We start from the raw sequence: 144,179 nt of genomic DNA on the forward strand, positions 1-144,179 counted from the left end.
TATATTGTCCATGGAAAATTGTTTTCTTTTACAAAAGTTTATACCGAGACTAAGAGAATATTCTTTTTGTGATACATCCTATTTTTATACAGCTGAATTGTAAACCTCTTGGCCTGATGCACCTTAAAAAATAATATTTGTTTTAAAAAATCCCCATTATATCTGTTATACGCATAAATATACACATTGAAAGGATTTTTTTTTTTCTGTTCTTACTTTTCATGTAGAAAATAAAAAAACAGATTATGTAAGATTAGACCAGTTCATGGCAGTTCTTACATTATTTAGTGATGATACAGGGAAAGGGACTGCACAATACGATACTTCTTACAATCAATATAATTTAAGCAGAAACCAAATAAAACATGTTGAACAAATGCGTTTAGTAACAGTAAGAAACAATATATTAATATTTTCACACTTCGATATATTTTGTTCTGTGTTAAGATTTTTTTTTTTCTCTTTACATGGTTCCAAGACTCAGAATAAGACTGGCATGGTTAAGTAGAATCATGCTGTTATGCCTTAGTTGTTAATATGCAGAAATCCTTAAAATTTTCTGCCCAAACCAGCAGTGCTTCTGTTAGGAAGACTGTTAAGGTGATCCTGGGATGACTACTAATGTTTTCTTTCCCCTCCCCAACCCCCCATATGTTGTTACACTACATAGACATTTTGCAAGCTGGTGAGTTATTGGTAACAACTGTGTAAATATTTTCATGGTAATATTCCTCAGATATGTTCCATGTATGTTCCTGTTAACAGTAGAAGATGGAAATTTTGAAAACATTTCAATTTCTTCTCATAATTGGCTATGGCGCTAAGTCTTGGGAAGAGATATATTTAAATGTCACACTTGGAAGAGTTTCTAGACATCTTATAAGTTTGCAAGATTACCTTTTTTGTTTTCTGTAGCCAATGAAGTCACATTGTCTAAAAGATGTAATGGGCCTCTGGTAATTTAAAGGACTGGTTTCTATGACAGCATATATCTTTCTTTCATTCTTTCATTTTTTGGCTTCCTATGGTATTTCAAGTACTAGTCTTTCTTACTAGTCTCATTCTATGGTCTTTGTTATGACGCCAGTCACTTGCATTTGTATTGATTGTTCCACTACTATATATGACAGAAATCTTTATTATTTTCAGCCATGCATCCTAATAACTTCTAATTTCTTTTTAAACATCTAAATCCAGAGCACAGGTTTTGGCTTTTTAAATAGCCTTTCTTTTTGTAGTAAACAGCACTGTTCACTCACTGGGAGTGAGTGAACAAGCTGTCTGGCTAGGGTTTAAACCACAACAGATATCACCTGCATTTGGTTAGTCATACAGGCTTTCCTGTGCTTTCGTTTGAGTGATCAGCAGCCAGAAAATCTCAGTACCTGGGCAAGTTTAACCAGAGATTCTGACCACTGCTTTTAAAGAGCAGTAGTAGTAAGCCGATACAACACTTGGTCATCAGAACCCTTAAGCATATGTTTAACTTTAAGCATTTGGGTAGTTCTGTTGACATTACAATTAAGTCTTCACTTCCATGTTTTGTTAGATTAGGGTCATTGCCCTGGGAGGACTCCATAGGGGAAGAACAGTCTAATTGGCAGTCTTGTGGTGTTACTCCTGGCCATGTGTCTATGGAATAGCACACTCATCTGTCCCAAAGACTCAGATCAAAGGATCTGTGATCATATATCCCAGGACAGATCCCAATTTACACCAAAGCCATTTTGGACTTCTTTAGTATGTAAGAGATGTGCAACTACTATTTATTCCTGTTTAAGAACTGTCTGTGTTGCCAGTACCTTAATAATGATCAATACCAGGCTCCACATGATTATTTTACCACTAGTAAAAATTTGAGGCCACAGCATTCCTGAAATGTAGGTTCTAGGCATTTGTGTTCTTTCCTTGGATTCTTTCCTGCTGAATCCAGTTTTGAGTTCTATTCATGGGGGTTTGATGGGTGTTCCAGATCCCCTTAACCTAACTAGGTAATTTGGTTACAGGCTCCAAAGGAGGTAAGCCTGAGCTGCAGCCAGACCAAGACCTCCTCCAGGAAATCCACAAGGGAGCAGAGTTAGCATTGATGCATATATGCTTAGAACACTGATCATGCAATTAACAGATGAACAGGTGTTTTATTTTTCCAAGACTCATTTATCAAGGAACAAAACCAGTTGTGAGTACAAGTAGTTTCATGCATAACTTTCCATTGTACCTTCTCACAATTCAACTACGAGCAAACTACTTTATTCTTTAAACAGCCTAAGTGAGTCTTCTTTAAACTGTCCTTAGGCAGCATGGCTGCATTGCAGTGATCTTCCCTTGAGCTAGCACACCTCCCTCCCCAGTGGGGAAAAAAAATAAATTGAGGAAATACCAAAAAAGTTTATGTATAGAAAGTTACAGACATGAAAGCTGCTCTCTTTTTGAAATTTCACACCAATCAACTGCTTAGTTTGTAGGGAGAAAATGGGAGCACATGTTTACTTTAAACCCATCTGAGAACAGAGTCCCCTGCTAGAGCCACTACTGAGCATCTCCATATCTGTATGTGCTGTGTTCAATTACTTCTGGGGGAAAAATGTGAGGGATTATCAAATTTAAAAAACTTGAAAATGAAAATACTGTCAAGGTTAGTCAAGTTTTAGGAAAGGCAACTTTTAAGAAAGTCTTTAAAAAATCCATTATTTGACCTCTTTGCATGTTTTTCCACCGATTTATTTGAAGTCTTCTCTCTTAAATAAGTCTTTGCTTTCTGGACAGCCATTCAGAAATGAAATGCTCCTTCTTGCAAGCACTTTTTAACTATTTCTTCTCATCCTTCACTTCATTTCTTGCTCATGCAGTCTTCAATATACCTGCATCTGTTACTGTTTTGCCTCATTGCCTCTTCTGGAGCTCTCCTCTTTGAAATAAATCCTCAGACCTTCTCTTTCTAATGTCTAAAGACCACAACAAGCTCCTCATCAGCTTTGCTTGTAATCTTATCTTTTCTGTCATTGACTGCGTAAATCTGTTTCTGTCACCAATGAACTGACTTGAGTCCTACTCTTTGAAAGCTTGTGCAAAGCTTGCTGGCTTTGCTTCATCCTGTGGAGTTGCAGTGTAAAATTGCCTGCTTTCTGCATTCTTTTCCTTACAGGTCAAGCTTCAAGCTTGAACTTGGTTTATTTGAGAAAGCAAAATACTTTTTCTCTCTACTTTTGCAAGTGTACCAATTTTAGACTAATTTAATTTTTTGTTTAGTTTGTTGTTTGGTTTTTGGTTTTGTTTTTTTTTTTTCCCAATTATGCTGATGATTGCCACTACTTCAGGAAAGTGACTATACATATAATTTAATAGGATATCTGAATGCTTAAATATGAGCTGAAATGTTGGCTCTCAGATGAACCCAGAATTCAAGGAGGCTAATTTTCTATGGGGCTACTGCTGAACTGTCGGTATTGCGTTCACCCTTGCTATGTATCTCTGCTTTCTGAATATGTGTCTGTCCTCCTGTATGCCTTTTTTATTCTCTTAAATACTTTTATTATCAATGTGAGCAACTCCAGTTTTCTGAGTGTAACTTCAGTGTTTAAAGCCATTTGTCCAGATTCACTTCTCCTAAAGAACTCCACAGTGAGACTGAGTGCCTGATCAAGTGCTTTGCAGCTCTCTGCCTAGGCAGAGTTTCTTCATATAATTCATAGGATGACTGTTCCAGCAAAGTTGTGCTAGCCAAAATACTTAAGACTTAACCCTATTCTGTGGCAAGCCTGATATTCAGCATGTGCATAACGACCTAGTTTAAAGTACTAGACCTCCAGTGTATTTTGAGGGAGACATAGAGTATTCTTTGGTAACATCTGCTGTACACTAATCATCATCAAATTTCATCTGACATATGATTTGATTCTTTTCTCACCAGTAGTGAGCATGCATACAAAAATTTGCTTGAGACCCAAGAGACTTTCACTTTGTTATATTTTCTGATATTAATTACTGCCAACTGAGCAGTCCCCCTGAAAACCTTGCCAGTCACTCCTCACAATGTCAAACAATAGAAAAAGACCTGAATTAGTTCTAGAAAGTCCTAGGACTTTATGATAAAAGAATGATGAGAAAATAATGCCAAATTTCTGTACATGCTGAGATAGTATGATACTATATGTATCTATACATAGCACAGTACAGAAAAAAGAATCTTTACAGTATATATCATAATCTTCTACAGCTTTCAAAGATTTTATTTTTTCTTCCAGATAACGGCATTAGACCTCACTTGATTTTTAAATGTGCTTTTCTGCACTTAGTGTAACATCTGGCATTCCCAAAATCTTTTTCATAATTTCATGTACATTCAAAATGTTATTTTCTAATCATTTTTGTTTTTGAAAAGGATTTTAATATGGTCTACTTCTAAAAAAATTAAGAATAAATCAAAATTTGCAGTAGGGATTAATACAAACGTGCATTAGAAAAATAAAGAAATCAGTGAGACAAGACTAATCATCATTTAGATTATCAGTAGAAGATGATTAAAAACCAAAGGATTGTATGACAAGTTATGTTGATGCCGTGTTTGTGTAGCCAAATGTTTCAGCTTTATAAATGAAAAAGCCTAAGCAGCTTACAGTGAGACAAAGTAATCATTCAAATTACAAACTTAAGAATTTCAAATTACATACTTCATCAAGTTGAGTCTATTGTAACTTAAAATACATAGGAAATGATTCACTCTAGTTGAAAAACAGCATGTAATATTTCAGCCATTATGAAATTGCTGCTTAGTTTACAAAAGTGTTAATGCCATTAAACCATCTCTTTTAAGGATAAACGTTCATGACTAGTACTCTTTATAATCCAGCAGCTAGCAAGAACAATTTCTTATATGTAAATGGTGATTTATTTGTTTTTCTTTTTGGTTTATATTAAAGTAAACAGAGTTAATCTCTTTGACTAATAATTAGATGTTTTTGATGAAGAGCTCAATCCTACAAATATTTATCAGAAAGTAAAGTATTTGCTGTTCTTACTGCTTTCATCATCAATGGGAAGTTTTCTACTGTAAAGATTAAGCTGAAGAGTAAGTTTTAGCAGGCTGTATGCCTAACACTAAAACTTGTTTTTCTAGAATGTTTTTGCAAAAAACAGAGTAGTACGCATTCCACCTCTGTCATAATTATCTTATTGAAGAACAGAGCTTGGGCTGATCATCACAATTCTTTTCCCATACTTGCTATTTGTAAACTTTCACTGAAGCAATTTCAGGTTAATGTGATAGTGAATTCTCTCTTAGTGAAGAATTCCTTCCAGTGTCCAGCTCATACTCAACTTCTTTGTCAGTGGTATTGTTGGGAGCACTAATTTGTTCTTAATTCTGGTGGGTATTTCTGTTTCTGTCCCTCAACTGCTTCCTCTAATTGCTTTACTAACTGCACGATATCTCACCGAAAAATGTTATTTTTGTGGTAAATCTAAATTGTGGGTTTGTTTGTTTTTTTGTTTTTTTGTTGTTTTTTTTTTTTTTGTTTGTTTGTTTGGTTTTTTTTTTCTAAAATGATAACAAACCCAAACCCCAATATTTTAATAGAGCTTTTCTCACTTTTCTCATTTAGTTTTTCAGAGAGGACATTGTATGTAGCACACAAGCATCTGAAGTGTTTTTATCTGTAACCTGTTTCTCTGCTTTGTCTAGCAGTAAATCACAGTATTGACATCAATGTGATACCCTGAATGCTTTAACAGTTGCTCTTAAAGTACCACAACAGTTTCATTTAGTTTTCTAAGTGCTGTCTTTGGCACACACTATAATACTAACCCATCAGGGATGGTTTTAAATTAAGATTGTCAGATATGTTAAGATTAAGTGACATTCCCCTGGACCATAAACTTTTCTGTCAGAGAGATATGTTCATCCACTGTCTTCATGGATGTTTGGTCCTATGCATAGCCTGAATTCTGAAAAACAAAACCAAACCAAAGCAAACAAACATATGCCTCCAAAATCCTACCAGGTTTTTGTGTTTTGGGTTGTTTTTTTTTTGTCTTTAAGTTTACTAATAGATTTGCTTGTCTAATACATGTTGATATAAAGTACATCAGTTATCAGTCTAGTTCCCAATCATTCTTATTTATCCTAGTTTAATTATTTTAGCGTGAACTTTTTAATTTCAATATTAGTTTAAATTAATGGTATTGAGTCTTACGTTCCTCTTGTGGTCTGCTGTGAATGAAAGAGCATTTCAGAAAATGTAGGGTTTTTTAAAAAAGACTTGAATCCATTATTTCCCCCCCCCCAACCAAAATCTACTAAAAGACGATCTCTATGCAATTTCCAACAAATTAAAATATAAAAATATTAAAAAAATAGTATTAAAACCTGAAACAGATTCATCTATCATTGAAGCTCTTTGTCTGTCTTAGCAGTGACCAAATTAAAAAATTCAATCCAAATTCTGATTCACTTAGAAATACTTAGTCTCCTGTTGCTACTCTGGATGTCTCAGGTGGTCAATAGAGGCAACATTTATAGATATAGATTTTCATCTGAGAACTAAACTTGAGTAAAAATAATGGAACAACAGACTGGTGAGGATGCAAATTTGAACTGAAATAAGAGGAAGAAAACATGAATAGCTATTTTAGAAGTAAAATTGTAATGAAATGTGAGGTCTGCTTGGCATCTTGTGCAGACTTCTGTTAAACAGCTTCTATCAGAGATAGACCAGTGTGATCCCTGTCATCTGGAGTTTGCTCCTTGAGAGCACCATCAGCTACATCAGTGTAAACTGGATAAAACTTGAATCCTCAGGAGCCATGTGTCTGTTTGCTTACTACCTTGCATGCCCACTGGTATGCCAAATCCTATAGCAGTCAGGGACTTAATATTCGGACAAAACCATCCTTAAGCAATATCACTAGCAAGGCTCTCTGCCTTATTCTATCGTACAGGCAAACCTGTTAGTGACTATGACTTAATTTTATGATAAATATATTCACTCTAAATATAAAGACCACTGTGAACTAGATCCTGGAAGAGCTTTTTGTTGGAATGATTAATATCAAATAACCAAGCAACATTTCTATTGTGACTTAGCTGCCTGTAATGCTGGAAGAATGAAAGGGTTGCTACCCAAGGAGTGTCTTTCAGGGACATACAGTCTGGTGTTGCATATTTCAGCTAAAGTACAGCATTACATATCACCGTAGCATTGCATACGTAACTGTACTCCCATTAAGTGACTTGTCGAGTGCACTGTATCAGCCACCTCTCTTGCTTTCCTAGTAGATCAGCCCCTCTCATTTCTACTTTCTCACCTCTTTCCTTTCTTAGGTGTGTACATGCAAAACCTGGTTGCACCAGATATGATACAAATACAGTTTTCTTTCATAGATTTTATGGTCTTGTCTTTCTTCCTGTCACTGGAGAGGTAATTTCCTCTAAATTTGAAAATACAGTATAGTTAAACATTAAAGAAAAAAATACTAATGGTTTTGTCATAACCCTGAAGAAAAGCAATGTCACATTAACAATAGTGGACACATTTATTATTACAGAATTATTTTACTTGCATTTAATTAATCAGATTCAATTAACTTTAATTTAAGAAACTGTAATTTTATGTAATGGAAGTGTATTCAGTAACCCAATATTTTATCTAGTAAACAAAGCCTGCCTTCAGTTTTGTTCCCCTTTTCATTTTTCTTCTTTTCTTTTTCTTTTCTCTCCAAAATCAGAAACCAACAACTACAAGGAGACCCCTTTTGTAGCTATTTTATCATTAACAGTATGCTTTAAAAAGCTTAGCAAGAATGTTTAACCAGAAGGCTGATTTTTGTTTAAACATTTATTATGTTATCCATGAGTTTGATGATATCATAATTTATTTTATTTGGGATGTCTTTGCAGTTGCATCCATTAAGGAATAAAGTTTTAAAAGAGTTTTACATAGCAAGACTTCCTCAGCCATCAAATTTATTCTTCTCCACTACAAGCAATAAGTATTAAATTGTTTGCATAAATACATCTAATTTAGTTTTAACTTAATAACTCATTTTCATTCTCTAGTATTTACCTTCTTGGTATATTTATAGATTTATATTTGAATGTAACAATAATTTTGCTAGACTAAAAGCCCAAGCTCTTATAGTGTGATAATATTTCTAAATATTCTTTTCTGCTCTCGTTCCTGTTCTAGGAATCTGCCTTCTGTGAATATATCCTACTGAAGATTGACAGGATATTTACTTTAGGACAGGAGACTTTAAGGATATGTTGCACCAATGGTAGCAGGCCTTGTCCATTTAGAATAAACTGAGCTATCGACACAAAGAATTGCCTTGTGGAGTGTGTAGGTACATATCCGTTATGATATGTCATCGGCTTTAATTTAAGGTTTCCTTTCACTTCTTTTCAGCTGATTTCTCCTTAATAGTTACTAACCACAGTGTAGTATCTTGGTTTCGGCTGGCATAATTTTCTTCCTTGTAGCTGGTTCTCTGGTACTACTCAAATTCAGTTGGAGCCCTGCTACCAATCCCTTTCTTTCTCAGAAATCTCCTATTTGCTGTTGATGAGGCCTGTATTTTGTTGTGAACATGCCCCCAGTTTTATGTAAAATTTTTAACAAAACATGACCAAAGACCTTTCCCAACACAGAATCCTGGAGAAACCCACTGAAAATCAAAACTATCCTGTCAAACTGTTATACCTGGTTTAGACAGTTTCTTACCTACTGAAGAGTTTGTCTAAATCCTATCTTCTATAGTTTAATTTGTAGTTTCTTGGGTCACGCCACAGAAATTGTTTTGCTGAAGTCTACCACATCTACATAAATCACATTTTCCAGGAGTTATTTTATCAAAGAAAATAATTCAGTTTATATGACATGATTTACTTCTCATGCACCACTGTTTCATTTAATGTCTCTCTCTTTTACCTGTATGATTCTAATTATTTTCTTCCACATATGTTCCTTGGCGTATGTACAGTTCAAGTTGTATTGCAGGTTTTATGGCTCCAAGATGGCTTTGCTTCCTCCTCATAATAAACATCTCATTTCTGATTTCTAGTTTCAGGTCATGAATGTGATATATTTATTAAACATTCTTGCTTCTGAAGTTGCAATTTCGTGTGCTAATTCCTCCAATGTTCTTGGATGGGGACTGAACATGTGTATGTCAAGATTTTCCTATTGATATGGAAGGAAATATTCATTTATCTTCATCTTGTTCTCTATGTCCACCTGTTGTACATCATCAGTAATACTGGAAACAGCAAAATATTAATTTAGTCAAGGACCATACCCAGATTACCATTAATACCTATCTCTTTGCAGGGCAATCCCATTTTTTTCTCTCATTCTCTTTTTGTTAATATGGCTACAAAATATTTTACTACCTGTTTTAATTTCCTGAAGAAGTTTTAATTCATTATTTGTCAATTCTCTCTTTTATCCATGATTTTGACTTCCAAGACTTAACTCTTTTTGCTGGCCAGTTTCTTTTTCCTGTTCTCATAGCTTTTGACTTTTCCCAAACACAAAGTGAATTAAAAAGGAAATAATATGTCCAGGACTTTTTTTTTTTTTTTTACACTTCCCCACTAAACTTTATACAAAGTATTTGGGTGTTTTTTACTATCTTTGCAATATGTTTAACCAATATAATGCAAAAAAATATATTTTCTACCAATAATTTTAATAACCCTGTGAACGCAAATTAAAAGATCTGTCATAGTACATGAGATGCAGTACCCATATATAACTATAACAAACATTGGGATGTTAGAAACAATCCACTAATAGATGAAAAGCTAGCAAACCAAAGCAATTGAGCAAAAAGGACAAATATATAATAAGAACACTTAACATGGAAAGTGAGGAGCTGCCTCAATGCATAAAAGAATAAGTATTCTAGTAACACGAACTAATCTGGGTATGTCTCAGGTTGCAAAATGTCTTTGAATCATTATACAAACCCAGGTAGTACAGTGGTCATAGAATAAGAACTTATACCTTTTCATTATCCCAGATACAGATCATCAGTCTAGGTCTTGTGAAACAAAGTTTCTTCTGTGAAGGACACCTTACTATTACATCCAACAAGACTTTTCCCCATTATTAAAAAAAAAAAAAAAATGTGCTTTACACGTAATGAACAACTTGCTTGTATATTAATGATAAAAGAATAACACAACTTTGATTTATGTATGAAATAACATCTCCTGTCAAAGAAAAAATGCTTTTGATTTCTGGGTCTACTGAAAACTCTGCTTTTCAGACTCCATCATACTGACCATTTTCATCTGTGGCTTGATGCCAGGAACAGTGAGCATTATATTCTACATTACATTTATTTCCAATGAAAAACTAAAATATCTCCTTTTAGGAAGCTTTTCTCATACATGAGATTTATCATTCATTTTCCTTTCCAAATGACAGATCTAAAAAGACTGAAGCTGAGATTCAATCTGAGAGTAAGCAAGCCCCCTCATGCCAGGTACCTCAATATTCATTACAGTTGAAGAAGTCAGTGAACTCAGTATGTAAAGCCTAGAGTGAGGGAGAAATGGGTAAACACACAACTTAATCCTGTACAGGTCTAAACTGGAGTGCCTTGTGCCATTAGACTGCTATAGGGTATGTAAGATGCCTACATAGAGCTGTCAGATATTTACTTTCTCCTATAGGAGATTTGGGCTTTTTGAAGCCAGAAAGAATAAACTGGACGCTAAACAACTTTGTTAAGGTAAAATTAATTACATCACCAAAGTTAATGTGGAATTGAATCCTATCTTATGTAAAGAGCAATCCTAAGAAATAATTTCTTAACATCAAGTTAGATATGTTAAAATATATTTTAGAGTACATACATTCTGTGGCCTGAATTCCAGTAGGGGTAAACATTATTGTCCTCACTATTTTTTTTCTGAATAGGAAAAGGTGTCTTCACATTACTGAAAGAAAGAGCACAAAAAGAAGAATGTGAGAAAATAAAAGGACTAGGCTCCATATGATGGAAAGCACAGCTTATTCTTACTATATGACCAAATTGCTAGCAGGTGAAGGAATTGGGAAAATTGAAGAAAGTGGGGCAAAGGTCAGAGACAGGAGATGTTGCTAGTTTTTCCCTTTCTGCATTCATCCAGCAGTCAAACCTGCATATACAACTCCACCACAACACTGAACATATATCACCTAAATATTCTTCTGGGGAGAAACTTCTAATATATTCAGCCAATATATAAATAGATCAGCTGTATCCATACACTACAGACATTCAGGCAGTTTGTTGCTTTCATGTTATTTTCATGTTATAATTCAGTAATTACATTTTATATTTAAGGGTGTTTGCAACTGATCAGACAACCAATTAAACTTTTTCTGAAAATGACAAGTTATTTTTTTCCAAAAGGAACTTTTTTTTTTTTAGATCAGCTGGGTAAAAAAAAAAAAAAAAGCACGAGACCCAAACCACTCTGGTCTAAAGCATTGTTTCCTTCATCTTGGGTGAGATGCACCATCGTTACAAATGCTAAGGAGAAGCAAGTAAAGAGAGAGAGGTCACCATGGCCGTTAAGGTGTAAAGGACTGATGGAGGGGAAGAGAGAGTTGAAAGGATTACAAAAGTTCAAAACCACTGATGTAGAAAAGGCACATGGATGTCAGAATTTCTTGATATACATGGGTAAGTCTGCTGGAGTCAGCTCACTGGAACAAAATTAAGATTGCTTAGTGTTTCTGAAGAATATATTTTTTTCCAAAGCCTAGTTAATTCCATAAATTTAGAATTATTTAGATTTTAAGGTTTTTTTTTCTATTTACTTTTTGATGAATATTTTCCTGCTGGTTCAGAGGAACTGGAATATAAGAACCTAGGAGCAATTAGGAAATGTGTTCTCAGTAGGAGCTGTAATAATTAGAAGAAGTGATTGATTGTTAATCTTCATAAATTGCAGATGGACTCTTCTGTTTTCAGGTGAAGTTAGATATATAGAAGTAAGAAAACAATATCAACCCCTGTGCTGACGTTGCACCAGTTAATATTTTCAAATGTAACAAATGACAAATGTAACAAAATAAAAATCATGAAACTTGCTATTTGAAAGCTAAAATTCACATTTGTTTAACTCTTTATTCCTGGTCTTCATGTATCAAAAAGAACAAACAATTTACTTGTGGTTCTGTACAATTTTATGGATGCTTTGAGAAAAAAAGGCAATATAGATACAGCACAAGATGTACGAAGTATTCACAGGTTTTCCTTGGTATTGCTGTTTTAGCATCTTACCAATTACTTGTGACTACCTTATGGTGTTAAAATCCCTTATGAAGAGATTTATTAGTTTGGCAAAGGTACTCAGATAAGATTATTGCTATTTCTTGCTCTCTGGTCATGCAAAATCATTTTTCCATGCTGTTTCAGAAAACGTGGAAAGAAAAGTAAAATTCCTCAGCTGAATAAAGCAGCTGTTTGGTGTTTACTCTTAATCACTGTTGGTGAGTAGACTTCTCCTTCATTTACTGCTCTTATCAATATTGTCTCCTGAAAGGTAATGGAGTTCTTTTTCTCATTCACCTCAAATTTCTAATTTATCATAGAAATTTGTTGCAAATAAAGATATTCCCCAGATTTTTGTAAAGTCTTTAATATTAAGGAAGATATCAATGATAAAAGTGTTTCAAAATATGTTTATATATTTTTAAATACATTTTTGTCATTGACCTTGATAATTTTTTCTGGGCTTTATGCCACAAAACATAAGATTAATAAAATTTTTTGAGGCTTAGATAAGGGTCACCCATACAGATGCATAACTGGTTGCATTCATTTGCGACATGTACCCTAAGTGTTACTTAAATTTACTAAGTTAATTTGGACTTATATATTGGATTAGCTGAGTTTTGGATTTACTTACCTTTTCCTGTTTTCAAATGCAAGATGTTAGTTCCAAAAAGCTTTTTGTAATACTTGGAAAAGTTTTTCCCCTATCTCCTTTGGCATGTTTCAGCATCTCATTTATCCTCAGAGTTTGATCAAACTTGATGACTTATTTATAGTAGGTTGTTATTGTGCTTAGTGCTGTACAAACTATGGACTCAGTTCCAAAAATGTCTACTCTAAATCAGATCCAGGCAGTCCAGTTGAACACATTGTACAATTGTTTCATTAGTTCCCATTGAATGATAAAATTTCTTTCATTATTTTCTCTTTATAGCCCAAGAAATGCAACATGTATGACTGTTTTCTAGTATTCATTCCATATTCTCCTTTCTGAAAATTGATATGAAGATTTGCTTAAACTGATAGCCTTAATTCCCTCTTCTGTGAATAAATTACACTTCCCATTTCTGAGAGGTCCTACTCTTTTCCTCCTTGCTGACCTCTTCTTCTCCATATACTTAAAAAAATTCTGATTTATCTCAAACCCTCATGCAATCTTTTCATTTTCTACCCTTAATTTTCTTATCGTTTTTTTGCACTCTTTCTTAACTTCTTTCTACAATCTTCTCAGTACTGCTGTATAACTGATGTTTTACGCCTTGCATTCCCTTTTTCCTTACTTTTGATTATATTTTGGACTTTTCAGCTCATCCTACTTGACTTTTTACTCCTTGTATATATACTACAAGATTACAAATGCAAGCTTTGGGTATGCATTCATTTACCTCTTCACATTTTCCCCTTTTTTATTCTTCAGCTGTCAATATTTTTCCTTTAATGTTTCCATCATGTTAATTTTTCATCTGACATGTTACATTTCTCTAAAATGACTAATCCTAAATATTTTGAATTTTTTTACCTAGTACTATTTTGATTTCTCCTTCTAGTTTTGAAAGCAACTTTGGTATTTTCAATTATTTCATGAATAGGCTTTCATGCTTCTAGTTAAATGATAAACTCAGAATTTGCTACAATTCCTTTTTCTTTCAATGTATGCATAAAAAGTATGGGAAACCTCTCTGAGAACAGGAACAGTATTTTGTATAACAACAATTCCACTGCTAAAGGTAAACAAATTAATACTTTTATATAACAAGGAAACAGTTTTTCATTTTCTATGCTAGCCGAGGATTTCACTAAGAGAATCCTTTTATATCACATTAAGGCAACTCTGCAATCCGTTCCTGTCTGCAGTTTATTTTCTGAAGTTAGTGAATAGGTTTGTTCCCATTGAAGGGTCTGCCTCTGAACTGGCAATAAGATGACAGTGGTGGTTGTGCAGTTCAGTGGCTACAGATTTCGTGAAGAAGTATTTATGATGCCTGGGAGTGATAGATGCTTGTGAACCAGGCTCTGTTAGGAAGAGTGAAAAGTAAAGATGCTAGAGGGTTAGGCAGAAGAAATTCCTCTGTAGTATACACATTTAATAGGTATTTCTGTTTCTACACAATGTTCATTTTCTGAATAGGGGTGTGGTGTGTATATATATATATATATGCTTGTGCAGGCATGCATTGATATATATATTTATATACACATATATGTATATAAATAGATGATCTTGACTAGTTGATATTAATTTACAGAGCTGAACATGACTAGGCTTTTTCAGGCTTTATGACCTCTAGTGATGCAACATCATTAGACTAACAAAAAGTAAGACAACTGCTGAACTAATAAATGTTGCAAACTAGTTAAAACTGATGCTGTAGCCAGGCCTTGGGTCCCCCTCCACTCTTTCTCGGGCTAATGACTTAATTTTTTGCTTGTGAGGCAAAATTAGAGGTAGGCAGTGAACATCTGAAATCATTGAAGCAGCAGGCACTGCAATGGTTGCATTAAGGATTTCTTGTTTAGGCTTCTGTCAAATGAAAGATGATCCAAAAATCTCTCGTGTGAGATTCACACTCAGAGTAGATTTTAGCCTTAAGTAAGTATTTATCAGATTTTCAGCAAATTGATTTGAGTTCTTCTGAACTGTGCAAAACTAATGAGGCTTAAGAGTTCTGGCTTAAATTTGTACTTGCATTACAGCTGCAAATGGCTTCAGTATACAAAACTATAATTTTACAGGTGGTTAATCTGTAACATGGGCCAAGATTTTATTGCACAAAAATTAAAATTGAGAGACATCAGATGTCACGTCTGATTTATAGCTAGCTTTAAAAAAATAACGTTGAGGCTGATCTATTTCTGATTTAACATTGTTTCAGACTTTTATTAACATCAAAAAGGGATATGAGTTATGTTGTATCAGTAGGACTCTCCACCTGAAAGAAATACTAAGCAATCAAGTGTAAAACATTAACTTTGCATGAAAATATATACCAAAACTATGGTGGCAGGGTGAAAGCTCTCTTTGATACACTGTGCTTGGTGGGGGAAGGGAGGATTGAATCTGAGGAAAGGAACAAACTGGACCCTTAGTTCCAACCAGAACAAATTGGAGTTAAGATGAATAAGAAGAATCCAAGATCTATTAATCGAAGCTCAGCACCTCCAGGGATAAATGATTCTTATGCCTAAAATAGATTAACTTTCCCCAAACAGTAATGTCACTCCTGAACAGGAAATGAAAATAAAGTGAGCTACCTACCAGGCAAGGGTAGTCTCTACCTTCTGAATATTGCAGTCACTCAAGAACTGCTAAATGTGGCTATGTCCCCTGAAACTATAAAAAAAATTGTGAATGCAAATGCCTGCATAGTAATCTTTACCCACACAGGGATTTTTAAAAGGTAGCCCTCATTTCTGAACCCTCATTATTTCTCTATATCATTGCTCTGTCATTGACATGTAATTTTAGTGTTGCATAGTTTGCACTGTACTTTCATAAACTGCAGTATTTTGTTTTTCTCACTTAAAATTCTGGGAACCTGAAGATTGCTGAAAATTGTTGCTTCAATTGTAAAATGGAGGAATTGTTAAAAGTTACTTTTAAAACGTTCTGCTTGAATGGTTTATATATATATTTATTTTTTTAATGCTGATACTAACCTCAGGTTTAGCTTAGTGTTACTGTTTTCAGACACATTACATTTAGTGGGCATGGTTCCTTGTTAGTTCCTGATTTAAGGAAAACCAATCATGTTTCAAATACACGATATTAATTTTGGATTTTTTTAAGAAGCTCTTGGATTATAAGAAAATAAGTTGTATACAAAGGGAGCAGGGTTAGATGAATGCTTTGGAATTCTGCAAGTCCAGCCCTGAAAGTCTGTCTTTAGCTGTTAAATGGAGCAGGGAGGAAGCAAGAATCTGCTACTGCAATTTTCTTTAACTCCAGATTTTTTTTGGAAAGGGTTCTTCAACATTTCTTCAAAAAACTGTTGCAGTTCATGTTTGGCTGTAATTCATATTAAGACATCTTTTACTGATTTCTCTGCTTCCTTTGGGATTTCATTGCTTTGGAAAAATCTGGCTGCAGTGGAGTCATTGGCAAAATTTTTACTTCATTGGCATCAGGATTTCATCTTCCAGCTGACGTTCTCTAAACCAGTTGATGAGTAGTTAATAAAGTTGCTGTAAGCAACAGTAGCCTGAGTCTTCCTTTTTTACTTTCACTGCATGTGTAAAAGGATTAATTTATTGATTTTTTTATTCATTCATGTATCAGTATAATACAGACTTGAATTCAGCTTGAGTTGGAATTTCTGAGAATCTCCAATTTTGTGTATTTTAGAGTATGTCAGATCTATGAAGTGAAGGGAAGTTTATGACATAGGCAAGGGCCTGATGAATTTAGAAGCAGATTTAATTATTGCAACTTCTACTTGTGCTAGATTGAAAATCAAGGGCTTGCCAAATTTTTACACTTGTTTTCAATCACCTGTGTATCTCAATCTGAACCAAAATGACCCAGTATCATCTTCATTTTGTTTTCTCTGAAGCGGGTTATGTTTCTTCCTTTTACTGGAAGCAAATGTTAGACTTTTGAAAGAAAGATCTAGTCAGCATACTCTAAAATGTTTATACACATGTTGCTCAGGATGCAGTAGCACTACAACACTGACATGGTTTGTTTTAATTCTCTTAATTTTGTTACATTTTATGACATTTTTAATGGTTTTGCCTTTTCTTAATTCTGCTTCTGAGACCTGAAGTTATGTTTTTATGGAAATATGTAGTTAAAAGCCTTTAGGTTTTGTTTCTGAGCAGCAATAATCAAATCAGACCTCCTCATTATATGGAAACTTACAGGGGTTTTTCCATATGCTGCACCCATTTCACTGCACTGAATTTCTCCTCTTACTACTCAGTCCTTTGGTACTGGAACCATTCTGCATTCTGAAACTACTGCATCTGCATTTTCCTAAATAATATCTTCAGCAATCTTCATCCCTAACCCCTCCATTTTCAGATCATTTATGGATATCTAGGGCTGTCTACTTCTCTACCCAGAAACCTATGGGAATCTTTTGATTCAACATGAAAGTGACCTATTTTATTTTCTTTATTATTTTTTTAATATTTATTCATGTGAGGTTTTTCTTCCTTGTCCTGTAACAGCCGTGGCTCATTTAGACCTGTAAAATGTCACTATAAAATGGGTTTTGAATGCCAAATACTTCTTTAAGTTGGATCCCCCTTTTCTACAGCCTGCTTAGCTCTCTTCAAATGTTTATTTAAGAATCTGAGACATTTCAGTGGGCAAGTGAATTTTTAATATGGAGTATTCGTGCAGGGAGTTAATTTGTTACTACAGATCTGACTCATTCTCTCCACTCTGTGAATGCTCTCTTAACTACTGACTAGCAGAATGTAAAAATAAAAAAATAATTTGCTAACCATGCTATGTGTTACAGACCGGCCAGAAAAGTGGGGTAGAGTATATTAATGTTCAAAGGACCGTGATGGCAGCACGTGTGACTCTGCACCTGCACAACCAGTCAAAGCCAGGTTTCCCTGAGGGATGTGGGACAGTTGTTAAAGTGGTTGCTCTTGGGGGAGCACTGAGGAGAGGGCACTGTGGAGACCAAGCAGTGAGCAGAGGGAATGGAGGAGTGTAAAAGCTGTCTAGAGAGGTATAGTGACACCTAAAATATTTTGTGTTGTTAACTCCAGTAAACTCCCAGTGAATCCATGAGAAAAATCCATTAAAATATCCCATAGCAACCAATACTGACTCACGCTACACTCATTCACCACCCTTCAATAAAGCGCTAATGTTCCTTTTAAGACGTAGGTACCTTATTTTCAGGAAAGTGATCATGTTTCAAGGCAGTTTTACCTCTGACAGGAAGTGCCATGATTTTGCTAAGTAATAGCAGAACAGCACATCTTTGATACGGTATGCAGATGAAGCCAAAAGTTGTGTTCAAGCATAGTTCAGAAATATTATGTCCCTTCAAGCAAAACTGAGTAGTTTTCTGTATCTTGCAAGACCTAATTCACATGCAAGGTTGTCTTTATTTTTACAATGAATGAGAAATTTGTGCTGAATGTCAAGTGCACCCCATTCTCTTTCAGGTCTGCTCACTGACTGCAGCAATACAAAGGAATTAAATTAGATGTTTAACTAATTCTCATATAATGTTTTAAAAAGTGCTGGATTATCATTTTAGTTAAAAGTTCAGAAAAAAAATAAAACACATTGCTTCTTAATCCCATAATAAGAGCTGCAAACATTTACTTCTATTCATAAATTGAAATCTTTTTTTTTTTTTTTTTTTACATAAAGCCACAGATAAACATGAATTTTAATTTAAATGGGAGTGAAATAATTCCTGAAAACAGTTAAGACAGAAAATGAAATAGCAAAGGCTACTGGACAGCGTGCAGTAGGCTCTTCAAGTATGCATTAGGAGGCCAACATCTTCCTGGACCGTTTGTTTTAAGGGGTAGTGTGCTTACAATAATTAGTATCTTGAACAACTCAGAGATGATTGTAGACACAGCTGTTGTTGTTTAAGGTAGCAGGCACATCAATGGCAAAGCAGTAGATATTGATTTGTGCAGTGACATCCTTCTAGCTATGTCATCTGAGTGAAAGAAGCCTCCAAATTAACCAATAATAAAGTGTTAGAAGTTGTAGTAGTTGTCTCTGGGGACTTGTTCTGGTTGAGGATAGATACCTCTCCTGTTCCCACAGCCATCAATCCTCCTTGAAGGGTTGCATGCAGGTCTACATTGGTCAAAAACAAAATGTGAAGTCCAAAGGAACAAAGTAGCAGATTGCTGGATTTTATATACACTAAAATTTCCTCACAGCATTCTTAGACTTGATCTAACTATTACTATGGAATTTTTAAAATGTTACAAAATATGAATAAATTTTCTTCTTTGGGTATTTGAATACATATGATATAAATGTATAGTCTCATTTCCATTAAAATCAGAGGTCACAAAGTGTTAGTTGTATCAAGTTGATTTTCTTACTGCTCTGATTGTACAGTCCATTTTTGTCATGGGCCACTGGCTATATAATACATAAGCTGACTGGGTAACGGGCCTGGACATTGTTGATGTTAGAGCAGTAAAAAGCAGTGACCATAAATACTTAATCCACATGAACATCAATGAGAAAGTCTGTAATTTAAGTAATAATCATATGACATATAAAATTCTAATCAAAGAAGTTGAGGTCTAATTTGGACTTAAACTGTCCCATACTATGGTGGGATTTCTGTTTATTTAGTAATATAAAACCTGTCTGTAATCAAACTTTTTACAGTTCTGAAATTACCTTTTTATAAAGGTTATGCATTCTATAAATCATTACATGACTCAATTTGTTCTTTTACTGTTTTCTAACTGGATGGTCAAGAAAAAACTTTGGACATATAAACTATGTTTTACACAAGCAAGCATCAACTATATTTGAAAATGTGAATTTATATTACTGCTTTGAGATAAAAATGCATTCTAGACCAAGCCTGAGATTAAAAACGGAAAGTAATTTTTCATATATGAGTTTTGTTACAACTGGATATAGAGTCATATTTCCAAAACCACATAATTGTAAATATGGCTGAAGCAAAACAAATATTTGACAAGTAGCCATGGTCTTAAAAAAAGAAGCTATTTGCAGTTGTTATTTTCTATAAGTATTCACCTCACAGAATGGAAGTTTACCTCACTTTTTCCTTTATTTCTTGAGCTAGAACAAAAAAATAGTATCTAGGCCATGGCACTTGACATCATGCACAAATAATTGTGATCAGGAGAAGGAGTCAAAAAAAATCTATATTTATTTGAAAAAAAAATCCAAAGCCCTTACAGCATGCAGAGAGGTATGTAATCTTATACTTGCTTCTAATTCTGCATCAATCAAGAGATTCTCTGAGTAAAACCATGTTTTAAGTCTTAAGTATTTTAGAAAATGCAACTGGTCCCTATTAACACAATATAACAATTTTAAAGAAATGCAACTGCCAAACATGATCATTTTTTTGCTGACATAGTGTTCATTTCTTAACTACGGGAGAATGCTGAGGGAGGCTTTCTTTACGTTTCATTTTTTGTGGGTTTTTTTTTTTTTTTAATAAACATTTATACCAACTCTTTAAAGGTTGCTGTTGTAAAACTGCTGTGGAATCATAAAGAGATTTGGGGATTTCAGATTTAGAATTTTATTGATATCTTCATTGTGTTAAGAGACTTTGAATATGAGGTTATTTATACACATTTGATGTTCCCCTTACAAATAAATCTGAAACTAGAGTCCTTTTCCAGTTTTTCATTTATACAGCAAGGATTTCATGCCTTTATATCAAAGGAAAAATTCCTCGTATTGGGTGAGAACTGAAATTCATGTTTATCCCACTGGGATCTGTTTTGGAAAAAGCAAATAGGATTTCAGTCTGCCTAAGGTAGTTTTGGGTTTGGTTTTGTATTAGGGGAGGGGACTTTTGTTAGTGTTTTATTGTTGTCTAACATTCCACAGCATGAATCTTAGACCAACTTTGTAACTACTAGAAAGTTTTAGTTGTTATACAGTCTCATGCTTGACTCAGGGCCTTTTAGCAGTATATAAAAAAAATCAGATATTCTCAAATCAAGTTCTCAGAACCTTATTCACCTTTTACAAGTTTTCTGTTGTTTAATGCTCCTTAGAAGGCAACAAAGCACATCAGCCAGCCTACTGATCCAGTTCAGTATGGCAGGAACTGTACTCCATAAGTGTTACCACTGAAACTGAGCGACTAAAACCTCAAATGTTTAAATTAGTTTGTGTGTAAGGCATCACTTTGATTAGTTCTTAGGTGCAGTTGTTCTGTAGCCAGAAAGAGAGGTGTAGTAGGCTGGGAATGAGCAGCTGACACTCACAGGTTAACTTATAAGAAGACTGAGGTCAATGTAGCTTTGTAGTAGTTTGCTTGGAATGCTGATAGCTGCAACATAATCTAATTGAAGAGAAGCAGCAGAAGTAGTCTGCTAAGGAGGATGAACATTTTGTCTTCTGGAAAGCTGAAAGCATGGGTGGAGTTAGTTTGTGCTACTAGCAGAAAATCATCACATTTAAGGGAAAAGAGCAGCTACTGTATTCTTGTCCATCTTGCACAGAAAATAAACTGGTTAGGTAGAATGTTGTTAAGGGGCTGAGAAATCTGGGTTTTAAGTTTTCAAGTGATTTGTTTTTGTGTGAATTTATTTTATTTTTGTGTGAATTTTGTGTTTATTTATTTCATTTAAATGCCTTATTTATTTTTGCAATTCAGGGCTGTTTTGTCTCTATGTAAGCTGCAAAAATCAATATCTAGTGTTAATATTGCATGAAAGCATTTCAAAATTGTAGTTATGACCACAGGAATTTTGTCTAATCATTTGTCAGTCACAGTAGTTTATCTGTCTTGAAAATGGTATCGTTGTAATAAGGTACACTTTCGATTTTATGCTGAATAAAAATTACCCTGCACTCTCTTTTTTAATTGTTTGCTGTCTGTTTTTACACCAAGCCCTATTGCATACAGAAAGTGAAATCCACAGGCCTGTAGTGGATGAAGCTAATATTGTCTGTGTCTTTCACTGCTGGCTGTTACAAAAATCAATACAAAAATACTTATGAGCATTCTCAGTACCCAATTCAATAGAAAATATGTCCCATTTCTGCAGCTTTTGCAGCATTCTTTGAGCTTCCAGGGCATGGAGGTCTGGACATACTTTTTATTGAATCAGATCCTCGGTAATGTCTTCATATATTTTTAAAGAAAACTCAGAAAGTACACACTGAAATAAGCAGTGAGAATGGTACAAGTTGATGGCTAGACTAGAAAGCTTGAATCAGGATGTGAAGACTGAAATCTGTTTGGCTAGCAGAAGTTTCTCCTACAAAAATATTTTACTTCTAACACTGAAAGGGACAGAAGCACTTGTCTGCCGGCCTGACCCCGTCTCACGGGAGGTGTGTTGCCTACCAGGGGCAGGGATCAAGGATGTAGCAGAGAGGCTGCCTGCTCTAGTAAGTCCCATGGACTATTACCTACTGCTGGTGATACATGTGGGTGCTAGGGATATAGATAGTAGTAGCCTGGGGAACATAAAGAAGGACTACAGAGCTCTGGGGGAGGTGGTTAGCGGCTCTGGAGCTCAGGTGGTCTTTTCGTCAATTCTCTGGGATAAAGGGGAGGACCTAAAAAAAGCTAGGAGGATTAGCCAGGTTAATAAATGGTTAAAAGGGTGGTGTCATAGTCAGGGGTTTGGGTGTCTTGAACATGGGACCCAAATGTGCAGGCCAGGTCTAGTGGGGGCTGGTGGAGCTGGTCTGATAAAGAAGGGAAAGAGCAGTTTTGGTAGGAGGCTTGCCAGGCTGGTCAAGGAGGCTTTAAACTAGATGTGTTGGGGGAGGGGGGCATCATTCCATCCCAACACACCCAGTCAGTTGCCAGAACCTATAATAAATACTTGGAGCAATGTGGAGATATCCCAGCCGCTCCAGCCAATGAGCCGGCTCCAGTTGGAATTCGGCTCAGATGCCTCTATACAAATGCCCGTAGCATGGGGAACAAACAAGAGGAATTAGAGATGTGTGCACGTCTACAGGGCTATGATATAATAGGAATCGCAGAAACATGGTGGGATGGCTCCTATGACTGGAGTGTTGGAATGGAAGGTTACAGGCTCTTTAGGAAGGACAGGCCTGGCAGGCGGGGAGGGGGAGTTGCCCTTTCTGTTAGGGATAGGCTGGAGAGTATGGAACTCTGTCTGGGGACAGGTGAGCAGTCCACAGAGAGTTTGTGGGTCAGGGTTAAAGGGAATATAGCTACGGGAGACATTACTGTGGGGATCTGTTACAGACTGCCTGATCAAGGAGAACCTGCGGATGAAGCACTCCATAGACAGATAGGAAAAGCCTCACACTCGCAGGCCCTTGTTCTCATGGGTGACTTCAACCCTGACATCTGTTGGAAGGACAGTGCAGCCCGGCACAAGCAATCCAGGAGGTTCCTCGATTGTGTAGACGACAACTTTCTTCTGCAAGTAATAGAGGAGCCTACAAGGAGAGGTGCCATGCTTGCCCTCGTGCTCACCAACAGGGAAGGGCTCGTTGGAAATGTGACGCTCCAGGGCAGCCTTGGATGCAGCAATCATGAGATGCTCGAATTTGAGATTCTCAGGACAGTGAGAAGAGCGTGCAGCAAGCTCATTGCCCTGGACTTCAAAAGAGCAGACTTTGGCCTCTTCAGGAACCTGCTTTGGAAGGTTCCATGGGATACAGCCCTAGAGGGCAGAGGGGCCCAAGACTGTTGGTTGATATTCAAGGATCACCTGCTACAAACTCAAGAGTGTTGCATCCCAACTAGAAGGAAGTGCAGCAGGAGGGCCAGGAGACCTCCTTGGGTGGATAAGGAGCTGCTGAGGAAAATTCAGTTGAAAAAAGAAGCTTACAATAAGTGGAAGCAAGGACAGGTGGCATGGGAAAAGTACAGGGATGTTGTCCGGGAAGCTAGGGACCAGGTTAGGAAAGCTAAGGCCCACTTAGAATTAAACTTGGCTAGAGGTATTAAAGATAACAGGAAGGCATTCTACAGGTACATAGCAAATAAAAAACAGACTAGAGAGAATGTAGGCCCCCTCAGGAAGCTCTCGGGAGAACTGGCTACACAGGATTTGGAGAAGGCTGAGGTTCTGAATGACTTCTTTGCCTCAGTCTTCACTGGCAAAGGCTCTGACCAAACCACCCAAGTCTTGGAAGGCAGATACAGGGACTGTGAGAATGAAGACCTTGCGCCCGCTGTAGGAAAGGATCTAGTTTGAGACCATCTTAAAAATCTGAACGTGCACAAGTCCATGGGTCCTGATGAGATCCATCCGTGGGTCCTGAAGAAGCTGGCAAATGAAGTTGCGAAGCCGCTGGGCATCATATTTGAGAAATCATGGCAGTCACGTGAGGTTCCCAACTACTGGAAAAAGGGAAATATAACCCCCATTTTCAAGAAGGGGAAAATGTTTGACCCAAGGAATTACAGACCAGTCAGTCTCACCTCTGTGCCTGGCAAAATCTTGGAGCAGATTCTCCTGGAAGGCATGCTAAGGCACATGAAAATCAACAAGGTGCTTGGTGACAGCCAGCATGGCTTCACTAAGGGGAAATCCTGCCTGACCAATTTGGTGGCCTTCTATGATGGGGCTACAGCTCTGATGGACAGGGGTAGAGCAGTTGATGTCATCTACCTGGACTTGTGCAAAGCATTCGACACTGTCCCACATGACATCCTTGTCTCTAAATTGAAGAGACATCAATTTGATGGATGGACCACTCGGTGGATAAAGAACTGGCTGGATGGCCTCACGCAAAGAGTTGTGGTCAATGGCTCAATGTCCGGCTGGAGACCAGTAACGAGTGGTGTCCCTCAGGGATCGGTGTTGAGACCGATCTTGTTCAACATCTTTGTTGGCAACATGGACATTGGGATTGAGTGCACCCTCAGCAAGTTTGCTGATGACACCAAGCTGTGTGGTTCAGTTGCTACCCTGGAGGGAAGGAATGCCATCCAGAGAGACCTTGACACACTTGTGAGGTGGGCTGATGGCCACCTCATGAAGTTTAACCATGCCAAGTGCAAGGTCCTACACCTGGGTCAGAGCAATCCCAGCACAGCTGTAGGTTGGGCAGAGAAGAGATTCAGAGCAGCCCTGTGGAGAAGGACTTGGGGGTGTTGGTTGATGAGAAAATGAACATGAGCTGGCAGTGTGCACTCGCAGCCCAGAAAGCCAACCGTATCCTGGGCTGCATCAAAAGGAGTGTGACCAGCAGGTCGAAGGAGGTGATCCTGCCCCTCTACTCTGCTCTTGTGAGACCTCACCTGGAGTATTGTGTGCAGTTCTGGTGTCCTCAACATAAAAAGGACATGGAACTGTTGGAACAAGTCCAGAGGGGGGCCACAAGGATGATCAGGGGACTGGAGCACCTCCCGTATGAAGACAGGCTGAGAGTTGAGGCTGTTCAGCCTGGGGAAGAGAAGGCTGCGTGGAGACCTCATAGCAGCCTTCCAGTATCTGAAGGGGGCCTATAGGGATGCTGGGGAGGGACTCTTCATTAGGGACTGTAGTGATAGGACAAGGGGTAATGGGTTAAAACTTAAACATGGGAAGTTTAAGTTGGATGTAGGAAGGAAATTCTTTCCTGTTAGGGTGGTGAGGCACTGAAATGGGTTGCCCAGGGCGGCTGTGAATGCTCCATCCCTGGTAGTGTTCAAGACTAGGTTGGACGAGGCCTTGGGTGATATGATTTAGCGTAAGGTGTCCCTGCCCACAGCAGGGGGGTTGGAACTAGATGATCTTAAGGTCCTTTCCAACCCTATCTATTCTATGATTCTATGATTCTATGAGATGTGCTATATCTGTTTGTATCTGCTTCAAAGAACATAAACATAGTGCCTTTGGCACTGGCTAATTTAAAAAATATTTTCCCACCAATAATTGAGCAAGAGATACTCACTTTAATAAAAATCATCATGGTTAAAAGTTCTATCTTGCCAACTTTACCAGAACATGTTCCTCCTTCCTTCTTCCCCCTCCCCTTCTGTTTGATGCATTGCTTAAATACTTAAAAATATGTTTTAACCTATTCTTATTTCTAAAAGTCTGATTTTTTGTCAGTTCCGTAACTATCTGGAAGTTCCTGGAAGATATATGCAGTCTGAGAGAAAGCAGCTGGTTCATGATAAACTTGAGATGAAAGTGATGCTTCCAAGCAGAGATATTCAAGGAAACCTCTGGAAGTCCAACCTCCCTGTCAACTGAAGACATCAAAACATTCAGCTGAAAAAAAAGTTCTCATTTCCTTTTATTGTCTTTTTACATACTTTATGTATTCACCAAACAGTATTTTGTGAAAAATTTTCTTCTGCATCCTCATATGTGTGTACTGAGGCAAAAATTTGTAACACCTGTAATGGTTGGGTAGGAATAATATAGACTTCAAAAATGTCCTCATTGGCAAATAGGTGGATATTGGTACTTAACCCAGTCATAGCTATGACTAATAGGTGGATATTGGTAATGAACCCAGTCATAGCCATGACTCATGTGAGAGATGTACTGATGTGATTTGCTGACATAAAATCTGATGACAATGCTAAAAAAAAAAAGAAAAAAAAAAACAAATCAAACTTTGTCTTACTTTTTATAGTAGTCAAGCAGAAATATGGAAGAAGTAGACAATGTGATTTCAAACAAGCTGAGAATCTTAATTCTAAAACCATTTGTTATGGATATCCTTTTTCTGGCTGCTTCATTAGATTGTAGTTGTGATGCAATGCAAGTACAGTTCAGTTTCAAGAGCTGAAGCAGTTTGTTGACATCTTCTGGATTGATTTTAGTAATCCCACCAGTGCTGTCAATAATTACGTGTATTTGAAGGTATCATGTTCTCAGGGAAGATCTAACAGTATTAAAAAAAAAATAAAAATAACAGAATATAAATGTTTTAGAGCTTAGGGTCCCGTTTCTAACAGCTAGTAAAACATTCAGATATTCAGCAGTGGAGTAAAAATATTTTCTCTTTTGTTATGTTGTTCTGCATATTTAAGAAATCTGAAAAATATACACATTGTTTGCAATTGTATATGAGGGAGGGTATTACTTTTATTTCTTAGCGTGTTATTTTTTCCTTTTGTGTTGTTGAAATACTTGACCAATAGTGCAAAGCCAGTGGTCAAACAGTGAAACAGGTTGCCCAGAGAAGCTGTGGAGTCTTCACTTGACTGGAGAGGGTCCTGGGGAATTTGCTTTAGCTGAGACTGTGAGTAGAGAGTGTGGGCTAGGTGATTTCCAGAGCTCCCTTCCAACCTCAAACATTCCATGATTGTTTGATTTTTTTTTTTCACAGTTCCAACAGAGGTCGAAACGTAATTTTCCAGTCAGATAAATGGGAAATATTTCATATTCTATGTAAAATGAACAATGGTGTTTTCACCTGTGGGAAATGAAGAAAGAGAGGTTGCTATTTTTAGGAGATTTTTTTTAAAAGGGTCTTTGTGCCCATCTGGAATTTCTGAAGTATACAAGTAATTAACTTTATACACATGAATAATTTTGCAGAGAAACTTTTCATCTACAAAATTACATGACTTATGAAGGGCAATTAGCAAAAGTGCCAGTATTAACCATTGTTCCGGTAGGGATAATATAGTGGAGATAGATCTTTCTTTGGAGGACTCATTCACTCTTCACAGATCTAGCTCTTTAGATACAGTAGGGATCACATAAATAGAAACAGTCTATTTATAAACAATTATTGGTTTTTTCCTATTTCCAGTGCCATGGATCAGTCTCTGTTATTCTTTCTCAAGGCTATCATTTCCAGAACTTTTTCCTGTCCCTGGCAATCCCTCTGTTTTATTTAATCTGTTTCTCTCAGACAGTTACGCACAGCAAAATGTCACAGAATTTCATGTTCTCCCTTTTAGTCCTCAAAAAAATCTTTGTAATTGCTCTAAGACTACTGATGGGTGTCTGTTTTCTGGGTGGTAGCTATTATTTTACCAATTCTAAACAAAGGGGAAGGTAACTGTCTCATTTAAGTTCTTTGTTAGTGTCTGTAGGAGAGTAACTAACTTTTGATAATGTCATAAAACATGTGAATGTACATAAACCAGAAATATTTCTTATTCCTTAATAATATGTTTAAAATACATTTCAAATGGACTGGATTAAATACTCTGTGCTAAATTTAGCTTTCTTTTGTTGTGTTGTTTGTTTTAGAGTTATTCAACCAAATTTTATGTGACTATATTTCAGCCATGGGTTTGTGTGCAAACTGATTGTTTGCACAGATTATCATACTGTACGTATAGGAAACTTGAGCTGTTTAATTGGTTACATATGCCATAGCCTTTGTTTCCACTAACAAAGTATGCGAATAAAACTTCTACAATTCTTTTGGCTTTCTTTACTCTACATAATAATTTTAAATGTTATATTCAAAGGCAAACATCATCAACACATTTGTGAAAATACTTTTTTTTTTGATTTTTACAATAGACTTCAGAAAAAAATTCTTCAGTATGGGCTTTAATAGAAATCTTTTTTTAAATAGAAATTAAATAAATGGTAACATTTTTTGTGAACATACATATTTTTATTTTCCTGTACTGATGCACATATATGTTTTATATTTTAGACAATGATTTAAGGACTATTATTATTATTGGTGCTGTTCTTATTTTGCCAACAATGTTTACAAAACTGAAATATCACATCATTTAATGCAGATGTTAATTCTAAAAAGAGCATTTAGCAGTCAAAACCCAATAATTTTTCTAAAACAGGCATACTAATAAAGGAAAAGAACAGCTAAAAGTACTTATTTGTGTGAATTATCCTATTTAACCTTTATATAGACACTGTGTGAATCCATTGTTTTCTGTGACTGTATGATGTTAAGTATCTGGAATAATAGAAAATAGGTGAAACATCACCTAAGTACCGATACATTTCAGAGGGTATCTAGCTACACTCCACTTTGCATTTTACATGTTCATTATTTAGGTTTTTTGAGAGCCTTACTGTGCATGTGCTGTTGTGTACTGGATAGATATTTCCCTGTTTTCCTAATAATAAGAGACCTTTGCCAAAAGAAAAATGATGAAAAAAAAAAGGAAAAAAATAAATCTGGGCTGATCAGAAGCTTGCCTGGCAGATGTGTACATCCTCTACCTGTGGGAGTGTGCACACTGAAGAAACATTTTATGAAACCACACATCAGAGTGTGACCTGACAAATCAAATTTTGTGGTGTGCCAGAGGAAGAAATCATGAACAAGCTTACTATTGTATCTCCTCCTTAGCAGTTTAGCAGTGTGTTCCTGAGAAATTATTTTGTTTGGGACCATTTCTTTTCACTTTCTCCAACAAACTATCTTTTTTTCTGTCAAAAATGATCCTTCGGTTTTTACATCTTGCAATCTGTTCTGAGTTGTCACTTGTTACTGTCTTTCCACTTGCAATAGCTAGTTAATGTGCAATTAACATGGCTAAGATACCTCTAAACTTTAAAAACCGTACTAAACACCAAAAGGTAACAACAACTTTCACATGATCTTCTGCATTAAGAATATTTATATATATATAAAAATATATATGTTTTTTCAAAGAATCATTTTCAAGAGCAGGCTATGTAGTCAAGTTGCCTAATTGATTGAAGAATTTTTCATTTCAGTTATGACCTTGAAGTCAGTGATGCCTGGAATGCCCCTCAGACCATGTCATGGATGCTCTAGTAAAGATCTATCTTTAGATCAATTACTAAAAGCAATGGAACATCTGATCCTACCCTTGAAATTAACCAAGAAAAGTAGGTCAGCACACCTTCAGCTGACACAATGAGGTATTATGCTCTCAATGACCCAGGAAGGAAAGCACTAATGATTGATTGGAAGAGATATTTAAATGAGAAAGTTGAAGCACACTAGAATTAAGCATGTCAGAATGATCAAGCAACTCTAGACAGCCAAGTGACTTCAGATAACAGAAGTTTTGGCTAAATCTTAGATGAGTTTATCCCCCTCTTCCTCAGGAAAAAAAACCAAGAGTCATATTTATTGTGAAATGAAAAAACATTTAGGCTGGGAAGATCTAACAGTCCTTCCAAATGGTAGCTGTTTCCTTCTTTATTGTTCTTTGTCTTTTATGGCTTTTATTAGTTATCATATTCTCTGTCTATGTGACAGAAAGGCTCTTGCCATCTCTTCTGAGCAGTTAGAACCATTAAAAAATGTCAGAAATAATTCTGCACATTATCACTGCCATAAGATTTAAGAAAACTCTTTTGAGTATGCTTCAGAGGCATTATTCTTCTTTGAATAGAAAATAAATGGAGAAAATTAACAAACTATTTGTGGTCATACAAGAATATCAGAATGATATGCAAGTATTTTTAAATTATTCCATGGTGAAGAGCTCAGCATGTGTTTAGAAACCACCTAGAAGTTTTAGCTGTATGTAGACAGCAGTGCAACATAACAGTACTCTAAGAAAGGTGTTATAGAAGCACTATATTGTTTTTTCCTTTCATTTCCATCGGCTGTAAATTAAAATAGACCATACTTGGTAGAAATAGACTTTGAGAGAGACACTACTCATGTTCAAATTAATGTTTAAAGACTGTGAGAAATCCTTATCTGTGAAGGTAGATCCCTGTCTAGATCAATAGTGAGATAAAAGGTGTGTTTTTGCTGAAGTGTACTACAGATTATGCAATGCCTTTCCTAAGCTGTCTGGGACAAACGACATAGGCAAAGGAAGGGTGAAAGATTTTGGCAGTCTTTAACCAAACTGACAGATTTCTTTTTGCTAAATCTAAAAAGGAGGATAAACTTGCACTTCCCTTTTCTATGACAAGTGCCAGAAGTCAGTCAAAGACTCAGCAGCAGTACTTTTGAGTTGTCAGGGATTTTAGGTAGTTAATGTATTTGCAAATTTGGAGCTCAATTGTTTCCAATTAAAGTGACCTAGCTGATGCATTCAGCAATTAAAGGCACATCTGCCATAGGATATTTATAATTTAGGACTGGAAGTTTACTGCATCAACTGTTTTGTGTATTACTAGAAAGAGAATTTACAATGTGCTGGTTTTCCAAATAATTCTGTATTGAAGGAAATACTGCTTATTTCATTGAACGTTTAAAATGGGTATATAAGAAATATGAAACACTTGTACAGAAGATTAATCTGAAAGTCCTAGAGCTTAAATGACTTTTGGAGCTGAATGTAATTTTTTTCTTTTTTTTTTTTTTTGTAAAAACGTGCAACTTTAGTGCCAGTCCTTACATGAGTCTGCTGAAAAATTGTTCAAGTTCATGTTAGAGCAACTGGAGCAGAGTGGAAAGGCATCCAGAGCATGAGCAGTGAGACTAATTCAATGTATTTCAATGTTCAATGCAGACAAAAGTAGTTGTGAGCATAAGTTAAGTGTTCTTTTCTGCATTTTTACCTATACTTTAGGTAGTACCTAAAGGCAAATCTTCAGTTTGGGAAATAGCTGGGTCAACTGATTAACTGGCACTGTCAAAACCTATTAACTGTAACTTCACAAATTGTTTTCACAGACCACGATTTGGGTTATGCCAGGTATAATTAAAAAAAAAAAATAATATTGCGACAGTTTGTTTCCACCAGTTTGCTGCTTCTCCTTAAGTCCTTGGCCCTTAATAAGACAAAAGGTGTGTTAATGGTCTTATTTTCACTTCCCAAAAATGCTGTAAAAACTATGGGAAAATAATTTCGATTCATACTGAAAGAAACCCTGAAATCTTTCAAGAAAATATTTTTCTCGTGTCTGGTATATTTTTATGCTCACTTACTTTCCTTTTTCTTACATCTTGATCAAAACTAGCAAACCTTTTGCTATCTGCACTAAAATAAACAACAAAAAAGCCCAGTGGTCCTGTGTATGTGTAAGCACACTGTGATGATTAGCCGAAACTCACTCATTTTACATAGGCTACATGGAATTCATTGCTCTGAACAGCACTCTGTTAAATTAGCTGTACTCTGCACACTTAAAATATTCAGTGCCTATTCATTTATGTAGGATCATAGAATCATAGAATAGTTTGGGCTGGAAAAGACCTTAAGACCACCTAGTTCCAACTTCCCTGCTATAATCAAGGACTCCTCTCACTGCACAAGGCTGCTCAAAACCTCATCCAACCTGGCCTTGACATATATCACTGTATAAAATGCAATAGGGTGATGAAGGTAACAATTCTACTTGTCCACTTAGTTCATTACTGAGGTAAAGAGGAATATCCATAAATTAAATCAGATTTTAGCCTCTCATCCAAAAGTAAATTTGCCCGTTTAAGGTATGAAAACCTCTTATCTTTCCAGTTGGTATTTTCTTAAAAAGCACAAGACAATATTGTTGCAAGATAAATATTTGAGCAACTGAAGTCTGTAATATTATTAGTCAGTGAGAGAAATGGACATCTAAACTGTGACTTGCAAACAGCTCAAGAGTAATTTGTAGAGAGTCTTCCTGAAGTAGGTATATTTTGGGATTTAAAAGAAATGAATGCTTCTGGATTTTATTTTTTTTCTATTTTTCTATTTATATATATTTATTTATTTAAGAAACTTCAAAACATATAGCTCTGGTAGAGTCCTTATGTTCTGATTATTTGCCTGAATGCTTTGTGAAGCACTTTCATTATGTATCACATATGATACCACAAAAAATGTTACCTGGAAATTATGATTTGGTTTGAGGTTTGTCAGGTAGTTCTTAAAAGCATCAACAAAATGGTGTGTGAAACACTACAAAGATCAGGGCATAATTAGGAATGGTGTGCTTAGAGTGCTAATTAATTTCAGGTAACGATTTCTCAATGCACTGGAGATATAGCAGAATTTTTAGTATAATTAGACTTTGAATGCCAAGGTTATGATCAATAAGAATTAAAAAGACATTTGCAAAAGCTATATTTATACAATTTATACAATCAGATTTTTCTTTTTTTTAGGCATGTCAAAGCTGAAGGCATAAAAATTGTCAGGATTCTGTGTTAGCACCATGATAAACTCTACTTTTTTTCTTGCTTTAAATAATAATAATTTAATAATCTACATTTTCCATGTAAAATGAAGTTTGTTTGTATTTAGTTTGTTTGTATGTAGTTTGGCAGGTGTCAATTTAATTAATAATCAACCAAATGACATTCTAGATTTGCTTTGGATAGCAGTTCAATGAATTCAATTGATTTTGTATTATTGGACTAGATGTTGTCATTATTACTGTGTGCCATGCTTCAGGCAGGATTTGAATTAACCAGTAGTATTTCAGTATAAAGTGGGATTTTGATTAGCATGGAAATGTTATTATAGTTCAGCAACAAACTATTATATCCTTTTGGAATATTTTGTAGGTTTTCTTAAAAGACATAATGTATTAAAATTATTTAAAAAAAAATCTTCCAAATGTTTTGCTGGGATTTGGTTTTTTGTTGTTTGGTTGGATGGTTGGTTGCTTTGGGGGGTGTTGGTTGTTTTGTTTGGTTTTTTTTTTCCCTTAAAGCTTTATTACATTTTCTTTAGAATATAGCTCTAATGTAATGTTAGCTAGTATTGTAACATGAAGGCTGAGTTTAGATTGTCGTTTATGTATATCAACCTTTATTTCCTATATAGTAAAAGCAGGGCACTATTCACAGATAGGTCATTTACAGGAACATATCCTGCACCAGTGAGCCATAGGAACTACTCTGGAAGGCACCTGGTCTTGGCATGCACAAGAATGACCATGGAGGAATTCTTCAGTACGTTCAAAACTATAGCTCTGAGAAATTGAACATCTTGCATTACATTTTACTTATATGTGATTCCCTCAGGAGAGAGTCTTTTCTTGCAGAAGTGACAGAATGTGGAATAGTATAGGCTTCTCTCTGCTTTCTATCCTGAAAGAAGTATTCATTTCTGTTGAAACTAGCACCTCTTATGAATTTAGAAAATTTTGTAAGGGGTATTGGAGCATTAAGCTTGTATAACTGCTAGTCAAAATGAAAGGCCACAGATCTGAATAGTGGTGTGTTCCCTATCAGTCTGACTAGTCTTACGATTAATGAAGATTGCAAAGTCTCTTGTGAGTATGGAAGTAGCATATCAGCTACACCTGTTTGCAATGGAGTTCAGATTAGATTTAGCTCTTTCAGATGTTTACAGAGGTTTAGAAAGAGATGGAGACCCAAGGCTAAAACTAGAATTTTTTTCACAGAATTGCGTAATGATTCACTTGGAGCTGACCAATGCCCTGTTCAAGTAGGGTCACTTCCAATAGCACTCTAGAAGTGTTATTCCTTATTAAATTTTTCAGAGAGTGGAAAAACTGAGGTAAAAATATTACTGTCCCCAGACCCAACAAAAGGGATGTAAAACTGTGGAAGGAAAAGGACTTTCTTATACCTCCCTGTTGTGGAAAATATGTTTACTTCAAGAGACTGTTCTCTGGTTAGGTGGCTATGCAAATGTCACCTGCAATGCAAAAACATGTGGCTAAAAGCCATTCAAAACACAAGTCCAAAGATGTACTAATGTAGAAAGACCTGCTTTTCAAAACGGCGTAAAATGTGTAATCAAAGTAATAATATGTAGTCACTTTTGAGGACTTTCCCCAAACTTTGCTTCATTTGAGCTTCACATACTTGACACCTTGTCTTGACAATTCATCTGATTATATCAATATGTCACATTATGCAATAATAATGAAACATGATGTATTTCAGCAGAATGAGTCATCCTGATGGCATGTCACAGAGCCAACATATTTCAAATCAAAGTTCTTTAAAACATGATGATTAAAGCCTCTATTTGAAAAAGCTTCCCCTGCACAGATTATTTATATTTGCTATCTCTATTACTTCTGTTATATTAAACTGGCTCTTTAACAACATGCGTCTCTTGACTCAGTTTTCATTTTAAGTCAACACTCAAGAGAATACAGAAATGTGCAAAACCTCAGAGCAAAATGGAGAACAAAACATGCTTTCTTTACTTGTACTTTTTTCCAGTTTGAAATTACCCATCTAGAAGCTTAAAGTAAACTTAATTCCAATAGTAATTACACTCCTACACCTCTCTTAGTAATTAGGATGTTCTACCCTTAAAAGCTGGGGTCAAAAAAGGAAGTCAGAGACATTTAATGAGTGAATCTTCTAGAGCGAATTGCAAACTACTGATGGGATGATGGACTTTGGACAAAAATTCTTATTGAGTCATGTCAAGAATTCCTAGAATAGTTTCATTTTCTCTTACTCCAAGAAATCACAGCCTAAACCAAAACAAATATTTCTGCTGCTGCTTAGTAAGAAAGAGCAATACATAACTGAATGTTCTAGGAAAGAAGATGCATTCTCTTTCCAGTTTTGTTACCTGAAGAAAGCTTCCTGAATCTTTTATGATTTTTTCTTTTTTTTTTTTTCTTTTCAACAAGCCAGAATATTTATATATCCATTTAGAAAAATAATAACTTCATACTATTTTCTGCTTTTTTCATATTAGGGGCCATGTGAAATGTTTTGATTCTTCTTAACATGCTACTATTGCTAAAAATACAGAAGTTGTGTGCTATATACAGAAGATGATACATTTCCTCAGCTTCAGGAGTTCTGCTGAAGTCCTGATGCTTCATACAGTTTGATGATTAGTCTGTTTGCTGAAATAGTTTAGGAGGGCCTCTGTTTGATGTCAGTGTCTTCCCTTGTTTCTTTGAGAAGGAATTTATGACCTAGTTGCAGAATTGTTTGGTTTAGAAAAAAAGAGGTGTTGAAGGGTTATATACCTTATTAGTTGCTTTTCCACCACTGAACATTGTTACCCGTAATCCTAATGGAAGTTATATACACACCTTAGCAGACAAGCCGGTCACCCTGCTGAGTGGATTTCAGGCTCCTCAGAAAGTGATACAACAGCAAAAACATGGCATTAACCAAAGTAGTTGCCAATGATCATAATAGATCCTGGAACTGAGTGGAAAGGGTAGAAATCCTTTTCCTGATTCCTTTTCTGTGGATTGTCTTTTCCCAGGATACTTCTTTGCAGTGAGGGAAACCTCCTGCTCACTGCCAGATCTCAACTAAATGTTAATTGGGAACTTAATGAAAAATAAAACACTGAGCCTGTGAACTCTAATTTGAAATCCCACTGTACATGTGCAAGAAGGAGGAAGGTAAAGGAAAGTATAGAGGAGGACAATAAATGCTGAATGTGAGATTATATTTTTCAATATATTTTTTCTGAGAGTGTGCGAGAATTCATTGAAATGCAAGCTGACAGACACCTCTGAAATTCCTGCTGTAGGTATAAGTTATGAACATAAATAAGGTAATGTATACAGAAGCTTCAATTTCCTTTATATAGGTGGGCAAACCTGGTAGCTATCATCTTTGCCCCCAAAAGTATGTGCATAATTAGTTAAAATCCAAGTTCTTTCAGAACAGTGAACCATCTACAAACCTTCAAGAGATAAGAATGCCTTTTTTCTTTTTTTTCACAAACCAGTGTATTGTCAAATAGAAGTGCTTGCAGAAATAAAGCATATTTTTGTTATTATGCATCGTATAAGTGATGGGATTCCTGTCCAATTTTATTATATAAACAATAACCCTGAAAAAACCCAGACAGCGCATATTAAAGTGAGATGTGTGTGAGTTCCTTACATATTGACAAAATGATCAAATAATATTCATCACAGATATTCATAAAATATATCAGCAAAGGCTATTAGACATCTGAATAATTACAAGTCTCCTGGAAGCAAAGCAGTGTTTGTGATTTATTGTATCTTCTGTATATTCTGTTAGCTGTTTCTGTACATATAGTTTGTTGCTGAAATTTTGGGACAGATCTCTTGTGCTTGCAACTGGAGATTCAGGATGCCTTTTTATTTTCATTGTATTACTTGAGTTCTGATTTTTTTTTGGGGGGGGGGAGGGGTGAATCATGTTCTCTGATTCTTTTTTTTTTTATATATATAATATGTATACATGGCTATGTTTGCTAGCCAACATCTATATTTCAGTTTATCACCAGACTTCTTTCCAAAAGGAAGCACTTTATAAAATAAGTGAAATCACAATACCCAATCATTCAGAAATATTGTGCTACTTCAAATTTTTATAAGCTCTTAAATTTTGAGGTGATCAGGGTTCTGAGCTTGCATTGCAGAGAATAATTTAAAATTATTGAAGCACTTCACATATTTTTAAAACCACTTCAGCTAGGAAATGATGGGGTTCTAGAAATATGCAGCATATAAGGGTGTAAAATTATCAGAGAGCTTAAGTGCTTCATTGTGAAAGTGATCAAAGGTCCTTGCTTGCACATTGCAAAGCAATTGAAAATTACTGGAGTGCTTCAAGTAGTTCATGTTTTTAGAAGATTTCTGGTCTCTCCTGCTCAAATGCTCTTTAAAATCGTGAATATCTCCAATATTTTTGAATGTTGAGTATGCACCCGTTATTCTGCTTTTCCTTATTTTGGGCTGTTGGATTTTTTAGGACCCAATATTTGTCTTTTAGAGGTCTCAAAGTTAAGTAGGTCTTGAAATTCTTTAGTTTCAGACATGTGGCAGCTTTGATGAACTTAATTGTGCTGTTGTTTCTGAAGAAAACAGTTTAAGAAATAGTTTTAATAATCCTGGTGTCGGAAGCTGACATCTAAATTCATGGTTATGTCTTTCCTTATTTATAAAGTACTTTCTATTGGTAGCTTTTTCATTTAAAATTTTATAAGGTATACTCTTTCTGGATTTGAATTTATTTTCAATTATTTAATATTGCTTTTAATATTATTGTGTTTTTTAAAAAAACAACAACAACAAAAAAAAACTTAAAATGTTGGGTTTTATTTCCTCTTTTTGTGAACCCTTCCTTCTATTCCACTCTTTGCTGTCTTCAATACACACACTGCACAAACCACTAGTATATCATAATTCATTCTCTCTCAGCTCATTCTCAGTACTATGTTTCAGTAGAAATCACAGAGGGTAGAATTTTGAGCTGGATTTATCATCCACACAAGAGAATCATAACAGTTCTATGTTTTAAGAAGGGAAGAAAAAAATCCTATGAAGTGCATCATTCTGCAATGCATTGTTTCTGTATGTTGAATTTATGACTATAAGAAGGAAATCACTTGTTTTATACAGGTACTCTATTGTGTGCGTTTAAAAATTTAATTCAGTCCCAACTGTGCTATTTGTTTTACTTCACTGTTTTCATAAACTTTGCTTATTTCAGGTCTATATTTCCTTACCTTATCCCTATTATGAACTATTCCTTCAAACCATTTGCCTTTTTCAAAAGTGTAAAGAAATTACTCTCTGCAGCCTGTTTATTATTATTATTATTTTGTTTTTGATTCAGCTTTAGTTGCAAGGCAAATAGTTAAAACCAAAAAAATATGTGTTTATCTCACGATTGCACATAGGAACTATATGAGTGATAAGTATTACTTTCTGAACAATTAAGTGCTTTATTTAAGGAGGATTTTAATATGTGCAACAGGCTGACTTTTTTTTTTTAACTGGAATAGTGTAATCATAGTCTTAAAAAGAAGCAACTAGAAAATGCTTGAAATCAATATTTCATGTTTCTTATGAGCAAAATGGACATGTTACGTTGTTTAATATAATATTGCATTATTTTCATGTTACTATTTTTACCTCTAAGATACTTTGAACAGCGTAATTCCTAGGAACTCATGTTGCCTGCTAATTTGAACTGGTTGGTTGGAAACTTAATTTATAGTGCTTGTTACCATTCATTTGTGAAAATTTTAAATTATGAGCGGCTAGAAAATGCTTGCAATGTAAGAAAGGTTTGGAATTAAAAAAGTATCTTGTACATGTTATATGCTTGTTGTTATGAATAGCACCCTCCAACATTTTTATGACCCCTGGAAAATTAAAATAAATTAATTTTAGCTTAGAAAATCACATTGATATCTGCTATAGATATATCCATATCAATAGTTACTACTAAACCAATATTTCTGCAATTTTGGAAAATGAAATAGCTATTACAACTGCAGTCATTGGGGTAAAGTAGCAATCTATGGGGATTAAAAAGACTGAAATCCTTAAAAATTAATATAGAAACTGTTTACAGTGTTAACATTTATCAGAGAGAGAATTTTCTATGTGTTACAATAACCCACAACTCATTGTGCTAGTGTCTGGGCTCTATTTATCAACTCAGTATTTTCAGGTATTAAATGTGATCAAGAGAAAAAAGAGGTTTGTACCTTTAGTTCCTTTTAATCAAACTGGCTTTAAAAAAAGCAAAAAACAAAGCCCTAAGCAGAGGAAACACTTCCCTGACATGTATCTCACATATTTTGGTGAGATTAGGGAAAATGTCTCGAAGTTCTAGAAGAGATTTTCCAATGAATCATATTTAAAATGCCTAAAAAGAGGTGCTGATGCTATACCTTTCTACTGTAATACTGTTGTCTTTATGTAGCAGATATATATGGATAAGAGAAGCTGCTGTGTGAAGGGAAACTGCTATATATAAGAAGCAGATATCTGGATATGTTTGGACTGAGTGTGTGCTGCATAGCTGCAGCTTTAATACTGTGCTATCGGCAGCACAGGTCAGAGTAATGACCGTAGTGGTTGAAAGTGGCTGCCAAAGTAATGTAGTAGAAACCCACCACGGCTACTGAGCTCAGGCTGGCATAATTTTCATTGCAGAATCATAGAATAGTTAGGGCTGGAAAAGACCTTAAGATCATCAAGTTGCAACCCCCCTGCCATGGGCAGGGACACCTCACACTAAACCATCTCCCCCAAGGCTTTGTCCAACCTGGTCCTGAACACTACCAGGGATGGAGCATTCACAACTTCCTTGGACAACCCATTCCAGTGTCTCACCACCCTCACAGTAAAGAATTTCCTCCTTATATCCAATCTAAACTTCCCCTGTTTAAGTTTTAATCCATTACCCCTTGTCCTATCATTACAGTCCCTAATGAAGAGTCCACACACAGCATCCTTATAGCCCCTCTTCAGATACTGGAAGGCTGCTATGAGGTCTCCACACAGCCTTCTCTTCTCTAGGCTGAACAGCCCCAACTTTCTCAGCCCATCTTCATATGGGAGGTGCGTCAGCCCCTTGATCATCCTTGTGGCCCTTCTCTGGACTTGTTGCAACAGTTCCATGTCCTTTTTATGTTGAGGACACCAGAACTGTACACAATCCTCCAAGTGAGGTCTCACAAGAGCTGAGTAAAGGGGCAGGATCACCTTCCTCAACCTGCTGCTGGTCACGCTTCTTTTGATGCAGCCCAGGATACGGTTGGCTTTCTGGGCTGTGAGGGCACACTGAACCTGGCTCATGTTCATTTTCTCATCAACCAGCACCCCCAAGTCCTTCTCCGCAGGGCTGCTCTGAATCTCTTCTCTGCCCAACCTGTAGCTGTGCCTGCGATTGCTCCGACCCAGGTATAGGACCTTGCACTTGGTTTGGTTAAACTTCATAAGGTTGGCATCGGCCCACCTCACAAGTGTGTCAAGGTCCCCAAGGACCCCTTTGACCGTTCCCTCCAGCGTATCAACCGAACCACACAGCTTGGTGTCATCGGCAGGCTTGCTGCAGGCCCCCTTGATCCCACTGTCCATGTTGCCGACAAAGATGTTGAACAAGACCAGTCTCAACACCAATCCCTGGGGGAGATCACTCATTACTGGTCTCCAGATGGACATTGAGCCATTGACCACAACTCTTTGCATGTGGCCACCCAGCCAGTTCTTTATTCACCAAGTGGTCTACCTATGAAATTGATGTCGCTCCAATTTAGAGAAAAGGATATCTGTTTTTGTTCCTCCTCTCCTTTCTTTATTTTTTTTCCTTTAGTAAACTCTAAGTACGGATTTACTGCTATCTGCCATCAGAGTAAGGTTACTTCTCAAGGCAGACTATTGATCTTGGTGAGGATGACCATTTTCAGGCAGTGTTTACCAGCAAAAGTAATAGAGCATAATCAGTGCCTAAGGCTGTTCTTTTGAGTTCACTAATAAGTTTAGACGTTTCATAAATTTGCTGCTGAAAACAATATCCGTTTCACATATGTGGGCATGTATTTATCTTTTATATACATACCAAAATGTTTAAATAGTGCGATCTAACGATTTGTTGAAGTTTTGCCATCTTTTTGTTATGTTGGTAAATTTTAGAACTGCTTGGAGGGTCTGAAACAATATTCCTAGGGAAAAAATAAATAAATAAATAACATCCACATGACCTGCTTTTCGGAAAAGGGCAAATAAGGCTTTTTACTTAACTGGCACATATGCTTACCATGTCTGATGTGTAAATTAGTTCATGAGCAAGTTTATGTGCAAATCCTCATAAATTCTTCTGGGAGGAGACCAGTGTGTATGTTGAGGATTTCCATTTATGTATTTGGTATTTTTTACTTATTTTCTAGTTGTAATTAAAAATTGGTCACAGGTTTGATTCCCCCTACCCGCTCCCCAGATCGTCCTATTATGGTTATTTCGCCACAGTGTAACTGATGGACTTGAGCAAGGGGATTCAACTATTTGAGCACTTCTGCTAGAGGATGATGAACAGTTATGTATAGAGGCAGCCTCCTACAGAAAAGGAAGAAAAAGATATCTTGTCACACTGAAAATATTGGTTCCTTTACCTTCTGTCACAGATTCAATTAATTTGCCAACTGAGCATTATCCTGAAAAACCAAAGAGTGAGAAATAGAAGTGGTCATTACAAGGGGAGCTTATGACAAAATTAAAGGATTCAGAAATGCTGATAGTTTTCCTGCAGTTTTACAAATTCAAAAATGTTTATTTCATGGCTAATCACAGATGTCTTTTGCAGCCTGTATAAGCAGTGTTTTGTTGACATTATACTGTGAAACAGTAAAAAACCCCTCACAAACCACGGGTGATTTGGGATACTGTGGTTAGACCTGATGGTTCTTTCAATAAACTACTGGTTTTAGTTATTTCTGCACATAATATACTAGGGGGCAGGTGTATTTCCCAAAGTATGTTACTGTATATAGCTTCTTAAAGGCTGTTTACTGCAAATGTCTTACTCAATACTTGGAAAACTGTGGTTGCTCAGAAAGCATTATTTCTGATGCCATGATTAGACAGAAGAATTTCCAACAATTCTAGAAATCTTGATTTTCTCTGAGAAATTAATAGCTATAATATTTAACATTGTGAATACTAGAGAAAGTACATGTTAAAATGTCTGAAACTTCTAAAATCTTATAAAAGTATTTAAAGATGGGGAAGGAAACATATTAACCAAGGTTAGAGTGTTGAGCTACAACAAACTTTTAGTAAAAATATAGAGAAGATCTGTAACTTGAAAATTATGTTGGCTGGTAACTTTTACAGCACTTAAGCTTTCTTTGTGACTCATAGATAAGATACTGTAAAGATTGAGATTTTTAATATAAACTTTACTTAAAAATATTAAAAGCTTTAGTAACACTCAATTTTCCAAATTCTTTATAAATTTCAGTTCTATTTACTTTTGATTTTTCTTCATTATTCTATATTTATCCATCACAGTTATTTTTACAGGCTAATCAAGCCAGCATTGTAGGAAAAGTTTTCCCATGAAAATTATATATTTATAATTTTTTTTAACCCTAAAGCTTCATGATTAAAACATTGTAGGAAAAAAAATTTAGAACTGGCAGCAAATGACAAAATGCTGGACATGAAGAAAATTCTCCCGAATAAAGATGTTTGAATTAATCCAGCTTTACCTGCACATATCTGAAGTGTATAGCACTCACAGTATTGTTTAGACTGTGAAGTACTGATGTTTTAGAGTTTATTGCATATAAGATGCTGGTACCAGCTACAAGCATGTGGGGCCCTATCTGGGACACAGAAAAATTCTCAGTTGGTGCCTCTCTCAAAAGGCTGGGCCAAGTGGCCTGTCTTTGATTATTCACCCTAAGACAGTGTTGATGCAGCTTCTGCTAATTGTAAAACACTGGTCTGCACAGCACAACGTGTAAATTCTGACATAGTGAGACATATGAGAACTTACCAGATGGCATTTGAACTGTGTGCTCATGGTCATCTGCTGTGGTTGGCTATTTACACAGGAATACCAAGCCGAAATGTAACCTGCACCTGACATCTGAGCTTATAAATGTTGCTGTTTCTCCTGAATAACTGCTCTAAGAAGTCAGAACACAACAGGTCCTACCTGTGAAGCAAAAATTCTTGTAAGAGCGATTTCTGCCTCAAATAGTTCAGTTATTTTCCTACTCTGGTGGTACATGTTTTACTCTTAATTTAAATCAAACTGCTTACTCTCAGAGTTACTGCTTTTTATTAGGTGAGTCTTAGTCTCAGTTCTTCCTTTTGCATTCCTCTTTGCAAAGTCAAAGTTATAGTTAACAGTATGACTATGGTGAAGATCAGGCCATTGGCTTGCCTTTAATGGGAATTTCAAAGCATTGTTTATTTTTCTAAAATGTCAGTCTCTTTGCAGTTTGGAAATCACAGCTGCTAAATCTTTTATCACATACTTTTACACCATGTTCTGCATGCAACCGCCTCTTTCCTGCATTACTAGGGCCAGCTGCATCAAACCTCTCAGGTTAAACCTGCAGGAAACTGTCCCTTCACCTTTCCTTCATTTGGTCTTGCTTTCAGGAGACCTTTTCATCTCACAGCAGGCAACAGCTACTTAGAAGAGGGATTTGAGCACTTTGATGTCAGACCTGCTTTAGTAGCATATTAGTGGATGAAGACCTGCACCAATTAGTATGCCTTTCCAAAAATATCTAGTCTTATGATATAGAGATTTTTTAAATGTAGTCATCCTTTATGCAAGACTGCAGGAGTGTTTGAAGCTGAAGTGATTTTAAGCTGGACAGATGCCTTAATCCACCTGCTCAGTTGAGTAAACAGCAGTGAGACACCTTGCTTGGAAGTGCATGAAACATGTTATTTGATTGATTGATTAATGGATTGATTAGTTTGGTTGCTAGCTTAGCATTGTCAGGCTTTGCCCAATGTAGGCTCTGTGCCCACTGTGAGAATTTCCACAAAAGTGGTGGCTCTGTTCTCCAAGGATATTTTTTTATGTAATCACTTCAGTAACTAGGAAAAGTAACAATTTATATCCACGCAGTCCTTGGCATTTTACTGTCTTGTATGCATGGATACCAGAGGTTTGCAGCCCTGCTGTGGAAGAGACATTAGTCACCTTATAAATCAGTGAAGTAGGAGGAAAACCACTGGTGTACGTACCAAAGTGAACAGAGTGAAGAATGTTTTCCTAGCATCGAATGAAGATGAGATTGATTGCTAGTGGGAAGGTCCGACATGATTTAGCCAAATGCCTACCCAAAAGCACGTGGTTTAAAGGATGTTTCTTCAGAACAGGTTATTTTGACCTTGCTATTTCCAGACCATTTCCTGGGCTTTCTGCTTTTGGTTACCCAGAGGAAATTTCAATGGCTTGGGTCTGCAGGTGCCATATCCTGCTTGCTGCTGCACATGAGGAAAGGCAGATTAGATGTCAGCTCCCTGCTTGCTTAGGACCCTGTCTGGAGGAATGATGGGGTCATTGGTCAGGCTGGCAGCTGTCCATTTCAAAAGGGCAGCTTTCAAGCTTAACCTTAGAAAGGATTCTCCTGGAATTTGCATCTGCTCTTTAAAGGCTATGGAATCCCAATTTCAGCTTCTTAAGGATGATCTCCCCCTGCCTGGGAGCCAGTACCTTTGGTATGAAGTACTGCAGGGCTCGCCAGTCAGAATCCCCCTCACCTATTTATTTGTAACTTTTCTATTTACTAAAGAGTGGTTCAGTTTCATTTGAAACGGAAATTGAGATCTCTCGCTCTTTGTCATTGCCTTGTTAACAAGGAGGAGGAAAAGCTGCCTAATCTCGACATTATGAGAGTTGTTAGAATTGATCCCAAGTGAACTCTGGAGAGCAGAAAGTCAGATCACCTCTTTGTTTTGTTCCAGGGGGTTACCGAAAGGGAATGACAGCCTTCAAGGGACCTATTTTCCACTAGCTGAAAGACTGCATTAAGCAAGCATGTTTAGTGAGGGGTAAAGAGAGTACCAGTGGGAACAAATGCATGCACCAGCATAGAAGGGAAGCAGAGAAGGCAGATGCCTGCTGTGTAGAGCTCCCTAAAGAGGCCATGTGAGCCTTTCTGCATGCAGTAATTCAGCACAGCAGACTGGATCCTCTGTGACATCCTCTGGGGTTCTTGGTAGAGGAGTGCTACAGGCGGCCTCTTCTAGCCACTCCTTACCTAGCAGGTAGAAAAAGCACCACTCATTAATCCTGCTTGCTCAGCACAAGGAACTTTTGGGGAAGAGGTTTCTGATGCAGTGAGTAGGCTTCTCCATCAAGCTTGAGTAGAAATTATCCGATTTTTTTTTGGCATACTGGTGAGTTTTGGTTTGGTTTGTTTTTGTTTTTTTTGTTTGTTTTTTTTTTTTGTCTGAGTTCTTAGCATTGTTTCATTGTTGTTGGTGTAAACCTAGTTATTGAAAATATTCCTTCCAGTATCTGTACATTTCTCAGTACCACAGAAAAACATTTTATTGACCTTTAAGTTATCTTTTCTGTTACTGAGACTTATCCCACGTTTATAAATAAAAGACTTTGTGAGGGCCAGTTTCCTTTCATGTGGAAGGGTGAAACATTCCCACGCCAATGAGAATGGAAATTCTCAGGGTTATAGGAGCTGGTAATACAATATAAGATGCAAAACAGTAACATCTATCACACTTTTCATGGCTACAAAGAGAACTGCAGTAAGGTTAAATTGGGTCACTGCTATAGATCAAAACAACCCCCAACAAACCTCCTGCATTTGTTCCAGAGCAATATGTAATATACTTGTCTCAACACAGTAATTTCAGAGTGCAGTCTCACTAGGCAGAGAAATTTTACAAGACTGGGATTATCTCATATACTTGGCCTCACGGAAAATTAAAAAAAGGCAAGTGTTTCCTGTGGGGTTTGTTCCTGCTGATGCATGCCACCACCAAACCTTGTGCCCTACCTACTTTACCTGCACCCTCACAATTCCAGGTGGACCCAGGGGGAAGAAGCCTGCCTGCAAGGAGACGTGTAATGACTCTCAGGAGTCACTGCAGCCTGAATGAATTTTACCTCTTAAGCCATACAAGAAAAAGCTACCTTTTTTCCTCAGTGCCTGAAATTCAAAGAGCAACCAGAAACTCATGCTGGTATTTTGTCTTTACGAGGCAGTTAGTCATGCTTATAAATGTATAGCATGTGCTTGGCTCTTCAGTACTATTCCTGACCATGAGGAGAAAGATCTTCTGCTAGAGGACCTCAAAGCATGTGCTCTTTCCTCTTTGCTCTCAGGACTATATTGGGCAGGACCTTTGGCACAGTGTTCTCTGGCTTGTCTGAAGGAATAGGTATTGTGGATATGCAAAGAGAAAGGTACTGGAAGCCAAGCCAGTTTCTTCAGTGCAGCATTCAGATTCAGGGACTGCTCCAAAACTTGTTGAAGCAAATCAGAAGATCATTTCTGACTGATTCAGTTGGTTGCATCTTCAAGTGCAAACAAAGAATATCGAGGGTTTTATTCCATAAGGTTTTCAAATGACTGCTGACAGATCCAAGTTTGACCCGTACTCCACTGATTTAACTCTTTTATTCTCTGTCCTTAGGTATCAGAGAGACTAGTCCACTTAATAGACTGATGTAGGAAACAGAAGTTTCTCTCTGCCAAGGCAACAGTGTCTGTGAGAAGAATAGTTTTTGTGTAAGTAGATTATTTTCAATAATATCCAAATATTAGTCCTCTTTTTTGTCTGTTTTCTTCCTTTTATGTCACTTTTTGTTGTTGTTGTTGTTGTTTATTTCTTTGGGGTTTTTATTTTTGTTTTTTGTTTTGTTTTGTTTTGTTCCTCAGATGTGATCCAAAGTACTTCATACATTGGGCAATAGTACGCACTCTGTTTTAGTGTCCTTCAGAACTTGTAAGAAGAAATTTGGGTAGTTTATCTTACTTAAGGAAATATCAAGGGAAAATTATGGAAAACAGCAGGAAAGTGTTAGTAAGATGGTGTTTTGGTTTTTTTTTAAAATACCAAGTTCTCCCAATTTTGAAGCCTCTCTTACTACTATTACAGTTATTTAAAAGTGTTGCTTATAACCATCGACAACTGCTTAGCCCTTAAGCTGTAGCCATCATTTCTGCCAAATGGTTTTAAATAATTATGTAGCAACTTAAATAGTTAAAAAGTGCAGGGTTTCTTTTAAGCAACCAGCAGTGCCTTTTTCAGGCACAGCCTGTATCTACAACAAAGAGAATACTATGAAGGGGAACTTATTCCAAGCCAGGATTTCTATCATGTTGGGGCATTTCTTACCAGCATTATTGAAAAGTTTTTTAAAAAACTTCTCACTCACACCTTTGTTCTTTCTGTGCCAGGAAATGTTGTTACATATTTAATACCTTATTTTAAATGTTTCATATGTTTATGACACGAAATACATGTATAATATAATCAAGGCTCTTCGAATTCTGCTGCACCTATATCACTCCACACAGCAGTCTGCGAGTTTGTGTAAGGAAATCCTTCTGACCACAAATGCTGTAAATTGAGAAATACATCTTAAAACTATTTTTAAAATGGTTTCAATTTGTTTCCATTACAAGACAAAGACACAAAATGGCTTGGCTGGGAAGAACACTGTTTTTTTTTACTCACTTTCTTAAATTTACTTTGTTTATTCTAATGGTTTTGGACCTAGCTCTTGTAGGAATTTGAGGAAATTTATAAAGGAACATGGTGAGGTTCACTTGTGGCCACAAAGTGGATCAATACTGTTGTTTGTTTCTCAAAAAAAAAAATCCAAAACAAATAACACAAATGGTGGTAACTTCACACCACTGAGACCAGACCCAAACAAGAACTCATAACTGAAATTGGAAGCTCCTCATCTCTCAATCAATATTCATTTTCTAATTTTATTTTTATAAAGTCACCTCCATCTGGATGCAGAATTCTTAAAGAATATGGTTCCTGAAGGTAATACAGGTTAGAATTTTCTTTCATCTCAAGTTTTTTTGGCATGAGTGAATAAAGACAAATGTTCTTTGTAGCAAATAAATTCTTACTGTAGTGTGTATGTGGTAGTGGGGATTTTATTATTTTTAAATTGAAACATTGCAGGAAGTCTTTCTTCATAAGGATAGATCTGTCCAAAAGTTGGTTTTAGTTTCTTTTCTTTTTTTTTTTCCTTTGGGGGAGTGAGGAAGGAAGTGGTTTGGGTTTGTTTTGGTTTGGGTTTGTTTTGGTTTTGGTTTGTTTTGGGTTTCTTTTTCAGGAAGAGCTCTCGACAAGCAAATGAGGGTTTTTTTCCTTTTGTTCCAACATTTCTCTCTAGAACATTCATGCGACACTGTAGAGTGCAAATTCCTGATTACCAGTTTTACATGGATCTCCTGACATGATGGCAATAGCTCATCAATTATTCCTCACTGTAAAACAGTCCTGATGAAAGACAAAGTGGTTATGAGCAAAACCTGAAACACTTACTGGGATTTGTAGAGCGGGGAAAAAAAATAAGTTTCTGACAGTTTTTTTTTGTCTCTTTTTTTTTTTCGTTAGATGATTTTGTAATTACCAATATTTCAACTTGTGTTTTTCAACACATTAGCAGGCAGTCTTCATAAAACACTGTAGCATACTTTGCAATTCTGATCACTAACTCTTCTCCTAAGTGTCAATGTACTGTAAAGTAAAATATAGACTATAATGTTCCAGTTTCCATCCTGTTCTCTTTCTGTTGTTGCTTGTTTACTTTGGTTCCATCATATAAATATTTGTGTGCATACTGGTTTATTGTGTTGCTCTAAACACATGTGAATCTAATTACCAATGTGTTTAATTTGAATTTAGTGTTACATGGTTTTTAATCATGCTCCAAGTCACTTTTAATGGTTACAAGAAAAGTATTTCTGGAACACATGCTTCTCAGACTATAAGGATGCAGTGTTCCCAGCAATAGTCAAGATTATTAAATTTATTAGCAAATGAATGTTGTGCAAATACTTTTGGATTGGATCCCAATGTTAATTAGCAGAAGAAAAAGCCAAGAGGTTAAAACTTATACTTGGATTTTATTAGGTTTTGTTGAATTTTAAATGAGTCTAAACACATCATACATCTTCCCCTCCTCAAAAGCACACCCAAAGTATGTATATTGCATCCTTTGAGTTGTCTGAAAATGATATTTTTTGTATATTGGTTTTTTAGAACTAGTCTCACAGAAACAGCTTTTTGTTTTATTTACAAAACACATATAAGGGCTGGAAAAGTGCAATTGTAGGATTTACAGAAAAGCAATGACTTCTGTCCTTTGAAGCTGCAGAGATAATGACAGCAAGATTTTCCCATAGTATTTTTTTCAGTCTGTTTTACATTTGTCTTTGAAAGACTGCTTACAGGGATGAATAATTCATTGAGTTATCTAACATATACAATATTTTGATATCTTCACTAGATTTCAGGTAAGACATAAAATATTTTTGTGCTCACAGTAGTGAGAATTCTTAAATTAATATTTTTATCCAAGGCATTGCAAAATTACAACCACATTGATTTAAGTGGTGCTGAAATAAAGTAGCATCTATGAAAAAGTAAGTCCCTTAGGTGTTCAAATAGAGATTCAAGTGTAAAATATATTCTGATTAATTTAACGTTTTGTGTTTTTTGTAGTTCAGACTGAAAGAGATATTGATTGATCAGATATATATATATGTATACACAATTACTAAATGTTTTGCTTCCGCATGAAAGTCAGGAAGAAACACATGAAGCTAATTTTTTCCCACTAAAAAGTGTTCTTCATTTATTAAACCATTCTCATTTCTTGTCAGTTGAAGGAAACTTACTAAAACAGTGAGAATATGTGAGCCAGTGGACTAAAGAACAAAAGAGGGGGAAAAATATTAATAACTGGAATAATTGAAGCTAGTAACACTTGTAAAACTAATTCTTTTTTGTGATGTTTCCAGATTCTTACATGTGATTCCATTGGTATGTCTCTTTCATCACCATGCTCTTATGTAATGTGATTCAACATTGTTACCATTCAGTGTTTCAGTGTTTGTTCAGTGGAATTTATTTAGCTGTTTATGCTGCTGTCTGATTTTCTGTGTTTTCTTTCAAGTGATTCCTTCTTTTTTCTTACATGAAGTAGATTTGCAAGTCATCCTTTACCTGTGTAGGCTACAACTTGGCTGAAATGCTTGATGTTGACATCTTGTTTTTTTCCTGTGTCAACTTCCTCTTGATTCTGCTGGAACAATATCTGACAGACCAAGTTACATTTGAATATGTAAACAGATAGATATGTATTCCATAAAATGTTATACATTCTTCTAAGGCATTCATGATGTATATTGTTTTCATGTTAATTTTTGCAGTTTGTGATTTTTATATGCTTGCCATTTTGCAAAATCTTACAATAACTTTCATAGAAGCCTCAGAAAAGTTCCTCTGTGCTAATTTCTGGTTTGTGACAGTGGCTGGTAGCAAATAATTCACAAGTAAAAGAGAAATGGTGAGTATGGAGGGATATCTTTCTAGATCCAGCAGTTAGTCCCATAGGGTCAGTCTTTGCATTTTACCCAGAGTGTTTATAGTTCTGGCCGGCTTTTTCCCCTAATTAGTACTTTTTTAGCTTATTTATTACCTCTGTTCCAAAATACTCCTAGGTAGTAATTTCTGCCTTTTAATGACACATTACATTAAGAAGTATTTTATTTTGCTTTAAACCTCTTTTTCTCCTAGTTTTCCTCAGGTTTTTCTCATTCTTTTGGTATGAGAGTTAATTGCACCCTATATGCTTTCTCCAAATGATTTTATTGGCCTTTCTTCCATTTTACTGCAGATCTCTACTTTCCCAGATCAAGTTTATTTATAGAAATGCTGTTCCTTGATTTTGAGAGTTCTTTTTCTCTCTCTTTCCCCATTTTTCTATCTTCTCCTTCACAATTATTATATATAATTATTATGCTATCAGTAAGAAAGGAATTCAATGTCAATTTTAGTAAAGAAGATATCATAAGCTTTTTGGAGAAATTTCTGGAAAATTTGTCTCTGATTCTAGTGTCATTTTTAGCTTAAAAAATCCAGTATATCCTTCTTTACTGGACTATCTCTGGCCATTACCACATTTGCTCTATGTAGACCACTTGTCAGGTCAGGCATCAAACTAAGCTAAACAAAAAAAGACTGGTTTGATTCTTTTCTCGTTCAACACATGGGAATTTTGAACTAAGGATAACTGGTGTTACAAAACAACTATTAAAGAAAACTTTGAATTGGTCAGCAATGAGATTACATTTGATCTAATGGATATATAACTTTTTTCTTGTGAGTTTGATGCAGAACTTGGTACTGAAGGAAGAAAACATCTAGCCTAAAACATGATCTGGGAGGATTTCTGTAGATAAAAGACAGCTAGATAACAGTGCAACTTCTTTCTTTTTTTTTTTTTACCTCCCTTAATCACAATAAGTTTTAGATGTTTTCACTCTGATGTACTTTTGAATTGTTATTGAAAAAAAGTCATCTGTGGTACATTTTTTTTTTCCATATCAGAAACTGAAATGAGAACAGTGTTTTCACTACACTATTTAAAAAATTACTAATGTTTTTAAAAAAAAAAACAAACCAACAAACAACCAAACAAACACAAACAGCTTAAAATATGCAACTTCTAAATGGTAGAAGAGGTTGAAGTATTTTACAGAGCTGTTCAGAAGCACGAGTAGCTGTTTGTAATTGTTCACACCAAGACATTGGGCCTTGCAATATCACTGCTTACCACCATCATAGAAAACATTAGATATGGTCAGCTGCAGGTATCCATGCCAGATGATATTCTAGTAAAGTCCTTTATATATTTCATCTTATAATTGTATTTGCAAGTTAATGTTTGAAGTGTCAGTCTTTGTAAAATTAGCTCATCTTGTTATGATTTAGAGCTTTGATGTGAGTGAAAGGCTTCAATTGCAATGCACAGTCACATCTGAGAGTAAACTGCATAGACAAAGAGCCTTACAAGACTAGTAAATCAAATACTCTGAACTGTCTATGTGGATTATGAGGTACTATTTGCATAACTTTGAAGTATTTATACTGATGAAATTACAATAATTAAAATCATTGCTGTGTCAATTGCTAGATGCCACAAGGCATAGCAATTACTAGCATGCAAATCAGACTTTGTGTAAGCATTTTAAAGAATAATTACCTTATTTGATTCAGATGTGCCTGAAAGGCATTAAGAATCATTTGAGCTATTTTGCCTTCAACAATTTTTAGGTCTCAGATAATATTGTTTTTATTATTATTGTTGACGATAATACCTTTGTGTGGGCATATGTCTATACGCTTCTGGTTTAGGTTTAAAGTGAAATCTAGTGGTAAAAATTTCTGAAGCAGTTAGGAGGGATTGATTTTGTATTAGTTTGTTCTGAATCTCTTTCTACAAATTATTTTATTTTGCATAAAAACTAATACAAGCATGCAGCCTGTTAGGTTTTGTTACAGCTTGTTAAATCCTGTATTATAGGAGTGGTATATAAATTATTTCTTAGAGGAAAAAGTTTTGGGTTTTTTTTTTGTTTTTCTTTGGATTGATAACATACGAATTGCATTTCCACAACATGAATTTGAAATACATAATCTGAAGGAAGACAGACTCTAAAGAGCTGTTTGTTCGCATCATTGTAGCCAAATATTTCCAGGAAATGTAACGCTGATTGATAATAAAATTATTTCTGGCTACCCAAATTTCAGAGCCATTTTTGGTGGTGAAGATGCACTCTGGAGTGAACAGTCGTGGATGTTTGACAGATGGGTTCTTTAGCAAAACAAATAGCAGACAGTGAGACAGGGGCTCCTTCTGAAACAAAACCCATAGCAGCAGTGCAAAGTCAGCTCAACAAGACTCCAAATCATTCAGGCCTTAGGTTTAATCAGTGCAGAGTTTTCCTAAAAAAAGTCCAGCCTGCCAGGGCATATCCCCAGGTACATGATATGTCCTGATATATGGTGGTTTCTAACATGAAAATCAGGAGAGAAGAACATTATCTTCCCTCCTAGCTTTGTTTTCCAAGTAATCTCATTCCCAGTGTACAGAGCAGTACCTTTTGCTGCTAACCCCTCTAATTGTTTAGTTAACAATAGCTAAGATTTTGGCATATGTACAGAGGCATATGAAAGGCTGGACTATTCTTTATCACTTATCCTAAGTTTTACAAGGATTAGATAGAACAACAATTTCAAGGAATGAATTCTATTGTATGAAGAAATGCCTACATTATCACAGTACCATGTCTGTTAACATAAATAATTTTTAAAACATCTAACATTTCTCCTGATGATAAAGGCACACATAATTAGGAGAGGGGAGAAAGGTAAATCAGTTTCCTAAGTATGATAGGAGCCCCAGTGCAAGATGCCATTTCAGAGGAGCGTTGAGGAATACTGAGTGCCATAAAGAACCTACTGTGGCTACACCACATCTTTCTTTGTGTGGTAGTGTTATTTTACCACTACCATTTCTTGTAAAGTTTCAACCGTGCTTTTCAGTGCTTTGTTGTCAGTAGAATATGTACTGTCCTCTCACTTGAGGTTTGTGATTCCTATGAACCTCCAAAACCATGTGAACTTTTAAAAGATGCCAACTTCAGATCTCAACTTCTATAGCGACAGATGAAAAGAAGCTTCGTGTTCTGGCAGTTCTCCTTATCTCTGTAAATAATACTACCATAGGTCCTGACTGTATGGACATGTTCCTGGGGACCCTGTACGTTTTGTCTGGATTGCAGGGGGTAGACTGGAAGATTAATTCTGTCAGGAACAGCCTGACTCCACAGCTTGGCTGTCTGACTAACAATTAGAGCACCTAACTATGGAGGAGAAAATCTTCCACTTGGTAGTCTGTTCTTCAGCAGGGTTGTGAGACTTCAAACTATGTGACAGCTGGATCTTTTCCTTGACACTCTTTTTGGTATTATCAAGGAAAGATCATTCTTTGCTGTAGGGCACTAAGGAAGAAATACCCTTATAGGATTTTTTGTTTGTTTTGCTTATTCCCCATTAATACATCCATGTAAGAAAAATTCATTCATACTGTAACCTGAGTAATATGAAAAGGAAGTATTATTTTATGAACACTTTAAATTACACTTATGTTCATTAAGCTCCACCAAACTCCAGGGAGACAAATTCCAACAGGTATTTCAGTTTGTAAACAACCATTAAAATATTGTGTTCAAAAAGACCGTTTTTCTCCATCTTTCCTTCATTATCTTTTATGCATAGCTTTATTATCATATATTCTGAATAGAAATCTAAACCTCTGTAGTCAATACTTTTTAAATAACCTTATGCTTCTTTTCCACTTGTGACACAAATTTATTGCTATTGCAACTACCCTGAAGCTCTGAAGTGGTAGATAGTATTGCATTAAGTTTCTACCTAATTAGCAGCATAGTTCCTCGCTAGTTCTAAGTCACAAGGTCTGGGTTTCAGCCTTATGCTTGTCTGTGTTCAAATACCACCCGGTATTTAGTGAGCCGAAGCTCAGGCTTAAAGGCTCTGGTTAACTGAGCCCTGTGAAGGGGTTGGCTCTAACGCTGGGAGCTAAAACAAGTTTCATTTAATATTTCTTCATTATTTTTAAAGCACCATTTTCCCCTTTTCTTGTCTGTTATTTCCTAAGTTGTATAATTTTGTTTGAGGATGTTTTTCGTGCTTCATATTTAAACCACCTTTGACTGGATTTGGACGCATCACTCACTGTGATGATTTTTGAAATGTTTATACCTGAATATACCCAGATATACCTACATATGTGCTACTCCATTTATTTTTTACAAAGGCAGTTCTTTCACCTTCCAGATCCACTTCCCTCCCATATAAGCCTAGCGTCATCATCATTCATCATGTTCACATAGGGGGTTGGAAGAAGAGGTATGCTTGCTCTCCTTAAATGAACTGCTACTGTTATTACAGAGGTGTGATTGCTGCTGTTATAAGGTATTGTAACCATCCAATATGAAATGCATTTTGTTATGGCTAATAAGTTCGTTACCAGCCTTTATGTTTGCATTATTAGGATATAGTTAGAAACCTACTACTTTCAGCAGAGACAATCACCTATGCAAAATCATTTCCAGTCTGACCCTTATGTGCAACGGCATGAGTATAACTCATTCTAGTTTTTCCCCTATCAGGATCATAAATGGTCATGTTTTAGTTGTCATTGACACAGCTTGAACTGGCTACCGAAGTGGCCTGCATTGGCAGCAGCTGTCACACTACAGCTAGAGTTTTCCTTATGGTTTTTAAATTCTGGCTAATGTTCAACTAAGCCACTACTGCATCCATGAAGACCATTTGTAATCTATATCCCTTTCCAGTTCTCTTCTTTATTGATCTTGTTGAAGACCCAAACAAAAAATGAAAAAATAAAGTAAAATAAAATATAATAAAATAAAATAGACTCTGCATCTTTTTTATGGACATTTGGAGCTCTTCTCCCTGGTTCTTATTCTTTTGTTTATGTTCTGTTTCATTCTCACTGGGAGATTTCAGAGTGTCCTCACAGATATCCTATTGTTTCACTTGTTTATCTCATCAGAAGTGGTGTTCTTTAGGAAACCCAGGCTCTTTTGATGCCTAAAAGTAAGCTATCATGTGTACTGACATTTTTTGGAAATTTTACTTCCTATTTAATATTTAATTTCAGGGAAACTGCTGGGCTGTTTAAAGTGGGGGTTTTTAAGCAATTAATAGTATTTCTTTTGTTTTCCTAAAAAAAAATAACCAAGTGAACAGTAGCTCTTTAATTATTACTGCTGTACATTATTTATGTGTTGTTGAGACTTCTTATCTACCTGGAGAAAACAAATTAAAAGGAAAACTGAAAATCAGTAGAGCTCTGGTGCTTATACAAACAATATACTTATTACTCAGTTGCTAATGCACTTGGTGTTCGGTATTTAGCTCCACCTAAAAAGAGGGTGTAAGGCTGGATATGCCAGTATGTTCATGAAGCCTTAAAACAGAAAGCATTGAAAGCAATTGCTCATTGGTCAAGAGGTCCCAGTAAAGGCCTGTACAGGGTCTTGCATTACATTGTTTTGTGTTACATGGCATGGACAGAGACTAATATTGAATTCTGAAGGCAAAAATAATTTAATCTTGTTGGTATGTTGCTAAACCATGCTGTGATGGAAGAAAGAGAAGAGAGAGCAGGAAGGAGGGGCTGTTGATTGCTGTCCAGTTGGCTGCAAATGTTCCTCCACAGCTTCTTTTCTTGCTCCAACTCTTTGTCTCTGGTATTTTAGCTAAGGCTAAGGTGGCCTATTTGAAACCATAGATTAGCTTGAGTAGGTAAAAAATGGGGCAAAATGTGTAATTCCATATGGTGTTTTTTCCTTTTTTGTTTCAGGGAGGCTATGTTGACTAGAAACTGGATCAGCCTATTTGATATCACAGAGATGAGGCTTTGCTAAAAATAGTTGTGTTTGGCTATGTGCTTTGAAGAATCCCTTCCCCAAAATAGAAAAAATATGAAAGTGTTCTTGAATTTGGTAATATGAATTTATTTACTTTGAGGGAATATATCTCAAGTAGAGCAAATGATGAAATTTGGTCAACATCACATGAATTACAAGTGCCTGATAAAGCTAGTAAGTCTGGCTGGCATGGCTGCATTAAATCTTGCTTGTTTTCCTCTCCAAACAATAAAAAAAAATAAACAAATTATAAGAAGTTGATCCAACTTTAACCAGTTTGTTTGGGTTATGCTTTGAAATGTATTGATCTTGGGGGTTGTCTGAAACTGATGAAATCTGTGATTGCTCTCTCTCTCATTTGAGGAACTTTTGAATGTCTTTTTTATTCTTAAAGTTGAGTATCAGGAACTTTATTGTAATGAGAAAGCTAAAAATACAGGTACATGGGGATCGCTTAACATATGACAATATCCAAAAGCTTGTACTGTGCTATTCCAGCATTCCTCATGTTGCTTCTGTCCTTTCATGAGACTGCTTGCTTGTGCTTTGTTCTTGGAATATTTTTGTGGGGATCTTTTTGTTTGTTTTTTTCTGTTGTTTTTTCTTTGTTTTTGTTGTGTTTTTTCTTGAATTCTAGGCATTAGCAGATAAAGGCTTTCATTGTTTTTCTGTTTGTTTGTTTTTTTTTCCCACCTAAGTCTTCAGAATTTACTTACAACACTCTCACTGACTTAAGCTGTGTTAAGTATAAAAATACATTGAAGGGAACCATTCTCAAATGCTGGGGCCTAACCAAAGAGTCAGTGTGGCACTGCTATTTCCCTCAGATCAGAAGATAGAGATATGCTGCCATCTCTCCACAAAAATCTAGCTAAACAGTGGTAAAAAGTGTATGTATGACATATCCAGAATAAGATATTGCAATTATTTTTCTTATTATTATTTATACACGAATTTATTTATTTACATGAAAGAACTTCCCATTGTCATAAGTAACTACTGACTTACTGGTGGGGGTTTTTGGTTTGTTTAGGATTTTTTTTTAGGATTTTTTTAACTTTCTTAAATAAAGAAAATACACACAGGAAACTTCTTCAGGCTCAGATTGCAAAGAGTAAAACTCCACTCCTTCTCATTACGTTTAAATGGAAAAATGGCTCAAACCCAGTTGTTTCACCACTGGATTGCTGAAGGTTTCTGCAGTTCATACAGTTGAATGTTGTATTTGGCCTCTCTGCAAATACACTGAGTTTCTTAAGTGGCTAAAATGGCTCTACTCCCTTATGTAGTATATACGGTAGCTGGAGGGATTGTTCTTCTTGGAAAATTGTGAGTGTTGGCTCTAAACTCCTTTTCAAAATATGTGGAACAGAAGTATTTACACCTCTTAATTAGAACTTTTCTCCCTTTATGCTAAAAAGTCCACATTCCTTCTGGGTGTGCTGAGCTTTAAAATGAGATATCCAGGAACCATACAAAAATTGACAGACAGCAGGAGAGGAGGTGATGAATACAGGTTGAGATCAACACAAGACTATGCTGTGATTAGAAAAACTCCCATAAAACAGTGTATCAAATGAAGAAGTTGAGAGCTGGCAGGTATAGTTTAGTGGAAAGCTATATTTTTTCATTTACTGGACCTACAGCATAGAGTATTAGCCTGAGGTGACCATTTATCCTGGAAACTTAAGAACCAGATCTGAATTAACAATGCAGCTACAGCTCATAAAATTAAGCAAATATTTCCTCAACCAGAAACATTTCCAGCTCATGTATGGAATAGATGTTGCAATTGTCTATCCTGTGGATGGGAAAAAAATTTTAAAACTCACTGTAGTTTGCACATAATCCTCATTATGGTACTCTAGTGGTATAATATTCAAAAATAATTTTAGGAAAATCTGGCCAGAAAGAAAAAATACCTTTTTGAATAATTTTTAGAAAAGCAGCCATCTTCACCAGTGTACAGATTTTCTTCTTTTTCTTTTGTCTCATAATATTCCAAATCCCATGTTTACTCATGTCTCCTAACAGCCAAGTTGCTCAGAGTCTTACTTAAGTATACATTCCATATAAATATATCCACATTTTTTCTGTGGATACAGACATTCGTCATAATAACATGATGCTTACATTACCTTACTTATGTATTACCTTAAATGCATAGTTTAAATCAGTATCTATTTTATTAAATACTGTGCATGCACACAAGCACACACCATCAGTCTATCCATCAGTTTACAGTAGAAGGTATTATACAAAATGCAAAAGAATAGGAAGGTAATTGGAAATCTGAAATCTCTTCTAATATTTGTGAAAATAAAAATAATAATTTTTTTTCTGGAAGTTGGTTGGGATCATAGAGGAATTTTTAGGATATGTCATGAGAATCACAGTAAAGTGTATGAAGGAATTCACTTTCCATGGCATATGAATAAGAAATGTGGAGAAGGACTCTGAAAGACCCTTCCTGGCAGGTGAGTCCATTGTGCAGCTTTTCCTGTGCTCCCTGGCAGGCAAGACAGAGGAAATGAGAAAGACTATTCTGGTTACAGCAAAGGGATTAGACCTAATGTGCTTTCCACTCTACATAGATCTGGCTTAAGGGAGAGTTGTGTGGTATCATATCTAACAAAGAATGGAAATACACTTAAGAACTGAGTTTTGTCTATGAGAAACTTTGGTTTGTTTGTTTTTTTCTTTTACAGTGAGATCTACAGAAGGAGTAGGTTTTTATTTGAGGGAATTAAAAGAGAAATTGGTTTAAGGTATTGTAGAACATTATTGTTAATATGTTAAAGTGCTATGTAAAGATGAAACCACGAGGAGAAAGCATGTTTATGAGACATTTATCATGAAAGAGCTCTGTGGCTGGAAAGTTCCTTGAAGAAAGGAGTTAGAAGCCTTGAGGACAGATTGATTAAATTTTACGCGATGGTTGAAAGCAACATAGAAAAGGCAAAGAGAAAATATAATTATTCTTAAAAGTAGTAAAAGTTAAAAGTAGAAGAAAATGGTGTGAAAGAGAATAAGAACTCAAAAATGTTGGTGAAAATTCTGTCACTTGACTTGAGTATACTGAAGATGGCTTTAGTAATCATGAAAAGTTGAAAACTGACCAAAGCTCTATGTCTATAGCAGAAAAAGCGAATGAGGCAATGACAGTGCCTCCTACTTTGCCTTCAGCAATATAGAAGATTTTAAACAAGTCTTGAAAGAAAAAAACTTTTCAAAATATGATAAAATTGAATAAAATGGAGCATAGTATTGTCATGTCAAGCTAATCTGTTTTTTCAAAACCAAAATATTCTTTAGGCAAAAGAAGTGAAGTATATCAAATTGTCTTTAGCAAAACATATGGAGTACTGCTGCAAGAAAAGTTATAAATTTAGATGAGATATGGGAATTAATGAAAAAACAATTTAAGATCTGTTACTTTAAAGGGTGCAGTGAAGTTATTAATTGGGTTTTTCAGAAGCCTGTCTGATTTCAATAAATATTTTGTTATATATCTGCAAAAAATAGTGTGCTAAGGAAATTGTGGGCTACTGAATGTGGGCTGGCCATGCCAACAGAAAGACACAGAATATAGAATCATAGAATCGTAGAATAGTTAGGGTTGGAAAGGACCTTAAGATCATTAAGTTCCAACCCCCCTGCCATGGGCAGGGACACCTCACACTAAACCGAGTCACCCAAGGCTTTGTCCAACCTGGTCTTGAACACTGCCAGGGATGGAGCATTCGCAACTTCCCCGGGGCAACTTATTCCAGTGCCTCACCACCCTAACAGGAAAGGATTTCCTCCTTATATCCAATCTAAGCTTCCCCTGTTTAAGTTTTAACCCATTACCCCTTGTTCTGTCACTACAGTCCCTAATGAAGAGTCCCTCTCCAGCATCCCTGTAGGCCCCCTTCAGATATTGGATGATATGATGTGATGTATCTATACTGCAAGTAGTAGAAGCAGGATTAAATTTATGAAGTACAAAATCATACCTATAAGGATAAACTCTAAACTAAGTATTGCAGTTTAAACCCAGCCAATAATTAAGTACCATACAGATGCTTCTTCACCCCCACCCTTTCCCTCTCCCCAGACCAAATATGGAGAAAAATCAAAAGAAGGTAAAACCCATGGGTTGAGATAAGAACAGTTTAATAACTAAAATAAAGTACAATATAATACTAATGCTACTAGTACTAATAATAATGATAAGGGAAAGAACAAAGAGAAAGATATAAAGCCAAAAGGGGAAAGTAAAAAAAAAAATGAAACAGTAAACAATAGTGGTGCACAATACAATTGCTCACCACCTGCTGACTGATACCCAGCCTGACAGGAGCAGCAATCCAGTCTGTTCTGGGTAACTCCCCCTAGTTTATATACTGGGCATGATGTGCTGTGGTATGGAATACCTCTATGGCCAGTTTGGGTCAGGTGTTCTGTCTCTGCTTCACTCCAGCTTCTTGTGCCCCTCTTCACTGGCGTAGCATGAGACTGAAAAGTCCTTGATCAGGGTAAGTGCCGGGGTAAGTAGCAACAACTAAAACATTGGTGTGTTATTAGCATTGTTCTCAGACTAAATCCAAAACACAGCACTGTACCAGCTACTAGGAAGAAAATTAACTCTATCCCAGCCAAAACCACAACGCTGAGTTACTAAGAAATTAGAGAGAGAGTGTGGAAGTTGAACACTGGCTGATAGCAACCTTCCAAATTGTGAAAAAGGCATATAAAAATGTGTCAGCTAATGAATTTTGAGTAAAGAAAAACAAAATTTTACAAAATAATAAAAAAGAAAGAAATATGGCTTTAGTAAGGGATCAGTTTTCAGAGAAATCATATATACATGTATCCTGCTATCATGATGGCCTAAACCTTTAATGTGTTCTGAATGGTATATTGTGTTAGACAACAGGGAGAGGCCATAAAGTGTGTTTTGAAACCTTCTCCACTGATTCATTGATGTCAATATCATTTTTGGATATATGTTAATTCCAATCATGAATATTTTGAACAGGAAAATTAAGAATAAACTTCTAATGTTCAGGGGAGTAAAAGTTTTTATGGGGAAAAGAAAGAGAGAAAAAAGGAAAAAAATAGTTACAGATTCTAAAATGGAAGCAGATCAGTTTATAGAAAGAATTGTATTGAACTGTGCATCTTCAGTAGGCAGTCTGAATTACTAGATGGTTCCTGTGGCACATTTTTTCCTTTAAGAGTCTGGTTATATACACTTATCAAGGTAATTTGAGGCACTGAAAAAAATGGCAAAAGGAACTTTTTTCACTGTGAAGGATTTTATGTGCCATTTTTATGCTGCCTTATCAAATTTGGGATGAGTACAAATACATACTGTCTTTCTGCAGTGACTTTTTTCACATTCAAATACAAAAATTGTCTTTATGTTTTTGACAATTCTAGTTAATTGTCAAAAAGGGGGAAGAAAGTTAAAGAGGTAATAGATTCCAAGGCATCAATTTCTATTATATGTTATGTTTGCATGTTTGATTTACTGATTTCCATAGATGCCTACAGGACTGCATCCCAGAGTGTAACTTGGCATGCAACGTACATAACTATAACTATTTAAACAGCTAAATAAAACTTGTAAACATACATATATTTTCAGAGCTTTTTCTTTTGTCTTCTGCTAATAATCTGTGAAATTTATAATTTTAGGGATTCTATCCCCTTAGCTCATCAGTTACGCATGATTAAAATCTCTTTGTTCTAATAAAGGCTCCTTCTTCTCTTTCTTTTTCAGTCTGTACTATTCTGTAGCAGCAGTTATTCCTATACCCTTTCTCAGAAGATAATGCTTATAGAAAACATAAATGGTAGAATCACTAAAATTAAAATTTTATTTATCCAAAAATGGTATGAACAGAAAAAAGAGAGTTTGCATGGCATGACATGTACTATGGGGATAACCTGTCTGTCTGTAGAAATTTATACTATGGGTTAGATTTTCTGTCTGAAATATGGGTATGCAGTAACCTGAACATTACTCTTGGGAGTTAAAAATCAGGAAGAGAAAGCTAATTCTTAAGAAGAGAAGAAATATCAAATATATGTAACATGAATCCCTCTAAGAGAAATGGAAAATTTACTTTATTCATTTACTTTTTGTAATTTTAATTTTATTTGCTTGCTTAGTATAGATTGAGGGCAGCTAGAAAGACCAAAGACTATATCAGCAAAGAGAATGTCATTCTTCAAAATTTATGAGAAAGAATTACAGATTTTGTTGGAAAAGATTGTGATTTTCTGTGGCAAGTGTTTTTATAAAGAGTTTGCATAATGTATTTGGTACTAGTCTGTAAGCATCTAGTCTTACAATTTTTCTTGCTTTACATGTTAACTTGTATCTATTGATTGAATATAGGCCTTTAAGCATTTTGATCTTTTATAAAGGAAGAGTAGAGGTGTTTGATTTTGCTCCACTGATCTCATGAAGATAGACTTAAAAGCCAATTTCATAGTTCACAGCTTAGTCGGATCCCTTTTTGCTGGACAAGTACCCTCTGGTATATGTAAATAGCTACCAGTTAAACTGCCAGAAGCGTGGCTAAAGAGTCTATTGTACAGTTCCTTCCATTTTAGAGTTTGGATACATAACACAAGTGAATTTATTGGCAGTGCATAATAGTAAAGGTCAGTCAAATCCAAATGTAGAGCTGAAAGGGAATAAAATGAAAGCTGAAAATAAAAATAAAGAAATAGTGGCATAGTAAATAAGGTTAGTTCTGTCAGGAAGTGAAAGTTAATGACGAAGCTCTTAACTGCTGCTTAAACAGCTTTAAGCTGTCCCATATGAGTGTAAAACCATCAAAGTATCTTGAGAAATGAGATTCAGCCACTGTTCTAGGTTGGAGTCAGTTCAACCTACTTGTAAAAAGTAGGTTGAACTCTGAAGATCCCAGCAAATGGTGAAGTCCTTAAACCTATGTGGTAACAGGCTGCTACAACTTGCTGATTAACGAGAGGAAAGGGCACAAGCTGTTCTTATTTGCACATTTGTATTCTTTCTTTCCCATTTCCAGATAGAGAGTTTTAATTACCATTACTTGGTGGCCTTTATTACTAGAATGTTATCCTTATTTCTGATACAATGTCAAAATAACTGGATCTGCAGTAACATAAATAAAGATTTGTCGTAAACAAAAACTTTGCCGGTGTTGAGTTGAAACCTATACTGTGAAGAGGAGGTTGGGACTGTGCTCCTATCTGGCAAGTGGGGACTATATGTAGTGATATGCTGTTAATATTGGTATTATACAACAGAAATATGATAGCATAGGTATAGCCTTGTAGCTAATGCTTGTACACAGAGAATGATTTACAGATTAAAGATCATGTTTAGACGATCATAGCAACATGCCTAATAAAAATTTGAAGAGCATTCATTGTGACTTCCTGGTTTCAGGCATTTTTGCAATTACTAAACAGGGACCCATATGCGCCAAACTGAAAACAACAGAAGGAAGGAGATTTCCACATACCCAATGGTTATTTATACTATCAGGCAAGAATACTAAGACAGATAACTAATAATGAAAATACAAAAGCTACTTTATTAAACTTGTAAATGTATATATTTTATTATTATAGCTATATTTTTCACACTTTTTATGCCAGGTTTGACCACAGGCCACCCCTGGGTCTCGTTTGATCAGACAGTCCTTTCTGTTTTATCCCAAATTGCTCTCCAGCATTTTTTAACACAATTTTCACTTGCTACCTAGCTACTGGGTGTATTGTTATGATATAACTTGTCTGCTTCACAAGAAGTTGGATATTTCTGTTTTGTGCATAAACTCAGCATTTACAGAAGGAAAAAATTTGACTTCCAAAGATCCCTATGAAAGTTTTGCATTTTTTTTTGCATTTTTTTTTTTTTACTCATGTTTGAACATGAGGGCATGAAGCCATCTTTGATTCCTGGAGGAACTCATAGACATTTCAGCTTAGTCACTGTTGCCAACAGCTTCTGGCAGATGCATGGCACTCTCTAAAGCTCAAATAATGAACCTTAGGTTTGTTGTTATGGAAAGTCACAAATTAAGCATACATTTCTGCACCAGTCTGGCAAAAAAAAGTTCAAATTGAGAAGAACTCTGCATTTTGATGAGAAGCAAACAGGTCTAATCTTCACAAATAAAATATTAAAATACTGGAAACTTCTGTAAGATGAAGAATCTTTGTTCAGTTCAGAAAAAAAGTGATCCATAATGACATGGCTGCTATGATAAGAACTGTCAAAGCTGCACATCTTTTAAAATTGCTCCTTACTCTGTTCAGCTAAAGCAGTGACTGGAGCACATACAGAATCAGAATTTTTTGAAAGAATTTAAGGTTTTAACTTGATTGTGTTATTGTGATGAAAAAAGATTTTCCAACAGTCTCCTCTTATTTAAAAATATGTGTGTACATGTGTGTGATGTCTTCGTTGAATAGAGATGGGATGCAGGAGATTTAGGCTCCAGTTTCCATCTATAAAACCACTGGGTTCTGTGCACTATGTATGCTTCTTAGATATCATGTTCTGCATTAGCCTGAAAACCCCTACCAATGTTTTTTTTCACTGTTTTTCCAGTAGCTGTTCTTGATGTGAAATCTCTCAGCATTTGGCTTTGCAGTCCACCTCCACACAACAACAGTTTGTGGTCTGAAGTATTATTCTGAATATTAGCTTGAAGATGTCTTTGTACAACATCATTGATCATGATCTTTTCTGCTTTATAAACAGTACCACAAGAAGCTGTTGAAACACTTAATCTGGAAAAGTATATCTGTGCAGTTTTTGTCAAGTAATTCGCTATTGAGAAATGTATATTATGCTTAATAGGACCCCTCCTTCTGGATCAGTTTAGCTGATCAAGATAAGGAGAGTCTGTGGGCTTCATCAGAAATATCAAAGCTTACTCACATGAAGAAATATTTATTGTAGTTAGGTTAAGACAATGGTTCCATGTACATGTGATAGGAAGTCATTTCTCTGTGGCTGTTCCACTCCTGTCTGAAAAGTCAAGACTTAGTAGAACCTAAAAAGCCAATCTTCCCAAGTGAAAAATGGTTTCTGTTATATATTTATATGTAGCAAACCAGAGAATTTTAAAGCCATTTGCAGATCTAGAACAACTTCTGATTGCAGTTGAGTTTAATTTATTGTGAAATTGACTAAGCATTATACCTTTAAAGATGCATATAAATGTTGTATAAATACATAATGCTTCTAATGTTAGCAAAATCTGGCCAATATTTCAAAATAGTTTTATTTCTCTTAGGTCAACTTTTTGTGTATTTTCCTGTATCAAGGAACAAGTTCTTATTCTCTCAAGTGAAATATTTGTGATTGATTATATAAGATATTTGCTATCCATGTCTGGTCCATGGTCAGTTTTTGTACTCACGTTCAAACTTATAGCAGCTTTTAGACTGTTTTCAGTATGACATGTGCATTCAATTAGCTTCAAAAGGCTGCCATAAGAGCAATAACTGGAGAAATGTAGTTTAAATATAACTGGTATGTTTTTCTTTTATAGCAAGTAGAATAGTATCACAAGAAGTTTCTGAGATTTCATTTCAAGTTTTAAGTTTCTGTAAACATAGAAAAAAGATTGTTGAGAGTTCACGATAGCAGTGGTGGGTGGAAGGGCCCCACTTATTAAATTGATGGAACAAGCATCATTAGGACAGTATGAGCATACACTGTCTATCCTTTGGAATCACTGGTGCCATATACTATGAATTTGTAGAAAACTATTTGTCCTGGCTGCTGTCAGCAAAGGAAAAATACAGCCAAAGTAAAACTTGGTGTGGTGTCAGACACAGAAATACTAGAGGCAGTCCACTTTTTCACAGGCCAACTTCTAAGATATTATTGTTTGTCCTACACTTAACCTTCTTTGTCAAAATGCTATGTAAGTCAAGTCACATAATATCTTATTATTAGGGCCAAATTTACTTGCCTTTTATGAAAAGTACATTTATTCTTAAATGTATCTACTTTCTTGCTCATGGGAAAGAGAATTTCTACTAATTTACAGATATTTGTTAATTCTCTCGTGATTACATATTTGTTTTATTTCCAGAATAACTTTCTACTTTATGTGAATTTTTACACTGTATTTAAACTGTGTACAGCTATTAAGAATTAACAGTTAAATAATTAACAACTTCATATCTCTTAAATATTTCCTTTTATCTTAGTAGTGTTGCTGGTATTTTTCATGGTACTTTCCATGCAAGCTAGATGCATGTAGTATTTTATTGTCAAAACAATGTTTCAAGTAGTAAAATGGCAAGGGAATACTGACTGAGCTATTAATAAAATACACTGGCTTTTAGCTGGCAAAGCAGCCTTCTTTCCATCAAATATGTCTCAGCCTTTAATAAAGAAACTCAAGTGGTGTAGGTGAAAAATTACTTTTCTCACCCGGTCATCTGTCTGTCATGTATTATTCAGGTCACCAATGTTTGTCCTGAACTGTATCATTCTGTAGTTGTGTCAGGTATGAAATATGTTCGATGTAATTCCACCAGACTTCACAAAGTTGATTAGAACAGATCACCTTTTGGCATGGGCACAAGTTATCTCAGCAGATTGAGTGAAAAAGACTTATTTATCTTTGCCTGATAATAAAGAAAGAGATGAGCAAATTTATCCATTAACTTGAAAAGAGACTCATATTTTGTGTGAAAACAAACTGAAGGCAGTAATTCTATTGATAATATTCTAATACATAAATTTTTCTTTGAAAATATATGTTTGTGTGTGAAACCAGAAAATGTAAACCTTGAGCCACATGCATAATATGACAAGCTTTTAAATGATTCTTCTTTTTTTTTTTTCTCCTGAGCAAAATCATCAGAAACAATTAAATTGGTATCGCTTTATTTTTGCTAGGTCATAAGCTTATAATGAAGCTTTATTTCTTTAAAATCCAAATGTTGGTGAAGGTCTAAATATAATGGTGTATGACATGTTTTGTTCATAAGGATACAAAATAGATTTTAGTATGATTGTGATATGATATCATATGATATTTGTCAGAAATTTCTATCAGACAATTCTGTTTCTCAAGAACAGTGACTGGACATCCATTCTGCAATAATTTGACAAAGCAATTTTTTTTTTTTTTTGGTGTACTTCCTATTATGGAGAACACCTCTGTGTGGCTATTGAGAGGGCATTAATGATCTAAGCAACCTTTTTAGAGTCTGTGATAACCCAATGCAATTCCATCTCTAATACCCTTTTTAACTGACATTGTCCATGCTTGGTGTACAGCTCCTGTAGGTATTCAGTTGAGGTATATATTTCCTTAATCACTGTATCTCAGCCACAGAAAATTCATGATCAGCTGTCAGATGGGCCAGGACTGTCCTGTTTTCCTGTTACCTGTTATACTGCTTGAAATGTAGTACTTCACTTGTGGAGGATGCAACTTCCAGGAATTTATTTCATTCTGCATTAACGGAAGTGCACTGTAACAGAGATGGCAAAACAAGTTGTGTGGGATATGCCAGCTAATAACATCTGTAAGGTCATTGAGTCTCCACTGCAGGTTCACCTGTCTCCTGAGTGAGAGGCCCAATGGTGGGCATTGAAGCAAAGCTGGGCCTCAATGCTTCCAGTTCCTTTTTCTGAGAAAATACTGTCTTAAACTCCTGCCTCTCAAAAAAAGATGGAAGACAATAAATCCTGAGAGAGGGGAGTTTAAGACACAAACCCAAATTTTGTGATTTCTACTGGGTTCCCACTTCCCTGGGGTCTGTGTTTCCCTTTTTTGGCATTCAGTGAATGGGCAGGGATTAGTTTCTTAAATCAGGGCTTTGAAAAAATTCACTGATGTCATATTATGAATACACACCTTATTTTATTGATCCAAGCTTTACTGGTTTAAGGGATCCACCCAAGAAAATTTTGACTCGTGATTTTTAACAATATAGTGCCAATATATCACAATTTGAGCAGTTATCACCTTTCTTCAGGAAGGCTGGTGAGATACTTCATGTAAAAGTGAAATTATAGATTTTCTTTAGTAATGACTTGATAGCACATGCTAACAAGAAAGGATGAGAGGTAAGTTTTTGAAGCGTTTTCCCACAGACACCTGTCCCTCTGGTGACTCAGGAGGGATACAAAACATCTGAATTCAGTGCTTTAAACAAAATGTACATCTGAGGTTTAAAGCAGGGTATCTGAATGTCCCTGTCAAACACCTCCAGGATTTTCAAGCTGGGTTCATGATTGTAACCAGCTTTTTTTCCTTTTGCAGTGAGAAGTGTTTCAGAAAAGTGCACAAAACGTGCTGTTATTCTTTTAATGTTTTATTAGGGCAATCTCCTTCAAGAACTGCTCTAAGCTATCCCAGATTGTACTGAATATAACTCAGACTCACTTCTGTTAGAAACCTGGCTCTATTAAGCTACCAATTTTTTGTCAAAACCTTATGTTAAAAATATTTTTATTTTATGTGAAACAGTTAAACTTATCTTTGAATTTTCATTTTGAATCCTTACAATGAAGTTTAATAATAGCAGCATACACTGGCATTTTGCTTAGAATAAATAGAACCCAAATTTAATATATTAAGACAAAACCTTATATTTTGTCAAAGAATAAAGAAAATCCCTAACCTCATTACCATTTTCCCCTGGTTAAAATATAAGACAGATAATTTTAATAATAATTTCTAATAGTAAGAAAATTAAAGCATAATCTTTCTATTTCAAGATGTTGACAATGAGAAGTGCTTTACTTTTAAATATTTGAGCAATTTTCTGTATGTTTTTTCAAGCCGTTGTATTGCTCAGTCTCTCTGCTCTTCAGAAACCTCTGAGAGCCCTTTTTTTCCAGTCTTTCTCCATCCATTAATCTATGTCTTTCCTGCTTCAACTTGATAAAGAGCTATACAGATTAAGGCCAGTTAATGGATGCCGTGGGTCACATTCTGCCTTCAGATGCAAAGTCAGGGCTCAGCTCCTATTGAATCTACAGAAATTAGAACCAATGGAAGTTTTGGTTGTGTGTGGAATTTGGCCTAGCTCATTTAAAGAGGTTATGTAATTCATTAATGGCTGCACAGTTTGTGCTACAGAAGGAACACTAAAGCTCTGTGTAAGTACTCAGCACAATGTGTTTGCCAGTGCGGAAGGTGCAGGCAGAATATGCAGCATGCTAACAATGGGTTTAAAAACCAAGGTTGCAACTTTTATTGAAACAGAGTAGTTTAAACTGCAGTGTTACTTGACAGATAATAGTCTTTGCAGACATAAGTAACCATAAAACCCAAGGGCACCAATCACGTGCTTCAGATCCCATGAAGATGTGATCTCCAAGTTGTACCAACGCCAGGGAGAGACATAATTTCTCAAGGGTGCCAGGGTATCTTTGCTTCTGCTCTGTTCATTTTGTGAAGAATGCTGTGACATTTTGTGGTTTGTTAAAGTCAAATGCTGAAATAAAAACATCAAATGAGTAATTTTCCTCTTAATTTTTTTTTAAAGGGATAAAAAAGAAAAATCTGCCTCTACATTTACTGGGAAAATGTGGTTTACATATAAACATGCAGTAATACAAAGATTCAATTGAGAGACCAAATGAAGGATCCCAGAGTCTGTTTTTTTATTTAAATTTTGAATAATTCTTTTCACAAATTTTTGCAGTCATTGCATCTTAGGGATGGCAGTACTGATGTAAGAGAGATAAAGACTTTACTAGGTAGGTGATCCATACCATGCATCTGAACTGTTCCTATGGACTTAGTCTAATTAGAGTTTCTCTAATTCCCAGACAATTTTTTACATGGATTTGGGAACAGGTTGTATGGTGTTACACAGCAAAAGGGTATGGTAGCAATTTCTGTGTCATAGCTTTCATGCCAGAATATCAACTAAATATAAACCATGCCTTGTAATAAAATCCTATTTAATGAAATACAGAGGTTATACTGTTTTGGGTGTATATAACCAGATTAATTCCCTGTGCACTTTGCAAAATTTTCCTGCCCCTTTTTTTCTTTTTTTTTTTTTCTTTCCAATATCTGTGATGGAATTCAGACCCAGATTAAGACATCTGTGATCAGGTGTCTGAGTGTGAAATATTCTTCAAGAGGGTAAAAAGGACAATCTGAGGAGCTACAGGTTAGTCCTCTTTACCTCAGTTCCTCAGAAGGTGATGAAACAACTGATTCTTGATACCATCTCTAAACCTAGATAGAAAAAGAAGATGACTGGGATGGATTTATGAAGGGGAAGTCAGGTTTAACCAGTGTTCTACAATGAGGTGATTAACTTGGTGGACAACAGGCAAGCAGTGTGTTTTCTTGACGTTGATTTTAGTAAAGCCTTTGACCCTGTCTCCAATAACATCCTTATAGACAGGACAACAAATCACAGGTAACATAAATAGGTAATGATGTAGATGAAAAATGTCTAAACAGCTGGGTCCAGAAGATTAAGATAAGTATCATGAAGTCCAGTTGGAGGCAAGTAACTAGTAGTGTACTCCAGGGACTGATACTGGGGCCAATACTGTTTAACATCATCATTAATGACCTGGACAACAGGACAGACTGAACCCTCAGCAACTTCACATACAGTACAAAACAGTGAGAAAGTGCCAACACAGTAAAAGTTACGCTGCTACTTAGAGGGATCTCAACAGGCTGAAGAACTGGGCTTAGGGGAATCTCATGAATTTCAGCAAGGGGAAATGTAAAGTCCTGCACCTGGAGAGTCCCAAGCACCCACACAAGACAAGATGGAAAGGAGCTCTACAGAGATGGACATTGGAGTCCTGGTAAACAACAAGCTGACCTTAAGTTGTCAGTGTACCTTGCAGCAAAGAAGGCCAACAGCGTACAAGGATGCATTTTGAAAAGCATTCCCAGAAAGTCAAGGAAAGTTAACCTTCCCCTCTACTCAGCACTGGTAAGACACATCTATAGTGCTGTGTTCAGTTCTGGACCCTTCAGTACAAGAAGTATATTGGCTTCCTGGAGTGAGTCCAGTGAAACTTTATAAAGATGGTTAAGGGCCTGAAGTCCTTTTCAAATGAGAAGTGAGACTATTCAGCTTGGAGAACAGATGGCTAAGGGGAATCTTATTAATGTTTACAGATACCTGATAGGAGGCTTTTATCTGTAGAGCCCAAAAACAGGACAAGAGGCAGTGGTCGCAATTGAAAATGTAGAATATTCCATCTAAATTCTACTGTGAGGGTGATCAAACACTAGAACATACTGCCCTAGGTTGTGGAATTTCCATCTCTGGAGGTATTCAGAATTAACCTGGACATGATTCTGTGCAAGCTGCTCTAGATCCCCCTGCTTGAGCAAGAGTATTTGAATAGGTAATTTCAGGAGGTACCTTCCAACCGCAACAATTCTGTAATTCTGTGATATTCTTTAATAGTTGAAATATTTAGCTCACAGTGAAGCAGACACTGACATCTGAGAAGCTGAATTGCTATTTGAACTCAATTGAACTTGATTAGATTACCCACATGTAGCTACCTTGTGCCATTTCACATGTGCTAGGATATTTCTGATATATACAGCTAAGTGATACGGCTAGGGATATATGCAAATCTTACACTATTCTGGAGCTCTATATAGACTCTTGTCATGTTACTTTAGGGCACCACTCCAACTCTATTGACTAGATCTCTTGACTGAAGCATGACCTTGTATACCTAATTCAACACAGAGCTCTAAACTTAGTTTTTGTAGATCGTGATGGCTAAAACCCCTGTACTGGATGGTCCCTTCTTCATCTTAACTAAACCAAAATGATACGAGGAAATTGGCACACAGTTTTGAGGACAAAATTGCATTAATCAAAATTAAACAGTGTTGATCATTGATGGTGTTGAATTCCCATTTATATTCTCCCAACCTAATTAATGTAGTAAATAAGTTAATGAAAATTTGACTACTATCTTTGTGTGCTTGTCAAGAGATTAATATTACAATAAATGTCTTTGGTTATGACTTCTTGAGTAGTTAGAATATCTCAGGTATCTCTTGCAGTGAGCAAGTAAGATTCTGATTTTCAGAATGACTTGGGCATTATGTATAAAAATCATGTTACTTTGTTGTTAATTCCTTAGGCATAAGTGTGTTGAAACCAATATTGACCAAAAGTCAATTTTCATGGTAGTAGTGGTTTTAACAAAGGAAGGAGCAACTCAAAAACTTGTGGCAAATAAGATCTCATCCATTAATTCTAATGAGCTAACATGATAATTAATAAAGTTGATCACACTGTTAGGGAAACTTTAACCTGACAATGCTTTCAGATTCAGACCTTACAAGCTTAGTGAGTCAAGTGGTTAGTTTACTCCTGTAAGAATCCTGATTCTTTATGGGGACGTATTTATATTAAGGGCAGAAAGCATCTTACCAGTGATCTTGCAATCATGCTGTTTTTTTTCCATCTAAAACCACCTGCTCAGTGAGAATTCTGTCTGCATTCATGTGACTCTGCCAGATATGTCAGTATGTTGTTCAAGGGTAGACATCTTTAAAAAGAGTCAGCTTTGAAAAAAACATGAATCAACATTTATCTTCAAACAGAATTAGAGCGGAGTTAAACTGATATCAAAGAAGTTAGGAAGTTTGCCTTGTCATGATGTGAAAGATAGTCATACAGTAATGTTTCAGCAAGTTTGCAGGTAGCATTTTGAAGATCAATGTACTTATTAAAGTATATATGGATTTTTTTGCATTTACATAATAATAATGAATTTATTTTATTTTCTGTAAATGTATTTAAAATATAACTTTTACCTTCATGTTTTTTAAGTGTCAACTTATAATTTTAGTGCTGTACACTTCATCTTTCAGAAACACTGGTTTAATTTCTAAGAACCAGAGGTTCGTTGTCATCCTCTCTTTCTGGCTTTTCTTCATTAATAAATGTGCTATAGGCTCAAAATTAAATTTTAAATAAATGTATTTTTTAGACAAGAAATAATTATTGTTTACAATGCTGGGAAATAAATCGATATAGTTAGGTAGGATGTTATACTGAATTTAAATGAATATTTTGCATAAAATTACAAGTCTCAGATCTATCTCCCATTCTTTGCATCTGTGAACATTGATTTGTAGAATAAAGCTTATCTAGACAGAATTAAGGCTGGTATGGTACAACATGGCAAAGTAAATCCCAATCAAATGGGTTAAATTTTCAGGCTGCATTAAACACGTACCACGTCCACAAGCTGTACAAGATTTCTCATCACACTGCCTCCAAGAGTCACCCAGAGATACCAAGTCAGGAGAGTATATTGTTGCAGTAACTTCAAGTTGTGTTTTAAGAGTTTGCTTTAACAATGAGAAGTATCTGGTTTTGTAGAGAAAAGGAAAAAGAGCTTTCAGAGCTTCTCAACAAAACAGCTGTTGGCATACATTTTCAAAGTTTGAAGAGGACACGGACTGGTTCAGTGAGAAGATGCAGCTCATAATTTTACAGAAATAACACAGTACAAATCATTACACTGTCATGTTTAATACATGAGAAACACCACATAGTGAATATGCTTTGTAACATTGCAATGAAATACTTCTATCTGTCAGAATTCAAATATGTGTATTTGCTAATTCTCAGAACGTTACATATTGTCTGGAACATTCTTCATTAGGGGTCTTATCCACCAAGAATTTGCAGCTCCCACTGAGATCAAAGAATTCCAAAATTTCTTAATTCCTTTCAAGCTGTTTCCTTGAGTTCAACACATTAAGCTGACCTTTTGTATACTCAGTGATGACTCCCTTGTTTTTTGGTTTCTTTGAGGAAGTTGTTTCTTCATGATTTTCCTGAACAAGCCTGTGGGGACCCAGTTTAATTTTCTTCAAGGAATGTCAGTAAATAGGTTTTTTTAGATTTATTTGGTATTACCAAAGCATATTGCGGTTAAATGTATAATGCAAAATGAATTGCAAGGATGTAAAACTTAATGCCATCTGGGTTTTTGTAGCACCCCATGGAACTCACAAAATAATTATTTGCTCCCATGTGGCTGCAATATTTTAAGTAGTAATGTTTCAGATGAAGGTTATGTTTCCTAAGCACATTTAGAAGCAGAATTTTTTCTTTTAGAAATTTAATCCTGTCATCTTCTTATTTTGTAAGAATCTGCATTTTTAATTAGATTTTTAGAAATTCTTCAGAATGGTTTAAGGGGAAAGCAGATCTCTTTCTAAAAGATGTAACATTTCATCAGGAAATCTAGAAGTCATCAGGTCCATAAGACAATTCTGAATACTCTTTTATGAGACTCTTCTGAATAGCAGAACTGCTTCATATAATTTGATACTTCTTATAAAATGAACAAATAAGCAATATTCTTTCCATATTATTTCATTCTGTGCAATTTTCCATCTCCATTCTGGTTTAGTTTAAAAATTCTTCTGTCATTTTACATATGTAAGAGTATTATATAATGATATTGATGAGGTGTTAGGTACGAAGGCTGTGGTGTTTACTTATTGAAAAAAACAATATCTCTAATACTACCCACTGTATCAAGTTTACTTTGAAGAAGTGTTTTCAAAGTAATTTCGCAAGCTTCTATTTGTATTCTGGACACTGCACACCATGATTCAGTGTGTGTATATTTTCCGAACTGATATTGCTTGATTGTAGCTATAGTAATGTTAAACTGAAATAAGATATGCCTGTAGTACAGTTATGAAAATACCTGTCTAGTAAATAGTACTCTTATTATGTTCCTAAATGTGTGTATGGTTTTCACTGTTATGGTTGTATAAGATAGCTTGAGTGTGTCCCATTTTCACCCCATAAATTAAACCTAACCAGGGTCAACTGTAAGTTATGTTTATTTTTTTCTCATTGAAAGTATTTGCTTTTTACATTTATGGTGGGTTTTCTTTTTTCCTTTGGAGCTGCCACTCCTTTGTGTATTTCTCCCTTCTTTTGAAAGATGCACACCCTCTGTCACATAACTGGAAACATTCCTGCAATGTATGCAATTTCATGCGTGTGTGTTACCACAGTCCGCATTCTTTTTAAAATAACCACGTCTCAAGTTAAATAAACTTCTGATACCTCAGACAGTAATGGAGTGTATGCATGCCACCGCAGATATGTGTGCCACCACAGGCCAGGAATAGGTTATTAATCAGAAAGCAAGGAAGAGAGAGAGAGAGAGAGAGAGGGAGAGAGGATCTATTCCATACTGGCAATTGCTGTGACTGGCACTGCACAAAAAGATCTCTGTCTCTCCACCTTAAAGAAAAAAAAATCATAATTGTGTGCTATTCAGCTTGATGTCTGTTTTCTCTTAGCTTATGAGAAAATAGAAACTGAGATGAAGCTAAAAAAAAAAAAAAAAAAGAAAAAGAAGGAGAAAACAAAAGCCAGAAACTGTTTCAGTAAAACAATTTAAATATGTCTCATTTAATTTCTTCATCTAGCAATGTTGAAATATATCACCTGTGCTTGTTTATGAGGATCCTTCAGGGTCATTTTTAATAGAAAAGTTTCTTTTTACTTGCTTGAGTATCTAGACTTTGTTAAAGTCTGGTGATAAAAAAAAAAACCAAACAATGGGCATAATGATTTTTTTAGTGTTATTTAGTTGATGCCTGCTAACATCTCCTATTTTCATAAAGTTTGTAATAAAAATAAAGCACTCAATTTGGCAGTACTTGTGGTTTAAATCTTTTGCTCTGAAGAGACAGGGATTCTCTTTTCCAAAACTTCTTTTCAGCATGTGTTCTTCCTTTGCACAGCAGCTGCTGGAAGTTTTCCTAGACTTTTGTCTTAATATTAAACTGAGAAAAAGATGACGTAGCTTCACCTCATTTCTTCTCTCACATAATGAAGACTCTGAAACATCACTAGGCTTTCTACCGTTAGTATGGTATTAGTATTATAAAATTTTCTTACTCAGTTATTATCATCATACAGAAGCAAAAGATGTGTCAAGTGTTCCACACAATGGTACTCTCAACAGAGATTTAAGATCATGGACTTTGGAGCTGCTAGACTCCCTATGATCTTTATCTTGCATTCAGTCTTCAAGATTGAAAATCATTTTAGCTTAGCTAAAAATACAACCTGTTTTTCATTTGGAATTGTTCAGTAAAGAAACACTTTGGAATATCCGACTACTAGTTAAAGCTTACTTTACCTAACCAGAAACTTTTTTCTTAAGATTTTTAATATCCAATCCTACTAGTACACTTTAAGACAATATAGAAAGCAGGAAAATTCTTATTTTAATCAGTGGAATAGTTTACAGTTATTATGTCTGAATCCAAAATTCATACAAGTAAGAGGTGGTGGTGAGAATTGAACTGTAACTGATACAGCTGGACTGGAAAATACTGCAGAATACTACTTGAAACATTTTCAAATCTATTGCAGTGTACCCAGTATAATTTGCTGGACAATCATTTGGTTTTACCAAATCTGCATGAGTCACATGACAGTATCTGAAAATTGGGGGACTGGGGAAAGAATCAAAAAAAGAATGACTATGGATTTTCTACAAAATTCCATGAGCTTGCTAAGTTTCACCTCAGAAAACTAGTGTTTGCATTATGTGCTGATTAATTGCCCTCTAGGATTCCGTTTTAATGAATTTTCACAAAATAGCAGGAGAAAGAACAATGCAGATGGAAATGAAAGTATTTGCACAGGCAGTTGATGTTTTTCATAAATAAAATAAGCTGTTTGGCACGCAATGACTGTACTCAGGAAGAATACATATTAGCAATTCTCTATTGTATTGATCCTTCAAACTAAGTCATGTGTACCACAGTTAAACACTTTTGTGTATTTTAAAGCTGTCATTGGTAAGTTTGAGCAAAGTAAAATAGTCCTTAAGGGAAGCTGCCTAATAACAGGCAGACTTGCAGTCAGAGTTCAGTGTATTTTCTTCATCATTAATTCAGTAGGAAGCCTTTATAGGTAGGAAATGAGGGTCCCATTTGTACTTGCTACTGGAGAGCTGCCATTCTTAGAGTGGGCTTCATTGTCAGGACTAGCCATGCACAGCCAGCGTATTGCTATGAAGCCTTTTTTCCTGGGTATTGGTTGAATTAATGGTAGGTGAGAGAAGTTCCAAGCTGATACAGCACTTCAACAGACTGATTTTGCCTGTTGTGATCTATTTTACTTTATTTCACAGCATCTGGTCCATAAAATATTTCCTGTCTATATTATCATTTTCTCAGATTGGCTAGAAAGCACAAGCTTATTTTGTGTTTATTTTCTGTGAGAATGATACATATGTGCAAATGCACATGTGCATGAATTTAAGATGCATTGGTTTCTTGAGTACTTTAAAGGTGTCTTTACTAAAAGCAACTGGTTACAGTTACATTAACAAAAATATTAATAAGAAAAAGGTATCTATAAAAAAAATAATAATTTTAAGAGAATGTGTAAGAGCATGGCTTTAAGTTCATTTTCTGGGTGTTCAAAGCAACATTGAAAACAGAACCCTGAAGAAAACCCTGCACAAAATATAGCATGAAGCTTCACATGAGATTTGCTAAATTCATAGAATCTATTAAATAAAGGTTTGGGTTGGAAGGGACCTTTAAAGATCATGTATTTCCCACCCCACCTCCAAACCTGCCATGGGCAAGAAAACCTTCCACTAGATCAGGTTGCTTAAAGCCCCGTCCAACCTGACCTTGAACACTGCCAGGGATGGGGCATCCACAGCTTCTCTGGGTGACCTGCTCTGTGTCTCAGCACCTTCATTGTGAAAAAATGTCTTCCTTATCTCTAATCTTAATCTGCCCTCTTTTATCTTAAAAACATTACCCCTTTTCCTGTCAATGACAGGCCCTGGTACAAAAACCTCTCTCCATCTTACAAGTCCCTTTTATATATTAAAGACCAAAATAAGGTCTTCCCAGAGCCTTCTCTTTTCTAGTCTAAATAAGCCCAACTCTTTCAGACTTTGTTCATAGGATAGGTGTTTCACCAATCAGTTCATTTTCATGGCCCTCCCTTGCATTTACACTAACAGGTCCATGTCTTTCTTGTGCTGGGGACCACAGAAGTAGAGGCAGTACTCCAGATGGGTCTCACAAGAGCTGAATAGAGGGGGAAAATCACCTCTCTCAACCTGTTGGCCATTCTTTCAATGCAGCCCAGCATACAATTGTCTTCTATGCCGCAGGCACATATTCCTGGCTCATAACTAATATTTCATCTACCAGTGAATATCTAACAATATCCCAAATATCTCTACCAATATTGCCAATATCCCCAGTTCTTCTCTGTAAGGCTGCTCTCAATCCATTCATCACCCAGCCTGTACATCAGCCTGCCCTGGCCCAGGTGCAGGACTTTGCACCTGGTCTTGTTGAACTTGAGGTTCACCTGGGCTTGGCATTCGTTCCCTCAAACATATCAGCTATACCACTCAGATTCGTGTCATCCACAAGCTTGCTGAGAGAGCACTCAGTCTTACTATGTCTTTAATGAAGATATTGAACAGTAACAGTCCAAATATGGACCTCTGAGGAGCAGCACTTGTTACACACCTCTATTTGGACATTAAGCCATTGACTGCAACTCTTTGGATGCCTCCATCCAGCCATTCTTTTATTCATCAAATAGCCCATCCATCAAACCCATACCTCTCCAGTTTAACAATGTTGTGTGGGACTGTGTCAAAAACCTCACAAAATACAAGGTAGATGTTGTAGAGTTGCTCTTTCTTTACTGATCAATGCAGTCACTCAATTATAGAAGGCCACCGGATTAGTGAGGCATAATTTGCACTTTGTGAAGCCATGTTGGCTGTCATCCATCTGCCTTGACTTTGCTTCCGTGATCTTACTGGGCAAGAGGTGAGTCTGACTGGTCAGTAGCTCCCAGAGACCTTCTTATGCTTTTTAAAAATGGGTGTGATGTTTCCTTTTTCCAGTCACTGGGGACTTCACCTGTCTGATTATGTTCTTCAGAATCTTAAAAAAATACAAAATCCCATATAAATGAGGAACTAAATAGAACAAAGCAGGTACTTTTGTATACATTGAATAAATTAGAACAAAGCATGGTGGAAAATGTTGACAAGATCTATTAGCTGACATTCACTACTGTCGTGGTTTAATCCCAGTCAGCAACTCAGCCACACAGCTGCTCGCTCACTTCCCCACCTTCCTCCCCCCTGCTCCCGGAGGGATGGAGAGGAAAATTGAAAGAATGTAACTCCCATGGGTTGAGATAAGAACAGTCCGGTAACTAAGGTATAACACAAACCAACACTGCTACCACCAATAGCAATAATGATAAGGGAAACAAGGGAAGAGAATGCAACCGCTCACTGCCAGCAGATTGATACCCAGCCCGACCTGAGCAGTGATCTAACCCTTCCAGGTAACTGCCTCCATTTTATAGTGGGCATGACGCGCTGTGGTATGGAATACCTCTTTGGCTAGTTTGGGTCAGGTGTCTTGTCTCTGCTTCCTCCCTGCTTCCCCTCCTCCCTGGCAGAGCATGAGACTCAGGAAGTCCTTGGTCAGACTAAATATTACTGAGCAGCAACTAAAAACATTGGTGTTATCAGCACTGTTCCCAGGCTGAAAGTCAAAAACACAGCACTGCACCAGCTACTAAGAAAGAGAAAAATGACTGCTACTTCTGAAGCCAGGACAACTACAAATAATTTAGTGTGTGTAATACTCTATCAGGTTTGGCATGTGGCAATGATGTTACTTTTGAAAATGTAATTGTATATTGGTGTTTGAGAGAAGGAGTCTTGAAGAATACTATTTGTGTAGAGCAAAAGCTTGTGTGTACCACAATCTATAATTACCTTGCTGCTGGTTTGCTATCTTCAGCTAAAGAAAAATAATTGCTGATTAAACAACTTGGTTATCCAGAGACTCAATAATATGGTATTTCTATATAGAATTGTGCTTATATGCAACTGCAGAGCACTGTTATAGAGGTAATGGCTATATTATTTGAACAGTATTTTATATATCTTTTTCATGAGTTCAGAAATCTTGTGTTTTCCTTTCATGCCATGTGTGTCTGCATATGACCTGAGATAAGTTTTGCAGTTGGTTTCTTTACATTTCCATGTAACTACATGCAGATTATTAATACAATGGAGCAAACTACTGAAATTTGCCAGCTGTATGAGGCCCTGATTGTTATAAACATATAGGAATAATAATAATTCCATTATTTTCCTTCAAAAATAAAAAATATATTAGACAACATTAACACTTCTATTTAAATAAACCTTGCTCACTTGTCTCCCAGTAGGATGGGGGGAGGCTTAGAAAAGTAAAAATGAAAAAAATTGTGGGTTAAGATAAAGATGTTTCAATAGGTAAAGCAAAAGCTGTGCATGAAAGCAAAGCAAAATAAGGAATTAATTAACTGCTTCCCAGATGTTTAGCCATTTCAAGGAAAGCAAGGCTTCATCATGTCTAATTGTTCCTTGGGCAGACAAACACTGTAACTCCAAATGTGCCCCCTTCCTTCTTCTTCCCCCAGCTTTTATTACTGAGAACAATGTCATATGGAGTGGGCTATCCCTTTGGTCAGTTGGAGTTAGCTGTCCCAGCTGTGTCTGCTACTGACTCCTTGTGTATGCCCCAGCCTGCTTGCTAGTGGCGTGGCTGAGGAACATAAAAGGCCTTGGCTCTGGGTAAGTACTGCTCAACAACAACAAAACCAAAAATATGTTATTGTGCTGTTTGTGGCTGGGATAGAGTTAATTTTCTTCATAGCAGGTGGTGTGGGGCTATGTTTCAGATTTGTGCTGGAAACAGTGTTGATAATTTAGGGATGTCAAAGCAACTGACCCACCACTCCTTACAGGTTATTTCACACAGAGAAAATAATAAACAGAAGCAGGGACTCCAGATGCTAAATCCGATTCAGGGATCATTCTGCTGCAAAGGAAATTTGGGAAAAGTTGGAGACAACTCAATCAGAATTTGTAGCTACCTTTTGGCAGAGTTACCACTCTCTTTTTGGTAAACTCTTTAATATCTGCCATGATAGAATATTAGGACCTTCAACTGGGATTATTTTTTGTTTATGCTCTTGTAATCAATGTACTGGAAAGGGGTCCAAAATAATGGCAAGATACATTCTTTAGGTGATAATTTTTACATCTTCTACATTTAAAAAGCTGCCTTCCCCCTCCTCTCCCCACTGCACCCCACCCAATAGTTATTCTTTATTTATTTAGGGGTGTCAGGGTTTTCTTAGCTTTATGTTTCTGACTTTTTTTCACTCTCCAGCAGGGGAAGCAATTCCAAAGTCTTTCTACCATTTCAGTGTGTTTGTTTTTTTATTGTGCCTTCAGGCAGAATTTTCCTAAGATTGTAAGTCCAGCCTAGTCAAGTGGCTGATTGACTGCAGGGCATGGAGGTTGAGGAATTTCTGGCAGCAAGTCAACTTGCAGCAATAAAAGCTATTTTTTTTTTCCAACACCGCCAGTTCCCATTACATGGCCACCACAAAGTCCCCAAAAGATAAAATCAGCTGCAGAAAATATTCACACTTCTCACTTATTCTGGAAGCTAATTTTGCAAACAGATTTTTGACAACTGCATTTTCAGAAATAATGTTGAGTCTGGAACTGGGACATTACCCTTGACTTCCTCCCCCTCCACTCTCAAGCCCCACCAGGCTCCTTCCTACAGAGGCTGCTCAAAGGAAGCCATGGGGCATAAAGGCAATATAGGAGTCAAACTGCCACAAGAAAATATTGTACTAATGTGGATTCAGTTTAAGCATTTCAGAAGAGTATTGTTTGTCCCTGCCCATGGCAGGGGGATTGGAACTAGGTGATCTTAAGGTCCTTTCCAACCCTAACTATTCTATGATTCTATGATTTGCAAAACGAGTACTAAAAGGTGTCAGAGAGTGCATTTGCATGGTAGTTTGAAACAAAGCTTTCCTTATGGTCCAAGACATTCTTACATCCCAATAGATTTCTGTGGTTTGTCTCCGTTCCAAACTTTAAGAATTTTCACATTTTGGGCTAAAAAGCAGGCACAAACTCATGAGTTTTTCACATAGCTCACTCTCTTTCTTTAGAAATTATGATGGTCTTTTATCAGTGAAAATAAACAAATGCGCTTTTATAAATTAACATCTTCAAAACACATATGTGACCTCTGTTTGAATAATCACCTCTGTTCCAATAGTCAGACTATTGGAAATAATAATAGCTTTTAGAAAAATAGAAATAGAAAATAAAGATGACAATTTCCAAGTTTCTCCAAACAAAAAACCTCTTTGTGGAAGTAATTTCAACTACTGGATATTATTACTGAATTATCAATTTGTGCTATCATGTTTTAAATATACTTTTCCATTTATGTCAAGATTTTTAAGACATGCAGAAAACTATTAATGTTTCTGGTATGCATGGACTTTGGAATCTGTTACTTTCACAGTAAATAAAATGTCAGTATTGGGTACATGCTAGGCCTACAAGAATCAAACCATCCTGTTTCTCTTAACAGGTAAGCACTACATCCTCACTTCTGGTGACCATTCATTTAGAGGTGGAGTTTTCAGAGCTGATTTAACTGTGCTGTTACATTTATTCGTCATCCATGTACCCGCCTCCATGACTTTGCAAAAAATTTACCTGTGTATATTTATACGGGTTTCTTCAAGTCTCAGTCATAACACTTTCCAGTACTTATTTGTAACATGAACGTATACTTATTTTGGCTGGGTTTAGCCTGTGACCTGATTAATTTTAACTGTACTTTCTTTATGTGATATTTAATAATGGTTAGTATATTTCCATCAGGAGTTGTAAAGCACGCAAGGTGTTTCTCTGCTTTTGTACTTGCCACTCAGTTATAAGACATACATCATCTTTTTGGCAATTACGGCCAAAGAACTGAGGTTAGTAGTTAATCTGTAAATGATAGCATTTGGAAGTTGTAAAAGGAAAAACAAGTCATGTGGAGCAGGAAGGTAATACCTTTTCTGCAAAATTTTGATTATTTTGCACATCTTAATTAAAAGCAGACTGATTTGGAAACAAAGAGTATCTTTCCAATGTGATTAGCCATTTCCTAAATTCAGAAGTAAGAGAGAATAAGAGTACTAAGACATACTCTGTTTTATATGCAGTGGTTAGGGTATAGCATCTGGGAGTCATAGGATTTGATCAGGATAACCCGAATCTCAGTTATTTCAATAATTGGAATACTTAGTTGGGTATCTGTGGGTGTAGAGCAGTGGAAAGGAAAGATGATAAGAAGCCACTATTATCTCCTTAACTTGCCAGACAAAACAGAACATTCAATACAGAAATATTAAAATTAGCTATTCTGCTCCTTTTCTTGGATAGCAGATTATTTAGGAAGAATTTTGCTGGCAAGGATGACAGATTTCAACTTTCCATACATTGTTAATTGTCAGTATGAAGTGATCTGATATATATATACAATTTAAACCTATATTTTGTCTTTAAAAAGAGGTGTTAGTCTATATCTTATGCTCTCTGCAATATCAGCTGTTCATACAAACTGCTATTATGTCAAATGCTAATATTTTAGGCACAAAAATAACCCTAAAATTAAAATTAAAGTTTAAGGAGAAAATATCAGATTTTTTCTATCTTAATTTTCAGAGTCTAAAAGACTGTATTGTAAAAATACCTTTCATATTCTTGTTTTCAGAAATGTAGGTAATTCTACTCTCTACATTTTTCAGGGACAGAAAACAGCACTAAGTATTGATGCATCTGGGAAATAAACCTTAAACAGCCTCCAGATATCACAGCATGGTTTTTCCAGCTCCCAGCTTTTGGTTCAAAGGCCACAGAAGTCATATGAGTGACAAAATGTCTTCAGATGCCCTTCAGTACCACTACATCAAAAAGCTTATTCAATTGCTTATCCTTCTTCCATTTTATTTTTACTTATTTATTTTTAATATGCATAGTTTGAAAATGAAATACTATGTATGATAGCCTGCAGTGGCAGTTCTGGTACTTGACTGTACTGGGTGGGAGTTTCATCAGGAAATCACAAGAGTGACTTTAGTTGCATTGATGATTTCAGATTGTACGTTAAAGAGTGATTCTGAAAAGTAATCTGAAGTGATTTTTAGTCATGGGTACTATTTATAACTCCATCTGTGGAACCAAAAGTAAAATAAAATGTGTATTACTTATTCCTGAATCCATTTGGTCTTGGGAAAAAAATGCATTCAATAAATGGCTGGATGCAGAGTTTCCTGAGAGATCAGTTTCAAGTATAATCAGAGCAACTTAGTTAATGTGAGTTAAGATTTAAAGATTTAATGAAGGCTCAGAAATCCCATAATTGGGGATTATATTCCTTTTCTGCCAGTGAATTTATCTTGTTCATTGATTATTTTCCTATTTCTGTTGTGCTTGTGGAAGTGTGTCAAGATGAGTATTTACTGGCATAGTAGTTTCCCAATGTATTTTATTTTCAGATTAAAGTTTTTTATTGTAAGAATTGAACACAATGCACACTGACTCAAGCTATGTCATTATTAACATTTAAAGACATGCATTATAAATTCTGGAATATAAAATTACACCACAAAAAATGTCATATAATCTTAAATTGCTGTATTCTCTCTTGTACATGTATCAGCTCTGTTAAACAGCCATCAGCCATTGCAACACTCCCATTACTTTCCATGGGACTACTCCGATAAGCAAGGATTATTCACATCATAGACTTGATGGGATTTTTAAACCTGCTGAAAAATCTTTTATCCAGTTTGAAGTTTCTAAGAAATGTTTGGCCTGCTGTTTTTGTACTTGTAATATATATGAAGCTGTCCATGTACGGACTTTTGTACAGCTGAAATGTTTGTGTTATATTTTTATCTAAACATGATGGGCAAACACAGAGGATGTGAGATGACGTAACCATAGGATGACTAGACAAGAAGAGCTAATGGGTATAAAAGCCAATAAAGTAACCAGAAGTACTTTTCTGCCCATGTTTCAGAAAAACAGTTGTCTTAAAGAATAGACATATCATATTGCTTTACTGATCAAAATGGGCAAAAATAAGAAATTATGGGAGAACTTTTATCTTTAGTGTAGGATGAAAGTTTTACATAAGGCAGTACCTTCTTGTTATTTAATTATTGATGAATATCATGTAACTGTAGTACAGGAGTCAGATTTAAAATAACTTTTGCTAGGTCATAAAAAATTCAAAGTAATGTTAGCCAATGAAGTCAGACAACTGTTCCCCCCCCCCCCCCCCCCCCATCTCTCTGCAAGGTATATGAATCTGTGAAAACCTCAGGTTTACAATAATACTCGCATCTATTATCTCCTTAGAGTAAGAGGGTATTTGGTTTGGGGTTTTTTTTTGGTTTTGTTTTTCTGGGGGCAAGGGGGTGCTACACAAACCAAATCCAGAATGAACACTAATGGACGTGAAATAAAATATTTTCTGGGTGATATAGATCAGCTTGGTTAAAAATAATTTTAATTAATTTCCTTTCTAGTTTTCTTATTTCTTCTGTTTACAGTGCGGTATGTTTTCAGATGATGCTGGTTAGGGAGATTACTTTTGGTTACAGTATAACATAAACATGTATAAATGTAACACAAGCACGAAGCTAGCTTGCATTAACATTCTTGAGACTGTGTCTCCTTTCTTTCTATTTTGTCTCTGACTGGCATTTTAATATATCAGCTGTTGCATCCTGTCTTAAAATCAAATTCAGGGCCTTTAGAAATAATACCTAATAATATAGGATCCAAGGTCTTATTGAGTCTTTTAGGCAAAGAGTGGCAACAAGTAAAACAGCCACAACCACAGAACCATTTTTTTACCCCCTAAATCTATTAATGTTCATGAAAATTTAACCTCAGAGAGAATGTTGGGTTTTTATATATATATATATATGGATATATATATATTTATAATAAGTTACAGTTGTTTCAATTTGGTTTGTACCCTATGGTGTTTAGAATCCTATAACATTTAATGCAACTTAAATCTCCTGGGCTTATAACATCACTGAATGCTTGAAGATAAGGATAAAAACTAGAATTTTACTCTGTTCTAATTCTGAATAGTCTAAACTAGCCCAGTAATATGAGTTCTCCTTTTACAATATATATTTTTTTTATCAGATATGCATGGATATGGTTCCAAGTTGCTAACCTAAGAAAATAATTTTCCTTCTAATGTTAAGTCAGCTAATGTTGGAAATTCTAAAAAAGTTTTGTTTATTATTTGAATTTATTCTGTTGTGGATTTTTTTTTTTTCCATTAACTTGATTTTAGATTAAAAAGCTGAATAATCATTCTTGTGTACATGCTGAAAATATTGTTTGTTGTGAAGATAGCCCCTTAGAAAAAGTAATTTATAATATGGATTAGCATTTCAGAAAAATAACTAATGAAAGACTGGAGCTCAGGGGCCAGGTAACAGCCCATGCAATAGACGGAGTTTTACCCATGGTGTCAGGTTAAAGTATCATCACCTTGAGTTGTAAAGTTGCCATAGAGAAGTTCTTATTAAACTTTTCTTAAAGAATCTCCCTAAAACAGAAACCTACCTATCTGGCAAAAAGGTCAGGAGGAACCAGGTATCACTTCAGAGTTATGTGCCTTTGGTCTTAATCATCCATTCTAACCATCCTCAACTCTCTCCTATTTGACAAAGGCTTTTCACCTCAGACTGAGCTTCATAAAAAAAAAAAAAAAAAAAAAAGAAGCTGTAGAGCCACAAATCACCAATTGCTATCATTTAGGTTGGAAAAGACCCTTAAGATCACTCACTCCAACCATTAACCTAACATTACCTAACATTACTTTAGTCTACCACTAAACTATTTCACTCAGCACTACATCTGCATATCTTTCAGATACTTCCAGGAATGGTGAATCAGCCACTTCCCTGGGCAGCCTGTTCCAATGCTTGATGACCCTTTAGTGAAGAAATTTTTCTCAATATCCAATCCACATCCAGAGCATTCCCTGGTGCAACTTGAGGCCATTTCCTTTTGTACATATACGATACCTATTATAAAAAAAAGCTGGAAAGAAAACATGACAAATGCTCCAAATTAATTAAATTTTATTTTAGAATGTTCTAATGTACTCTAACACAGGTTACATATTACCAAACTGATGTGCACATCTGCTGCATAATTTGGGTATTAAATGTTGAAGCTGCAAAACTTTATTTCTTTGAAGGCCCAAACCTGAAAATTCTTTCCCGCGTATTGAACCCTGTAAGACTTTTTAGAAGTCATATGAATGGATTTTTTCAAAGGTTCTGGCTTCTAGTTTGTTAAATTTATACAGCTGAGAGAAGGAAAATATTCTGATTCTCTCAGTGAACTTGTAAACACACTTAGTATTTAACTTGAAATTGCAGTACTGTTTGTGGGATCCTGGTAGTTTGTTTTCTGTGGACAATTTTCTGGGGACTAATTAAAAACTTAAAGGTGAGAATGTACCTTTCTCTGCTTTCTCATTAATTCTAAAACTGCTTTTATTTAATTTGGTACAGATGAAGGTCTGAGTTTGTACCTTCTCCATCACACCTGTTGGACCCTGTTGGAGAAAACACACAAGCTTTATATTAAATTACAGGCTTTAGCTACTGACTTTCATGGAACATTTGGTGCAAAGAAGTGGGTCGCTGATCAGTGGAAGTCAACATTTTTGCCTGAAGTATACAACACACTGGGGAGGAAGCAGAAAATGGTTATGTGATTCTCCCCACTAAAAATTCCCCACCCCCAAAAGGAAACAGGCAATTAATGCATTTTTAAATGCCAGCAAGTAATTGCAAATTGTGTGCAGCAGTACTTCAAGGATTTTGAACTGTTGCTGTTGCCAACTTAAGTAGCAGCTGATTTATATTTATGAACTGTACTTCAAAGAAACACTGACTAGGGGCAGTGGTAAGGTCTGAGCCCTGGCCTAGAAATATGTCCAAAGGTTCTAAAAAAAGCAGTGATTTTCAGCCAGCTGCTCAGTGCCCCATGAACTATTCTTGGCAGTATTCCTGCTGGCTCATAACTCTATAATGCTTGCGTTCACAGCTTGTTTCACCTTTATTGGATCATGGATAACAAACCTGTACTCATTTTTGCTCTTTTTTTTTTTTTTTTTTTGACGCTTGATCTATTGCACCACTTGGAATAGGTGCCTCAGTATTAGGAATTATTTTTTCTCCTATTGATGTCTCAGAGATACTTTTAAAATTACTTTCACAGTTACACAATGTCTCTTTTGAAAATAAAATTGTGAGTGGATTACAAGTGCTTTTTAATATCTTTGTAAATTACATTTACTATCAGAGAAATTACTCAGACTTACAGGTAGAAAATGTGAAGTATTCAATAAAATTAAGCTGAATTCAAAAATACAAATCGTGTTTTAAAACAATCATACACACAACCTACGAAAAGCTGTTTTTCAATTATGTCAGGTAACTTAGTTTACACAACTGGCAAGGAGTGTGCAGCAAAAAGAAGAGATATTAAAATATCTAAATTCTTCTCTGAGGATTATTTTTTCCTTAATCAAAGTATTATCTTACTGCAGAAATACTACTTAAGTATTTCTATGCAATAGAACTGTTTAAATTATTTTTTATTTTACGCTTTTTTTACTTACAGCATTACAGCCTTTTGGTCCACCTCTAAGTCCTGGTTGTACTAGATGCATTGAATGAATTTAGAGAGCAGGTAGTCTGCTACTAACATACGCTACAGAAAAAGTGCATGGGAACAGAGATAGGGTTTCATCAGAAATAAAGAGTCAAGTTATTTTTAGGGTTATTATTTTTATTTTATTTAATTTTGACAAACCTTACACCTTTTTCACACACACAAAAATATAACCTTAACTATTTTAATGGAATTTAATTTGGCACCTTAGTGCTACTATACCGTCATTATTGCACTGTGAATCTTTACAAAACTTGATCTAATTGCTATGCTGCATAACCAATTGATTATGCATTTCACTACTGATTCCCAAATTCAACTTGCACCAGAAAAATACGTACTGGAATTCAAGTTCCTTAAAGGGCAGCATAGATTCCCTTTTAAGAAATACGGGTATGCGAAAATTGCCCCTTCGTAATCATAAAAGGAGTTTTACATAGGTCTCATGAAGGAATTGTGCAGTTTCCTTATGTTCAAACAGATAATATGGTCACATTTCTCAAGTCAAAATCAAATTTAATTCAGAATGAAACTGAAAAGAGATCTTTCATAGCCTGGCATCTGGACCCTGTGATTACCTTCCAAAGATGAGGAAAAGAGGAATGAAGTCATACATAAATTGAACTCTGCTTCCAAAAAAAAGAAGAATCATATTTTTGTCAAATAGAAATAAAACATTTTTAAAAGGAAGGTTTGGGACTGTCTTGCTGTTCTGTGAGTCCTTATTCATGGCAACAGTCCCAAAGAAAAAAGAAAAATAAAAAAGAAGCAAAGCTATGTGTTTGACCAAGAACAAAGTACTGGAATATGAAATGAGGAATATAACGATTTGGTATGCTTACCTTTATAATGATTTGCAGTGATAAGCTGTACTGTTCAGTAGACACCCCTTTTTAATGTCAGGTTGAATTTTTAAAAGATTTAAAAATTTAATTTTAGTAATCAGAATTGGAGAACAATGATACTCAAATTTAATAGTTTGACTAGTTATAGAATCATAGAATTGTTAGGGTTGGAAAGGACCTTAAGATCATCTAGTTCCAACCCCCCTGCGGTGGGCAGGGACACCTTACGCTAAATCATATCACCCAAGGCCTCGTCCAACCTGGCTTTGAACACTGCCAGGGATGGAGTATTCACAACATCCCTGGGAAACCTATTCCAGTACCTCACCACCCTAAAGGAAAGGATTTCCTTCATATATCCAACCTAAACTTCCCCTGTTTAAGTTTTAACCCATTACCCCTTGTCCTGTCACTACAGTCCCTAATGAAGAGTCCACACACAGCATCCCTACAGGCCCCCTTCAGATCCTGGAAGGCTGCTATGAGGACTCCACGCAGCCTTCTCTTCTCCAGGCTGAACAGCCCCAACTTTCTCAGCCTGTCTTCACACGGGAGGTGCTCCAGTCCCCTGATCATCCTCGTGGCCCTTCTCTGGACTTGTTGCAACAGTTCCATGTCCTTTTTAGGTTGAGGACACCAGAACTGCACACAATAATCCAGGTGAGGTCTCACAAGAGCAGAGTAGAGGGGCAGGATCACCTCCTTCGACCTGCTGGTCACACTCCTTTTGATGCAGCCCAGCAAACGGTTGGCTTTCTGGGCTGCAAGCTCACACTGCCAGCTCATGTTCATTTTCTCATCAACCAACACCCCTAAGTCCTTCTCCGCAGGGCTGCTCTGAATCTCTTCTCTGCCCAACCTGTAGCTGTGCCTGGGATTGCTCCGACCCAGGTGTAGGACCTTGCACTTGTCATGGTTAAACTTCATGAGGTGGCCATCAGCCCACCTCACAAGCATGTCAAGGTCTCTCTGGATGGCATTCCTTCCCTCCAGCGTATCAAGCGAACCACACAGCTTGGTGTCATCGGCAAACTTGCTGAGGGCGCACTCAATCCCACTGTCCATGTCAGCGATGAAGATGTTAAACAAAACCGGTCCCAACACTGATTCCTGAGGGAAACCACTCATTACTGGTCTCCAGCCGAACATTGAGCCATTGACCACAACTCTGCATGCAGCCATCCAGCCAGTTCTTTATCCACCAAGTGGTCCATCCATCAAATTGTTGTCACTCCAATTTAGAGACAAGGATGTCATGTGGGACAGTGTCGAATGCTTTACACAAGTCCAGGTAGATGACATCAACTGCTCTACCCCTGTCCATCAGTTCTGTAGCCCCATCATAGAAGGCCACCAAATTGGTCAGGCAGGATTTCCTCTTAGTGAAGCCATGCTGGCTGTCACCAAGCATCGTGTTGATTTTCATGTGCCTTAGCATGCCTTCCAGGAGAATCTGCTCCAAGATTTTGCCAGGCACAGAGGTGAGACTGACTGGTCTGTAATTCCCCGGGTCATCCATTTTCCCCTTCTTGAAAATGGGGGTTATATTTCCCTTTTTCCAGTCATCAGGAACTTCACCTGACTGCCATGATTTCTCAAATATGATGGCCAGCGGCTTCGCAACTTCATTCACCAGCTCCTTCAGGACCCACGGATGGATTTCATCAGGACCCATGAACTTGTGCATGTTCAGATTTGTAAGATGGTCTCAAACCAGATCCTCTCCTACAGTGGGTGCAAGGTCTTCGTTCTCACAGTCCCTGCATCTGTCTTCCAAGACTTGGGTGGTTTGGTCAGAGCCTTTGCCAGTGAAGACCGCGGCAAAGAAGTCATTCAGAACCTCAGCCTTCTCCAAATCCTGTGTAGCCAGTTCTCCCAAGAGCTTCCTGAGGGGGCCTACATTCTCCCTAGTCTGTTTTTTTATTTGCTATGTACCTGTAGAATCCCTTCCCGTTATCTTTAATAACTCTAGCTCTAATTCTAACTGAGCTCTAACTGAGCCTTAGCTTTCCTAACCTGGTCCCTAGCTTCTTGGACAACATCCCTGTACTCTTCCCATGCCACCTGTCCTTGCTTCCACTTATTATAAGCTTCTTTTTTCAATTGAATTTTCCTCAGCAGCTACTTATCCACCCAAGGAGGTCTCCTGGCCCTCCTGCTGCACTTCCTTCTGGTTGGGATGCAAAACTCCTGAGCTTGCAGCAGGTGATCTTTGAATATCAACCGAGTCTTGGGCCCCTCTGCCCTCTAGGGCTGTATCCCATGGAACCTTCCAAAGCAGGTTCCTGAAGAGGCCAAAGTCTGCTCTTTTGAAGTCCAGGGCAGTGAGCTTGCTGCACACTCTTCTCACTGTCCTGAGGATCTCAAATTCGAGCATCTCATGATCGCTGCATCCAAGGCTGCCCTGGAGTGTCACATTTCCAACCAGCCCTTCCCTGTTGGTGAGCACGAGGGCAAGCATGGCACCTCTCCTTGTGGCTTCCTCTATTACTTGCAAGAGGAAGTTCTCTTTCACACAATCAAGGAACCTTCTGAATTGCTTGTGCCAGGCCATACCGTCCTTCCAACAGATGTCAGGGTGGTTGAAGTCACCCATGAGAACAAGGGCCTGCGAGCGTGAGGCTGCTCCTATCTGTCTATGGAGCGCTTCATCCGCAGGTTCTCCTTGATCAGGCAGTCTGTAACAGATCCCCACAGTAATGTCTCCCATAACTATATTCCCTTTAACCCTGACCCACAAACTCTCTGTGGACTGCTCACCTGTCCCCAGACAGAGTTCCATACTCTCCAGCCTATCCCTAACAGAAAGGGCAACTCCCCCTCCTCACCTGCCATGCCTGTCTTTTCTAAAAAGCCTGTAACCTTCCATTCCAACACTCCAGTCATAGGAGCCATCCCACCATGTTTCTGTGATGCCTCTTATACCATACCCCTGTAGACATGCACACATCTCTAATTCCTCTTGTTTGTTCCCCATGCTACGGCTATTTGTATAGAGGCATCTGAGCCGAGCTCCAACTGAAGCCGGCTCATTGGCTGGAGCGGCTGGGATATCTCTACATTGCTCCAAGCATTTATTATAGGCTCTAGCAACTGACTGGGTGTGTTGGAATGGAATGATGCTCCCCTCCCCCAACACATCCAGTTTAAAGCCTCCTTGAGCAGTCTGGCAAGCCTCCTACCAAAACTGCTCTTTCCCTTCTTTATCAACAGACCAGCTCCACCAGCCCCCACTAGACCTGGCCTACAAGCTTGGGTCCCGTGTTCAAGACACCCAAACCCTTGACTATGATACCACCCTTTTATCCATTTATTAACCTGGCCAATCCTCCTAGCTTTTTTTAGGTCCTCCCCTGTATCCTGGAGAATTGATGAAAAGACTATCTGAGCTCCAGAGCCCCTAACCACCTCCCCCAGAGCTCTGTAGTCCTTCTTTATGTTCCCCAGGCTACTACTATATATATCCCTAGCACCCACATGTATCACCAGGAGTGGGTAATAGTCCGTGGGACTTACTAGAGCAGGCAGCCTCTCTGCAACATCCCTGATCCGTTCCCCCGGCAGGCAACACACCTCCCTTGAGACAGGGTCAGGCAGACAGACGAGTGCTTCTGTCCCTTTCATTGTAGAGTCCCCTACTACTACGACCTGCCGCTTTTTCCTGGCAGCACCAGTAGAGATCTTCTTTAGCAGTGCATCAGCCGGCTGTTTCTGGCTCGAGTGTGCTTCCTCATTAGCCCCCTGCAGGACAGCAAAGCAGTTCTGCGTGGAGACAGGGGATTTAGGGGGAAACCCCTTGCTTTTGGTTGTCCTTTTCCTTCTTTTTTTTTTGCTGTTTTTTTTTTTTTGGTCACTAATTCCCAGCTTCCCAGGTTAACAGCCACCTGCTGCAGGAGGACCTCCACCAGGGAGCACCGAGTGCAGCCCTGCCCATTGTGCACCCTCCCCTCACCAGACCAGTGCAGGCACTCTCCGCACCCTGAGCTCTGCACTGCAGCCTCCCCTCTCATCGGCTCTGTCTGGGTGCCTACGCTGGCCACCGCTGGGGCAGCCAGAGCAGAGCTCCTGGACCAGGCCCTGCTCATACGACGAGTGCTCACCATCCCGCTCGAACTGCCTCACCACGCTTCTGGTCGCTCGCGTTCCCTGGGGCAGGTTTTTAACCAATCAGGGCTGGTGCCGCTGCTTCAGGCTCCGCCCCTGTGAGTCAGCTGCTCGCTCTCGTCAGCTGAGCTGCCGGCTCCCGGGCAGGTCCTGTCGAGGACTTGAGGCTCCCTCGGTGGCTCTTGCCGCTCTGAGTTGAGGCTCCTGGACGCTGATCTCCCCCCAGCTCCGGTGTTGAAGGCGTCCTCTCTCGAGCTACTCACCTCAGCAATTGAGGTTCTAGCTCAGAAGGGAGTAGAAGGTAGAAACTGGAAAGCTGGTTTGCTCAGATTTATTGGAGCATGCATGTATGGCTTTTTGAATATATGTAGTTATATGTGTACACTAGAGGGATCCAGCCAATACAAGATAATTACACACATTATTTGTGGTATCAGTTGTTGGGTGCATATGTACCCTTACATATGCATATATCAGTTAGTATTTGCAAGTACTAACTTACCTACAGATACATGTTAGTACTTGCATGTTCACCCTATTGTTCTAAGGAGCAGAAAGACCTTAATTACCATTTATTATTGGGTCTTGTCCATGGCAGCTGTTACTTGCTTTCTTTTGCTGTTGCTGGCCTTGTTCTACTTTTTGCTCTCCGTAGTCTAATAGTAAAAAGAAAAGTTAAGTTCAAAGCAATCTGATGTGAGTGACTGCTGATTCTTGAAGCCAGATTTACAAGGTTATAAATTCTTCCAATAACATATATTTTTTTGTTTCATTTAGTTTTGAGATGTATTGTCCTGTATACAATTTGGTGACCATTTACAAAATTGACTCACTCCTCAAATAGAGTCTTTCCAACACCAAAAAATTTATAAAGGGGGACCGTCTGGTTTAAAACTGATCTGGAAAAGGAGGTTCACATCTCTTCACATAAACATCCAGTTACGAAAGCATGTCAGCACTCAGAGGTTGAAAACACTATGTTGATCATTTAGTCCTCATGTCTGAGTGCAAGGGACAGGTAAATAACATCTTTTTGCAAAAGAAACTAGTTTTTAACTAACTTGCCACATGTCCCACTTCCCTGAGGCATTCTTTGAGAAAATAATGAATAAAAAGATTCTGAATTCTCCACTGTGTTTTACAAAGTAGCTGCAAATATCATCTTCTATATTTTTATCTTCCAAAAACAATTAGATTGAGCATTTAAAATGACATAAGTTAAAAAACCCCACAGCTTTTCAGAATAGCATCTGTTGGGATTAAAGTTATTAGTAGTTACATTTTTATTTCACATATATCTTATAAACTTAAGAATAAATGGGGGTCTCCAGTTGCTCTTAATGGTGCATGGCTAACTAGAAAAAGAACTGTAAATCTGATGCATCTGATTTACAGATGCTAAAGAAAAGCTCTTAAAAATCAGGTTTATAAACTTTAACTTTAATGTTAATAGAGATTTGAAGCCTAAACGATTAATTAGCAAGTCATGTTTAAACTGATAAATATTTCCTTTTTTGTCTTCTGAATTGTTTTAGATATTCTATTGCTTTCTTGCATATGTTGGTTTGATCAAGTTACAGAAAAACACAAAAAGTGCAAACGTAAAGAAGCTTCATCCATTCTACTTCTTTCCTTAATTTGACTTCATTTGGTCCATTTCTTTGGTAAAAAATAAAGACCTTTACTCTGCTTCCTTTCACCAACATGCAAAGTATCTAGAGGTGGTTACTAGTTATCTGTTATGTAAGGAAGAAAAGGAGGGACTGGGGAATGGAGGTACTAAAAGCAACTTTATGCAAAAATATGTTTCAACCCAAAGGGGTAGAAAACATCAGTTGTGTTTCTGTTGTGCTCCATAATGTGATTCTCAACTCTAAATTGCAAAATTCTGCCTGCCCTAGTATTTGTCTGTTGTGTTACCTGCGTAGGACAAAAGTTTCCCAGAACATCATATTAACACTCATCTTGAAAAAATGACAAAAAGGTTTTATTTAGTCCATCAGTTAGCATATACTTATTATCACTTTAATTCCGTAAATGTATATGATGCAGGGGTGGGAACTAGATGATCTTAAGGTCCTTTCCAACCCTAACAATTATATGATTCTATGAGTTGGTCTGCTGTACACATCGTTTCTTGGTATTTATATCAGAGGTGGTTTCGGTAAGGCCATTGCTATGCTTCCATACATGCTGGACCATACTGTCTGAATTTGAATGCAGTGAATGCAGACATTTACAAACAGAACAGTCATTTTCAGTTCACTTTTTAAATTACTACTCCTGTAAAACTGCTTGGGGGATTCTTTAAAATGATGAATATGATCACATCAGAGCACAATCATTGTAAATTTAATGAAAATCAAGTGATTACTTATGACAGTAGGTGACAAGTTCAAATGGTTTTCCAGTATTTAGTGAAAGGATGATTCATAACAGTCTCTGGAGTTGCTGTGAAAATGCATGTGTAAAAATTCCTATTTGTTACGCAGTGATGTCTTTGTATAAGGTGTGCAATACCAGTGTTCAAAGTAAAGAGTGTCATCCCATACATCTATTGTATGCTTCCCTTGTGATAGATTCCAGTAATGTTCATCATTATGCACCGATTTTATATGTTGGTTTATAGTCTAGGTTGCTCATACTCGGGTGTTCTCTTTTTTGCTACTTCCACTCAGGAAAATGAGAAGGACTGATTCTTTGCTGTGTGGTTCAGAATTGAAAACCTCATTGGGTTAACAGGGTTACTGTTCCCAACCCAACTGTCAATCTCAGTCACTTGGAGCATCAGGTTTCGCAGGTCAACACATAGCTTGTTAAGCCATTTCAACAGTCAAGAAGTAGTAGATGTTTAGTTAAAATCTCTAAAATCTTTATGCTGTGCAACTTTCATTACATGTTATCTGTTTCCTTACATTCCTTCTTAATATCACTGCCCTCTAACAGAATACATTGCTCTAAGAATGATTAGAAATACCCTTTACTCTCCCCACTGCAACCAATTGACCTGCAAACAGCAACAAGAGACATCTGGAAAATAACCTCTCTCAAATTTAAACTGTTATTGTAAGTGACTTCTTCCTGGAGCTGGGAGTCACAGTAAAAGGTCAGTGCATTGATACAGGGTATATTAGTGAACTGTACCTCATGTTAGCCCAAAAACTGTAGTGCTTGAGGTAAAAGGAGTGATAAAATGGCTATAGAAACTTTCCTATCGGTATACTCGTTATGTGGGAAGGATGCTTTTGTGATAATACAGGGAATCAAAGTAGTTATTCACAGATTCATTTTTGGTCTAACAATCAATTAATGACCCCAGGTCACAGAACTCTATTTTTTAATACCTCCTTATCTCTAAGCAGCTTAGGATAGTGATGGCCTCTTGGTCTTTTTCTTTCCTTTATTTTTTTTTTTTTTTTTTTTTTATAAAATATGTCAAGTGTCAAGGAAATTTATACTTGAGATTTGAAAAAAAGCTCTGCGTCTTCTACAAGAACAGGAATACTTTGATTAATTTTTATATGTTTTCATTGACAACAGTATAAAAATTATTGCTTATAGTAACATGTTTAAAATGTTTTCAGGAAATAATTTGCCACACAGGTATTGCTCAGAGCTGGAGTTTGCTTGAGTCCAGCAGGCAGTGTCAGCAGAAAAACACTTTGTGTTTAACATAAGATGTAGATTTGCCATATCTACTACATGCCATTTCTCCAGGAATTCTTTCAGCTTCAAATTTGATTCTTTTAAAATATTGCTTATTTACACTGCTTTGAGTAGCTGCACCCTCTATCCCAGGAGTTCTTGTTATCAAAACATTTTTAATTTGGTGAATCAAAATTGTGAGTTGTGATATGGCTGAAGTGTTGGAAAAAATACTCAGATAGATAGGTCAAAGACTTTTGAAAATGAGAACCAGACTACAAATTGAAGCTGATATCTAATGGGCCACTTTTATAGTAAGGAAAGGACAGATATCGTTCATCCTAACTCTGTAAGTTTTGAAGACACACAGCCAGCCAAATGCAAATGATTTTCCAGTCAATTAACACTGCTTCTTAACTGACTGTATCTATATATATATACACACACATTTAGTCTGATGCACCACAGCTGTTCCAGAAGCCTTGATAATAAAGTCGACTTGCGCATTTGTTGATAGGTGATAGAACCCTCTAAATATAAAACTATGTTTGACTGTAATTCTGAATTTTAAGCAAAAGCATTTGCATTTATAGACTGAGAGGAATGGCACATTAATAATTTTATTGATTAACTTCTTTGTGATCATTCTTTTTTTCTCTGTTCCCTTGAGTAATACCTACATCTATTGAGGCTCTTCACCCTGCAGGCAACTGTCACAGGGAAGACAGTCATGTTACAGTTACAAACTAAATGACTGGATATATTCTTTTGAGGAAAAAAAAAAAAATCTCTTCCAGAAGTGAAACTGTGATGTGAATAATGACATGGCAACATGTTATTCCCATTACTCATGATTCTGGAATTCAGGAAAAAAAAAATTTAGAAGGACATAGCCTAGTGGTTTTAACCTTTTAATCTGGAAAATCTTTTATATAATGAATGACTAAATGAAAATTTCATGTTAATATGTACACAGTAGCTTCTGTACATAGGTTATTTAGTGCCCTAAACAGCATTTCATGATTCAAAAAAGCCAAATATAGAGCTGCTATAAAAACACCAAAGTACTAAGAGGAACTGCATTAGGAAAAATAGGTCTAGCTAAAAATTTATTCATAGCACTAAAAAATGTTCATAGGTTAAGCATGTTAAAAATTCAAACTCACAGATAGTGTCCATCTTCTGAATTCCTCACTTTGTTGCCTAATATAGTGTGGGATGCCAACTATTTAATATATGTGACTGATGATATATACAAAATAATTATTTGAACATTATTATAACAAAACTTTCAGATACGTTGCTAATTTCTAAATAAGATATACTTACATATTTATTTATTTATTTTTGAAAAATGCAATTCTTAGTCTCCTACTGCTGAGAAGCTATGAATGTCAAGTACTACAATTGCAACTTATTTGTAATCTTCACAGGCTAGCAGAAAACAGGAGACTTAAAGCAGATTTTTTAAAAAATATCTAGTGGTACTTCATTATACCATTCTGCTTTATTCTTACAGCTAACAAATGCTTGGCTAGACAAGTTATGTTGGAAACAGAGTGCTCCTTTGCTATTGTGTGTGCCACTTTAAACCATTTAGATTCCTATTAAGAGACAAGTAGAACATAAAAATAACCAGAAAGGGCTTTTGGGCATCCTTACCAAAGGTTTTGGTATTTTTGCATACCTGAACTTCACAAACTCTACTAAGATAGATAGAGAACAGAAAAACAGAGCTGTGTCAAATTCTTTGCCTTTCTAAGACTGAAAATTATACTGTGAAGAATCAATTACCTTGTATGAAATGAATATGTATTTCAAAATACATGATGAGGCCTTTTTTTGTCTTATACTCATAATTTATAAATACAAAAAAATGTTTTCCATAGTATTACTATGGCACAGCCTGCCTCTTTCAGTGTGCTTTGAGATTTGAGCCATATTTAAACAACAAATTTGAACTTGCTTGACATGAAATTGTAGCTTAAATAGGATATAATGTTTTAAACGCATTTTCCAAAAGTCTTTGTTACATATCATTGCAGCTCAAATCTCATGCCTGAAAAGAGTTTTGGAAACTTTAACATTGTCATCTGACCAAACAAACCATGTTTGAAATTGTTATCACTACTGCATTTGTAAGTGAGCTCAAAGCTCAGTGCAGACAACCTGACAGGCAGCTTCTTGGAAATATTGTGTCTTAGTAGCCTTAAACATGGCTTTTCCTTTTGAATACTTCAGTAGCTGAGATAAAGTGGAAGCATTTTGGCAGCCCCATAGTCTTTGATCTAGTCTGCGGGAAAAATACTGCTGAAATACTCCTAATCCTGAACTATATAGACCATGATACTATGACAATTATCTGTCCTTTTCCTCCTCCTTTCCACAGTTACTAAAATAGTTCCATTTGAACTGCAAACTTCATAAAGCAAATTTGAAAAATTATTTAAATGTCTTTAAAAATCTTAAAATGCCACAGAGGCTACCACAGAAATAAAAGAATAAATAATGTCATCTTGTACTCCTTGTAAACATGCTACATCTGATTCAGCAAATGCTGTGAAGTTGTCCTGAAAATATGTCAGTATTTCCATTAACATTTCAGAATGTCTATTCATATTACAAAATTAATACTAACATAAATATACTTTTCCCTGTCTTGGCTGTTGAAGAGTGTGAAGGATTGTTCCCACCTTATGAATATCACCTGCCTCTTAGTTTCCCTGTTTTTGATGTTGTCTGCCTGATTTCTGAGAGTTAAGGGCATTAAAAGAAAAGAAAGTCTTGGGAGTAATAAAGTGCTAGTGTGAGGAACAAATTGGAAAATTGTGAGAAAGCCACTGATTGAGGCTATTACTTCAGCCAGTATGGTTGTGTCTGTTATTCTTATGAGTACCAGGATAAAAAATATGGTCATCAGAAGAAAAAGTTTGACCTTTTTAGAGGATGACATGAAGCTGATATAAAGTTCATGAGAGATGATGAAGTCTTGAGGGATGCATACTGCTTAATTATACAAGTAACCCAGCTTCTTTTTCAGCCATAGACTGCGATATCAGGATAAGGATGTCAGGATCTTCTGACAACTCACAGGGAAAACAGCCTTAAAGTTAACAATTGAAATTTGATCTCTTGATTGGAAAGCAAAAGATTGGAACCTAAAGATCTGACGTGAGGGAAGCCTGAGTTTCTTTCCCAAATGATATTTAACAGATTATGTGTTTGACCCAGAGGGGCCCTGAAAAGAGATTAAAAAGAATCCAAGTGGCAAATGTCACTTGGTAACAGTGACAACATTTTTTAATGCAGACTTACCATAGAAATTGACTGGATCCATTGAGAGGGTGAATTTAACCATGTTTCCGGAATTGATCGTATCAGAAGGTAAGGTAAAAGAAGTTAGGTTCCTCATTCACATTTTCTCTGCTACAGCATGATTCCTGAAAACTAATGTATTTTCATACTCAGTTTTTCTCAAAACTTCCTTTCTCCAGACACCTGAATATACATTTTTGTCACATTATTTTCTGACAGTGGCCAATAAAGGAAAGAGATGATGTCCCACCTACTTCTTGTTAGTCAGGGCAGGGTATACTGAGTGCAGCAGCAGCCAGAGCTCCAACCAGGGAAATTCTCCCTCAGCTTTGCCGTATGAAGAAAAATAGGAAGAGAAATCTAGCACCAATAATGCCACTAACATCACTGCTGGAGCATTCACTGCTGCTGCCATGAGTACTATGAACCTATTACCCCCAACTCCTACATCATGACCATTTCCTAGACTGTTGTGAGCTGTCCCCACTGCAGGATTTGAGGCCTATGAAGTCCACTCACTCCACACCACTTAGTGCAATAGTACTCCTACCTCACTCAGAAAGACGTCTCCCATTGCCCACAGATTGTCCACCACACACTGTTGTGAGAAGGACTTTGAGCTTCAGGAATAAACTGTAGTGTCCCCTATGTTTCTACAGCAGTCCTGTTTATTGCTACCTCTGCTTTTCTTTTCCTCAGCTATCCGTATGCCTCTTCCTTACTGTCGGGGATTCTCCCTTTCCTCTCCCTTTGCAGTTGTACATGTCCTGTCTTCCCAAGTTCATCCCTTCTATGTCCCTCCTGCATTTGGATACAGACACGTTTAAGTTCCTGTGAAAATAATAGATCAGGTCCATAATAACAGATGTTATTTGCAGGTGCATGAAAGATGACTTATGGGGAAAAACAATGCATGTTTACCAAGGGTAAACCAGCCAGATTGTCTTCTAACACGAAATGGCTTGCTTAGCAGATTAAGGGAAACCTGTAGATATAATTTAGAATCATAGAATCATTTAGGTTGGAAAAGACCCTTAAGATCATTGAATCCAGTCATTAACCTAACACTGTCATGTCCACAACTAAGCCATGTCCCTTAGCACCACCTTTTTGTCTAGTCTTTTCTGTAATTTACCTTGATTTTATAAAGTTGGACACTGTTTCCTACAGTGTTCTTGTGGACAAGCTGATAAGATATGGACTGTAGAGATGGGGCACAAGATGGGTGGAAAGCTTGCTAAACTGCTGAGCTCAAAGGGTTAACGGCTTAAGGTCAAACTGGCAGCCTATTATGAGTTCCTTGTAGGGCGATACTAGATTCAATATATTTACAGATGATGTCTTTAACTGGACTGAATGCACTTTCACCAAGTTTGCAGATAACAACAAAACTGTGAGGAGAGGTAGATAAGCCAGAAGGAAGAGCCACCATAGAGGCAGGCCAGAAAACTGGGCCAACAAGAACTGCATGAAGCTTAAGAAAGATAAATGTGAAGTTCTGGACCTGGAAGAGAACAATCCCAAGCAACCAAACTGGTGGGGGTCTGTCTACAGTGTAGCCCTACTGCAAAGGACCGTGGAGTCCCAGGAGACAGCAAGCTGAATGCGAGTCAGCAAAATGCCCTTGCAACAATGGAGGCAACCCATATCCTCAGTTTCACCAGAGCAGGAGTTTGGCCAGAAGATCAAGGGATGTAATTATTCCAGTGTACTCAGCACTTCTTAGGCTCCCTAGAATATTACATGCACTTTTGGTTCCTCATGCTTCAAAAGGGAAACTGGACCTGTTGGAGCCAGTCCAGAGAATAGCCACGAAGATGATCAGAGGGTTGGAGCACCTGTCCTGTGAAGAAAAGATGAGAAAGTTGGAGTTGTTCCGATTAACTGGGAAGACCTTATAGCAGCCTTCCAGTACCTAAAGGGGTCTACAAGAAAGCTGGAGAGGGACTTTTTTGAAGAGCAAGTAGTGACAGGGCAAGGGGTAATGGTTTTAAATTGAAAGAGCGTAGATTTAGATTAGATAAAAGGAAAAAACTCTTTACTGTGAGGGTGGTGAGACACTGGAAAAGGCTGCCCAGAGAAGTTGTGTATGTTTGATCCTTGGAATTGTCCAAGGCCAGGTTGGATGAGTCTTTAAGAAACTTGTCTAGTGGAAGGTGCCCCTGCGTATGTCAGGAGGATTGGAACTAGGTGGTCTTTAAGGCCTCTTCTAGCCCAAACTATTCTATGATTTTATGGTCCAATGGAGAGCCACCAAGATGGTTATGCTTTTTGAATAACTTGACAAATGAGGAAAGACTGAAGTATCTAGTTTTGTTTAGCCTATAGAAGAGAAGGCTCAGGAAAAATGTCAGTCTGACAATCTAAGGCTCTGCCTTCAAGAGAATTTTGGAACAAATGTTCTCCAGAGGTCCCTTCCAACCTAGTCTTTTATGTGATGCTATAATTTTCTCAGTTCCCTCTTCCGGTTTCCCATTGTTCCCAGTCTTGTTTCTCCTTCATTCCAGCCCAGCCACAATGTGTCCTGAACAGCCTTCAGTTTTTGTTTCCTCCTAAAACCTGCCCTCAGCTCCATCCTTATTCACTTCTTCATGGAAATTCTTCCATTATGAATACCAGACATCCATTTACATGAAGAGCACTTACCAGCACAATGTCACCTCTAACAGGAGGTAGGCTTAGGTAGGGAGTCCTGATCTTGATTCTGGTTTTAATACCAATGGAAAAGACAGTCCTTCTCTTTTTTTGCCTCTCCCTTAGCTTGGAAGAAACACTGGGCAGGAGGGATCAGAGAACTCAACAGGGTACCTTGTGGGCATTTGGTTTCAATCCAACTTCACAGAATCTGTTCAGTGCAGAAGGTTATGACAAGCTCATCTTGGGTAAGGAGTATTTCAGATCCACCTATTATTTATCTGTTCCTTTGTTAGCTCTATTCTGTTGTCTCTGAGCTGACAGTATCAATGTCACTATTGTGTGTACTCTTCCAGAAGTTATGTGGCTGGTTCTAAAAGAACCAAATTGTGAATACTGTTGAAGTATACCACTGCTGTCCTTGTGACACAAGAGTTGGTTGTCTGATAGGGTAGAGAGGCCTGTTAAGTCCCCTGTTCAGAAACTGACTTCTGTCTGGTTTAGATGGCATTGGCATGCCTAGCCTGGTACTTGAGGTTGGGTACTGGTAAACTCTCTTGCCTGCTTCTCTGTGTGTATCACAGTCCTGACCCAGTTCCTCCTTGACTGCTGTATTTGAAAAGGACTGAAGTCTAGGGTATCTGAGTGGTATGGGGGTGGCTAAGACTGGAGTGATTCTTTCCCCTTGCTGCTCATCTTGTAGGTACTACTGTCTTTTTTTTCATACTATCTCAGCATCTGCCTTTGCATGATGTTGGTCAGACTTCAGAAATATGAAGATTTGGGTTGAAGAGTCATGCAGATAAGGATACACTAGAGAAGAAATTATATGCAATACACCACTTCAGTAATCTCTCTCCAGTTCTGCACAGGCACTACTGCAGACTACATGCCAATGGAACTTGAAACCATTTTTCAGAAACACTCATGACTGCAAACCGTTAATTCCATTTTCTTGCACTGTATCCCATCCAAAGGGATAGTTCCATTATGAACAACCACAAGAACAAAGAGAAGCATAGTAAAGAGGGATTTAAGGAAGATGTCTATGATCCTAGTCTGACAATAAATGGGCTCATTTATTTGGACTTTTTGCTGTCCAAAACCAGCAAAACCTGACTGGACGTTACTACCTTGGAACTAGCAAAGCAATATTCTCGTTGCATCACTCCTAGTAAAATTGTAAACATTTATTGCTCTGTGCAATAAAATATTTAGGACTCAGCCTGATTAACCCACAAACCAGGTAACCTAATATGGGTAGCTGAAAGCACATGTTTATTGACAAAGGTCTCAACTTTTTCTAGAAATATTAACGAGATTTCCATCATACATGTTTAGCTAGCTGGTGAATTTAGAATCTGTTGCTAGCTGGTGAATGAAGTTGCTAAGACACTGTCCATCATATTTGAAAAATCATGGCAGTCAGGTAATGTTCCCAAAGACTGAAAAAAGGGTAATATAACACCCATTTTCAAGAAGGGGAAAAGGGATAACCCAAGGAACTACAGACCAGTCAGTCTCACCTCTGTGCCTGGCAAAACCTTGGAGCAGATTCTCCTGGGAGGCATGCAAAGGCACATGAAAAGCAACAAGGTGCTTGGTGACAGCCAGCATGGCTTCCCTAAGGGGAAATCCTGCCTGACCAATTTGGTGGCCTTCTATGATGGGGCTACAGAACTGATGGACAGGGGTAGAGCAGTTGACGTCATCTACCTGGACTTGTGCAAAACATTTAACACTGTCCCACATGATATCCTTGTCTCTAAATTGGAGAGACATTAATTCAATAGATGGACCACTCATTGGATAAAGAACTGGCTGGCTGGCCACATGCAGAGTTGTGGTCAATGGCTCAATGTCCAGCTGGAGACCAGTAATGAGGGGTGTCCCTTAGGGGTCGGTGTTGGGGCTGGTGTTGTTCAACATCTTTGTCAGTGACATGGACAGTGGGATTGAGTGCACCCTCAGCAAGTTTGCCGATGACACCAAGCCGTGTGGGTCGTTTGATATGCTGGAGGGAAGGGATGCCATCCAGAGGGACCTTGACATGCTTGTGAGGTGGGCTGATGCCAACCTCATGAAGTTTAACCATGACAAGTGCAAGGTCCTACACCTGGGTAGAGCAATTCCAGGCACAGCTAAAGGCTGGGCAGAGAAGAGATTTAGAGCAGCCCTGCAGAGAAGGACTTGGGGGTGTTGGTTGATGAGAAAATGAACATGAGCTTGTTTCAGTGTGCACTCGCAGTCCAGAAAGCCAACCGTATCCTGGGCTGCATCAAAAGGAGTGTGACCAGCAGGTCGAAGGAGGTGATCCTGCCCCTCTACTCTGTTCTTGTGAGACCTCACTTAGAGTATTGTGTGCAGTTCTGGTGTCCTCAACATAGAAAGGACATGGAACTGTTGGAACAAGTCCAGAGGATGGCCTCGAGGATGATCAGGGGACTGGAGCACGTCCCTTATGAAGACAGGCTGAGAAAGCTGGGCTGTTTAGCCTGGAGAAGAGAAGGCTGCATGGAGGCCTCATAGCAGCCTTCCAGTATCTGAAGGGGGCCTATAAGGATGCCAGGGATGGACTCTTCATTAGGGACTGTAGCAAAAGGACAAGGGGTAATGGGTTAAAACTTAAAGAGGGGAAGTTTGGATATAAGGAGGAAATTCTTTACTGTGAGTGTGTTGGGGCACTGGAATGGATTGCCCACGGAGGTTTTGAATGCTCCATTCCTGGTAGTGTTCAAGGCCAGGTTGGACAGAGCCTTGACTGACTTGGTTTAGTGTGAGGTGTCCCTGCCCATGGCAGTGGGATTGGAACTTGATGATCTTAAGGTCCTTTCCAACCCTAACTATTCTATGATTCTATACTATTGTTTAAAATTGGCCTCATAAGGTGAAACTGATATGTTGAGAATGAGAGGGAATATATAATTTATAAACTCTACTTAATAAAGCATATGTTAAGTACAGTTCTGTGTGGAAAAGTCCTTTAAGGTTATTTATAGTTTGATTTATTAAATTAGAGTTCTTCTTAATAATAGAGTTATCTTACCACTGTAATTGAGCCTATCAGTCAAGATTACAGAGAACATTTTACATATCTGAAGGAAGATGGCAAGGCTGAGTTATGAATCTGCAGGAAGTACCAAAGTTAGGAAGACAATCAACACTATTGAACCACAGTATTTTCTGAACTTAGATTTTCCAAATCATTTTAGTCTGGTGATCTGTTTTATGTTTGTACAAATCAGATTTTCTAGTCAGACCTGAGTGACCAGATACCTCCATTCATTGGAGCTTTTAATATGGATTTCAAAACCAACATATTGAGTCAGATAAAAGATGACAGGAAGAACCCAGTACTCACAGGCAACTACAGCTAGAGAGTTAATATCTGAAGAACAATCTCTCTGCATAAATGATCACTTTGTTATTCAGAGTGAGGCAAAGAATGACATCATACAACCTGCTGAACTGTAGCAGAATTGTTTTCAGCCAGGCCCTGAGATAGTCTCTCTTAGCTCCCAACAAGCTTAGGCTACTGTAGATGCCATGCTTCAGAATTTATTTCTTTGACAAAGGTTTTTATCTCTGTACAGGAGTACCAAGCTCCTCCCTTACCTCAACTTCTGCAGAAACTATTTTAGAGTTAGGAAGTTGAGGAACAAATGACTTAATATTCAGATTTTCAAAGGTATTTAGTCACTAACTCATTTAATCCATAGAAATAAGACTGCAGTATCTTCATATATGTGTCTAAGTATTTCCTCTAAACTTACAAGCAAAGTTTCTTACATATCAGACTTAATGTTGGCATTTAAGGATTGTACTTACCCATGATGAAATATTTGCTCACAAGTAAAATCAATAAACTATTAGAAAAAATAAAGGAGGGGTGGAGTACAGATAAAAGGGAAAGGTAAACTTCTGTGGAAGAAAGAGATAAACAGGACATATGATGTTCTTGTTCCAGAAATTTGTCCTGGAGCAGTTTAATAAGCTCTGAAGTACTGTAATGAAAGAAAGGAGAAGTGAGATGGAGAAAGTGAAAAGTAGTCTACAGTGTGGCTTAGATTTTGGAGAACATAGGAGAAGAGTTGAAATTTCCTGGAAACCCACTGCAGGTTTTTCTCTTCTAGTTCTTTTGCTTGGAAGTAAGTATCAGGTAATGTCATGTCAGAAGGTGGTACAATTCTGTAAGAACAACACAAAAACTGAACACACTATAAATAATAAGTGATTGATTGATTGATTGTATAAGAAAAGGGGAGGGGGCTCTTGGTTTTGTGGGATTGGGGTGGTTTGGTGGAGTGGGTGCTTTTTCATTGTTTACTTATGAAATTAATGATTTTTTAGCAGTAATAACTACAGGGAATTCTGGATGTAGTCTTCATTGGTTTGTCAATTGCATGGAAAAATTCCATTTACATAGAATCATATTATTTTTCTTCTGCATTGCTTTAAACTAGTTAAGTATATATAATTTTATTCCAGTAGAATCTCAATCCAGAACTCTCTTTCTGTTTCAGTAAGGTCAGCTACAGGAATTATACAGATGATCATAGAACAAGTGTGTTTCTACTATGTGAGGTAAAGTGACTCTTAAAACTTTTAGCAAAGCATAGCAGGATCTACAATTAACAGAAATAGCTAGGGGGTTTGGTTACATACATTTTTGTAGCAAAAGAATCATACCTGTAGAACTGTGGAAATCATATGAGTAACTTCAAAAAGAGACAGTAGAAACCAGAATAACAGCTGAAGATGTGAATCTTTCGCCTTCCTGTGCTACTGTTCTCACCTCTGAGGGTGCCATTGCTTATGCTGATGGCATATGAGACCGTTTGCTTTTTTTACTGATCCCAAGAAAACGCCTTCTGTAGGAAAGAGAAATTAGAGCTTTGCAATGTATGGTGATATCCATCTTTATAAAGACAAAGAGAGTTTAACATCTTTTCCTTTCAAAGGCATATGGAGCAGATGCATAACAGGAAACCTCAATAACATTAGCAAAAAAAAATAAACTCTGATGGGCTAGGATTTATGATGTAATCAGGAGAAACTATCACTCACTAGTGACTCCTTCCCCACAAGACAGTTTCTTCTTCATGTATGATTCAGGCCCTTTACTACCTCTTTTCTCATGTTTATGTTTCGTTTTATCACTTAACAGAAATAACAGGTTGCTAGCTGATTTGAGTGTATTGAGCTACATAACTTCTTCCATGTTTTTGTGAAACAAGTGTGCTTCTTGACTTGATCCAAAAAAGACAAGAATCACAGAATCATTAGGGTTGGAAGGGACCTCTGGAGATCATCTGGTCCAACCCCCCTACCAAGGCAGGGCCACCCAGAGCAAGTTACACAGGTGCCCCTTCTGTACCTCTTCATCATTCTGCCTTTTTATATTATCAAATTCGTTAGTGAATGTGTTTAAGACGTTTAGTTATTGTGTGTTTACAATTTACCCAGGGAGTGAATCATACACCATCTTCATTACCCTCCTTCGTATTTTTGTGCTTATTTTCCCTTTGACTTGTCAGTACTGCTACTGAAATTAAAGTAATGGATAGATATTTATGCAAAAGACTGCAGGATGTATGAACAATACTACATCCTTTCATACAAGCACTTAGCAAAACAAAATTAGTTAAAGGTCTGTGTTATATAACTTGTCTTTAAGACTCTTTTCCTTAAGGCCTGAGTTGTGCTTTCCCTTCAGAAGGTAACAGGCTTAACTGAAATAAAACATTGTATTCTGTTTCACAGAGGACTGAGCATCTGCCATTTCCTGCAAAACAGAACTTCTTTTCAATTCTGTTTTTCAACAATTTATGGATGGAGAAAGGCTACGTGAAGGGTTTATGTTGACCAATAGGTTTTATAATTATAAACTATTTTGAGGACTGGAGACCAGAAATAGTGTTCTGTGGCCCAGAATGAAGGAAAAGTGTACTATAAAAGTGCTATTGTACAAGGAATGTGTATCTGGTCCTTCCTTATCTCTTTTTCTCAGAAATATCTGTTTGTTTTTTTTTTAGTTTTTGAAATCTGACAGTCTTTACTTCCTAAAATATTGGGGAATAGACCTGCGTCATCTTATTAATCACCTGCATCATCTTATTAATATTTTTGATGTGGTCTACATGGATACATAGATACATATATATATATAATTACTGCATTATGTTCCTGTATGCATCTTAGCGTCACCTCACAAAAGTCAGACATAAAGCTCCAGACCAGTTCCTACAATTAAAGCTTTCAGATACTTTTGGCAGTATTGATACTGTTACCTAGAGAATTTCAAATAATAGTAGTTGAACACAACGCTCAGAAAATTTGTTTTATTATTATGCATCTAATAACCAGTATTTCTAAATAAATTCAATAGGTGAAAGTATTCAGTAAATAGCAGAATTAAAGAAAATGTAAACGGGCTATATGCAGTATCTATGATTGTTTAGTTTCTGAAATCATTAAAGGAATCAATACACGTACTTGATGTTTTCTTTCTCATTGAAAGACCCATTGTACAAGTCCTGGTACTCCTATCCAACACTCTTTTCTATTCTGGGAAATTACACTTTGTCTACTTAACCTCTCCTTTACCTTTAATTGAATGAATCGTCAAACTGCATGTAATATTCCTGTAAGCAGTTGAAACGTTACTATTCTTCCACGCAAATAGCGAAATAATTTCAGGGAAATGCTTAAAGTTCTTGTGAAAAAGTTTAATTTAAGATGTTACTGATAAACCAGTAGTAAAAGTAATTTAATATTTGTAAGAAAACAAATTTGCATTAGTGTTACTTTTTGATTATAGTTCTACTCCAGGTTAAGGGATCACTCATTATTTTGTTCCTTGTAATTTACTGATTTCCCTTAATAACATTCCTACTACTTAATACTGAATGCATGGTTTAAATGAACTATTTGGGAGCTAAGTTACGACCTTCCAGGTCTTATCTAAATCTTATTGAAATTGAAATATGTGGATGAAACCCATATGAAAAAGATTTGAGGAAGAGAGTGTCAAATTTTCCATTTTCTTCCTGAGGCTCACACAGATTCACTTAATCAGAAAAGCTTTTCTTTTAGATTTTCTGAAAAATATATTCTAATACTTATAGCAGTTTTTAATCGTAGGCAGAGAGTTTAAATTGTTTGCTACTATAAATAACTGTCTAAAGGTATAATGAAAAGGAAATTAAAAAATGCTTTTTTTACCTAATTCTGTCAAAAGGTATTTTTAATATGTATCTATTTAGATGCGTCTTTTGAAATAGAACAGAAGCTTCATTTACTGTGTTTCATGTTACGACATTGTTTTTTTTTGTAGTTTCATGCAGTTTTCATTAAAATAAATGGATAGTTGATTCCTGACAGAAAATTTAGACATGTTGGACAGATTTAGCTGAACATATTCATCATCTGGCAGTGAAGTGGCTAGCTGTATTAGCATTTAGTATAGGTGTAATTAAGCTTCAACGTTAACACTTTAAAGTTAACACCTCATTAAAATCAGTGGACACCATTTGCACCTCTCTCACTAATTTTGCAGTATTTTGGGCTGCTGACTGAATGAATAATATACATTGAAAAGTCTTTTTAAATACAAACAGCTGGAAAATAACATCTTGAAGCCAATGAGCAAATTCCTGAGGTCCATCATTTGTTGTTTTTTTTCCATATACATGGCCGTGTCTTACGCTGTTTACAATAAGTTGTATTTATCCACTAAATATTGAAGATTTTAGTTTGTTTGGGTCTTTTCTGGTTTTGATTTAGTTTGATTTTTTCACTGCAGCAAAGGTGAACATAGTGGGGAAGAAAGAAGAGAAAAAGTCTTAATATGAAGTTGTCTAACTGGTAGGTCTTAGATCCCAAACACAAGCCTTTCCTTTCAACTTTTTTTAACTTGAAATGTTTGATTATCAGCTTTTGGATGAGTATGAATAATCATAGACTTATAGAATCATAGAATACTTAGGGTAGGAAAAGACCTTAAGATCATTAAGTTCCAACTCCCCTGTCACGGGCAGGAACATCTTGCACTAAAGCATATCACCCAAGGCTCTGTCCAGCCCAGCTTTGAACAGTACCAGAGATGAAGCATTCACAGCTTCCTTGGGCAGCCCATTCCAGTGCCTCACCACCCTCACAGTAAAGAACTTCTTCCTTATATCTAATCTAAACTTATCTTTTAATAAAACAAATTTCCTGCTGCATGAGGTTATTTGGAGACTATCACTGCCACTTCCAGATGGATGTATATTTCTCTTGCTTAACTCAAGAAGTAATTGTGTTGTCATAGAGCAGTGGAGCACAATAATCTTGATACATTATTGGGTGGTTTTTTTTCCTACAAATGCTTGAAGAAAGATTTTGTTTCTGAGATTACAAAATGGTCATAATTTTGAGATCCAGAATTATGGTGACAGTGTTGTCAAAAAGGCCATGTGTAAAGATGTTGGACAAAAAAAGAGATCTCAAAGGAAATAAAAATTGACAGAAATGTTGTCCACCATAATATTATAAAATAAGACTTAAGGCAGAAAGGTTAAAACAATCCCAAGAAGAGCAGTAACTTAATATTCCTTTATATAATAGTTGATCAGTGTTGTGCTGGTATCTGTTTATAGGGTGAAAATTGAGGAAGCTGGAGATACTGGAATAACAAGAAACATAAAGGAACCACAGAAAAGGGGAGATTCCAAAAGCTTAATAACACTACTGGAAAAATGCCAGAGATGGATTTATAAGCCTTCTATCTACAGGCTGAGGGAAGTACTCCAAGGAGCCTTAGGTAGCAATGTGTGTATTGGATCATATTTAACTATGTGCTTTTCTTGTGGGTAAATGTTTTCATGAGCTCTATTCTAATGTTTTACAAGTAGAGTAAATGTATGAGGGCAGTATAATTTATTTTCTAATGAGGGATCAAGTAGTTTACTTCTATTGTACATGTTATTACAGTGACTGTAACATGCTGTGTGAGAGCTACATGATGAGCAGTCACATCTTGCTAACACATCTTAGATGATAAACAGATGGAAATTATGGAGACATCCCATGTTAGGACATGCAGGACAAATTATTTGACAAACATAATTAGCATAAATTACTATTTAAAAGTTTTAGTAGTTGTTTTTGTTTTGTTTTGTTTTGTGTGTGGTTGTGGTTTTTTTTTTAATAGCCTCCTCCTCTGCCCCTTAACAGCCATGACCTTGGCAGCTTGAGTCTTCAAGAGCAGCTGGAATTATGATGGGAGGATGAAGGTTTAAAGGGGTAGAAGTTTAGTTTGGAGCAGTACCAAGTAGTTTGGATACTAATCTTAGATTTATCCAAACTAATCCTTGGAGGTCTCATTCCTTCCTCGTCCACATATTTCCTCCTCCTCCCCCTCCAAGACTATGTCTTTTTTCAGGATTCATGCTTGCACTGATACTGTCCTTTCACACTCCTCTTGGAAACTTCACATCTGGTGTTACTTTGCTTCCTGTTATTTTAAAATTACATATAGTGGAATCTTGTTGAGTCAGGCATTTCTCTCTAAAGTTTAGCTACTTGCCTAGGTGAAGTCTCAAGACTGGTGATATTTAAAATGGCAAAAAGTGAAAACAGAATTTTAAGGGCCATTGACTGAATTTGATATAAGTTTTCTGTGCAATTTAGGGCCAAAAAAAGGGATGATCAGACCTGTATCTGATCTACTCTGTAAAGTAGGCAACAGATTTTTAGCTCCTTATTGTTGCATTGAACCCAATAACTTGAGTTGGAAGTATATTTTCCAGCAAAGCATCCTATCTTCATCTAAATAGTTGAGGCTATTTCCCTCATCCTCATGGATAACTATTCATGCTTTCTTTTGACTTTGTCTATGTTCAACCTCTTAGCATTTCCTTACCTGATTACAGTACAGATCCTTTAAGAGATTATTTTTTCTCGCCATTGAAGACATTTCCATACAGTTGTATCCTTGGTTTGGTTTTTTTTTAGGGTGTTTTTTGGGGGGTTTGTTTTATTTTTTTCTGTGATCTAAGCAAACAGTTATTCAAATCTCTTATGATTGAGCTTTTTTCTCCAGATCTTGAACCACTTTTATCTGCACCCTTTCAAACTTTTCAATAATCTTTTGAAATGCAGACTGGAACAACAAAAATAATATTGCCTCTCTAATCCTACTTAATATTCTCCCTTTATTTATCAACAGATCAGACTGTCTCTTTTTGACATGGCATTTAACTGGAGGCTTATGTTGAATTCCTTGTCCATGATGAACATTTGTCTATGGTTTGTCAAGACAGTTTAGAAACTTTAGAAATGTGACCTTATGATAGCCTAGGAATGAACCAAACTGGAATGACCAACTTTAACTTTTCTAATGTCTGGCCTAATTGGAGTTCCTAATTCCTTCAAAAAAGTAGATCTGACTTTGGCTGTATTAAACCCAGATTATTTGAATTGGTTCAGTCATCAAGTGATACAGATCACTTCCCATGCCTGCCTGTCTTCATTATTTACTACTGTGCCAATCTTTGTGTCATCCCATAAATTTTAACAGCTCTGATTTTATCTTTGCTTCTCAGACAACTGATAAATATTGAAGAGTGTCAAGCTTAATACGAACCCCAACTACAACTTTTAGAAGCAACCTCAGATGATTAGGGTTCCCACTGCCTTTTACTTGCCAAAATGCTTATTCTAAGCCCATTTAATTTCAGTTTACCTTGATGAAAGCATACTGTGTTAAGTAACATTGTAAGGAAGCAAACATTAAGACATGTATTCAGATAACTTTGGGATACATTTAGTGTTCAGGAAAGTGAGGGTCTAACTGTGTGGCTGAAAACATCTGGAAAGTGTCATGCACTAGATATTCTTCTGGATTTGTCTTGGTCTGAGACAACACTCATAGCCTCATCCTGAAGCAGTGTCACCAGCATTTCATGGAGGCACAACATTAAATATCATGGGTCACAATACATACATTCAGCCAGTACAAAGTAGAAGAAACTGCTATTTCAACTCTTTCAGTTGACCTAGGATAGAACATAAGTTCTGCTAAGTTTCTACTAAGCAAATATTCTCACAACATTTCATCTAAACAAGTGACACTAAATGCAAATTTTTTTTTTTTTTTTCAGATGAAGTATCTAAAATAATTGCTTAATTAAAGAGAGAAAATCAAAATTCTAGGACTGAATACTGGTTAATTACCAGCCCATGGTTTCCAGGTAACATGGAAGGTAACAAATACCATTACATCATATATAAGTTTCTTCCTGAAAATTCCAGGAGGCGAGAGGTAGGGGAGGGAAGTAATAAAAAAGATGGATATGCCAATAACCAAATAATCTGTTTCCAAATGTCTGCTTTTTTGATTATTTTTTTTTTAACGCAGGTATGTATTTATATATTTTTTACTATCTTAACTTTTATTTGAAAGGATCATTTCACTGATGAAAAATAGTTTTGCCATATTTAAAGTTCATATAAACCTTATCAAAATGATACCGCCTGTTAGATAAAACCTGATGGTCTGTACAGCAAGGTTTTGAGGAAGTGCAGAATAGTTTTTTCCAACTGGGGATTTGGTAGCCACAAAGTGATTTGGATTTTGGCCAGAATATTATAGTTAATAGCCCTTCTTTTGTGAATAGTGTCATGGGATTTTTAATGGCAAGCCAGTGAAGAAGGACTGAATTTTACATCTCTCCCAATGACAGTTTTATGAAACTGATAAAAGATTTTATTTACTCTTACTGAAAGAATTTGTACAGATGTGGTTCACTGGCACCTCTAAATTACATATGGTATTTTCAGAAAAATAAGACAAAAAAAAATTATTTTTTCTCTTATCTCTGTCTGTAAATTCATTAAATGTAGGTATTTATTTTATATGTTGATTACAAGTATATGCTAGCAACAAGGTTGTGTGATAACCCTAATCTATATACCGATGAAAAATAGGCACATGGAAGTTCACCTTTTAAAAAATGGGTATATTTTTAATATGTGAAAAAAATATTTTAATGCTATTAGATAACTAAAATGAAAATTATATACGTATGCTACAGTTTGAGGTCATGTGACAGGTAGAATAGTTTTATTTGGGATATAGAGTTGCAGTAGATAAGTCATGCTTGTGACTATACAACTGCTCTTTGTGGCCTGTACTAGGGAGTAAAGCTATTCCTTCATCCCTGAAATACTCTAACTGATATCAGTTTTCTCAGTTTTTGCAAAAGGGATCTGTATTTATTCCTTTATGTTTCATTTCCATTCCCTCATCTTTGTAGATTGTCCACAGAGTTCCTTCAGGCTATGAATAGGGTAGGAAGTGTTATTCCCTCTCTCCTCTTTCAGTTTCTCTGTTTTGCAGTATCCTTTGGTTTAGGGAGAAGTTCTAGTTTTATGCATGCTCCTTGCCACTTGAAGGCATCATCTTCTGTTCTTCTTTTCTGTGTAGTTTCTCTACCTCCCTCTCCTGGTTTGTTCTACTTCCCTTGGTGAGGAGCAAAAGTGGAAAAAGCGGGGTTTCCACTCAGTTGTAAGACAGGATGCACTCTGTACACTGAGCAGAGAGATTTTCAACCACAGCTACACAGGGCCATCTTTTAGAGCTTCAGGTGCCCCAAGCAAGACTAGGTAATCATGCCCTGGGATGAGGTCAGAGTTGATTCAACACAAGGTTTCAGAACCCAAAATGAAAGCTTTTGTATCTCAGTTCAGAGGAAAGACAACCATTAGAACTACCTCTGTGTCACGTTGTTAAGCAGAGATGTTATTAGTATCACTGATGTGCATGTGTACTAAGCCAGAGGCACAAAAATGCTTCTGTGTGGTTTAAATGTGCACACTTGGGCAATGCCAGTGGACATTTTACATTTAAAGGGACAGAAGTGACTTTCTGTGGTAGACAAATGAGCTCAAAGAATACTTGCCACTATCAGTGCCCCTTCCACTTTGGTATCCCATGTGGACACTTGTTTAGAGTTCCCCTAAGGCTGACCCTGCAGCTAGAGTGTGTACAGAACAAGATTGCCTACTGTATGAGAAGGAGGAGCAGAGGGTTCAGGCCCCTAATCAGCAGTGACATTTCTGTTTCCTGACACTGCAGAACAAGGAACAAGGGGTCATTCCATGTAGGAAACTCAAATGCAAACCTGCCAATTAAGGGAAACTTATAGTTAGAAGGAATGTCACAAGCAAAAAGGCAAATACACTTAGGAAGAACAAAGGGATTTTTAAAAATAAGTGAATAAAATAATCAAGAATTGATGTTTTAGGAAAGATTTAAACAAACAAATTAACATTAATAAATAATAATAATAATACTACAAACCAAAAACCCAAACACCAAAACCAGATTATACCTGCATGCACTGACAAAATAGTTTTAGAATGTCTGAAATACCACAAAAGAAAGCAATAAAATGAAGCAGCTGTGTATTAGGTTAAGCAAACCAGAGATCAGAGATGATGTGCTACATGTAAAACCTGTTATAGATAGCGGAGGGAAAAGAAAGTAAATTTTGCTCAGAATTGACTGTCCAACATTATGCCCATAAGTCTAGATAAATATGAGAAAGGTGAGCTCTTTACCCTGATGCCTTAAAATGAATTGAAATTGTGAAAAATTTTAGAAATATTTATATGCATATTCAAATGCACACCTAAAGAATTTAAAAATAGGGTAGAAGGGATCAAGCTTTCTTTCTTTTTAGTATTTTTTTTTTGATAACTCTTAATCTCTCCTTCTTCCTTCCCGTAGTATTTCAGTGTACTGCTACAAGTTATTTCTTATTGTAAATATAATCAAAATTAGAAGAAACTATTGGTCAGTTCATTTATCCAGACTATCCTTAATGCTTGATAATGGAATAAAGACTGTAAACGATAACTTGAAGTAGAAAGTAGTACAAACTCACCAGCTGTGGAAATAATTACAAACCTGATTTTGTGCCTCAGTAATCTGATTTGTATCTAAATTTTATAATTTTTAATAAATAATGGTGGCATTTTTTAATCATAGAATCATAGAATTGTTTAGGTTGGAAGGCACCTTAAAGATCATCTAGTTCCAATCCTCCTGCCATGGACAGGGACACCTTCTACTAGACCAGGTTGCATTACTTAACAACTATTGATAAATCTAGACAGTAATGCTATTCTCCTACTGTCATACATGACTAGTGTTCATTTTTTTTTTGCTAGAGGAAGTGGAGATGTCTCCTCTAAGCAGAACCCAGCAATAAAATATCAAAAAGATATTTCTCCTCTCATTCATATCCCCTCCCAGATATTACTCTATTGCCTCTACTCCTGTGTTAGGAAGAAGCATCCAGGGCAGATCAGCTGGAAAATCTCCTGGCTACTGTTCTTCTGACAGCAGATTTCCTGAGAAATTGTTGCCTCTTTCTAGTTATGGTACATATGCATAATGGCATTACAAAAGCTAAAGATTTTATTAAATGACATTTCCTTAAAATCTCTATGCATTACTATGGAGATAATGCTCTTTCTGTTTGTATTGACCTGAACTTATCTTCCACAATTTACTTCTTCTTTCTGTGTAGACTTTTTCCTGATTAATGACTGAGTATATCTAACATACATTATAGACACAATTATAGGACATCCTTTGTTTTTCACCTTTAAAGTGAATTTTGATTTCATAAAACATTAAAACATGTTGTGTCTCCTAATATATAATCAAAAATTATATGCATGGATATTACAGAAATGAGACTTTAAAAAAAAAGGAAAACTTAAGTAGTGTTTTTGATGAGATAGTACTTGAAATATTTCTGTATTCCTAAAGGAATGTGTATAATGCTAAGTGAGATCAAAAAAGATTAAATATTTGTATTTTAAGATTAAGTTATACATTTAGGCTAGTATTAGTTTCTTAGAGAGGTCAGAGAGGAAAATAGCAGTGGGAAAGGAAATAAAATCATTCAGAGAAATCTTAAAAAATTCTCTTTTTTCAGTTGTTCATTAACAGAAACAATTTGCACCTCTAGGGCTCTTTTCATGTAAATGCATGTCTCAAAAAGCCAAGTCTTTAATTAGACATCAGCGCTGGAGACAGCATACTGGAAATGAAAGAGGTAGGCCTTGTAAACCAGCAAAAAACTTGTCGCAGTCAAAGCATTTGTGAGTCAGAGAATTGCATGTAATCTATTGCCAATAAAAGCAAACTTTTGATCATGGACATGGGTATTGGGGAAAACAAGAATGTAAAAACCAAGTCAAACTCATTTATTTTCACCTTCTCCAGTGTTAATTGTCCTTGTATTCATCAAGGGCTACGTACAGGTGATGAAAACTCTTCTGGTGAGGTGAGGTGCAGAGGGGAGGTTGAGGCAGATGCAGTCCCTTCAGGGATGTCCCTCTTCTACCATGGGTGGCCTGCAGCTACAGTCCCTTAGGGGAGTATCTAGGCACCCTTATCTCCACCCCTCCCCTAAATCCACCTGTTGAGGGGCCCATGGGCTCTTCCAACTGCCCACAGTTCTAGAGGACTCCCGAGTGCTCATGCTGGTGCCAGAGCCATTGGGAATTGGCTGTGGTCAGCACATGGCAGTCCATGACCTCCTCCCATTCCGGTCACCACTGCAGCTTCCTGCTGCCCAGACCTTGTAACTTAACAGCCATTATGAACCAGTGCAGTTTAAAAGGTGTCAGTATACGTTCTGGTCTAAGGCAGTGAGATACCTCTCTTTCCAGCAACACTTTTGTTAATTTTTATCAATACATATCATGGAATCAGTCTGAACTTTATGTTTTAGCAAAGAAATTCCAAGCATAAATCCTCATTAAGTTTACAAAAGATTTTAAACAAAGTATGAAATGAATCGTGCTCCCTCTGCTCTCATGAGTAGTTCAGTTCACATCTATGGTGCCATGTTAGAATCATATTATGCTTTATAATGAAACTGGAGAGTATTTTATCTTGATCTCTAGAAGCTTCTTTGGCTTAGTTAAGCCTGGATTTCATCTTATACTTAGGAAAAAAAAAAAAAAAGCTAAGTATTATTTGTATCAAACAGTTTTATTTACACATACATTTATTATTGATGCATATATTTACAGAACTGAGAGTAGACTAGAAAGTGTATAAGTTTTCAAAAAAAAGAATTTTAATTCATTCATATGTATATGAAATGTTTTTCCCATATTTAAAAATAAATATAAGTTGAGTCATATTTTGTCTGGAAGATGTATATGTTTTTATATCTAATCACCACATCACATTAAGGTGGACTATATTCAAGCAGCTGAATGCTTCCAAATATTCCTGCTTTGAATGTTGATCCAGTGCTTGGCTGCTTGATATATCTATAACTTATTCCATAGATAGTTAGCATGACGAGATTTTCTATGTTACGTGTCACTAGAGCTTGTGAGAATCTTCTTGGAGAACATCGCTATACACTTACTGCAGTGACCAATTACTGTCCGTCACTGGATGTGGGAAGATGAGTAGGGTAGGTCTTACTTTCAATGTCTTATGGACACTCTTAGGATTAATGCTTCTTTGCACTATCTTGCCCAAACAGATTGAGATGCCGCAAAGAAGAGAGAATCAAAAACATGAGGTCTCATTGTAGTGAAGGCAAATTATCGTACACCCCCTGTTTTCTCAATGCTTCTTTCATCTCTTGAGACAGACATATCCCTTCCACCTACCTGCAAAACTAAAAACTCCCCATACATCGCTGAGGTATGAACCTGGAAATAATTAGAATCTAAACTAGAGCTCAGTGAAACCAGAGTAATGACATCAGGTTTACACTGCTTTAGGAACAGAATCAGATATTCCTTTCTATCTTTGTACAAATAATTTATAATTGACTCAAGTTCATCAGTTAAACTGGAATGAATAACTTAAGTTATTACTTTTCATCACATCACTTACAGAAAAGAACTTTCCACAGATAGCTGGTTCCATGAAACTGAAGAAATACTTTTAAAATCAGTAAATGAAAACTGATGTAGTCTGTCAACATTTGTCAAGAGTTTTTACAACTACTATTTAAATTCCATACCTCAATAATAAATAGTACCTGGTATCTTCTTGATGCTTCCAGAATGGCCTGGAGATTTTCCATTCTGATTACCTTCTAGTCTTTTTTTCTTGCAGATGTTCTTTTTTTTATTATATCTGCTCTGATATAACTGCATCTGAAAATTATCCAGTCTGTTCAGATTCATCTTATATCTATGGAAGCAATGAGTTTGATCTACTTTATAAGGACATCTAACTGATTTTTTATTCTGTGTATGTCCAGCATGTAAGTACATATGAATTCATTGTGGCAGTACTTTTGGTTACCTCTTCAAGAACTCATTTTTATTCAGTCATCTGTGAATATTGTGATTAGCTTGAATGACAAACTCACTTTCACAAACTCTATCCAAGCTATATTTAGCAAATGAATGAAAACTAAAGAAATTATGATATTTCAAATGTTTTTCACATATATATGAGAACTAAAAAAAAAAAAAAACCTCAACCAAAAAACCAAACCCCAAACAGAAAAAACAGAAAAAAAACCCTGACACCAAAAAAAAAAGCCAAACAAAAACCCCTGCTTTAATATCATTGAATTTCAGCATGGAATCATCCACTTCTTCTGTAAGCAATACCTTTTTTTTTTTTTTTTATTGAAGGTTTTACTTTTAGTATTTTTAAGAATTGTGAGACAGGTTTGCAGCTCCCTTTTTTTTTTTATTTAGACTCTTATTTTTCATATCCCATTACACTTAATGAGATTGGAAACCTGCATTTCAGTCTAGGAGCTATGAAACTAGCTCAGCATATTGCATGCAACACAAATAACTGGAAATCAAGTGGTGAGAGCAGAAGACACATTAATTATTCATAGAACTAAATGTATTGAAGAGCCCACATTACAGCTCACAAAGGAGTATCTCTGAGTCCAGTGAGGGGAGGAGTAACTGCATTCAAATCCAGTTAAAGTGCACCTGACACACAAGAGGATGTTTCTCAAAGTGACTGTGAGAATTTTCAATAAAAGCTAGGGTTTTAAAAGAAGTTTCTGGTGCCCAAATCCCAGTGAAAGCCAGTGAGATATGGGAATTTAGTTCCCTTTTTTCAAATCACAGCTCAAACAAGTGGAAAGATCTGACCTACATTATTTTGAATTTCTGTCTATCTAGACTTGTTAAGAATTTTATAACATTTTCCATCATATCTACATGTGTTGTGACTGAAGCCTTTTTAAACTATAGGGAAATCCAAGACTTTTCAGGAAAGTGCTAGTATATTTTCTGTGAATGGACTGAAAGAAAGAGCCTTCCAATATAATGCGAAACATTTTTATCACTGTTATCACTGAAAACCAGGATCATCTTATGTATATAGATGGCAGTTTTAACTTGTATTTTCTTTCTATATTTTGTTAAATATTCATCCATAGTTCTCATTATTTTTTTTCAGTTTTCACTTCACTAAGAAGTTTCCAAATGGTACAAAGTGGATTAGTTTCTGATATTGGGTCTTAAGTAATCCTCAGAAGCAGGCAAGAGATCTGTAGTCCACATTTTACTGTAAATGAAGAAAAATATGAAAAAGTTTTGCTGCAATAGTATTGCATAAAGTATCGCTACTGATATTTAAGGTTTTGTTCCTACAAACATTTTATAAGAGGGATATTTCATAGTTTCTGCACATTTTAATACTTAATGTATTTTTACACTGATTTATCTAAAATTTCTACTTTTCTGAAAGTGTCTAAGTATAAAAATTGTATTCTTCATATCAGCCTATGCCCCAGTGTGCATTATTAGCCATTCCTTCTAAGGATGTTGTTGCTTCTTACATAAGCAAAGCCCTTCCAGTGTGCATTAATAAAAATGTATAATAGAAATTCTTTTTTGAATTTTGAATTTTGACTAGATGAAAGTGAAGACTTACTGCTGCAGGGAAAAACTACATAGTTCAAATCAGAATTTAAGTGATTAATTAATTTACTAACGTCATATAATTAAATAACAATCAGTGAACTCTATTCAGGTACAATAATGGAGAAACTACGTCACTAGACCGAAAAAGTTAATACCTGCAAATTTTGAAGCATCCTTCTATAACTAATCCCAAGAAGTCCTGATTGTGCATGCACACATACAAACACACAGATACATGCATTCTCTCCCTGTCGGTCTTGCAGGGTGCAGACCTCCCTCGTCTGAGTGTGACGGACCCCAGCCTTCACAACCCTGCTGTGTGGAAGCCCAGCCCTGCACTATCCCTTATTACTCCAAAGGAGACGCCCCCCAGGAAGGGATCCTTATGACCTAGGGTGCGGGTCCCCAGGGTGCACATATGCTACCTGTGAGCAAACTGCGTGTGGCTGCTGGCAGCACCCATGGTGCGTGGGCATTGGACCACTTCTGGCAGGGTCTTGACTGTGGCTGTGCCCTTCATTCTCTCCCCACTGTCACAAAATTTTTGTACTTATTTTAGACTTCCTGTCAGGTTGAGTCCTTTGTTTCCAACATCTCTTGCCCTGATTACTGATTCATCTGCCTGATGCCCATGTTTCTTTTTGCTATGATCAGTTTTGAGCAAATACACCCCAGACAATTTTTCGTATTCAATTCACGTGCACACTGCGTACACCCCCAATTTTTGTGTTAAAAAAATATTGATAACCAGGCTTTTGATAAAAATGGGCTGTACCAGCAAACCCATAAACACAAACCACATTTTTAAGCAGCAGTATACTATCCTGGACAATGGGTTATAATTCAACAGCACCTGCGCTCTGTTATTTTGATGAGCAAGGAACAGCACATAGTGGTATTCTGGAGCAACATTAGCACATTTATTAACATAATTACTTTAAGCATTATGTTTGACACCAGAAGTGTTGAGTGCATTTTTTTTTCCTCTTCTGAGCTGCTTTAAAAGGAAATTCTCCTTTTTCCCATCATTACGACACTTTTGTAAGTATTTTGTATATATTCATTATTCCCTTCATCACAGTTCTGAGCTCTTGTATAAAGATGACTGTGAAGAACGTCACACCTATTTCCATGTTACTTTGGTGAACAAAGAAGTGGTAATTTGCTACATCAGCAAATGCATAAAAGTAAAATTACATCAGATTAAAGCAGTGGAAGCAAAATTCCATATGATCTCTATCACCCTCGGCTTCTTAGTGTTCACTACCTCAGGGAAGGAAGAAATTTAGAGTATTCACATTCTGTGACATTCTGGAATGCCAGGCTTTAAAGATTTGTTTTGGTGGGTTTTTTTTACTGCTTCTTACTTCTCTGCACAATATATAAATTTCTGTATCCATATGGTATCTGTTATAATTGGCCCTAAATCTATGTCAGTTGGTAACTCTTTACGAAAATATTAAGTACTAATAAAACCTACCCTCCTTTAAGAGATATTGTCTATACTACTTATTTATGCCCAATACTACTTGCATTTGCTGTTTGCTTATCCTCAGTTATGTCTCAAATTTGTGAACAAAACTTGTTAGTGTCAGCTTTCTGTTACTGAGAACAATCATACTTTGTTTTCTTTCTATTAAGTTTATACAATTATTTTTTTTTTTTCCTTTTTCTTCAAGTTTCATTTTTTTTTTTCCTTTTTCTCCCAAAACACAGTGTGTGAGGCACTATATCTACTCCTCTATTAATAATCAGTAGGAGTTTTCTTTTGGACTACATATAAGAAGGTATTTGACAAGACGCCTTCCTGCTTTTCAAAAATATTAAAGAAAACCAAAACAAAGTGCATTTATAATATTGAACTTACAAGTTTAATATGTCTAGTTCAGAGTGGTAACAGTAAATGTTCAACTTAGAGTAGCTCAATAAAATTATTCATTTTTTTATCACTGAGAAAGAGAATACAAATCAAAGACAGGAAAACTTTACTGACCTAATGCCAATGAGCATACATACTGTTGACTTCCTGGAAGAGAACATATGATCCTGTTCTCCCATTGTACTTATGAGAAAAAGGTCATACAAATTCTGCTGCTGAAAAAATGAAGGAGAAAAATTCTAAAATAAGGAAATGTTGATAAATATATTCTTTTGCATTTAACATTCTAGTTGATTGGTGTTAGCATTAGGCTAAAATATTTATGGCACTTGTTCTGGATGAATTGCATCAATATAATTTATTATTTAAGAAGAAGTGAGAATAATCTACTTCAGTGAAGATAATATTGTTATTCATGCTTTTCTGATGAATACCAGCTTTAAACAAGTGGAAAAATGTTAAGTCTTTGTACACTCTTGATTTAGAACACTGTGACAATGTTATGATTTTAAATATCTTTTAACTCTGAAGGGAGCACTCAAAAAATAGAAGGATTAAAATGTGTAAAAAAAAAAGGAAGATGAACATGCCCTGCAGACATCACCAGAGTATAGTCTGTCACATCCCTACCACTGTACTGGCACTGGGTCAATCAGATTAGTTCTTGGTGGATTTTACAGTCCTTTAATTATTTAGAATATCATGGATTTTTCCCTGCAAATGCATTTTAAAACACAACATTAATGATGATAATGCATTTGGTTTTACCTGCATTTAATTTAGATATTATTCCATTAGTGGAGTGTACAGATTAGTGTGATAACTCAAAGATAGAAAAAAATTCCTCAAGAATTAGAGGTAGCAATTGACTAAAATAAAGAAATGCAACGGTTCTGAATTGGAAATTTTGTTTATTTTGTACCTGAAAAAATTTTGTACTATTGCAGTTATTATTTCTTTAGAATCAATCTGTACAAATATAGAAAGAGGACCCAAACACTAGTTTACAATCTGAAGTTTACCCAAATGAAGGCAACATATTTCAGACATATAACACTTTCTATGGCCAAGTAAATTTTTGCATTTCTTTTTAAATATTACTTTACGCCCAGGTAATTATCAATGAAAGCATTTATGAAAGAAATTTGCACTAAAAAACTGTTACAAATACACATGAGGTGTGAATGCTGTTTGTAATATGAAAAGTGTAAAGAGATAAATAATCAGACTTAATAAACTTATTTGACATAAATTTGTGTGCTAAGAAAGAGTACAGGAAACGTTGGAACTTGGAAATTTCAAATAGATGATACAAAATCAGAGTAAAACAGATGATGACTGTGGAACAGGCAGCACTTTTTTTGTGATGAAGACAGAAAACTATCAGGACTGTAAAAAGGGATGAAAAGTGGCATCAGTAGACAGTTCAATGAAAAACATGTTTCAAGTCTTGTGTGAGGAGCATTTTGCAGTTGCTGGTCTTAATGTCATCAGGAAATGAATAAAAAAACTTTAGAGAAAAATGAAAGGAATGCCACATTGATATTGCAATTATGGGAAATGAGAAACTGTTATGAACTCACTGGGAGTTGTGTAAAACAAGGACCTGAGAAAAGTTAAGAACATCCAAAATATTTGGGAATCCTGAACACAGAACCAAGAAAAGAATAGTACAGTGATGATATTAGGGAGAAAGAAAAACATAGTGAAAAGAGGTAGAGCAAAGAGAGAAACAACAGAAGTGTGGCCAAAATGGAAAATAAGCAGCTAGTTTGTTGGGAAGAAGTTAGCATAAACATGAAATTTTGGAGAATAAAGAAACTCTACAGAAGCAACATTGTCCAGAGCAATAGGGTCTTTTTAAACTTTAGCTGCAAACTACGTAGATAATAGAGAGCAAATCAACTGACAAGGAATCAAACATAGTAAAGCAAAGACAATATTTCAGAGCTTAATAGCATTTAGAATTGAAGGATAAAACCAAAGTCAATATAGTCAGAAAATAGGACCACCATAAAGAGCTAAAGAAAGCTTGTGATGGAGAAAGAGCAGGGCTATTTCTGGGAGGGTATGTTTAAGAAGTTTGTTTTATTGGTCAGTACAGACCATCAGAGAGAAGTATATATACAGCAAGGTGTAAAAAAATTTAAAAAAAAAAAAAAAAATTAAAAACCCAGAACCAAAAGCCCAAAAAACAGAAAGATGATTTTTTTTTTCTTTTAACTAAAAGATGTCATATACCCATCATGAGGAATCTGGCAAGACCTTATAGGAACTGAATGTAAAAAAAGATTAAATTGCTTCCTGTCTGTTTTGAAGAAAAGTGCGTTGTCTTGTTCTTTCTTTTTGCAAAGAAGCAGACTAAGAATGGGATTATAAAAGAAGCAGAAGCAAGAGCAAGATGAGGATATGGGGTCAGGGAGCTGCATTAGGACTACTTCAAGGTACTGTCATTGGAAGGTTTGCCAGGAGATAAGGTATCTTTTTTAGAAGGAGATGGCTATCAAATAAAAATAATTAAAAGTCAGTATAACTTTTCCAATGAACTTTTAAAAATTTTTTGACACTGATACATGTTTTTAAAAGCCTGTTCCAACTTTATAGTTTTTAAAGCTTGCTGAAGCATTCAATAGGTTTTGTCCATTTTATCTATAGTCTTTGTATGACAGTCTCCATACATTTCCCATTGTATAAACATTGCAATTGGGTCTATGAAGATTTGTACTGACCTCATTGTGTCATCGGGTTGACATTATAATTTCATCTCCAGAGAAACATTGAAACACTTTTCATCATAATCTGATATTGTAAATGTGGTGACCATAGATAGTAATAAAAATTCCTTGCAATTGCATTTTGACATCATAATGCAATATCCATAGTCTTCACTTGACATTGTGATGAGATTGTGGCAATGTTAACTTTGTATGAATGAAGCTGGGGCCATAGAATGAAAAATTTAAAGAACATTTTTTTGCATACTGAGCAAATGGTTATAAATATATATTATTACAATTAATTTTTTGTTAAAATTTAGAGTGCACTTTCTATCCATCTGAGGAATGGAGATCTAGAGTGATCTTTTAAGTGGGGAGATAAGAATAATCACTTCTCAGATACAGCTTAATCAACTCATGCAAGAGGAAATACAGCATAGTTTGTGCCATAGCAGAGACTTGCAGTCTGTGATTGGAAAGTTCTTTCGAGTTCCATTCTCTTCCAAAGTATGTACTTCTGCCTTAGCCCTTGAGTAACATAGAAGTAAGAGCCAAATTTCCTATGTTTATAAAAGAACTTTTCTGTCTAGAATCTGATGAATTTTTAATTTTAAACACATAATTGAAAGTATTGTGCATATTTCTTACATCATGGATCTTATGCTTGTTTCTGTTGTAAAGAAAGGCAAACCTAGGAATAAAAAGTCTGGTACAGGCCTATTTGAATCTTTAATTTCAGTTTTAGAATTGTCAAATGTAGTGATAGACTGATTTTAAAAGTGACTTTCATGCTCCTAAGTTAGTCATTAGGCTAATATGAACTTGAATGACATTTTTTAAAAGTCAAAGCATTGCTGATTTTTGGTGGAATCTGAATTGATTACCTTCTGGTAAAATACGTTTATCTTATTATTAGATCTTTGAGACACTGTATCACTTGTAACCTAAAGCATTTTCTTGCAGATATCCTTCTGATTTTTGTAATACAAGGAACAGCAAATATTTAAAAAGAAATGAAGGATACTATCCCAAAATTATAACTGTGTTACTAGACAGACTGACACCTTGGTGTTTAAATCTTCTTTGTCTATGGACAAAAAATATACCTCTTTGCTAGAGTTCAATTGATGGAACTGGAATAATGTATAGATATAACTCCCTGTCATTCACTACCTGCCATTTTTTGGTATGTTTACTTCACTTGTCTGTTTTTCTTGAAGAGACAGTGTGTGGGCTGCCTTCTTTTACCTAAGGAGTGAATAGATAATATATGTTAAGTGCAGAATCATGTAAAGCTGTGGTCAGATGAGTAAAGCATGTACCTAGAACTGTGCAGTTTGTAAGTCTAGTCCTAGCTCTTGAAGGAAATCACTTCAACTTCTTGTGCAATTTTAGATGGCAGAGCATGTTTTTACGTGGCAAAGCTTGCTTGACTGCTGACAGAAACACACAAAACAGCTGGACTATTTTATTAGAAAATAGGTTTATAAATTCTTAAAAAAATAAAAGGAACTGGCTTTTACCAATAGTTAATAGCCATTTTCATGGGTTTTTTTCTTCAATAAACCATTCAGGTGGGGTTTTTAAAAACTTCACCTTTATATCTGTGAAACAAACAGTTCTCTTTTCTGTCTTATAAATATGTTCAAGATAGTAATGCTTTAAAATATCATGGTAAACAAGGATAAGAAGATATATGATTATACTGGTTTGTTTACAAAGGTGTTAACTGAAGGGTATATTTCTTATGTGGGCAACAATTATTTAACTCTGTAAGACATTTAAAACATGATAGTGTACAGGCCAGGCATAGAACCTTTCAAAAAATCAACTGAAATAGCATCTATTAATCCTATAAAAATGTATTTTAAACATTATTAAATGCATTTGCAAACAACTTTAGGATGTAGTTTTGCCATTAAGTCATGTTGCTATAGAAAAATCGTAAAAAAAACAAAACAAAATAAGGTAACAATTGACACTTTTTTGACCAAAAGTGTTTGCATTCCATTATCAGATGAGGGGAACCTAATTATAGATTCTGTATTTGTCCAATGGGTAAATAAAAAACCCTTCTATTCGTAAATTATATATTTTAATCATTGTATGTCTCTGAAAAAGATGGCAGGGTTTTTATGTTAAAAGTGAAATAAACTGAGGTTCAAAGCAGAAATTTGCAATGAACATAAAGAATGTGTAAGTAGACACTAATTTTGGAGAGAAACAGAGAATTTCCCTGGGAAATATTTCTAATTATTTTGATTAAGTTCAAAAAATTAGCTGACACACAAGCAAATACAATTTTTTTATTTGCAGTTTTGTAAATGAGGACCAATGTAGCACAGGATAACAACAGTAGAAACATGATGTGAGAAACTGTTCTTGGACTAGGAAAAGTCAAAATTATCTGCAAAATTAAGTTATTTTACTTATATTGGAAAATAAAGTTACTGATAATGTAAACAAAAGATTATTAGAATATTAATAACAAACAATTGTGGTACAACTTATGGAAATAAACAACTGATATATTGAAGTACCAAATGCATCATCAGTCTTTTAACTATTAAAGAATGTAGTGATATAATTTTTTGTTATTATTCCAAGTTAGGTTTTAATAATTTTGATGACATGTGTACTGTTGGTCAAAACCATGTTGCCAGCATTGACTTGAATGTTTAAAAAGATCATGCTTAATTCTCATGGAATTACAGACAAAAAATATGGTATATTCTGAATGAATAGTAAAGAATTTGGATTTTTATTATGGACAGAAAACTTATATTCTCATGAGGAAATGAAATTTTTCAGAAGAACAATTTTAAGCCTTAAGATATTACCTAATATACTTCATTTCTTCAGTTATACTGTATAATCTATCCAGACCAATTATAAAAACTAGGCTGATGGGTTCTCTCAAAAGTGATCTGTGCTTTTCCCTAATCCCTTTACTGGGGCACAGCTCCTTCAGTAGTGGTCTGACAGGTAGTCTGCCAAAAGGAAAGCATTTTTAAATGTTCATTAATTCCAAAATGCTTATCTCAAATGGACAGAGATTCTTTCTGCAGTCAATCAGGAAAAGGAATCAAAGTTTTCTGGACTGAACATTTCTACCTCAGGAATCCCCATTGCACTGCTATTGGGTTGAATCCCTCTCATTATTACTTCAGAATTAAGATATGAGCCCAGAAGAGTCCTTGCCAAGATAAATATTTACTTTCAACAAAAGTACTAGTGGTTACAGATTCTATCTGCCCCTTCCATCTAGACTGTACACCTCAGAGATGAATGGGGGATGTGATTAGACTTCAACCAAGCAGAGGGGGGAAATTTTATAGTCAAGTAGCATGTCAGCTCTGGAGTATTATTCTTTCTCACGTTATGCAGGATGCTGACCTTGTTTCAATAGACCACATAGAGTTCCACCACTGTAAATGAAAATTGTCTGCTTTTTAGTTTGGAAAAGTCTTGTATATATGCAAAATTGTATATGAAGTTGTTCTTACATGATTTCAACATAAGATGATTATAGTTGATAAGGTGCACCATGATGACAAAGTGTCCAAGCAATAAAAAACCTGCTGTTGCAAGTATTTAACATAGGTATGCTAAAGGATTTTAATTGTTTTTTTTAATACAATTTAATTTTCTGTGGGACTTTTTTAAATTCCAGAATTCTTTTAATAGAGGCTAAAAATCAGTTTACATGTGTGATGAGGAAAACATTTATGCCTGTCAGAATTCATATACGGTAAATGTACTCAGATTTGTAGATCTCAATTTTCTGATTTTTTAGGATAATACTTTAATTACTAAAATAGTTTAAGACTTACTTCAGTGCCCATACTGCCTTAATTCAGCACACAAGTAGGGCAATTGATGTGAATCCCAACATCTGGCAATCAGAGTGCTTTAATGAGTTACTTTTTAAAGAAATGTCTGCCTGCCGGAGGGGTCTATAATGCAATTAGACACATTAGCACTTTCGCAGTCATTTGGTGGTATTTTTTCATGAGGAAATGTGATTGGTGCAAGCTGTAAAATGTTTGAAATTTTGGATGATAAAAAAGTCCTAATATATAGAGAGAGGATATCTTACATATATATATGATATATATATAATCCTCTTTATAAAGAGGATTTTGTTAGAAAGATTTTATGTAACACATTTGTTTCAATTCCTTAGGATCTGTTTGCAAGATGCGAGAATTTAGTCTCAAGCACTAAACTGTCTGCAATAGTGTACAGTTACAGACTTCATTGGCCAAAATTTTGCTTTTAGCTATAGACTCAGGAAGACAATCTTGATTAATATCATAAAGAATTCTGAATATATAGGCTGCTAATGAATGATTTAAAATTAATGTTGACTATCCAAATTTTAGGAAATTCTTGAATAAGATAGAAACACCTGCTTATCATTTTTTGTAACCAGTAATACAATTTGCAAAGTTATTTGCAATTATTTTTATTTTTAATGTTATTTTTCCATTTGGTTTTGTTATTTTACACATATTGTGTTTGTTAAGGTACTTTTTCACATTAATAAGTACATTTGTTAATGTAGGGATTAATTTCATTCTTAGAGTTAAAGTAAATAAGTAACATTTCAGGACTTTTTTTTTAAACATAGACACAGCAATAGTTTAGCTGTTTCATATTTGTACCCACATACTAAATTTCCTCAATATTCTTAGTAGGAGCGAAAAGTAATCCTTGTTTCATGGAAATGGTGCTGGTATTAATGCTGAAAATTCTGAAGTCATGCTGTGGCTTTTGAGAACACCTAACTTCTGAGAAAATTGACTTTAATGATTAGGAATGAGATGCTTACAATAGTAATTTTAAAGCTGTATGCTTATATATTACTATATGCATTATATGCATATTGTAATTTTGCATATGTATGCGTAAGACAAAATCTGTACAAGGCTATGACTGTGTGAATAAAGCTTTCGTCCTGTAAGATGAAAGAAGAAAATGAAATTGAAAAACTATATGGAGTATTTACATAATGTGATAACATAAAAATTACTCCATTAAGAGCTAAAATTATTGTCTTCAGAAATTACATAATTTATACTTGTTGCTACAGAGAAGTTTATCACAGCATTTTAAAACAAACTCATTTGTGGAAATAAAGTAGAAATTTGTAGGTATTTTTTGAAGTTGGCTTTTTAAAGTGTTAGGACAGGTTCTAATTGAAACACCAAACTTCACGTGCTTTTTGCCAACAGCCTATGAATATAATTTCTGCTGATTTAAGAATCTGATGTCAAAGCAGTAAGTGCACAATTAGCTTTGGTTTAAGTGATAGCAACATGCAGTAAATAAGATTCTTAATTGTGTTTGCAAGATTAAAATTCAGTCTCATTTCATTTTCTCCTTACTTCTTTGGTGGCTTTGTGGTATATTCACATTGCTACCTCTAAATGAATGTCAACTTGTTTTACCTCGACTGCAGCCAATCGATACTTCATTAGGCTGAATTGTCTTGTGCCCATGCAACCTTGAAGCTGTGGCTTAATTACCGCCCATATTATGCAGTGGCTCAGAGAGCTGCACTCAGCTGTGTCAGTTTTGAACAAAAGCCAGGCTGTTGCCTGTATTTAGGAAAAATGGACTTTTGAACTACAGAACTATAATATTTTCCAACTTAACAATTCATGATGATAACCTTTTTAATAATATGTATGTCAGTTTTCAGTAAGTTTACATTTGAATAGATTTCTGCATATTGCAAAACTTTAAAAGACCTTTGCTTTTCATGTTCAACCCATCGCTGGTTTAAGATAATTTTAAATTAATGGCAAACTAACATTCATCTGAAAGAGAAGACAGGAGAAAGTGCAGTCAAATGGCAATCATGACAAATGACATCTCTTGTCTGAGAGTCATTTTTCCTCACTAGGCTGATTTGTCATCCCCACTTTTGACATTTTTCAGCCTGCTATGAAATCACATTGACAGAATAAGATATTTCTACACTTAAGAGTGGGTCATAGAAGATGATTCTCTGCCTTCATTTATTTTTTTGTATTACATTAAAGGGTTTGTAAAATTTGTAAGCAACTAAATTCTGATAATAAATTTCACTTGCTTTATAAAATAAAGTATAAAGTTCACACTGCCCTATAATCTTAAAGTAAATGTTGCAGTTTCATTTGTGGTCGGTCATTATACAACCCAGAGGAAGACAAACCTCTCCATGAAGAAAATTTTCCACTTGGGAGTGTTGTCTTGTTCTAAGTGAGGATTATCAAAGCCAGATGTAACAATGAGTGTAAACTGCTTAACTTTGATATATTGTGCCATTGCCTTGGACATATCTAAAGACATGTAGATAGCGTTTGCAAATTCTTACTTCTGAACTAAAATTATAACGCTTATCCATTGCTGAGTAACTTAGGCCCATACAAATAGGTATAATTAGCTTTTCTCTCCACGTAATGCAAAATATGCAGAGTTCACCAAACTATACCAAGTTCTTTGAAGTTACAAACAAGGATAGACTCAAATACAATCCAGAATGGTAATTTTCAAAGACTGCATAAATTGCAATGTCAAACTCAGTGATTTGCACATGTGGCAGAATGCAATTCTTCTTTTTTTCTGTTGTTTGCTTGTTTTGCTTAGCTGGTTTGCTTTTGTTTTTAGCAACTTCTTTATGATTTTTCATCTGTAGACAAAAACATGCATACCTACTTTCTTCTGTGCCTAATACCTTACGAATGGTGAGGCATGCTGACCACAAGATAGGAAAGCCATTGTCTTAAGCAAACCATGTTTGAATGCTCAGAGCCTGACTATTCCTTTTGAACCTGTTTTACAGAAATACAGTGAAGGAAAACAAAATGTTACCTTTTGAGATTTTTTTATTATTATTATTTGCCTGGTTGTTGTGCTTCATGAATCAGATTTGCAGCTAGATATCAATGTTACTGCAATGTCTTCCAGTGTTCACATCAGACAATCAACTACTAGTAGCCTCTAATGCTGTTTTTAATTATCAGCATGTTAAGAATTTTCACACCCTTTATAACATGTATATGTTACTTGTTATACATTCCTTCTGTGTATAGTCTACTATGCATCAATTACAGATCAGGCCTGTAAAACATGCCAGAATTTGTACCAATAATGTCAGCCTGCAACTTCATTCCAATATTCATATATATTCTCTGGTATATTTGCATGCGCTGTCTCTCTTCTATTATAGCAAAGTATGAACACACAACTTTCAGTAATTAATTAGCAAAGCTTGTATGATACATCAGATGGTTTTAATTATTATTTTCCTTTTTGAATGAAAAAAGGTAGCCACGTTTGCGATTCATGTTTGTTGCAGATTTCATCTGGCTCTATTCTTAGTCTTCATCCACATGTATCTCATCGTTGATTTCAGGCAAGGTTCAAATCATCATCTTGTAAGAATGAAGATGACATCTCTGCAGAATTGGTGCCTGGTTTAGGGAAGGCAGGCACACAACATGTAGCCTATAAAAATCCTTCTTACCTTTTATATAAAAAAAAAAAGTGCCTGCTCCAATGCCATGCATATAAAGTGCTGGCTTACCTGCAGCTGGCAACTAAGCACCATGCAGCTGTTCGGTCATTTCTGATATGTCAGGATGGGGGCGACCATCAGAAAGATAAAACTGAGAAAACTTGTGGGTTGAGATAAAGACAGATTAACAGGTACAGCAAAAGCTGTGCATGCAGGCAAAGCAAACCAAGGAGTTAATTCACCACTTCCCATCAGCAAGGCAGGTGTTCAGCCATCTGCAGGAATGCAGGGCTTCATCACATGTAGTGGTTATTTGGGAAGAGAATAGGCATCACTTTGAGCATTTCTCCCCCTATTTTTTTTTTACAGCTTTATATGCCAAACATGATGCCCTATGGTCCAGAATAACCTTTTAGGTCAGTTGGGGTCAGCTGTACTAGCTGTGTTCCATTCCAGCTCCTTGCACCCCCAGCCTGCTCACTGGTGGGGTGGTGTGAGGAGCAGAAAAGGCCTTGGATCTGTGTAAGCATTGCTCTTATGACTGCTCACATCATTGAATTATCAACACTCTTTCCAGCAAAAAATCTAAAGCATACCCCCATACTATCTGCTATGAAGAAAATTAACTCTAACCCTGCCAAAACCAGCGCAAGAATAGAAGAATGTTGCAGTTCACCATTCTAGTCTAAGTGAAAAAATGTGAAGCTCAGAAGCTTAGTGCTTCACAGAGTTGTTCCTCCATATCAGTTCTTCTGTCACTTCTACTGAATGTATGCTGGATGGAAAGACATTGCAGTGATCGTTTTTGATTCTGTCAGATCTAAAGCAAGGTGTATTTGAATTGGTATAATGAATTACATCTGCTCATAAGAAACTATAGAGTAACTTTATTAATATCAGCAGCATTATTATGCTTGCATTATATACTTGCAAAATTTCTGAAAATTAGTTTTCTACATAAACACATTGCTGTATAACATTATACACCCACAAGCAATCAGGAATACAACATGTAGTAAGTTCACTCTTCAGTCAAGCTTTTTTGGTGATCTCTACTCATGCAGAATCTCCACCAGTGTCAGACCAACTTAAAATAGTAACTCTTCCCAGTACATTGTAGGCATATTGATGGCATATGTCGTTCATATAACGCTGAAGACCAAAACTGAGTGTTTAAGGACAATTTTTACCAATAGAAAAGTTCAACAAGTATTTACCAATACTAGTGTCAATGTAGATTATTTTTTTTAATGTCAGCTACATTATGTCTTCAAAATCAGTTCCTGGAAAAAAAAAGTTACATTGATCAATATTAACCTAGAAAAATGTATTTTTGCTAGGATGAAATAATGAAAGGTTCTGGATTTATGCATTTCCTTGATGGAAGACACTGATTAGCTGTGGGCTTTGATGACCAAAACACGAGCAACAAATGGTAAATTGTCTCTTGATTTCGTGATATCCATATATGCATATGGGCTGTAACAGTTAATCAGAGCACAAAGGGCCAAACTGAACTGGAGACCAGTGATCTGGATATGGGGTAAAATTCAGAGTCACTGACCTTGTTTAGTTAATGGACAAAAGAAGTAAAAATCAATCATATACATTCTAACAGATTACCTGTGACTTCTAGTATTTTCCTGCATTTCTTTCCTTCCTAACAAGACCAAATCAAAGAGTTATGACCCATTTTGCTTCTACTGATCATCTTCCTCATCAGGAATGAGAGGTTTTCTTGAGGGAATGCCTGCAATCTAAAATTACTAGGGTGGGAAAAAGAACCTCAAAATAATTTAGAGTGGGAGAAAATATTTTTGAGGGAATAGCTAAAGTATTAAATTTGCTTTATTTCCATAAAAAAGACAATAGAGAAAGGAACCCATGATACTTTATAAATAATTGAAGGTGTGTTTACAAACTTAATCTAGAGAAAATGTATAAGAAAGAATGGATATCCATAAGATGAAGTAAAGCATATTAGAAATAGAAATCTGAACTTTATCTAAAAATATTTTTTGTTGTTTCTGGTTTTTTTTCTTCTTTAATTTAAACTCATCCAAACTATTGATCTCAAGGTGAAAACTAAGAGCCAGTAATAGACCTAAGGTCAGGCTAGCTAATTTTAATGTTTCTTTCTGATATTAAGATATATGAATATATGTATCCTAGACTCTACATTACTTCATTTAAATCACACACAAGGCTTCACTACTGGCAATGATAAATTAAACTCATACCCAAGCACATTGGAGTATCTTATTTAATGTCTCACTTTTAACTCCTTTAACTCAAATACCAAGCTAAAACAAACAAAAAAACCAGTTATCTAGTTGCAAGTTGATTTCAAGATATAAACCTAGACATAGAAACTTTCACTATGAATTATTTTTATTAGATAACTAGCAGTAAGCTACAGAAAAAGACAATATTCATGAGTAAACAGTACAAGTTAAAACAATATAGTAATTTCATCTCAACTATCAGATGAATATTTCTATTATTGAAAAGATATACAAGAACTTGTTAAAATGGAATTACTTGATGTAACTTAGAAATCTTGGTAAACAGAAACACTTTATTCAGTATGTGTCTTAGCTGCAATACATCTTCAGTTAAATCATTGAGCAGATTGGTATGAAATGGAACATGTAACTTCTGAATGAAGGAATATAAATTTTACCTTTGAAAGCAAAAATATGTTTAAATTGTATAAAACTGGTTTTATAATATAAAAATTTTAAATTATAAGAACATTAATATGTTTTCCAATATTGATTATAAATTAGGCAGTTTATTCATTGATATTAAAACCCAGTTTAATATCAAGTTTGCTGTCATTCTACAGGGCTATTTATTTGTTTTCTTTAAAAAAAGTAGCAATGAAGCATCTAGCAATTATTATTATATTTAATAATTTATAACATTGCAGTTAGAGAGGGATGAATAAGGCTGGATATAATAAAAACTCTCATTGTTTCATACAGTTTAAGGCCAGAAGGTTCAATAGATCATCTAATCTGACCTCTTGTATATCACCTGGGATAAATCCCCAGTGAATCCTAGTTCAGTCATATACAAACTGTGCACTAAACCTGCTTTCATTTTTAAGGGCTTAACTGAGTAATTTTCATTTAACTACATAATTGTTTCCAATTAACTATTTTTTCTTTCCTTCTCTCTAGAACATCAGTTTCTGTTGTAGCCGGAGGTGGATTCACTGTGAAGTTGGTTCATTCTGGGTGAAGTCATGTTTTAAGAAAACCGGGACATGATATTTGTTTTCAGTGCTGGGTCAGGATACCACAGTAGAATCTCATTATAAGCACTATTCAAACCAGCTTTGATCATAAGCTATGTTTCATCTCTTTTGAGTTGTAGACATAATGGAATCACAATGCCCATTCCCATGACACATTATGGCAGAAAGGGTATTTGCTTCTGTGCATTTGCAGTCTATGGATAGACTTAGAGCTGCCTTCCTTGTGGGGTTTTCTTAATACACTGGGCCTATAGTTGGACCTTAGCACCCTCATCAAATTTCATCCACTGCAAAAAACCTTTTCCAGACTAATTTTGCAGCCTTTAGCTGTTTGGCATCTTGGCCTTGAGGTGGTGGTAAGCTCTAAAAAAGCACAGAACAGAGAAGTTTTTGGAATGAAGTTCTGGATGTGTTCAGATGATTAGTAAGGGAGCATTTGATACTGAAAAAGGCACTAAATGAAATCAGAAAACACTTAGGGAAAACTGTCTGTCAGGATATATTTGTATGTTTCAAAACCTTTTTTTGCTGTCCAACTTATCTGAGAAAAATTGCATTTCTCCTGTTTTATCTGGTTTTGTCATGGAAAATAAGGTTTTAGTGGTTCTGTCACTGGTATATGTGTACATAATCAATATTATGCATTGATGCCTTCTCATATTCACATCTGAGATTATAAGGGGGAAATTACAAAAAAAAAACAAAAACCCACAAAAAACAAAAAACAAAAAACCTGAACAAGGATCTAATCTGAAAAAGGCCATTTTCAACTTTTGAAATATTCTCCTTTTTAAGGATGTATTTTTTAAATAATTGTAGTGTGAGCACCTATAGGTTATGGAACTTCCTGAGCCTGATTATGTGGTCTTTGTGATCTGTAATTTTCATCTTTCCTGCTATTCCTTGGCTCATTTTATATTCTTTAACAGAGAAAATTAGCTCTACAAACAGTTTTAAAGATTTGCAAATAGCTTTGTGTTTCTTTCAAAGTTACCTGTAAACTTTTGCATTTAATTGCAACTAAACCTATACCGAGCCAGTATGGTGTACAGACTCATTGGCTCTTTTTATAGTGTATTTCGTTGTCAATATTTTTCTTCCCTGTTTTTAAACTAGATTTGAGTGCCTGTACTCTGATGGACTATATTCTAAAAATGGAGAGTAAGGAGATTGAGCAGTCTTCAACACATAAATTCTAGGATAAGATGTGCAAGGAAGGAATACGTTAAATATAGTGATGATTTACCAAAATGAGTAGAATATGTTGTAATCCAGCTTGTCACATGTTGCTAGAGTCAAGAAAATAAGTAAACCATCATTTTGGTATTTATGACTAAATTCTGCTTTTGGTTTAAGGAGCTGGATTTAAGTGACTTATTTATACAAAGGCATTACTAGACAGTTTGAGTTGCTCAGTGCATTGAAAACTGTAGGGAATAAAATACCGTATGAAATTTGATCATCCTGAAGGCAGTTGATTTTTCTGCAAATAATATGGACATATTTTAAATCCTTAGCATATTATGCAGTATCATGTGAAGCAGATTCTGAAGCATTAGACTGGAAGAAAACCTGTCTTAAAGAAATAAAGATGTAGAGAACGAAGAAGCTTGTGCTGATTCTCATTCATTGATCACAAACATGTTAGACTCACTCATTCAAAAATAATGATTTATAAAAAGTAATTTTAATCTTAATTTGTGTATGTACAGATGTTGACACTATTTGCTGTTCAACATGGATGTCTAAGCTATGAACTTTATCTCCTAAAGTTCTATACATAGCTAATGGAGAGAGCCATTTCCAGAAGATCAGTATAAGAGCACACATTTATACACTTCACTTTCTGGATGAGTCTTTCTCTCCCAGTGACTTTACAGAAAAGTTAGATGCCTGAAATAGATGAAGTATTTACACCTGGGAAAGCTAAAATTATTACTGCTGCATATTATAATTTCATCAAGGTTGGAAATGATAAGTAATAGTTGTATGCATTCTCAGATACAACACAGGTGATAGCTAAAACATAATATGACCCTTATAGGTAAAGCCAACCCAAGAATCACTTAGGAAAATGTGAATAAATTAAAATACCAGAAAATATTTTTTTTGTTTGTTTGTTTAAAAAATTTTGTTAAAATTAAAAAAATATAAAATTTAAAAAGCCAGGAAAATTTATGCAATACCTTGACACTACAAAAGGTACTTACAGGCACATTTACTGTACATAGCAGTTCTAGCACTGAGTTTTAGCAGTTCTGCTTGGTGACAGCTATTTCTTTAAGAATTTTGCATTGTATAATGTGGGACTGAAAATGATACAGCCATGTGTGAAAGATGTTGCTTGTTTGTGTGGTTTAGTGGAGGACTATGTGTCTGTAAACTCTAAAAGGTCAGAACTTGATTTAATAAACTTATCTTCCCAGAAAACAAGCTTTCTTCTTGGATGTGTAATATTGTTAGAGAACTGCATGTCTAGAGACATTGCTAATAAGCTTGTGAGACCTTTGGCTGTTTCCAGTGCTGTCTTTAATAGTCATACCTGAGTTTGAATAGCCAATATCTTTAAATGTTATTGCCTGATACGTAGGCTTTAGATTACTTCTGCCTTATTGCAGTACCACTTCTGAAGGTGCAAACCTGGGATTTCCATATATTCCATGTACATTTATGCTGCACTCTAGCATTCCCTTTTATTACTGGTCTAGTAGTGTCCTAATTGGTTGGCACAAATAACATCTTGCAATCTCTCTTCCATTTCTTGCAGTGCCCATCAGTACAGTAGTGTTACTGATATAAATGTCCTTAGCCCCTCTGTATCATCTTTGCTTTTGTTGCATAGCAGTTTTCCAGCCTACACTGGCTACATGACAGTACAAAACATCTTACTAGGGTGCTCCTCGGGTTTTTCTCAGTTTGTGATGCCTCTGAGGCAAGGTGATTGTTATCCACTGGAGTGTATCATCCTTGAATCTTGGAATGACCAATAGTCCTCAAAGAATTTTCTGATATGAAGCTCAACTTTGCTGTTGTCTGATAAGACACCTATCTTCTCGATCACTGAACTCTGGCCATTCTCAACTTCTGTGGCTTCATAGGCAATATACTTGGGATGGGGAATCATTGCTGGTGGGCTAACCACAGGCACAAAACAATATTGCAGTCATCATCAGTGGGTCTATATAATATGATCCTAAATTTTGCTCTATAATGACTAATTTAGAGACATGCAACACTGGCAATGGATATTCCTTTTTCTGCTTGCTCCAGCAGGCTTCAGAAGATTATCATGGGTGATCAGACCAGTTACATTTTCTGAGTAAGTGATGGCGGCAGATTCAGAATTTATAGGGTTGATTTGTTTTTTTTTTAAATTCACTCAAAAAGAATACTTTCCTCCTGAACCAAGGAGCCTTTAGGGCATATGGATAGGTATTGCCTACAGAGGTGGTAAGACCACTTTATAACATGCTAGCAAACTAGCACTTTAAACATTTTCTAGACTTCTGCTGTTTCAGCTGTGCTATGTATACTTGGCAAATGTTGTGGTTTGATACACCTTCTGAAATGTTGGGTCAAATAAGAATTTTTAGAAAAAAACTATAACCTCAGCTACAAAGCCATCCCAGGACATCTTCAAAACACTTAATGATTGTTTTAGATTCCAGGAAAGAAGACTAGTCAACAAAGACATATTTGTATATCCCAGTATCAAAGTGTTAATGTTCTCTTCATGAAAACATTATGGTCACCATGCTGATGTGCACTGTTGCCTTACATACTTTCCTCTTGTTTGTTCTCATTTTCCTCCAGACTGGTGACCAAGACAGTGAAATTCTGAGCTACCACAGAAACTTCACAAGAGGGGAGTGGAGAAGTGAGCAAAAGGAAGAGAGAAAGCTAGATTGAGTCTGTTTCTACTACTTGTGTTTAAGTCACAGTGGATATGCCCTGATATTTCACATTCTGCTGGTTCCTTGTTCAAACAGACATGGACACATGAGATGTCAATTATTTTTGATGTGTAGATCTCAGTTTCCTGTTTCAGTGTGTTCATTGACTTGCAGGTGATAGGACAGTTTGAAGAAGTGCTGTGCACTTAGAACTCTGCTAGAGCTGAAAAGAAAAACCCATCTTGACCCATCATGAACTGCTGCTCTTAAATTATTTAGGAAGCCACTCACTTCCCACTTTCTTGGTATGGATCAGTGAGAAAGAACTGAGGTTAAGGAGAGGTACCATATATCAAACTCTACAGTATAAGTTTTCAAGAATACTTCCAAGATATCATATTATGAACTGGGGAAGAACTGTAAACAGGTTAGGGGATACTCTTGCATATGGCTAAATAGGCAGATATTTTCCTATGTTTTTTCAAATACCACATTTAAGATTAAACATGTATCAAAAGTAGGTATGTCCAGGTGTGAGAAAGGAGAAGACCAGAGTTACAACTGGAAAAACCACAACTTTTGAGAACCTTCACAGGTACAGGACTGTAGTGAATAGGTTTTTTGCATAGCATATATCAGTATGCCTGATATCGGATCTTGAATCCAATAAAGTGATCCCGCACCTCAGTGCATTCTGATAGTATCCTGCAAAACTTAATTGCCTGTTGGCCTCTTTGGGGCATGAGTTTTAGTGCCAACAAGTTGTGTCTGCTTCATTAAGATAGGTAAAATATAACACTAACAGCTGAGTAAAATGTAGCAGCTTAGGCATTGTGACAAGCTACCATACCATTTCAGTAGAGAGAGTACTGCTACTGTCCTGGAAGTTCTGTGAGCCACATTGCATTCAATTATCATTTCTGCATGATGTTAACATGAGGAATTTAAGTCAGAGAAGAAAAGTAATTATTTTTAGAGCATATATGTTAGCTTTACTTGGATAGCTTTTCAAAGGGTAAGTACCCTGACCAAATTTCAAAGGCAAGATTGAAACAGGGAGCTATACTAGAGCTTAAAGATATACCTACATATCTCATTTGTTAAGAATTGTTAAGAGGCATAAGATACCTCCTGCTCCCCTGTAATAATAAAATAAAAACATTGAATAAGCATAACCTAAATATCCCTCAGGAAATTCTACTATGTGTTCCTTTGCTGAATGGAAGATGAAGTCAGGGAATAGTAATTGTTAAAAATTGACAGGTTTAGAAAAGCTTAAGAGAACTGGAAGAAAAAGTGATGCTCTTGATCTAAAGAAAGCACTGGCTACAACTGGAGTAAGTGGATCCAAGAGGAATGGAGATAGAACTTCATGATTTGCTGAAGAAAACGGTAGCAAACTATAAATAAGATGGTTAAAATAAAGCAAAAAAATAGATTTTGTTATAGGCTAACTAAAGTATTATTATCTATGAGGAAATCTGTAGCATTATGTGCCAAGAACAGAAATGTATGCTCAAATGGAAGATTTCACAAATCAGACTGAAAAAAAGAAGAGAGAATCATTAAAGTAAACTAGTTTTGACTGAAAGATGCAAAATGAATATCTCTATTATTTAAATGTTCTGCTAGCATACAAAAATTCAGGGTTAAAATATGGAGCCAGAGCTTCCATATTCTAAAAAGATTAAATGCAGGGTTTGGCCATCTGAAGAGAAAAAGGAAAATATGACAGACTGACTGTTTGCTAGTTTATAATCAGCATATATAATTTGCTTTCAGCATATAAATATCAGGAAACTAGAGCAAGAGTGATAATGAGGGAAAAAAAATATTCAGTTTGAAATTTTTTTCCAACATCTTGTGCAAATCAGAAGATTCCCGAGACCAAATATGGGTTTATGTCTTTTCCCTGTATGAATTCCTAAGCACATCATCGAAGCACTAGATATTTCCACTTTTTAATGAAAAATAGAAATTTGACTGTAAATTTTCCAAGTAGTTACATGAGCTCACTTGCATAGGCCTATGTTGAACTGGCTGAAATCATCACTCAAGACATCAAATCACTTGACTTGTATTATTGCTCAGTGGAGTCAGACTAAAATCCACAAGAAATATTTAGAGGGCAACTTGACTGCAAAAGAGTTGGAGTATTGGAGTAAAACAACTGCATAGATCATGATCAATATTTCTTGTGATCCAGCTGTGACGATTCACTGTTCTATCCTGGCTACGTGGTCATGTAGAATAAACTCAAGATTCATGCCTAAGAGACGGAAAGGCTGACAGTGGAGCTACATGATCAACAACAAACAGATTAT

This window comes from Pezoporus wallicus, unplaced genomic scaffold (genome assembly GCF_028554395.1).
Source record: "Pezoporus wallicus isolate ANWC-B61680 ecotype Strahan unplaced genomic scaffold, APGP_CSIRO_Pwel_v1 contig_4131, whole genome shotgun sequence".
In the NCBI taxonomy this organism is placed as follows: domain Eukaryota; kingdom Metazoa; phylum Chordata; class Aves; order Psittaciformes; family Psittacidae; genus Pezoporus; species Pezoporus wallicus.